At 44.5% G+C, this 113,417-nt stretch overlaps 2 protein-coding genes across 4 annotated transcripts in view; both read right to left on the reverse strand.

Annotated features, from left to right (window-relative positions):
• Window positions 1–6,120, reverse strand: part of LOC115102086 (FYVE, RhoGEF and PH domain-containing protein 3-like) — a 176,532-nt gene extending 170,412 nt beyond the window's left edge. For both annotated transcript variants that reach the window (XM_065005315.1, XM_065005314.1), the window contains exon 1: window positions 5,780–6,120. In XM_065005315.1, the coding sequence (XP_064861387.1) occupies window positions 5,780–5,804 (25 nt within the window). In that variant the 5' untranslated portion in view covers window positions 5,805–6,120. The remainder of the gene's footprint in view (window positions 1–5,779) is intronic.
• An 11,649-nt stretch (window positions 6,121–17,769) lies between these two features.
• Window positions 17,770–107,341, reverse strand: LOC115102087 (protein bicaudal D homolog 2-like). 2 transcript variants are annotated; one of them, XM_029621654.2, is made up of 10 exons: window positions 106,771–107,341; window positions 66,318–66,530; window positions 54,327–54,479; window positions 52,872–53,086; window positions 52,489–52,735; window positions 46,692–46,949; window positions 46,213–46,416; window positions 45,515–46,039; window positions 44,577–44,728; window positions 17,770–23,671 (listed from the first exon to the last, which is right to left on the reverse strand). In XM_029621654.2, exons 1-10 carry the CDS (start codon window positions 107,008–107,010, stop codon window positions 23,308–23,310), a joined length of 2,571 nt encoding a protein of 856 aa, XP_029477514.2. In that variant the 5' UTR covers window positions 107,011–107,341; the 3' UTR covers window positions 17,770–23,307. The 2 variants fall into 2 exon arrangements, with proteins under 2 accessions (XP_029477514.2, XP_029477515.2); XM_029621655.2 differs by lacking the exon at window positions 17,770–23,671 and adding an exon at window positions 25,638–25,722.
• Window positions 107,342–113,417: the final 6,076 nt, after the last annotated feature.

Genomic DNA, 113,417 nt, shown 5'->3' on the forward strand with positions numbered 1-113,417 from the left:
TCCTGACTTCCCTGAAAGGTTGCATATTGCGGGGGCTATTCGATGCTAATGCAGAACGCCACTGGATGTTTTTGTGCTGGTCAAGGGCAGTCAAGTCTGGGGTGAACCAAGGGCTATATCTGTTCTTAGTTCTACATTTTTGAATGGGGCATGCTTACTTAAGATGGTGAGGAAAGCACTTTTAAAGAGCAATCAGGCATCCTCTACTGACGGGTTGAGGTCGATATCCTTCCAAGATACCCGGGCCAGGTCGTTTAGAAAGGCCAGCTCACTGAAGTGTTTTAGGGAGCGTTTGACAGTGATGAGGGGTGGTCGTTTGACTGCGCACCCATTACCCACGCAGGCAATGACGCAGTGATCACTGAGATCCTGGTTGAAGACAGCAGAGGTGTATTTAGAGGTCATGCTCGTCAGGATGATATCTTAGTGGGTGCCCATGGTTATGGATTTAGGGTTGTACCTGGTAGGTTGCTTGATAATTTGTGTGAGATTGAGGGCATCTAGCCTAGATTGTAGGATGGCTAGGGTTAGATAGGTCACCCAAAGCTATGTTGTGTTGTGGTTTATTTTTGGTAATACTTCATGAAGATCCTCTGTGCGAACACACACCCACACACACTTTTCTAAGAGGGCCCTGAGCTGGTCTTCCCATGTGAACAGTAAGGAGCACAGGGGGGGAGGTCTGAGAGAGGAAAGAGAGAGATGTTAACTTCTCTAGGGTAGGGGGCAGCATTTGGAATTTTGGATGAAAAGCGTGCCCAAATTAAACTGCCTTCTACTCAGGCCCAGAAGATAGGATGTGCATATAATTAGTAGGTTTGGATAGCAAACATTCTAAAGTTTCCAAAACTGTTAAAATAATGTCTGTGAGTATAACAGAACTGATTCGAAAACCTGAGAAAAATCCATTCAGGAAGTAGGATTTTCTTTTTTTTGTAGTTTTCTATTCAATACCATTACAGTATCCATTGACTTAGGACTCAAATTGCAGTTCCTATGCCTTCCACTAGATGTCAACAGTCTTTAGAAATTGTTTCAGGCGTGTATTCTGAAAAATAAGGACCCTGCCGTGTCACAGAGCTTTTTCATGTACGCGACCGAGAGAGTGCCTTTTATATTGCCTTTTATATTGACTACGTTATTGTCCGGTTGAAATATTATCGATTATTTAGGCTAAACACAATCTGGGGATTGAATATAAACATCGTTTGACATGTTTGTATGAACTTTACGGATACAATTTTGATATTTTTGTCCGCCTGTTGTGACTGCGTTTGAGCCTGTGGATTACTGAAGAAAACGCGCGAACAAAGCGGAGGTTTTCGGATATAAAGAGACGTTATCAAACAAAAGGAACATTTATTGAATAAATGAATGCCTTCTGAGTGCAACGATATGAAGATCATCAAAGGTAAGTGATTAATTTTATCTCTATTTCTGACTTGTGTAACTCTTCTACTTGGCTGGTTACTATTTGTAATGATTTGTCTGCTGGGATATGTTCTCAAATAATTGTAAGGTATGCTTTCGCCGTAAAGCATTTTTGAACCGTGACACCGTGGTTGGATTCACAAGAAGTTCAATCTTTAAACCTATGTAAAATAGTTGTGTCTTTTCTGAATGTTTATAATGAGTATTTCTGTATTTGGCGCTCTGCAATCTCACTGGATGTTGGCTAGGTGGGACGCTAGCATCCCACATACCCTAGAGAGGTTTTAACATGTGTTTCCCATGCCAATTGGGGGGGAAGAGAGAGAGAGAGAGAGAGAGAGAGAGAGAGAGAGAGAGAGAGAGAGAATAAATATATATCGATCCCTCCCTCGAGACCCCCAACAAACATACTCTCTACAGTTTACCTCCACAACTACCGATGTTATAGTCCTCTACCACTCTTTCTCTCTTTCCAACCATCTGTCTGTAGGCTACACTTCCTCTTTGTAAGAGCTATATCATTTCATCTCTATGCTAAAATGTCCCTTGTCTAATATTACAGATGTCTGATCTTAAAGAGGAACTCCACTCATGATGATGTGGCCGGTGACACTTTGCTTTTTCAGTCCAATATCTTGAAAACTTCACTGCTGACATGCAAAACATTTGGGACTGTATTAACAGTGGACTAATGAAAAAATACCAAAATATAGTTTTTGTGTGGAGTTCCCCTTTAATTTAACCAGTTTCGTTGTAGGAGTAAAACAATCCTTCAGCAGGAGGAATTGATTATCCTAAAAAATAAGTTATAATTTCTAACAGGAAATTTGTTTTGACAGGCTGCAGTGGGCTATAGTTCGATACACTTATGTCGTAGTGGAGGTTAATATTTATTTTGTGTTTTTAAGCTATATAAAACGACAGTTGTTGATGAGTATGGCTGCATTTCAGATACATTTTTGTACATTTGAATGTCGCAGTAGTATGACCTAGGCCAGTTATTCTGTCAGGTGCTTTAACATTTTAGCAAGAGAGAGCGAGAAAGAGAACTACAGGTTTTCAGTGAATTTATGTAAATCACCAGGCTGATTTGAATCACAGGAAAATTATCTGTTAAAATTTAACAGCCTGTTACAACTGTGTGATAACACATCTGTAGTCACCTCTACACAGCCTGTACCAACTGTGTGATAACACATCTGTAGTCACCTCTAAACAGCCTGTACCAACTGTGTGATAACACATCTGTAGTCACCTCTAAAAAGCCTGTACCAACTGTGTGATAACACATCTGTAGTCACCTCTAAACAGCCTGTACCAACTGTGTGATAACACATCTGTAGTCACCTCTAAACAGCCTGTACCAACTGTGTGATAACACATCTGTAGTCACCTCTAAACAGCCTGTACCAACTGTGTGATAACACATCTGTAGTCGCCTCTAAACAGCCTGTACCAACTGTGTGATAACACATCTGTAGTCACCTCTAAACAGCCTGTACCAACTGTGTGATAACACATCTGTAGTCGCCTCTAAACAGCCTGTACCAACTGTGTGATAACACATCTGTAGTCACCTCTAAACAGCCTGTACCAACTGTGTGATAACACATCTGTAGTCACCTCTAAACAGCCTGTACCAACTGTGTGATAACACATCTGTAGTCACCTCTAAACAGCCTGTACCAACTGTGTGATAACACATCTGTAGTCACCTCTAAACAGCCTGTACCAACTGTGTGATAATACATCTGTAGTCACCTCTAAACAGCCTGTACCAACTGTGTGATAACACATCTGTAGTCACCTCTAAACAGCCTGTACCAACTGTGTGATAACACATCTGTAGTCACCTCTAAACAGCCTGTACCAACTGTGTGATAACACATCTGTAGTCGCCTCTAAACAGCCTGTACCAACTGTGTGATAACACATCTGTAGTCACCTCTAAACAGCCTGTACCAACTGTGTGATAACACATCTGTAGTCGCCTCTAAACAGCCTGTACCAACTGTGTGATAACACATCTGTAGTCACCTCTAAACAGCCTGTACCAACTGTGTGATAACACATCTGTAGTCGCCTCTAAACAGCCTGTACCAACTGTGTGATAACACATCTGTAGTCACCTCTAAACAGCCTGTACCAACTGTGTGATAACACATCTGTAGTCACCTCTAAACAGCCTGTACCAACTGTGTGATAACACATCTGTAGTCACCTCTAAACAGCCTGTACCAACTGTGTGATAACACATCTGTAGTCACCTCTAAACAGCCTGTACCAACTGTGTGATAACACATCTGTAGTCACCTCTAAACAGCCTGTACCAACTGTGTGATAACACATCTGTAGTCGCCTCTAAACAGCCTGTACCAACTGTGTGATAACACATCTGTAGTCACCTCTAAACAGCCTGTACCAACTGTGTGATAACACATCTGTAGTCGCCTCTAAACAGCCTGTACCAACTGTGTGATAACACATCTGTAGTCACCTCTAAACAGCCTGTACCAACTGTGTGATAACACATCTGTAGTCACCTCTAAACAGCCTGTACCAACTGTGTGATAACACATCTGTAGTCACCTCTAAACAGCCTGTACCAACTGTGTGATAACACATCTGTAGTCACCTCTAAACAGCCTGTACCAACTGTGTGATAACACATCTGTAGTCACCTCTAAACAGCCTGTACCAACTGTGTGATAACACATCTGTAGTCGCCTCTAAACAGCCTGTACCAACTGTGTGATAACACATCTGTAGTCACCTCTAAACAGCCTGTACCAACTGTGTGATAACACATCTGTAGTCGCCTCTAAACAGCCTGTACCAACTGTGTGATAACACATCTGTAGTCACCTCTAAACAGGCTGTACCAACTGTGTGATAACACATCTGTAGTCACCTCTAAACAGCCTGTACCAACTGTGTGATAACACATCTGTAGTCACCTCTAAACAGCCTGTACCAACTGTGTGATAACACATCTGTAGTCACCTCTAAACAAACAACCCAACTCTATATTAAGAGACAGAGAACATACATCTCTCACACGTACGTCAACATGTGCACACACACACAAACACCTCTCTCTCCCTCTCCGTTGTAATGTCATTCCTGAGGCCAGGCGACACTGCTCTCATCCAGACACTCTCCTCCAGCCTCCTCACATTCCTCACCATGAGGGATTCACATGGAGGAGAGTTAGAACACTAGTCTTTATACACACACCATGCATCCACTTCAGCCTCGGACTGCCCTCTGACTGCCCTCTGACTGCCCTCGGACTGTATCCTGCACACCAGATAGCAGCCTGCATATCATTGAACTTCATCATAATCATCATAATTGTAAGTCATTGTAATCATCGTCTTCATCGTTGTAATCCTTATCATCATCACCACCATTCATAATCTTCAGCAGCACACATCAGAAACCAACTCACCTCTACAGCTATGGATCTATCATAATCCCCATCACCACCATCTTCATCATGCTCATCATATCTCAGTCTATAACTCCCCTCAACATCCTGTCCACCAGATACATGTCATATTAACATCCTCATCTCAAACATCCACCCATCCTCCTCCTGTCTCTCTCCATTCAATACAATGGTTTCCCTGTAGCCTAATAACTATAATCAGACAAAACACACAGAATAAAATGAGCAGGGAACTTTACAACAAAGAATACATTCATGTCTGTGGAGCTGTGTGTGTGTGTGTGTGTGTGTGTGTGTGTGTGTGTGTGTGTGTGTGTGTGTGTGTGTGTGTGTGTGTGTGTGTGTGTGTGTGTGTGTGTGTGTGCGTGTGTGTGTGTGTGTGTGTGTGTGTGTGTGTGTGTGCGTGTGTGTGCGTGCGTAGGGCTGAGAGAAGGGCTGAGAGAAGCATATGCCTCTGGATGAGTGGTATGGGGGCAATGATAACGTCAGAGCTGCTGCCACTTGGGGTTTGGTACCGATTTACCCCTCTTCTTGTCTCGTCAGCTGCCCAACGACCTTGAAAGTGTGTCTGTGTTATGTGTGTGACATGTCATTGAAAGGTAAATGTGCTGCTAATGCAGCCTACTAATAACAACAATCCTTTGCTGTTGGAGGTCGTATTTCTCTCACAGACAAACTGCATAAATTTAAAGTTGTAATAAGATAATGCAACAACTCCTCACAATACAAAGGAGAAGTTTGCGCCATAAGGAGCTAGTTCTTGCCACATGTAGTAGTAGCAGTAGCAACACCCCCCATCCCCCCCGCGTAACTTTGAAATGGATACTTCAAGACAACCCCCCAAAACAAGACAGAGCGGCAAACATATAAAGTAGCCTAACCAACCAACTGGCTTACCAGTTGTTGCCGAAACCCCCTGCATCTTGCCGACAGTTGTCCTGCTTGGCTGAACCCTTCTCCGATGCTCAAAGCAGATTGGAAACAGTGCCCGGACGAGCTAACGTTTACAGGCAACTCAAACGAAGGAGTGTCCCGACTCGAAGTCCGCTGCTTTTTCCCTTGTCTTGGCAAAACGCTCTAGCCTCCACAGTAGAACATAACGGGCATGTAGTGCTTCTCTCACGGAGATAGAAGAAGGGTTTCCACGAAGAGTTTTTCCTGCATTAGTGCACTGATCCATTCACTCCTTAGGGATCTGCCCTCCTTGCAGCAAAACTATTCCTTCCTCTGAGCTCCACTCCAGCGCTGTGAAGGAGCTGCGCGTTCACGCTGGCTGGTGTAAGGCGCGCTCAAAACTACCCTGGTTATTCATTGAGTACAGCAGGGAAAAAAATCGGACTATGAGTTTTCATAATTTTGTGTTTATCGCCTTTGCTCTGTTCTTTAAGAGAAAAACAAAAATAGAATATTTTACACAATAACCTACAAAATAGAGTTTATTTTTGCCGTTCAATTGTCTACCCATTGAGTTTTGTAGAAATATTCTTGTAAACTATATTTCTTAGTACCCTACAACGGTATTACTGTTTTATAAACCCAAATCTAAGGTTGTTTTATCATTGGTTTTGTTTTTCAGTTTTTGTAAACAGTGTTTCAATATGTTTAAACAAACTATTATGTCAATCTCATGGACTGTCAGTCCCCACCCAGCCCCTTCCGGCCTCTACCAAACAAAGTGGCAGGGTCAGGCTGTTGAAACACAGATTGTTGTGCCTTTAATTCTCCTAATCATAAAACATGAGTCTGTTTTGACTGTTAGGCAAGGTTATTATATTGGTACAAATTCTAAAATGAGCATCACTGTAGACCTACATCCGTGCTCCATTTGGCCATTTGTCTAAGGGTCGCTGGGTTTTGTTCCATCACTGCATTAATGGTTATTGTTGGAGTTGGGAGAGCTTCCCTTCAGTCGCCTGACTGTATCATCCATGATGGCAAAGGGGAAAATACACACACACAAATATTAACTGACATTTCGATGTCGTTGCTTAGGCTCGCTCTCTCTCCCTCTCCCTCTTTCTCTCTCTCTCTCTCTCTCTCTCCCCTCTTTCTCTCTCTCTCTCTCTCTCTCTCTCTCTCTCTCTCTCTCTCTCTTTCTCTCTGTCTCTCTCTCTCTCTCTCTCTCTCTCTCTGTCTCTCTGTCTCTCTGTCTCTCTCTCTGTCTCTCTCTGTCTCTGTCTCTCTCTGTCTCTCTGTCTCTCTCTCTTTCTCTCTCTCTCTCTCTCTCTCTGTCTCTCTGTCTCTCTGTCTCTCTGTCTCTGAAAAAACACAATTTAAGGAGGATCATTTTGAGAATGCTGCTACTGAATCTAAAAGGCCAAGTATTTCTGTGGATGGCTTGAACCTTCTGTCACTTATATAACAATGGCAACAGTCTAGAAGGAGGCAGAGGTTGTTGATTCTGCTCACTACAAGTCTTTAGTGTCACACTGCTGATGGAAACACAATAACACCAGAACATTCATCAACGTAAAACACTGCTGACCCACTGGAGTGGAGATAAGCACCATTAGATGGAGCTTGGGGCTCCTGCTTGTGTCTCTACAAGTCTATGTAGAGAGCTGTCAGCCAGCCAGTCAGTACCACCCATGCTGGCCCAAAGAATGCAGAACTACAGTCCCATTCGACAACATCCTCCGGTCCCCTGGGGGCTCCGACAGTCACAACCACAGACCAGAGCTAAATAACCCCATTCACTCAAGGAGAGAGAGAGCAAGAGGGAGAGGGGGAAAGAGAAAGTACGAGGGAGGGAGATGGAAAGAAGGAAAGAGGTTGGGAGGACAGAAATAAAGAGAGTGAAAATGGGGGGGGAGTCAGAGAAGTGAAGATAATTGGAAGAATAAGAAAGGAAGGCAGCGAGAGAAGAGAGAGGAGGCAGAATTAGGCCAATACCCACTAATGATCAAAATCCAGAAAAGAGCCGTTAAATTCTACAACCACCTGAAAAGAACCGATTCCCAAACCTTCCATAACAAAGCCATCACCTACAGAGAGATGAACCTGGTGAAGTGTCCCCTAAGCAAGCTGGTCCTAGGTCTCTGTTCACAAACACAAACACACCCCACAGAGCCCCAGGACAGCAGCACAATTAGACCCTAGCAAATCATGAGAAAACAAAAAGATAATTACTCAACATATTGGAAAGAATTAACAAAAAAACAGAGCAAACTAGAATGCTATTTGGCCCTAAACAGAGAGTACACAGTGGCAGAATACCTGACCACTGTGACTGACCCAAACTTAAGGAAAGCGTTGACTATATACAGACTCAGTGAGCATAGCCTTGCTATTGAGAAAGGCCGCCGTAGGCAGACATGGCTCTCAAGAGAAGACAGGCTATGTGCACACTGCCCACAAAATGAGGTGGAAACTGAGCTGCACTTCCTAACCTCCTGCCCAATGTATGACCATATTAGAGACACATATTTCCCTCAGATTACACAGATCCACAAAGAATTTGAAAACAACCCCAATTTTGAGAATCTCCCATATCTACTGGGTGAAATTCCACAGTGTGCCATCACAGCAGGGAGATTTGTGACCTGTTGCCACAAGAAAAGGGCAAACAGTGAAGAACAAACACCATTGTAAATACAACCCATATTTAGTTCACTTTTGTGGATTATCTACCTCACTTTCTTTGGCAATGATAACACATGTTTCCCATGCCAATAAAGCTCCTTGAATTTAATTGAAAGGAGGGACGGTGTGAGTTGGGCCATCAACTTCTTTCACACCAATTGGAAATCACACCTGCTCTGTAATGGAACCATGTCACTCAACATAGTGTGAACTGAAAGTAAAGTCTCCTGCTGATCAGTTTGTAGGCATGGTTTTTCAGGATTTCAATGCACATAACCAAATATTTTGGGTTCACACCTACAGACTTCAGAGAGAGAGCTCACTTTTGGGGTATCCATTTCTCTCATGAGCCTAGGTGAGAAGACACACCCCTGTCCCGCCAGATTGTGTGGAATATTTGGTGTCTGATGAGGATAAGTTCATACAGTTCGTCAGAGCTGCTGCATGTGGAACGTCCTCTGTGCAGACTGGAAGATACAGTCCAGCACTAAAGTATCCAAGCAGGCAGCCATTTAGGTGTGTGTGTGCAGCAGTCAGAGCCACAGGAGGCAGACATGGTTCTGTTGTCTATTCAGCTGTGTGGTGTATGTGTGTGAATGTGTGTTCTGTTGTTAATCAGGGTTCTGTGGACCACCTGATGTGTTCTCTGCTCCTTCAGGGTCCTCGTGTGTCCATCTCATCACATGATGAGAGCGAGAGAGAGAGAGAGAGAGAGAGAGAGAGAGAACCATTTGTACATTGTTAAAACACTGTATATATAATATGACATTTGTAATGTCTTTATTGTTTTGAAACTTATGTATGTGTGATGTTTACTGTTCATTTTTATTGTTTATTTCACTTTATATATTCACTTTATATATTATCTACCTCACTTGCTTTGGCAATGTTATCACATGTTTCCCATGCCAATAAAGCCCTTGAATTGAATTGAATTGAGAGAGAGAGAGAGAGAGAGAGAGAGAGAGAGAGAGAGAGAGAGAGAGAGAGAGAGAGAGAGAGAGAGAGAGAGACAGAGAGAGAGATAGATCTTTGTGTAGCAGCACACACTCACCAACATATACACAGTCACCAACATATACACAGTCACCAACATATACACAGTCACCAACATATACACAGTCACCAACATATACACAGTCACCAACATATACACAGTCACCAACATATACACAGTCACCAACATATACACAGTCACCAACATATACACAGTCACCAACATATACACAGTCACCAACATATACACAGTCACCAACATATACACAGTCACCAACATATACACAGTCACCAACACATACACACTTGGAAAATAGAAATCAAACAAGAATGAAGAATATCATCGGATTCAAACGGTCACTGGTTACCTCTGTATTTGTCAGTGTTATCTTGACACCAAGTGGTCAGAGAAAATACTGCAACAGTTGCAAAAACCACTGTGAAAAGATGTTCTCACCTGCATTCTGTTTCAGGTACAATCATACCACCTGAGCAGTGGGGTAGAACATACTCCACTGACCCATATTCCTTCACATGGTATTAACAGGAAATGGGGGAGATTTCATGACAATGGAGTGACCTCTCATAGGCTGCATTAACACAGGCAGTCCAATAATTATATTTGTTTCACTATTTGATCTTTTGACCAATCAGTTCAGCCCTGAAAAAGTCCAGATGAGAAAAGATCTGATGTGATTGGTCAAAAGATCAATACGTGGGGGGGGGGAGGATCAGAATTCGGCTGCCATAGTATCCTGATTCTGCAACTCAGTTGGGGCAAGCTTTAGGAATGTTCAGACAGTCTCTGGTATGTACTGTGGTTTATTGGTAAATGGTACACTGTACACTGTAGCCTAGTTTTATGTGATTATTTGTGTACGAATAGTGTGTATAATAGTTTTTATGTTTGAGCCCTGCATGCAAACCCATTGATTGTCTTGATTAGAGCACTTCTTCCATCACTCAGACATCACACTAACTGTTAGCTTCACACATTGCTTTTCATGTGACCGAATGTGTTCAGTACCTGTTGGGTTCCTTGGCCACCACCACAGAGACACAAGCCAGTCATCCTCATCAGCGCCCCATTTCAGAGAGAACTAGAGGAGATAATCAGGCATTGCAGCAGTTTCTCCTCCCTCCCACCATCTCTCGCTGTCTCGCACGCAAGCACACAGCGGAGATGAAGACAAAAAGGAGAGATTATTTAAAAACGTAATCAATGGCCCTTTTGTTTCCATTCTGCTTCTGTCAAATGGTTATTCATGAGAATTGAACGGTGGTTGGTTGCAGTGCAACTCTAAAAATGCAATTTATACATTTGTCACGGACATTATAATCAGATTAGGCACATAATACACTGAAAATAAATGCTCCTTTTTGTAGAATGCCAGCATCTGAATGGGGCCGTTTCGTTTATCATTTGTATGTTTATTTGCCACGTGCTCAGGTGTAAAACAGTACAGTGGAATTCTTACCTTGAGAGGTCTTTCCAACAATGCACTGATAAGAATAGTAATACTATAGATAATAATACTATAGATAATACTAATTGTAAAGTGGGCAAGACTGCACTATTGTAAAGTGGCTGTTCCACTGGATGTCATAAGGTGAATGCAACAATTTGTAAGTCGCTCTGGATAAGAGCGTCTGCTAAATGACTTAAATGTAATGTAAATGTAGATAATACTAATACTATAGATAATAATAATACTACTATAGATAATAATAATACTATAGATAATAATAATAATAATACTATAGATAATACTAATACTATAGATAATAATACTATAGATAATACTAATACTATAGATAATAATACTATAGATAATACTAATACTATAGATAATACTACTATAGATAATACTAATAATATAGATAATAGTAATACTAATACTATAGATAATAATAATACTAATACTATAGATAATACTACTATAGATAATACTAATAATAATACTATAGATAATACTACTATAGATAACAATAATACTAATACTATAGATAATAATACTATAGATAATAGTAATACTAATAATAATACTATAGATAATAATAATAATAATACTATAGATAATAATAATACTATAGATAATAATAATACTAATAATACTATAATAATAATAATACTATAGATAATACTACTATAGATAAATACTAAATAATAATACTATAGATAATAATACTATAGATAATAGTAATAATAATACTATAGATAATAATACTACAGATAATAGATAGATAATAATAATAATAATAATAATAATACTATAGATAATAATAATACTATAGATAATAATAATATCGATAATAATAATAAAAATACTATAGATAATAATACTATAGATATTAATAATACTAATACCAATACTATAGATAATAATAATAATGCTATAGATAATAATAATACTATAGATAATAATAATAATAATACTACTACTATAGATAATAATAATACTATAGATAATAATAATACTATAGATAATAATAATACTAATAATAATACTAAAGATAATACCAATAATAATACTACTACTATAGATAATAATAATAACAAATACTATAGATAATAATAATACTATAGATACTAATAATAATAATACTATAGATAATAATAATACTATAGATAATAATATTAATACTATAGATAATAATAATAATAATAATAATAATACTAAAGATAACAATAATGATAATAATAATACTATAGATAACAATAATAATAAACAGAAGAAAAAAATTATAGATAACAATAGAACAGAAGAAAAAATAATAAATAAAAAAACACATATTAATAATAATAATAATAATACACAATAACTATGATGAGAGTGAAATAAAATAGAATGCAGGTATATACAGTTCAGTGCCAGTACCTTATTCCATGTACAGAGGTACTGCAGTCGTTGAGGTGGGTTTATACATATAAAGTGACTGGTAATGGGATATACACTATGTGTACAAAACATTAGGAACACCATCCTAATATTGAGTTGCATCCCCTTTGCCCTCAGAGTAGCCTCAATTCGTCGAGACATGGACTCTACAAGGTGTTGAACGTGTTCTACAGAGATGCTGACCCATGTTGACTCACACAATGCTTCACACAGTTGTTTCAAGTTTGCTGGATGTCATTCTTGATATACACGGGAAACTGTTGAGCTTCAATAACCCAGCAGCGTTGCAGTTCTTGACCCACTCAAGCCTGTGTGCCTGGCACCTACTACCATACCCCGTTCAAAGGCAGTTACATCTTATGTCTTGCCCATTCAGCCGGTGAATGGCACAAATACACAATCCATGTCTCAATTGTCCCAAGGATTAAAAATCCTTCTTTAACCTGTCTCCTTGCCTTCATCTACACTGATTGAAGTGGATTTAACAGGTGACATCAATAAGGATTCATAGCCTTCACCTGGATTCACCTGCTCAATCTATGTCATGGAAATACATGTTTTGGATACTCAGTTTACATGTAAACAGGGCTTAAAAGTGGATGGTAGCAGAAATATATAAATACTTAAAGTCAGTGGCGATTTTAGCAAGTAAATGTTGACGGGGCAAACTCCCCCAAAAAGTTTTAGATGCATGCCAGCAAGCCCCTACACAACACTAAACAATACATTAATGTCACTATAATGGCGACAAGTGGTGCCCACAAACTGTTAGGGCCTACATAAAGCTGTCCCAACAGCAGAGCCTTGTCTGACAGTTCATTCAGCCTCATTTACTTCCTTTTTAAAACGCATAGCTGATATGGCTGACTTGCTTAAACAAATGTGGTTTCTACTGACAATTGAGATGTACAAACTATGGCATAAGGGAACGATGAGCGGATAAGAGGCATTCCGTAATTTCGATTAAGACATTAATGAGCGAGCTAAGATAGACGTTGTAAATATAACTATGTGTTTAGCAGTTTTGAAATGCAGCAACAGAATTCAGAACATGGGCTGCTCTTACAGTATTTACCCTGTAAACCAAGTCAAAACCGTAGGATAAATAAAGGGAACGTATAAGCAGACAACAAAAGCTCCTACAATATTAGATTATGAAATTTCTCAAAAACAGGTTATAGGCTACATATGCACCACCGAGTCAGAACAGTAACATCAGGCGAAATTAAGAGGTGAAAATATACCAAATTATTAGGGTGAGGCACATGGGCTACTAACAGCTTACTACTTAACATACAGTTATGTATACTGTAACTAAGATGTAATACTATCTCCCTGGCATACTACATCATTTATGCAGCAGCATATAAGACATTTTTGGACTCACCTTGTTGTGATGTGCTCACTTGAACAGGAAGGTGGCGCGGCAGCCCTTCATGGGAAAATGTTGTAATCAAGGAAAGAGAAAGATTTACAATTCCGAGTTGGATGACCTTTGAAAACATATTTTCCCAGTCTGAGCTCGTTTATTCCCGACTTCCCAGTTGAAATGCTTGCGGTTAACCACTGTCACCGATTTCTTCCAAACCACTCATTGTTGAATTTGAGATTTCCAACTTGTTATGTAATGTTTATGTCCAATGGCCAATGAGCACCAATACATTTTATCTATAATTTATCTTTATTATTTCTCTTCATATGACAAGGATTAAAAAGGATTTGTCAGTAGATTGTCGACTTGATTCATGATGATGACTGCTAGCTAAGATTTTGAAAGTAAAATGTTGACATGATCAGTCCAATCAAAGCTACTGTACATATAGCATGATTTGATGTCATTTTATCTGTGGCCAATGAACGTGAGCCTTCTTGGAAGGGCAATACTAATGTAACTATATGGCAGGACGAGGAGGACTAGAATTTTCGATGTCTACCCTTACTAAGGACTGGTGACGTAGTTTCCCCATGAGTGACAAAACACTGAGCCATTCATGGCACGACGCTCCTATTTTCTGCCCCACCACCACAGAAAGCACTGAGCTAGGCTAAAATACCTGCATTTTGGACCTTCCTTACTCAAGAAAACAGAAAAGAGACCATGTTTGTATGCAGCTTTAGTAACTCAATGATAAATATGTATTTTACATTGTTTGCAAACTGATATGTAACTCGTATTAATGCCAAAATAACATGCAAAACAGGCAAGCCCCCTCAACAAAATATATATATTTTTATTTTACTTTATTTATTTTTGCTATGAATGTGGATCTTAAAGAGCCCCACCTGCCCTGAATGACGGGTTGCCACTGCTTAAGGTAATACACTAATGGTAATATATACACGTAAACAGGAGTAATAGTGACCAATAGCAGGATAAATAGATAAATAATAATGGTTATAGCAATCAATAATCAAAGGACAACAATGTAATGGAGTAATAAGTTTAATCAATAATCATTACAGCAGAATCATAGATTATGTCTGAGTGGGTTGAGACCTGTGGATGGGCATAGAGTCAGTGTGGATAGTCTGTGGGAGAAGGAGGGCAGTAGTTGCTAACCATTTAACAGTAACAGGAGTCTGTTTGTCTGAGCCGTGATGCATCTGTATCGCCTGCGGGACGGGACCATGAAGAACAGTCCGTCGGGCTGGAGTCTTTGGCAATTCTTCTGTAATTTCTCAGACACCACTTGGCATATACGTCCTGGATGACTGGAGGCTCGCCCCCAGTGATCCGCCTGCTGTCCGCACCACCCTATATAGGGACTTCCGTACTGGGCAGTTGCCATACCAGACGGGGATACAACCAGTCCGAATGCTCTCAATGGTGAAGCTGTAAATCTGAGGGGACATGCCAAATAATTTCAGCCCCCTGAGGGAGAAGAGGCACAGCTGTGCATTCTTCACGACAGTTCTGGTGTGAGAAGACCATGTTAAGTCCTCAGTGATGTGGACAATGATGAACTTTAAGCTCTTGACCCTCTCCACTGCAGCCCCGTCGATGTGGATGGGGGTGTGCTCCTTGGTCTTCCTGACGTTGAAGGAGAGGTTGTTGTCCTGGCACCACACTGACAGTTCTCTGATCTCCTTCCTGTAGGCTGTCTCATCGCCGGTGGTATCAGGCTTACCAACGTTGTGTCGTCAGCAAACTTGATGATGGAGTTGGAGTCGTGGCCAGATATTGTGTATCTGTGTATGTATTTGGTCTAAATTCTTCTTTTCTTAAAAAAAAAATAGAGCTCTACATATTCTTGCCATATAAAACCTACCATATGTGATATAAAACTGTTGCATGATTGGACAGACATGGCAAGTCTTTATGACTCATGGAAACTGGTCCTAATGGAACGTGGACAGGAAGTGACTGGGTGTTGAGAGGTCAAGAGTCACAGGGTTCGTTTGTATGTCCTTAATACACAGAAGAAAAATAACGGACAAGAAATAGGGGAAGGACAGAAAAAGAAAGGAAACGATGAAAGAGGGATGGATATATCTAGAGAGTAAAATAGAAAAAAGTGGGGGGAGAGGTAGAGGAGAAGAAAAAAGAGGGAAAATGTGAGGTAGAAGAGGGAAGACACAATGAGTGCAGGGAGAGCAGGAAAAGAGAGGGAGCCAGATGGAAGGTGGGGGTGGAAGAGTTTTGTGCATAGTGTGAAATTTGATTATGTCATGGAGACTTTACAGACAGCTGGAAAGTCCCCCCTCAGTTCTCCCTTGCCCCTTGCTTCCCAGCTAGGAATCTTCCGGAGAAAAAGAAGCCTGCAGCATCGGACTGGCTCCACAGTTAACTGTTCATTTACTTAGAGTGGGAGAGTCTGTCTTTATTTTTAAAAATGTAAATGTATTGAACCTTTTTTTAACTAGGTAAGTCAGTTAGGAACAAATGTTTATTTCCAATGACGGCTGACCACAAGGCAAAAGGCCTCCTGCGGGGACGGGGATCTGAGAATAAAAATAAATGAAATAAAAACATACATCACTACAAGAGAGACAACACTACACAAAGAGAGACCTAAGACAACAACATAGCATGGCAGCAACACAACATTGCAGCAGCACCACATGGTAGCAGCACAAAACGGGGTACAAACATTATTGGGCTCAGACAACAGCACAAAGGGCAATAAGGTAGAGACAATACATCACGCAAAGCAACCACAAATGTCAGTAAGAGTGTCCGTGATTGAGTCTTTGAATGTTTGTTGCAGCTCGTTCCAGTCGCTAGCTGCAGCGAACTGAAAAGACTAGCGACCCAGGAATGTGTGTGCTTTGGGGACCTTTAACAGAATGTGACTGACAGAATGGATGTTGTATGAGTGAGGGGGCGTGAGGCCTAAGAGGGTTTTATAAATAAGCATCAACCAATGGGTCTTGCTACGGGTATATAGAGATTCCCAGTTTACAGAGGAGTATAGAGTGCAGTGATGTATCCTATAAGGTGCATTGGTGGCAAATATGATGGCCGAACAGTAAAAGGCATCTAGCCGCTCGCCCTTACCTGCCGATCTATAAATGATGTCTCCGTAATCTAGCATGGGTAGGATTGTCATCTGAATCAGAGTTAGTTTTGCAGCTGGGGTGAAAGAGGGGTGAAAGAGGAGAAATTAGGATGGAGAAAACCAAGTCTAGATTTAACTTCAGCCTGCAGCTTTGATATGTGTTGAGAGAAGGACAGTGTACTGTCTAGCCATACTCCCAAGTACTTGTATGAGGTGAGTACCTCAAGCTCTAAACCCTCAGAGCTAGCAATCACACCTGTGGGGAGAGGGGCATTCTTTGTTTTGGAAGTGTTCAGAACAAGGCTAAGGGCAGAGAAAGCTTGTTGTAGGGTGTTTAACACAAAATCCAGGGAGGGGCCAGCTGGGTATAAGACTGTATTTTTTTAATTTCACCTTTATTTAACTAGGCAAGTCAGTTAAGAACAAATTCTTATTTACAATTCCAGGGAACAGTGGATTAACTGCCTTGTTCAGGGGCAGAATGACCGATTTTTACCTAGTCAGCTCAGAATTCGATCTAGCAACCTTTCGGTTACTGGCCCAACATTATAACCACTAGGCTACCTGTCGCCCTAGATGTATTATCTGTATATAAATGGATGAGAGAGCTTCCTATTGCCTGAGCTATATTGTTGATGTAAATTGAGAAGAGCGTGGGGCCTAGGATCGAGCCTTGGGGTACAAACTTGGTGACAGGCAGTGGCTGAGACAGCAGATGTTCTGACTTTATACACTGCACTCATTGAGAGAGGTAGTTAGCAAACCAGGCCAAAAAGACCCCTCAGAGACATCAATAATTCTTAGCCGATCGACAAGAATGGAATGATCTACCGTATCAAAATAAAAATAAAAATAGCAGCACAACATTGCTGACTTAACACAGTAATGAAAATACACACAGGACACAGTGTCTTTTTAGTCACATTTATTGTCTTTATCCAGTATGACTACCTTTACACAGACATACCACTTCTCTATAGGAAAACAAAACTTCATAGGATTAGTTCAGCAGTATTACATTAGACTAAACTCAGTTATTTCATCATTTCATTTTTTCACTTTTTCAACATCTTCAAAGTTATAGGTTTGTTTTCGATTCTGTGTAAAGGTTCCCATGACTGATGAACATGCATATGACATTAAATTGTAATGGATATGCCACTAATCATAATGCACATTATTGAGAAGAATACCGTACTGCATAACAATTCAAATACATACCAACATACAGATGAAGTCGTTATTTCATATAAAGGTATCAAACTCAATATGGATCAATACTGAAACACAATATGACAATATAAAGTTTACACAGCTAGTGTATTATCACAGTGCTATTGCTTCCAGCAAACAGAAAACGTTTATTTTCCTTGTAAAACAGCATTAAAATTGCACTTTATTTTCTTATTTTGTTTTTGCTTCCCAACCGTATTGTTAACTTTTTACGCCTCAACAAACGAGCATTGGCAATAATGGCACAATTCAAGCTTGTTGATGCAAAATCTGTTTTCTGTTTCCTGAAATCACAACGCTTTAATAAGATGTAAAAAAAGATTCAAGAATAAAAAATACGATTTAAAAACTCAAAATGGACAAAACAAACGACAAAATGCGCTCCCTGCACATTTGCCAACAATACTATTGATAGCACATTACCTTAACCAAACAAAGTTCGAGATCACCTAGATGTTTCAATAGAACACTGATCTACCCAGAACACAGTAGTGGTGTTTGTAACATTTTGTTCAATAGGAGGCCAAAGGGATTTATTTTGGTTCCCAGTTTGATAAAAAAAAAAAAAAATCTCAATACCCCTGAATTTTCTGTTAGGATCACTGACCCGCAGAATTCAACACAATATCAATTGAATTGAGCTAATTTGAAAACTATCATCTCACCCCTGCAAAAAGGGCTCATCTTTGCATTTATTGCTGCTCACAAAGTCGGTTTAAACCCAAACCTCCTCACCTAAAAACAAACAAAAAACACTAGTCTACGATTCTCCCTTGAAACAATGAAAGGCACGACTGGTCAGAACGAAGAACAAAACAGACCCAAAACAAATCCTGGGCAGCTCTAGGACAGAAAGCCACGGCCCCAAACTATACCTTTCCCACTGATGTACGGCTTGTCTTTCTTTCTGATTCTTCATTCTTTTCAAACCTAAATGATGTACCAAGATTTGGCACGATAAACAAAGAGAGAATGAAACAATTCCAATTTGGAATTTAATCGTTGCACTTGCAGAGAATTCTGTGCGCCAGTGATCCCTTATCAGTGTGACACCCTGGTAAGAAGCTGGAAAAACCTAAATAATTTTGTCACTCCGTTTCTTCCCCCAAGAACTTCTTACCATTTTTGGAATCAGAGTGTCGTCAAGTTTCTCTGCGTTATCTTTGAACTATTCCTAGGAATAATAAATACATGAAAACCCCAGAATTTGCTCACCCTGGATTTTGTTTAGAACATGGCAGCAGAACAAACATAAAATCAAACCAACAGCATAATAATAATATGAGACATAACAATAAAAGGATGCTTATTCAGTTGGACAAATTCTCAGAATCTTAACAGTAGGACTGTGGTTTGCGGTGTGGCTTTAGGAGAGTAAATGGTCTCTATGGATGATACAAAGAGACAACATATAGGAGGAAATATATTCCTATATGTGTATACTTGACTAAATAACTCACAAACCATAGCACTAAACCTTTCCTAGGTTAATAATATAAAGTTATAATACTATAATAAAAGTGCACAGGTTAAAGAAAAAAAGATATATAAAAAAATAAAAAGATCAAACCAGACAAAACGGTTTGTTGATTTACATTGAGGAAAGACCCCGACTCCCCTGGCTTCTCATGGGAGGGATAACTCAAATAATCACAAACTCTGATCATCATTTTACTAGGAGGGCAGAGTTCACTGTACTTGTGAGCATCGTCTTCCGGCAGCAGCACTGGGAAATGTGAAATACCTTTTCATTCCCACACATAGGACATAGAGGTTAGAGGTCATATAGGTTATAGAGGCCATAGAGGACATATAGATCATGCTATATAGTAAGTTAAAGGGCAACTTGGAGGAATATTTCATATTCATATAAGAGATTTTGTTTGGTCAGGTTTTACAATTTTGGCTTTTAGGGCTAGCTGTTTTCAGGAACACTGAATGTGACGTCGGCAGTGTTAGAGGATCCTGAGTTTGAGGATCCTCATCCAGGCAGAATTAAATTAATACAAAATGAAGAAACATAGAAATCAGAAAAATGTGCATTATTGGTCAATTTAGACTTGGTCAGTAATGATGCGAGTCCAATCAAAAACACGAAATAAGAAAGAGTAAAAAGATGAACGCCCGAAGCCCCAGTTAGTTATAGTTCCTACTAACTACAGGTAGGTGCAAACTGGGTTAGTTGTTTTGAAGCAGACTCTGTCATATCAACATCATGTCAATATGTTCTAGAGGAGCTGATATAAAAGCACTATTGCCTGAGGAAGACCAGCAAGTGCGAGAAGCCGATGACCTCACAAGTACTATGACCTTTGACACCTCCAAAACACAGACCCCCCCCAGAGTATAAACCATAGCCCAGAACCAGGTCAGTCATAGGAGGGCTTTTCCCAAATGGCATGCAGGTTAATGAGAACGGGCATGTTTTTTATTTGTTGCATGCAGGCTCTCAACCAATCAAAAATCTAATTAAGATCGTGTGAGAGAACTCAACATTGATGAGGGCAGAGCCTGCAGACAGAGGTAGGAGGAGTTTATTCTGGTGGCATTCTATTGATGACACCAGATAAACGGACATTGATCTCAAACTAGACCAAGAGAACCGGGGGGGGGGGTCTCTCTAGCCACAATCACATCCTGGATTATTAAATCTATCTATTGCTCAGTGAATCCTTAGAGCCGAAACAAGGAAAGGGGGATAGAGGGTCAACTAATTTGAATCGATGTCCACTGGTAAGATTCCACAGTTAGAGACAAAGTAGTTAAACAAAAACATGTATCATTTTTTTTATCACCAAGGGTTTAGAACACCTCAAATAACCCTGGAACCCATGTCTCCAAACACAGTATCAAATTCATGATCAGCATCGTTTAAACACTATTATTAGTCCTCTGTTCTCTCCTAGTCTCTACACTCAGCGCAAACTGATATAAACAAAGAGTGAATCTATCGCTGTCACTTAAGTGGAACAATAACCGAAGAGTGATTTTCACTCAGTGGAGGTGTTTGAATGATGTGAACACAGTCTCCATACTGTGTTGTGTCTAAAGGCCTCGTAGGGCAGCACAGCACATACTCAACTCAAGCAGGGTTGGGGATGTCCCTCGTTCTGAGGAACGACAGCTCTCCCTCTCTATTCCAGAGAGAGGGGGCCTAGGACGATCCTAGAAGATTCTAACCTGATTACGATCATATCATTAAGAATATATAGTTTTTTATATGTTACTGGTAGAAAAAGCATAATTTGATGAATCTTCTAGGATTTCCTGGCATCAACCCTGCTTTTAGCATCATAAAGCTAACAATGTGTGGTTATGTAAAACATGGATTTATCTAACACAAGCCCCACATTCATTTTTTTTTATCTGCCTGGCACAAGCTTGCAAGGTTTAAAGCTTTTTTGGGGATAATGAAGACAGTATATTGGTTTGTCCTCTTGCATACAAACAGCATCTCAGAAATGAAAGACCCTCCATTTATAATATTTTCAGAAAACAACATACACACACAGTGCCGGAGCTGAGATCACTCTCACTCACACAGACACACACACAAACAGACACACACTCATACACACAGACACACGCAGGGTTCAGAACACGCATAAGCGTGAGGACGTTACCTGATGATATTCAGAGTTTTTCCCCCCACAAATCCCCCTCTCTACTTAAAGGGAGAGTGGAGTTTCAGGGCGAGCTAGCTGCTGACAATCTAAAAGAGAGAGAGAGGGGTTGTCATGACAACCAAGTGACGAGACACAGGTTAGAGTCATGAGGAGGAGGACAGGGTTTTCAGCCACATAACCACACATAGTTCATTTGAGAGCTCAAAAGGGCCTCCAAAAAGAGAGGGAAAGGAGATAGTGGGAGAGATGAGCATTAGGGTGATAGACACAAAGACGGGGCTTTACATTGATAGATAGATATAGTTGATATCAAGGGCTTGGGTCGACAGGCACTTTGCTGAAGGTTGTCGGTTTTGTTTGCAGAATTATGATCCGGATCTGGGTGCCATTGATTTTTGTGCTCTTTTAGGATCTTTACTGATGTTACAAAAATCCCCATCAATCAAAACTATATTGTATCTGTTCACAGTTATTTTATCCTTTTCTAATAGAAGTTAGAACCTGAGGCACCTATTCTGAAGTGCACTTAATTTAGGTGTAGAGATCGTTTCGTCTTGCTTTCGTTCTCTAGTAATATGGCTCTGAAAGAACACCAATATGACATATACTGGGTCACATGGAATAGCCCTCCATTTCTTTCAGCAGATGTTAAATAACTGCTCTGGTTAAAATGTAGAGCCCTGTAGTACATAGCTTGTGCTGTGCCACACACCTTTTTACATAGAAAAACAGTTAAAAGCTCAGTAGCATTCTCAGCTGCAATGCCATGCGATTTATCTGAATGAATCCTGAAATTAAACACCTGTGGTCTTAGGTGCTCCTTTACCACCCACCTCCGACATCACTAATCATCAGCCAACCCGCTTTGAGAGTTTTGAAATTCAGTTAGAAAACCCAGCAAATCACACTGGACTCCCCTAAGCAACAGCATGGGGAGTTTGCATATTGTTTTGTTTCATTTGTTTATGTAAACATTAAAGAGTGACCTGATTGGTCAGCGGGTTGCTGGGCTGGCTCAGTCCTGGGGGGCCAGGAGAGAGGAGGATGGGAGGCTTTATCGAAGGAGCACCAACGCCTACAGACGAGCGAGGAGAGGATGTCAGCTTCAGTCACATGACCCCTTAAAGTGACACCCTCTTCCCAAGTCCCCACCCCCTAAGTGCATTACAGTTACCAGGCAACACACTCAGGGGGTTCAGAACACACTAAGCACAAATGCTGCCACCTTTAACATCATCATAAGTGCAGCACCCCATAATATCCACAGAAGCCTACCGGCAGCCGGTTGAGACCCTATCCACATGCCATACATTATGTCTACAACAGTCCCAAACTTCTAGTGGACACTGTACTGTACATGCACATCTGCATTCCCCTAAACGTTTACACTAGCAGATGTGAGTGGCCATACGTGGCCATGGGCATACTTATGTACTGTAGGTTAGACACACACCAGGCCCTATGAGGCTACAGGCTGGGCAGGCAGGGAGCTAAGCGAGCATAGTGGGGCTCTTTAACATTAATGCAGGGGAGAGCCTCGGGCTCCTCCCCTCTGTACACAGCAGTCCCGTGCTGACAACGCAGCCGCTTCAGTCACAGTAGATCTTGTACTTCTCGCTGCAGAAGACCACAGGGCCTCCACGGATGCAGTTGGGCATGGCGTTGAGCTCGTTGGGGAGGCCGATCCCGGCACAGGTGAGGCCGTGACTAATGCGTGGGTTGTTGGCGGCGTTGGTCTGCCCGTTAGTGGTTCTGCCGTTAGTGGTTTTGGCTTTTGGTTTGCCTCCGCGGCGGGTCTGCTCGGTGTCAAACTCCAGGTCCTCCAGGCGCTGGGTCAGGGCCAGCTTCTGCTGGATGGCCATACGGAGCAGGGAGTTCAGGGTCTTCTTCTCATCCTCTGCCGCAGACAGCTGTCTCTGCATCTCATCCAGCTGAGTCACATACTCATCACAGCTACAGCAAAGAAGGAAGGAGAGAGAGAGATACAGAAATAATGAGAGAGACGGAGGGAGGGAGGGAGGGAGGGAGGGAGGGAGGGAGCGAGGGAGACTTGACTTTTTGTCTTTCTTTACTGAAACTTAAAAATAAAACATCTAAATATATCCTGTACTGCATACATGTACCATACTCACCTTTCAATTTACCACATGATACAAACCGACATCACAATACCCAAATCAATACCCACTTCTACAACCGTATATCCAAAACATCTTCCCCAGCTATACAGACAAACACAGTTTCTTTCATTACACAGAAAGGACACCCCTGTCCGACTCCCGGTTCAACCCGTACCAACCAGCTGTTAGTGGCCAGGGCTCCATGAAGAACCCTCCACTGGAGGACCCCTGACCTCTTTGGTACTGGGGGTTTGTAGAGCCCCCTCCACCTAAAACCCACCATACTCTCCGCCCCACATACACCCTGCCACTGATGTGCCTTCACTCCTGTTAGGCTTCTAATGTTCCTAACCTTAACACAGAGGTTGTAGAGGGCTTTCACTCCCACATCCTCAAACTCCCCCAGGCTCGGAGTGTTAAAATCGAACAAGTCCTCCAGACCCCCTTGCCAGTCTCCAGTCTCTGCCGTCACCTGCAGTGGTGGAAACATTGGTGGCCCCTCCCCCTTCGGCCGCTCAAACATCCCACTTACCGGCTCAGACAGTGCCTCCTGGACCTTCTCCAGGAATCTCTCCAGCAGCCTAAGAGACATTATTCCTGTTTGTTGTGCCAAGACTTCCGGGGTTTTCCACCCCTCCTCTCCCAGCAGTCTCAGGTCACCCAGCCTTTGTAAACCCCCTGACATCAGTTGCCTCTGCAGGGTGGCCGACTGGACCGATTTCAAAGGGATGGCCGGGTTGTTGAAGATAGGCTCCTCCCACACCCACGGCTCCACACCCCCTTCTCGTATGGGCCTTAGCATCTGCCAGGCCCTCAGCACTGCAGAGTAAAAATCTGAGAGACCTGCTGTACTCAGCCTCTCCAGCTTCATGAGGAACAGCTGCCGGTCCAACCCTAATCCGCCAGCTCTCCTCAGCAGCGCACATGCTGGCTCCCTCCAGCCAACATCAGCATGGTACAGCAGTCTCTGCACCGCCCTTTGACCGGAAAGCAGCCATCCTGCTCTCCAGTTCCACCAGGTCCTGTCCTCCTTCATGAACGGTCATGTACAACACTGCTTCCCTTAAGCCAGTGATGGCCCGACCAGAAGAAGTCCACCAGCTTGCGTTGCAGGTCTGCGAGCAGCGGAGACCGGCGGAGGGGTTGAGGACAGCCAGTTTATACCACAGGGAAGATGCCACCAGGTTGTTGATTATCAGCACCCTCCCTCTATATGACACTTTGGACAGGCTATTCAGAAACATAAACACTTGCCTCTGGAACGAAACAACGTGCTTAACCTCATCTGCCTGAAAACCTGCCGTCAGTACACGAAAACCACTAGCAAACTTACCAAAACGAATCAACTCTTTCCTGAAATGATCCTCCGTAATAAATGGAGGCACATTTGGAACTACCACTCTTGTCGAAGGGGTAGAGAGAGGTGAAGTTGGCACCAACACACCACTTACAAATATTCCACTAGCAATTAGCCTACCAACCAAGTCTGCTCTTTTCATGAACACAACCACAGCTTTGTTCATTCTAGAAGCAGAATGTATAAGTTCAGCTCCTACCTGTTCACCGACTGCAAGTAGAACCTCCTCCACCTTAACTCCATTCTCAGGAACACATTTGAATCCATGCTGTATCGACAGCGTCTCCTCCGCGCTAGGCTGAGAAGACATCGCACACACCACACCTTCCAAACCCCAGGAAACTTACTCTGTCCTCTTCCAACCTAACTTTGAAAAAACTGTGGATATCGCTAAAACAAATAGTGCATTAACCCTCCACCATAGAAAATAAAATTGAAAGAAAAGACCAAGAAAAGAAACAAGAAAGTTAGTTAGGACAGAGTCCTCCACACCAAACACTCAAACTCCCCAAAACTCTCAGCATGCACTGCAAGAGAGAGAGAAAGAAAGAAAGAAAGAGGGAGAGAGGGAAATGGGGGAGAGAGAGAGCGGGATAGGGAGAGAGAGAGAGCAAGATGGGAGACAGAGAGAGATATAGAGAGGGATGGGAGGAGAGAGAGAGTGATAGGGAGAGAATAAGAGAGTGAGAGAGAGAGAGAGAGGGATGGGAGGAGAGATAGAGAGACAGAGAGGGAGAGAGAGAGGGATAGATAGAGAGTGATGGGAGGAGAGAGAGAGTGATAGGGAGAGAGGGATAGATAGAGAGAGAGGGGGATGGGAGGAGAGATAGAGGGATGGGAGGAGAGGGAGAGAGAGAGGGACAGATAGAGGGATGGGAGGAGAGAAAGTGATAGGGAGGGAGAGGGAGGGAGAGGGATAAAGAGAGAGGGATGGGGGAGAGAGAGAAATAGGGAGAGAGAGGGATAGGGAGAGAGGGGGATGGGAGGAGAGATAGAGAGTGAGAGAGAGGGATAGAGAGAGAAAGAGAGAAAGGAGGAAAAGGGGGAGAGAGGGAAATGGGGGAGAGAGAGAGAGAGGGATGGGAGGAGAGAGAGAGGGAGAGGGAGAGAGATGGATAGAGCGAGATCACATTAGAATCAGGCATTTGTCTCCAAAGTAAGTGATATTCCAGTCTTTGAACTTGAACACCAGAGAAGATAATTGAGACATTTTCATTGGCCATCCAGTAGGTGGCAGTAGCAACCTGCAGTGTAAACAGCCAAAGGTACAGTGTCGCAGTGACTTTGGTCTGTAGGGTTCACTACCGTGGGTAGTAAACCATACAGTCATATAGTCATATAGTCCATTCAGACTATTCATATTGTCTGTGGCCATATCTGAAAGATTTCACTTCCCTTTGAGCCCTCTGAATACCAATGCAAGAAACACGTTTTGACCTATATTCGCCTTGACCTACCGCCCCAGGGCCTATCTTCACCACCAGACAGAGCCCTTAACCTGTCTACCAGAACCTTGAAGTCTACGGCACTGTCATTTCACCAGACTATCTCTCCATCTCCCCAAGCACCTAAACTGTCGTCATTTTGTAAGAACAACAGGATCTCATTTCACCCCCACAAGACCTCATCTAAGTGTTGCACTGAGACAATAGAGAATGTAGAGATGTATTTACTATTCACAGCCCCCCCCCCCCCCCTTCATCAAACGGTACACTGTTCATCTCAAGGCACAGCTACACATGACTCACTTTGTGCTGCTAATATCCAAACACAGTATGGTAATATATGCAGAGTTTATTAGCCTAACATACAGCCTATTTGAATGTGTCCCCGGTTTTCATGTGGTCTATGCTGATGAGGACTAAAAACTCTATGGTTGTGATTAACATTCATTCTGAATGCAGCTCTACCGTGTGCCTCAGTTTGTCTGTCTGCGTGACAATATGAGGAGTCCGAGCACAGAGCGAGTTAATAATAGATCACGCACAAAGGAGGAAATGTCCCTCCTGCATCCCCTCAGGCTAAGGGAGAGAGAGAAGAAGAAGAAGGGAGAGGGGGAACACGAGAGAGGTGCAAGGGATGGAGAGGTACAAGACTGGAAGACATACAGTTGAAGTCGGAAGTTTACATACACTTAGGTTGGAGTCATTAAAACTCGTTTTTCAACCACTCCACAAACTATAGTTTTGGCAAGTCAGTTAGGACATCTACTTTGTGCATGACACAAGTAATTTTTCCAACAATTGTTTACAGATAGATTATTTCACTTACAATTCACTGTATAACAATTCCAGTGGGTCAGAAGTTTACATACACTAAGTTGACTGTGCCTTTAAACAGCCTGGAAAATTCCAAAAAATGATGTCATGGCTTTAGAAGCTTCTGATTTACATCATTTGAGTCATTTGGAGGTGTACCTGTGGATGTATTTCAAGGACTACCTTAAAACTCAGTGCCTCTTTGCTTGACATCATTGGAAAATCAAAAGAAATCAGCCAAAACCTCAGAAAAACAATTGTAGACCTCCACAAGTCTGGTTCATCCTTGGGAGCAATTTCCAAACGCCTGAAGGTACCACGTTCATCTGTACAAACAATAGTATGCAAGTATAAACACCCTGTGACCACGCAGCCGTCATACCGCTCAGGAAGGAGACGCATCCTGTCTCCTAGAGATGAGAAAAGTGCAAATCAATCCCAGAACAACAGCAAAGGACCTTGTGAAGATGCTGGAGGAAACAGGTACAAAAGTATCTATAGCCACAGTAAAACGAGTCCTATAACGACATAACCTGAAAGACCGCTCAGCAAGGAAGAAGCCACTGCTCCAAACCGCCATAAAAATGCCAGACTATGGTTTGCAACCTCACATGGGGACAAAGATTGTACTTTTTGGAGAAATGTCCTCTGGTCTGATGAAACAAAAGTAGAAATGTTCGGCCATAATGACCATCATTATGTTTGGAGGAAAGAGGGGGAGGCCTGCAAGCCGAAGAACACCATCTCAACCGCGAAGCACAAGGATGGCAGCATCATGTTGTGGGGGTGCTTTGCTGCAGGAGGGACTAGTGCACGTCACAAAATAGATGGCATCATGAGAAAATAAAATGATATGGAGATATTGAAGCAACATCTCAAGACATCAGTCAGGAAGTTAAAGCTTGGTCGCAAATGGGACTTCCAAATGGACAATGACCCCAAGCATACTTCCAAAGTTGTGGCAAAATGGCTTAAGGACAACAAAGTCAAGGTATTGGAGTGGCCATCACAAAGCCCTCACCGCAATCCCATAGAAAATTTGTGGGCAGAACTGAAAAAGCATGTGCGAGCAAGGAGGCCTACAAACCTGAATCACTTACACCAGCATGGGCAGGAGGAATGGGCCAAAATTCACCCATCCTATTATGGGAAGCTTGTGGAAGGCTACCCAAAACTTTTTTTTTACTAGGATTAAATGTCAGGAATTGTGAAAAACTGAGTTTAAATGTATTTGGCTAAGGTGTATGTAAACTTCCGACATCAACTGTACTTCTGAGCTCACAGACCTAGATTTACTGTCCTCTCGCTATCTCTGATGCTTCTTTTATATTCATCCGGCTTCACCTTTTCTCTAGCATCAATGTAATATAACATGCAATCTCTCACATTAGTGGGAAATAGCCCAAGATATGAACTACTCTTATTTTGCCTTTCTCTCCCTCGTTCTTTCTATCTCTTCTTTAGTCTCACTGTGCTGTGATGCTAATTCTATCCTTTCTATACCGTTTTGATCTGGTGTGTGTGGATGTGAGTGTGTTAGAGCCAGGCAGGTGTGGAAAACTAGGTCATGCTGCCCGGAATGTAGAGGCAGGGGTTCATATAATCATATAGTCTCTAATCTGCTCAACCCCTCCTCTCTCATTATTACTCATTATGCCATTTTATTTGTTACCCCCTCTCTCCTTTCCCTGCATCCCCATATGAAATCTCTCCATCATCTCTCTGTCATCCCCTCCTTCATGTATCATCCTTCCTTCATCCTTTCTCTTATTTCCTCTTCTCTCCCTCCCCCTGCCTTTCTCTAGCCTTCTATCGAACTCCTCTATGTTCGCTACCTGCAGTCACTTTTTTCTCTCCCTTTTCTCTCGCTCTCAGTCCCATTTCAATGCTGCTGTCACGGCTATCTGCGATGACATTAACATTCCCCAGTAATGATGTTAGCTACACCACTGCAGAGATATCTGCGTCCTACCTTCCACCCCAGCTGGCCTTTAGCCTAACTCACTTTGGCACCAACGAAATGGCATCTCAAAGCACTCCCTCAATCCTGCCCGCAGGTCCCCACACCCTGCAATTAGAACACTCCCTGGCACTGGATTCAATCAAAGGAATTCCAGGTTAGTCTGAATCTAAACCGTGCGACAAAAAACACTGCAAGTTCGATCTGCTGGATTGGAATGTTTTCCTCTACAATTCCAAGTGTCAATAATAATCTATAAAACGACAACACGACAACCATGTTGCAGAGGTCTGTTGTGGTTCTTACCATTGCCTTATTGTCAATTCTTATTGTTCACATAAGACCTCGTTTGTTATTGAGTCTCTCACTATTGGCCCGTTGAGGTGTTGTGTTATGGGCACTCCTCTCTTCCCCCATATACACAAACACGCCCCCCCCCCCCTTGTGGGCTTGCAGTCTGATTCCCAGTGGGACACACACCCAGACAATGGGGATCAGTGCAGTTTAATTTGACCCAGTGTGAGATGGTGAATGGGGGTGGAGGGGCTCCCAGGAGACGCAGTGCCCTTTAAGATGGACTAGCCATGCTGGGGGGAGGGTGTAAGAGGGCGTGGGTTTTCCCGGGAATAAATACAGGGTTCCATTCTGGGGATGAGGAGTTACAATGGGGCCCTTCTTGGCCTGATAGAGAGGGGTGGCGGGCTACAATGCCCCTGGGTGTCTGGGGGCGGCTGGCCCTTTGTAGAGCAACAGTCTCCACATTCAGAGTAGCGAGGAACAGAGACTCCACATCTCAGATGATCTATAGAAGCCAGGGGTTACGAAACACACACACAGGCTCACTGCACACACACACATGTGCTGAATGAAATATGACGAGGCATTCATAGGGAGGGTATGGACTACACAGACAGGTGCACATGCCCTAAACATGCCCATACTGAAAAATGTGGTGCAGGCACACAGCACTACAGCCCATCTGTTTATCACATGGACTATGTATTCAGACACCACACACTTCTCTCAGCTGTTCTCTGGCTATGTGGGAACAGCACTGGTCATGGTGGAGGAAGATGAGAGAGAGGACCCAGGAGGGAGGAGGGGGGAGAGAAAGGATGAATAACACAACCAACAATGAAATGAAGAACAAAATGGAAATCAGAGGAAAACAAAGATATACCGAACGAAAAATATAAACGCAACGTGCAACAATTTAAAATATTTTACTGACTTACAGATCATATAAGTAAATCAGTCAATTGAAATAAATAAATTAGGCCCTAATCTATGGATTTTTGGGGGGCAAGGGCGCAGTCATGGGTGGGCATAGGCCCACCCACTTGGGAGCCAGGTCCCACAAATGGGGAGCCAGGCCCAGGCAATCAGAATTAGTTTTTCCCCACAAAAGGGCTTTATTACAGACAGAAATACTCCTGAGTTTCATCAGCTGTCCGGGTGGCTGGTCTCAGACGATCCTGCAGGTGAAGAAGCTGGATATGGAGGACCTGGGCTGGCATAGTTACACATGGTCTGCGGATGTGAGTCCGGTTGGTCGTACTCCCAAATTCTCAACATTGGAGTAGAGAAATTAACATTAAATCCTCTGGCAACAGCTCTGGTGGACATTCCTGCAGTCAGCATCTGTGGCATTGTAAAACTGCACATTTCAGAGTGGCCTTTTATTGCCCCCAAGATAAGGTGTACCTGTGTAATGATCACGCTGTTTAATCAGCTTCTTGATATGACACACCTGTCAGGTGCATAGATTATCTTGGCAAAGGAGAAAGGCTCACTAACAGGGATGTAAACAAATTTGTGCCCAACATTTCAGAGAAATGTGCTTTTTTGTATGCAAGGAAAATGTTGGGGATCTTTCATTTCAGGTCATGAAACATGGGACCAACACTTTACATGTAGCTAATTAAAATGCCTTTATTTGTATGGCATGTTCAGTGGAAACAAAGATAAAAAATGCTGATGTGTTTCAGCTGCATGGCCTTCGTCAGGGAGTACCCCCTTATGAAGGCCATACAGCAGAACATGCCATACAAATAAAGGCATTTTATTTCATTATATGAACAGTGCCTTGGTCCTCCTTTTTTTGGATGATCAATTTGTCCCTTTTACCAAAGAGCACCTTCTGTCTACTAAAACCTACTACTGTGTACCTTAGTACCTTCTGTCTACTAAAACCTACTACTGTGTACCTTAGTACCTTCTGTCTACTAAAACCTACTACTGTGTACCTTAGTACCTTCTGTCTACTAAAACCTACTACTGTGTACCTTAGTACCTTCTGTCTACTAAAACCTACTACTGTGTACCTTAGTACCTTCTGTCTACTAAAACCTACTACTGTGTACCTTAGTACCTTCTGTCTACTAAAACCTACTACTGTGTACCTTAGTACCTTCTGTCTACTAAAACCTACTACTGTGTACCTTAGTACCTTCTGTCTACTAAAAACCTACTACTGTGTACCTTAGTACCTTCTGTCTACTAAAACCTACTACTGTTTACCTTAGTACCTTCTGTCTACTAAAACCTACTACTGTGCACCTTAGTACCTTCTGTCTACCAAAACCTACTACTGTGTACCTTAGTACCTTCTGTCTACTAAAACCTACTACTGTGTACCTTAGTACCTTCTGTCTTCCAAAACCTACTATTGTGTACCTTAGTACCTTATGTCTACTAAAACCTACTATTGTGTACCGTCTGTCTACCAAAACCTACTACTGTGTACCTTAGTACCTTCTGTCTACTAAAACCTACTATTGTGTACCTTAGTACCTTCTGTCTACTAAAACCTACTACTGTGTACCTTAGTACCTTCTGTCTACTAAAACCTACTACTGTGTACCTTAGTATCTTCTGTCTACTAAAACCTACTACTGTGTACCTTAGTACCTTCTGTCTACTAAAACCTACTACTGTGTACCTTAGTACCTTCTGTCTACCAAAACCTACTACTGTGTACCTTAGTACCTTCTGTCTACTAAAACCTACTACTGTGTACCTTAGTACCTTCTGTCTTCCAAAACCTACTATTGTGTACCTTAGTACCTTATGTCTACTAAAACCTACTATTGTGTACCGTCTGTCTACCAAAACCTACTACTGTGTACCTTAGTACCTTCTGTCTACTAAAACCTACTATTGTGTACCTTCTGTCTACTAAAACCTACTATTGTGTACCTTAGTACCTTCTGTCTACTAAAACCTACTACTGTGTACCTTAGTATCTTCTGTCTACTAAAACCTACTACTGTGTACCTTAGTACCTTCTGTCTACTAAAACCTACTACTGTGTACCTTAGTACCTTCTGTCTACTAAAACCTACTATTGTGTACCTTCTGTCTACTAAAACCTACTTAGTACCTTCTGTCTACTAAAACCTACTACTGTGTACCTTAGTACCTTCTGTCTACTAAAACCTACTACTGTGTACCTTAGTATCTTCTGTCTACTAAAACCTACTATTGTGTACCGTCTGTCTACCAAAACCTACTACTGTGTACCTTAGTATCTTCTGTCTACTAAAACCTACTACTGTGTACCTTAGTACCTTCTGTCTACTAAAACCTACTATTGTGTACCTTAGTACCTTCTGTCTACTAAAACCTACTACTGTGTACCTTAGTACCTTCTGTCTACTAAAACCTACTACTGTGTAGCATAGTACCTTCTGTCTACTAAAACCTACTACTGTGTACCTTAGTACCTTCTGTCTACCAAAACCTACTACTGTGTACCTTAGTACCTTCTGTCTACTAAAACCTACTACTGTGTACCTTAGTACCTTCTGTCTACCAAAACATACTACTGTGTACCTTAGTACCTTCTGTCTACTAAAACCTACTACTGTGTACCTTAGTACCTTCTGTCTTCCAAAACCTACTATTGTGTACCTTAGTACCTTATGTCTACTAAAACCTACTAAAACCTACTACTGTGTACCTTAGTACCTTCTGTCTACTAAAACCTACTACTGTGTACCTTAGTACCTTCTGTCTACTAAAACCTACTACTGTGTACCTTAGTACCTTCTGTCTACTAAAACCTACTATTGTGTACCTTAGTACCTTCTGTCTACCAAAACCTACTACTGTGTACCTTAGTACCTTCTGTCTACTAAAACCTACTACTGTGTACCTTAGTACCTTCTGTCTTCCAAAACCTACTATTGTGTACCTTAGTACCTTATGTCTACTAAAACCTACTATTGTGTACCTTAGTACCTTCTGTCTACTAAAACCTACTACTGTGTACCTTAGTACCTTCTGTCTACTAAAACCTACTATTGTGTACCTTATTACCTTCTGTCTACTAAAACCTACTATTGTGTACCTTCTGTCTACTAAAACCTACTATTGTGTACCTTAGTACCTTCTGTCTACTAAAACCTACTATTGTGTACCTTGGTACATTCTGTTTACCTTCTGTCTAAAAACCTACTATTGTGTCTACCTTGGTACCTTCTGTCTACTAAAACCTACTATTGTGTACCTTAGTACCTTCTGTCTACTAAAACCTACTATTGTGTACCTTAGTACCTTCTGTCTACTAAAACCTACTATTGTGTACCTTAGTACCTTCTGTCTACTAAAACCTACTATTGTGTACCTTAGTACCTTCTGTCTACTAAAACCTACTATTGTGTACCTTAGTACCTTCTGTCTACTAAAACCTACTATTGTGTACCTTCTGTCTACTAAAACCTACTATTGTGTACCTTGGTACCTTCTGTCTACTAAAACCTACTATTGTGTACCTTGGTACATTCTGTCTACTAAAACCTACTATTGTGTACCTTAGTACCTTCTGTCTACTAAAACCTACTATTGTGTACCTTAGTACCTTCTGTCTACTAAAACCTACTATTGTGTACCTTGGTACCTTCTGTGTACTAAACCCTACTATTGTGTACCTTAGTACCTTCTGTCTACTAAAACCTACTATTGTGCACCTTAGTACCTTCTGTCTACTAAAACCTACTATTGTGTTCCTTGGTACATTCTGTTTACTAAAACCTACTATTGTGTACCTTGGTACCTTCTGTCTACTAAAACCTACTATTGTGTACCTTAGTACCTTCTGTCTACTAAAACCTACTATTGTGTACCTTAGTACCTTCTGTCTACTAAAACCTACTATTGTGTACCTTCTGTCTACTAAAACCTACTATTGTGTACCTTAGTACCTTCTGTCTACTAAAACCTACTATTGTGTACCTTTGTACATTCTGTTTACTAAAACCTACTATTGTGTACCTTGGTACCTTCTGTCTACTAAAACCTACTATTGTGTACCTTAGTACCTTCTGTGTACTAAAACCTACTATTGTGTACCTTAGTACCTTCTGTCTACTAAAACCTACTATTGTGTACCTTAGTACCTTCTGTCTACTAAAACCTACTATTGTGTACCTTAGTACCTTCTGTCTACTAAAAACCTACTATTGTGTACCTTAGTACCTTCTGTCTACTAAAACCTACTATTGTGTACCTTAGTACCTTCTGTCTACTAAAACCTACTATTGTGTACCTTAGTACCTTCTGTCTACTAAAACCTACTATTGTGTACCTTAGTACCTTCTGTGTACTAAAACCTACTATTGTGTACCTTAGTACCTTCTGTCTACTAAAACCTACTATTGTGTACCTTAGTACCTTCTGTCTACTAAAACCTACTATTGTGTACCTTAGTACCTTCTGTCTACTAAAACCTACTATTGTGTACCTTAGTACCTTCTGTCTACTAAAACCTACTATTGTGTTCCTTGGTACATTCTGTTTACTAAAACCTACTATTGTGTACCTTGGTACCTTCTGTCTACTAAAACCTACTATTGTGTACCTTAGTACCTTCTGTCTACTAAAACCTACTATTGTGTACCTTAGTACCTTCCTTAGTACCTTCTGTCTACTAAAACCTATTGTGTATTGTGTACCTTCTGTCTACTAAAACCTACTATTGTGTACCTTAGTACCTTCTGTCTACTAAAACCTACTATTGTGTACCTTGGTACATTCTGTTTACTAAAACCTACTATTGTGTACCTTGGTACCTTCTGTCTACTAAAACCTACTATTGTGTACCTTAGTACCTTCTGTGTACTAAAACCTACTATTGTGTACCTTAGTACCTTCTGTCTACTAAAACCTACTATTGTGTACCTTAGTACCTTCTGTTTACTAAAACCTACTATTGTGTACCTTGGTACCTTCTGTCTACTAAAACCTACTATTGTGTACCTTAGTACATTCTGTCTACTAAAACCTACTATTGTGTACCTTAGTACCTTCTGTCTACTAAAACCTACTATTGTGTACCTTAGTACCTTCTGTCTACTAAAACCTACGATTGTTTACAGTATCTTAGCACCGCTTCCCTTCCTCCTTTTTTCTACACTTTACATGTCTCGTTTTTATTTTTTGTTAAGTATAGAATGAGAGTGTGTGCTTGTATGATTTAACTGCAGGTGCTGGTCTGATCATTAGTCTTGCCTTGTGTGTGTAGCGCTGAGGGCTGCTGAGATCAGGCATGTCCAGACATGTCTTAGGAATGTAAGAGCCAGGGTCTTACTGTAAACTGATACCACAGCTGGAGTAAAGCGTACACGCACACACGCACAAACACATTGGGAGCTTGCATTATATAAAAGGGTCTGACAAAGACTTGCACATTTATTCAGTCTCACTCCCTAACTCTGTTCACTCTAACCCCCTCACTCTGTTCACTCTAACACCCTCACTCTGTTCACTCTAACACCCTCACTCTGTTCACTCTAACACCCTCACTCTGTTCACTCTAACCCCCCCACTCTGTTCACTCTAACCCCCCCACTCTGTTCACTCTAACCCCCCCACTCTGTTCACTCTAACCCCCTCACTCTGTTCACTCTAACCCCCTCACTCTGTTCACTCTAACCCCCTCACTCTGTTCACTCTAACTCCCTCCACTCCTCCCTCACTCTAACTCCCTCACTCTAACTCCCTCACTCTGTTCACTCTAACTCCCTCACTCTAACTCCCTCACTCTAACTCCCTCACTCTAATTCCCTCACTCTAACTCCCTCACTCTGTGGCCACACACACCAAACTGAGGAAATCCACTGAAAGTCTCAGAAATCCAAAAATCTACCTTTTAACTCGACAGAGTAAAATTAAGACCCTGTAGAGAAGCTAAAATGAAAGACCCCTCCATCCCTCTCTCCCTCTAGGATGTGTTTCTGTGAAGATGGAGGACGGATGAGGGGATGGAGGGAAGAAACGGGGGGAGTGTGGGAAACGTGGGTCAGTCATGGCCATCTGCCTCTTAAAGTTTCTCAAAGAGGCCTCCACCCCTTCTCCTCCTGCTCCACCATCATTCTATAGGGTCAAATTAGCAGGCTCCAGACAGTATAGTGACTGAACACCACCACCAATTTCCAGGCTGTACACAGCCCTGAACACCACCACCAATACCCAGTGTACACAGCCCTGAACACCACCACCAATACCCAGGCTGAACACAGCCATGAACACCACCACCAATACCCAGGCTGAACACAGCCCTGAACACCACCACCACCAATACCCAGTGTACACAGCCCTGAACACCCCCACCAATACCCAGGCTGTACACAGCCCTGAACACCACCACCACCAATACCCAGTGTACACAGCCCTGAACACCACCACCACCAATACCCAGTGTACACAGCCCTGAACACCACCACCACCAATACCCAGGCTGTACACAGCCCTGAACACCACCACCACCAATACCCAGGCTGTACACAGCCCTGAACACCACCACCACCAATACCCAGTGTACACAGCCCTGAACACCACCACCAATACCCAGGCTGTACACAGCCCTGAACACCACCACCACCAATACCCAGGCTGTACACAGCCCTGAACACCACCACCACCAATACCCAGGCTGAACACAGCCCTGAACACCACCACCAATACCCAGGCTGAACACAGCCCTGAACACCACCACCAATACCCAGGCTGAACACAGTCCTGAACACCACCACCACCAATACCCAGGCTGTACACAGCCCTGAACACCACCACCACCAATACCCAGGCTGAACACAGCCCTGAACACCACCACCACCAATACCCAGTGTACACAGCCCTGAACACCACCACCAATACCCAGGCTGTACACAGCCCTGAACACCACCACCAATACCCAGGCTGAACACAGCCCTGAACACCACCACCACCAATACCCAGTGTACACAGCCCTGAACACCACCACCACCAATACCCAGGCTGTACAGAGCCCTGAACACCACCACCACCAATACCCAGGCTGAACACAGCCCTGAACACCACCACCAATACCCAGGCTGAACACCACCACCAATACCCAGGCTGAACACAGCCCTGAACACCACCACCACCAATACCCAGGCTGAACACAGCCCTGAACACCACCACCAATACCCAGGCTGTACACAGCCCTGAACACCACCACCAATACCCAGGCTGAACACAGCCCTGAACACCACCACCACCAATACCCAGGCTGAACACAGCCCTGAACACCACCACCACCAATACCCAGGCTGAACACAGCCCTGAACACCACCACCACCAATACCCAGGCTGAACACAGCCCTGAACAACACCACCACCACCAATACCCAGGCTGTACACAGCCCTGAACACCACCACCAATACCCAGGCTGAACACAGCCCTGAACACCACCACCACCAATACCCAGGCTGAACACAGCCCTGAACACCACCACCACCAATACCCAGGCTGAACACAGCCCTGAACACCACCACCACCAATACCCAGGCTGAACACAGCCCTGAACAACACCACCACCACCAATACCCAGGCTGAACACAGCCCTGAACACCACCACCAATACCCAGGCTGAACACAGCCCTGAACACCACCACCACCAATACCCAGGCTGAACACAGCCCTGAACACCACCACCAATACCCAGGCTGAACACCACCACCAATACCCAGGCTGAACACCACCACCAATACCCAGGCTGAACACCACCACCAATACCCAGGCTGAACACAGCCCTGAACACCACCACCAATACCCAGGCTGAACACAGCCCTGAACACCACCACCAATACCCAGGCTGAACACCACCACCAATACCCAGGCTGAACACCACCACCAATACCCAGGCTGAACACCACCACCAATACCCAGGCTGAACACAGCCCCGGACATACTGAGGCCGCATCCGAAATGGCTCCCTATTGCCTATAGTGCACTATATAGGGAATAACAAAAACTTTACAATAATTCTATCTAAATCAAATCAAATTGTATTTGTCACATACACATGGTTAGCAGATGTTAATGCGAGTGTAGCGAAATGCTTGTGCTTCTAGTTCCGACAATGCAGTAATAACCAACGAGTAATCTAACCTAACAATTCCACAACTACTCCCTTATACACACAAGTGTAAAGGGATAAAGAATATGTACATAAAGATATATGAATGAGTGATGGTACAGAACGGCATAGTAAAGATTCAGTAGATGGTATCGAGTACAGTATATACATATGAGATGAGTAATGTAGGGTATGTAAACATAAAATGGCATAGTTTAAAGTGGCTAATGATACATGTATTACATAAAGATGGCAAGATGCAGTAGATGACATACAGTACAGTATATACAGTGGGGCAAAAAAAGTATTTAGTCAGCCACCAATTGTGCAAGTTCTCCCACTTAAAAAGATCAGAGGCCTGTAATTTTCATCATAGGTACACTTCAACTATGACAGACAAATTCAGAAAAAAAATCCAGAAAATCACATTGTAGGATTTTTAATGAATTTATTTGCAAATTATGGTGGAAAATAAGTATTTGGTCAATAACAAAAGTTTATCTCAATACTTTGTTATATACCCTTTGTTGGCAAGGTCAAACGTTTTCTGTAAGTCTTCACAAGGTTTTCACACACCGTTGCTGGTATTTTGGCCCATTCCTCCATGCAGATCTCCTCTAGAGCAGTGATGTTTTGGGGCTGTTGCTGGGCAACATGGATTTTCAACTCCCTCCAAAGAATTTCTATGGGGTTGAGATCTGGAGACTGGCTAGGCCACTCCAGGGCCTTGAAATGCTTCTTACGAAGCCACTCCTTCGTTGCCCGGGCGGTGTGTTTGGGATCATTGTCATGCTGAAAGACCCAGCCACGTTTCATCTTCAATGCCCTTGCTGATGGAAGGAGGTTTTCACTCAAAATCTCACGATACATGGCCCCAATCATTCTTTCCTTTACACGGATCAGTCGTCCTGGTCCCTTTGCAGAAAAACAGCCCCAAAGCATGATGTTTCCACCCCCATGCTTCACAGTAGGTATGGTGTTCTTTGGATGCAACTCAGCATTCTTTGTCCTCCAAACACGACGAGTTGAGTATTTACCAAAAAGTTATATTTTGGTTTCATCTGACCATATGACATTCTCCCAATCTTCTTCTGGATCATCCAAATGCTCTCTAGCAAACTTCAGACGGGCCTGGACATGTACTCGCTTAAGCAGGGGGACACGTCTGGCACTGCAGGATTTGAGTCCCTGGCGGCGTAGTGTGTTACTGATGGTAGGCTTTGTTACTTTGGTCCCAGCTCTCTGCAGGTCATTCACTAGGTTCCCCCGTGTGGTTCTGGGATTTTTGCTCAGCGTTCTTGTGATCATTTTGACCCCACAGGATGAGATCTTGCATGGAGCCCCAGATTGAGGGAGATTATCAGTGGTCTTGTATGTCTTCCATTTCCTAATTATTGCTCCCACAGTTGATTTCTTCAAACCAAGCTGCTTACCTATAGCAGATTCAGTCTTCCCAGCCTGGTGCAGGTCTACAATTTTGTTTCTGGTGTCCTTTGACAGGTATTTGTCTTGGCCATAGTTGAGTTTGGAGTGTAACTGTTTGAGATTGTGGACAGGTGTCTTTTATACTGATAACAAGTTCAAACAGGTGCCATTAATACAGGTAACGAGTGGAGGACAGAGGAGCCTTTCAAATAAGAAGTTACAGGTATGTGAGAGCCATAAATCTTGCTTGTTTGTAGGTGACCAAATACTTATTTTCCATCATAATTTGCAAATTAATTAATAAAAATCCTACAGTGTGATTTTCTGATTTTTTCCTCATTTTGTCTGTCATAGTTGAAGTGTACCTATGATGAAAATTACAGGCCTCTCTCATCTTTTTAAGTGGGAGAACTTGCACAATTGGTGGCTGACTAAATACTTTTTTGCCCCACTGTACATATACATATGAGATGAGTAATGTAGGGTATGTAAACATTATATTAAGTAGCATTGTTTCCATCAATTTCCATTATTAAAGTGGCTGGAGTTGAGTTAGTATGTTGGCAGCAGCCCCGTCACAGGCTAATAGCAATCACCATACAAGGTTAAGACTGAGGGGGAGGCTAAGGGACAATTTCATGAGTCCCCCAGAGCAGAGCTGAACTATGTTATGTTTGGTTTAGTTATGTTGTGTTATCAGCATCTTCAGTCTCTTACAACAGCATAGGAGGACAAGGATGGAGGCCAGGGAAATAAACATTTAACATGCCCCTCTCTGGTGCTGCCCTTTCCCTCTGTATCATACAGTATCTAACACCCTCGTTCTGCTACTAATAGCTACTACCTCTTAACGGCCACTAGATTCAAAACCCCTGATTGTTCAGTGCCAGCAGAGAGGTAGAGGTGAAGTGAGAGGGTCCACATCAAAATACAGTGATAAGCAGACCGATAAGTAGATCGCCTGCCTTCCTGCTGTTGCCGACTCCCATTGTTAGGATGGAGACAAGACCATCTCGTCATTACATACAGTATCTCTGGTGCTAGCTATTCTAAGCACAATGTCAGTTATTTTCTAAATTGCTGCCTCTGAGGTGCTCAGTGAGAGGTGAATTGCTCTCATGTCTTCAGAGGGGTGGTTTAACACCTGTATCAGACCATCTGGCCCTGCATTGCACCAAATCATTATGTCAACAGAAACTAATATTTACAGAGGAAGACAGTTTTCTCCACCATGCTAATCGATTAGCTACTGCAGTTATATAGAGTTTCTCAGTAACACCAGCTAATGGACTGGAAGTGAAGTTATAGCATTACCCTACTTTAAAGATGAGGGGTGCTGACTACACACTCTCTGTGGATGGTCCAGCCCTCCTCTCCTCTCTCCTCTCCTCTACTTTCAGCACAGCGTGACATGAGCTTTGCTGTAAGCTGGGGAGTCTTAAAGACAGAGAGAGACTGCCCCAGAGTCGCCATCTGGTCCAGGGAGGTTTGCAGGACAAGAGAGGAGATCAGAGCAAAAAAAGTACCAAAAGAATGTGCAGTACATGAATATACTGTACACAAGTTTAGCGATACTCATAGTCACACCCATCCACCCAAAAACATAGAACCCCCACCCCCAAAACACACACACACACACACACACACACACACACACACACACACACACACACACACACACACACACACACACACACACACACACACACACACACACACACACACACACACACACACACACACCTCTTCAGGAGGAAGACGACTCTATGGTGAGACTACGTTGAGTCTATGTTGAGACTGTAGTGCAGTACAGTGTATCTGAGGTAGTAATCCAGTCTAGACTGAGGTAGGGATTATAAGGGAAACCCTTAGGCCTGCTTCTTATGGGAATAAAGAGATTTAGCCAGCAAGGGGTTTTAACGTAGCCCCTTCATCTGATACACTTGGTCAAAAACACTGCTTCTCCATCATAGTATAATTATCACACAGATTAGAGACGTGTCCATCTTATGGCCATCCTCCACTGGCCCAGATTCACAGAGAGAAACAACACTCCTATTAAACCTGTGTCATATTAAAAGCATGTTATGGACACGTCGTTACCATATGGTAAATATGGCGTGTGCTGTTAAACAGAGATTGACCTTGTTGTGAGTGTGGTGTTAGGATGGTGTCTCTGTGGTGTTACTGGTAGGTTAACATATTAAAAGTGGCCAGATGGCCAGATCGGGACTTATAGGTGTTTTGGACAATCAATCTTTCCATTTAATCTCATGGCAACAGCTTTTTAAAACATGAACATGCTAAATACATGACATGTAAACTATTGTTCAAAAGTTTGGGGTCACTGAGAGTTTTCCTTGTTTTTGAAAGAAAAGCACATTTTTTGCCCATTGAAATAACATCAAAATGATCAGAAATACAGTGTAGACATTGTTAATGTTGTAAATGACTATTGTAGCTGGACAACGACACATTTTTAATGGAATATCTACATAGGCGTACAGAGGCCCATTATCAGCAACCATCACTCCTGTGTTCCAATGGCACGTTGTGTTAGCTAATCCAAGTTTATCATTTTAAAAGTCTAATTGATTATTAGAACAACTTTTTGCAATTATGCTAGCACAGCTGAAAACTGTTGTTCTGATTAAAGAAGCAATAAAACTGGCCTTCTTTAGACAAGTTGAGTATCTGGAGCATCAGCATTTGTGGGTTCGATTACAGGCTCAAAATGGCCAGAAACAAATGACTTTCTTCTGAAACTCGTCAGTCTATTCTTGTTAGAGCCAGTTTGCGCTGTAGTACACAGCGTTGTGCGAGCTGTTCAGTTTCTTGGCAATTTCTTGCATGGAATATTTCTCAGAACAAGAATAGACTGACGAGTTTCAGAAGAATGTTCTTTGTTTCTGGACATTTTGAGTCTTGTCGTGTGGCAAACATAAAGAATACAAAGTCTGATCTGATGTGCACAGATGAATCTGTTACCGTTGTATATAGAGAGAGCATATGTACATATCTGTTCTTGGAGCATCGTTGACTGCTCTCTTACTGTGTGGCCAAGGAGCGAGATTAACGTACATTTTAAACTAGGAGTGTGATAGTGTGTTCCTAATGTGTTTTAAACAAGGAGTGTGATAGTGTGTTCCTAATGTGTTTTAAACTAGGAGTGTGATAGTGTGTTCCTAATGTGTTTTAAACAAGGAGTGTGATAGTGTGTTCCTAATGTGTTTTAAACAAGGAGTGTGATAGTGTGTTCCTAATGTGTTTTAACCTCTTCAGTCGACCCTCTACTTTTTTGAACATTTTGTTAAAAATCGCACAACATTTCAGCGCCCTGCTACTCATGCCAGGAATATAGTACGTTCATATGGTTAGAATGTGTGGATAGGAAACCCTCGGACGTTTTTAAAACTGGTTAAATCACGACTGTGGCTATTACATAACGTGCGTTACATCGGAAAGCGCAGGAAAACCTGATCACAGAAAATGGAAATAAATATCCTTGCGCCACTTCCAGCAATTGTTAACAGTGAGCCGAATTAGATAAGACCGAGCATTCAACTCCCACAGCATCCCCATGTTGTCTAGAGTCTTGTGAATTGAATCATCTTTGATTCTTGGTTGAACCGAAAGAGGGGCACGACTTACCTCCGGTCTCCGCCCAGATCATTCCGGAAGAGCTCTCTCCTGAAATTTTTTCCAAGACGACAGCTAATGATTTCTACATCGCCTATGGATGATTTTTATCGCTTATTAACGTTTACTAATACCTAAAGTAGCATTACAAACGTATTTCGAAGTGTTTTGTGAAAGTTTATCGTCTACTTTTTGAATTTTAAAAAATGACGTTACGTTGTGAAATCGCTGTTTTTTTCGTTTATCACACAGTCCACATATAACGATAACTTGGCTTTATATGGCCCGATTTAATCGAAATAAAGACCCAATAGTGTTTATGGGACATCTAGGAGTGCCAACAAAGAAGATGGTGAAAGGTAATGACTGTTTTCTATTTTATTGTGCGGTTTGTGTAACGCCGAAATGCTAATTATTTTGTTTACGTCCCCTGCTGTGCTTTTCTGTTGTAGTGTATTGGTGCATGCTATCAGATAATAGCTTCTCATGCTGTCGCCGAAAAGCATTTTAAAAATCTGACTTGTTGCCTGGATTCACAACGAGTGTAGCTTTAATTTGATACCCTGCATGTGTATTTTAATGAACTTTTGAGTTTTAACTAATACTATTAGCATTTAGCGTAGCGCATTTGCATTTCCAGAGCTCTAGTTGGGACGCAAGCGTCCCAAGTAGAGGCAACAGGTTAAACAAGGAGTGTGATAGCGTATTCCTCTTACCGCGTGGCAAACATGGCCCTGAGTGAGGAGAAGGTGGCGGCGTCCTCCTTCAGGGCCTTGAGTTCGTTCCTCAGCTTCATCATGGTTTCCGTCACCATGGCCTTCTCATTCTCATACTTACTCTTCAGGTTGGCCAGCGCCACCTCAGCAGTCTGCAGGGGGGACACAACACAACACAACAACGGGTCAGACCACACACCAACTCCAGACTTCTTCTTTTTACAAGAAACATCAATGTGTTGAAAATCACAAATTATTTGCATAGTCAACTTACACACAGCTCTGACACACACACTTATCCCACCAGACATGCCACCAGGGGTCTTTTCACAGTCCCCAAATCCAGAACAAATTCAAGAAAAGTACAGTATTATATAGAGCCCTTATTGCATGGAACTTCCTTCCATCTCATATTGCTGAAATAAACAGCAAACCTGGTTTCAAAAAACAGGTAAAGCAACACCTCGCCTCTCCCCTATTTGACCTAGATAGTTTGTGTATACACTGATATGTAGGCTACGTGTGCCTTTTTTTAAATGTATGTCGTTCTGTCCTTGAGCTGTTCTTGTCTAATGATGTTCTGTATTATGTCATTCTGTATTATGTTTCATGTTTTGTGTGGACCCCAGGAAGAGAAGCTGATGCTTTGGCAACAGATAATGGGGCATCCTAATAAAATACCAAATACCAGCAACTGGACACACAGACTGGGGCTCTGGGCTGGCAGGGTGTGTCTGCTTTAGAGAGCATTCATCTTTTCAAATGGACACAAACCCACAGCCACCAGCTGTCATGGTGTTTTGTTATGACTTTTAGCTGCAGTGCATTTGCTGTGACAGCTGAACACGCTTCAGACAGCTACCTCCCTGCCTCAGTCTCCTGACTTTGATTATTAGGGGAGGGGAGAGAGATACAAACAGAGAGATTCAGTATCTGACCTGTTTGTTGGCTTTGAGCACGGTCCTCAGGGTGGCGATCTGCTCCCTCTTGGTGCTGAGGAGGGACTTGAGTTTGAGGATTTCCCCCATGCAGGCCTCCTTGTCCTTATCAGCCACTGTGCCTAGCTCCAGAGAGGCCATCCTCTGACGGGACAGCTCTGTGGTGCGGTCCACCGCCAGCTGGAGGTGCTTGATCTGGTCCCGGATGATGGCCACCAGGTTGTACACGTTCATTGGTTCTCGGGGCGAGGGGGGAGAGGAGACAGGGGACAGGGTGCTGTCGGCAGCTTCGGGGACGGGGAACAGGCCCTTAGTGAGCAGTATGGGGGAGCGGCGGCCGCGACCCTCAGGGCTGGTGCGCCCGCCCTTGCCCTGCTTGTAGAAGTCGAGCATGACGCGGTTGGGAGTCTGGTTGTTGCACATGCACACGTGGTTGTAGAGTGTGGCCAGCTCCTCGCTGAAGGTGACCAGCTCGTCCTGCGCTACGCTCAGGCTGCCCTGGGACTCGCCCGCCACGTCACTCACCTTTACAGATAGAAAGAGAGATACTTTATCAATTAATAAACCAGTCGTTTGTGAGAAATCTGGTTTGCAAGTATGAAAAAATATATATACACAATTCATACACAGAGAAAAGTTTTAAAAAATCAACTACAGATATCACCAATATAACACAAACAGAAAAATATGTTTCTCACCTTGCGCAGCGCCTTCTCCAGCCTGGCCTTCTCCTCTCTCTCCACGTGGCTGGTCTTCTCCAGAGAGGCCAGCTTCTCTCCAAGGGCTGTGACATGAGTCTCCAGACGGCCTCGCTCCTCCTCATAGTGTGACTGACAGGAGTGGTACTCTGCCTTCAGGGTTTTCAGCTCCTCCTTTAGCTCACCTGCCTCCGACACCGCAACCTGAGCCCATCAGAGGCAGAGTTTCAGGAATAGCTTCAACATCTGTGTGTGTGTGTGTGTGTGTGTGTGTGTGTGTGTGTGTGTGTGTGTGTGTGTGTGTGTGTGAGTTATTTTATGCTTAGGAGGTAGGTTTAGGGTTAGAATTGTGGTTAGGTTTAGGGAAAATATGATTAGGATTTTTTGAATGGGAATCAATTGTTTGATCCCCACAAGGATAGTAAAACAAACGTTTGTGTGTGCTTACAGTATATGTGTTTGTATACATGTTCAATTACCTTGTACTTGCATTCCAGGATCTCGGGTCCGTTGATGTCCACCTCGTAGTAGTCCCCGTCCTCGTTGCTGTCGCGCTCCTTCTCATTGTCCAGGGCTGACTGGCGCTCCTTGCTGGCCTGTAGCCTCCGGATGGCGTTGAGGTTCTCGGTGAGACGGCTGACCTTGTCCTGGTGCTCCTCCAGGGCCCCGTGGGCCTGCTCCAACTGCTTCTGGGAGTCCTGCAGCGTGGACACCAGAGACACCTTCTCACGCTCCATCTAGAGACGGAGGAGACAGAACATAAGACAGATTTATTAAGTTGGTACGGTAAGTGTCTGGACAGAAAAGTGACTGAAACAATTGATAAACAATAGAATTTAGACATAATTATGCATTAGGTAGTCTCTGTCTCAGACTACCTAATGCAAATGACTGTCCTGAAGGATGATGGTGGCGGTTTTTCAATATAACAGATAACATCTCTGGTGGTTTGAAGGACTCACTAAGAACACTACAGTATGTAACCAAAGACAGTGCGTCTCTGTGCCAATTCAGAGCCTGTGTGACCTTGGAGAAGTCTGGAATGGGTTCAACTCTGTGTTGGCAGAGGGACCAGAGCTGGGTCCATTTACACACACAAGCACTCACACAGAGTAGTGCAGGCCTCAGAGGCACCCAGCTATTTTCAGGGGCTGATGGTGTGTCAATAATAGATGAGTATCACTGTTAATCTTACTCTGTTATTCAGCTGGGATGAATATGTCTTGATGACAGGACTCAAAAGGAGGACATGGTTTAATAAATATCTATCTAGAATATTTAGACATGAATAGTCAGGAAAGGAACTTTTAGCTCTCAGCATACTGTATTTTTAAGTAAAGTATATACAAACTTAATTATGTGATGAGACTAAGGATACAGTACTTAGACTAAGGATACAGCTTTCCATACCCCGCCCCCCCTTACCATACCCCGCCCTCAATCTGTCCCCCTCCCTAATTCTTGTTGATGACCTTGACAAGCATCTTGGTAATGCCAAGCTTGAGGAGTGTCTTAATCAAATGATTTCCTCAGAGTAGACGTTTGGCATATTAAAGATGCCTGCTGCTTACAGCTGGGACTCATCTTCCATCCTCTAATGCAGATGGACGTGACCTAAATATGTAAAAGGCATATGGGCCACTGGGCCTACTGTGTAAAAGGGCAACTGGTTCGCATAAGTGAGAATCATACTCCCACGGTAGCCATTTTGGATCTGATTGCACAGTGGGAGTATTGATTCTGCTGTAACTGAAGAGTAGGGTGACCTGCTGCGAGCGGATGTCTGGGATTGATTAATCGGTCTGTGATTGATAGGGCGAGGAGAGAGAGAATGGCATCAGAGCAGTTGAATTATTGAGTAGAGGTTTGGGTTTCCCTGTTGCAATTCCGGCCAGAGGAGGGGACCCACAGGGCTGGTTGACACTATGTTGGCTTAATGCTGAACACTAAGGCCTGCTGCTGCCTCAGAAATGCAGTATCAAAGGACCGGATCGGGTTAAATGTCATGGTACTCATACCAAGGAAATGCTATGGTAACCTAGAGGCAACCTGGTGACAACCTCATTGTGATGTGTTGGGGGGGGGGAAATTGAGTCTTTTCACCCACAGGTATCCAACCAGTACACACTGGTAACCATGGAGACAGCTGTGGTGTTCTGATGTTCTGACAGATGGCAGGAGGGGGGGGGGGGGGGGGGGGCACCTGACACACTTGTCTGACCGATTCGACCGGCCGACTTCACATTCCAACAAGAGGCTTGGCTTCTAGGGTAGTCAAGGAAATCATTCTGATTCCAATGAATGGTACTGTATGTAGGCTCTAAGAGCTGATGAGGCTATACAGAGATCTACAGTACATGACAGCCTGAGGTAGAAAAGCCCTCATCAGTATTTGCTATGTGTACACTTAAAGTATTGGAGTTCTATGGTGTTTTATTGCTTTTGACTCTATGCTGTAATTGACTTTGATCTCCCTTTGGCTTCTCTGGACCAATGACACTTAATAAATCAGCAAGTGATAGATTGAGCCTTCTCAAGAGCTCTACTATTGAATAAATATCCTGCTGGACCCTTGCGGGGGAAGGTTGATGTACAGCGTTCCGGTGGGCCTACGCTTCAGCAAACAGGGAAGATTGATGTACAGCGTTCGGGTGGGCCTACGCTTCAGCAAATAGGGAAGATTGATGTACAGCGTTCGGGTGGGCCTACGCTTCAGCAAACAGGGAAGATTGATGTACAGCGTTCGGGTGGGCCTACGCTTCAGCAAACAGGGAAGATTGATGTACAGCGTTCAGGCGGGCCTACGCTTCAGCAAACAGGGAAGATTGATGTATAGCGTTCGGGTGGGCCTACGCGGGTGGGCCTACGCTTCAGCAAACAGGGAAGATTGATGTACAGCGTTCGGGTGGGCCTACGCTTCAGCAAACAGGGAAGATTGATGTACAGCGTTCGGGTGGGCCTACGCTTCAGCAAACAGGGAAGATTGATGTACAGCGTTCAGGCGGGCCTACGCTTCAGCAAACAGGGAAGATTGATGTATAGCGTTCGGGTGGGCCTACGCGGGTTGGCCTACGCATTCAGCAAACAGTGAAGATTGATGTACAGCGTTCGGGTGGGCCTACGCTTCAGCAAACAGGAAAGATCATTATCTACCAAGGGAATTCTCTTCGATTATAATCACAGCCGTATATATTCCCCCCCAAGCAGACACATCGATGGCTCTGAACTAACTTTATTTGACTCTTTCCAAACTGGAATCCACACATGCTGAGGCTGCATTCATTGTAGCTGGGGATTTTAACAAGGCTAATCTGAAAACAAGACTCCCTAAATTGTATCAGCATATCAATTGCGCAACCAGGGCTGGCAAAACCTTGGATCATTGCTATTCTAACTTCCGCGACGCATTAAAGGCCCTGCCCCGCCCTCCTTTCAGAAAAGCTGACCACGACTCCATTTTGTTGATCCCTGCCTACAGACAGAAACTAAAACAAGAAGCTCCCACGCTGAGGTCTGTCCAACGCTGGTCCGACCAATCTGATTCCACACTCCAAGACTGCTTCCATCACGTGGACTGGAATATGTTTCGTATTGCATCAGACAACAACATTGACGAATACGCTGCTTCGGTGTGCGAGTTCATTAGAACGTGCGTTGAAGATGTCGTTCCCATAGCAACGATTAAAACATTCCCAAACCAGAAACCGTGGATTGATGGCAGCATTCGCGTGAAACTGAAAGCGCGAACCACTGCTTTTAATCAGGGCAAGGTGACCGGAAACATGACCGAATATAAACAGTGTAGCTATTCCCTCCGCAAGGCAATCAAACAAGCTAAGCGTCAGTATAGAGACAAAGTAGAATCTCAATTCAACGGCTCAGACACAAGAGGTATGTGGCAGGGTCTACAGTCAATCACGGATTACAAAAAGAATACCAGCCCCGTCACGGACCAGGATGTCTTGCTCCCAGGCAGACTAAATAACTTTTTTTCCTGCTTTGAGGAAAATACAGTGCCACTGACACGGCCTGCAACCAAAACATGCGGCCTCTCCTTCACTGCAGCCGAGGTGAGTAAAACGTTTAAACGTGTTAACCCTCGCAAGGCTGCAGGCCCAGACGGCATCCCCAGCCGCGTCCTCAGAGCATGCGCAGACCAGCTGGCTGGTGTGTTTACGGACATATTCAATCTCTCCCTATCCCAGTCTTCTGTTCCCACATGCTTCAAGAGGGCCACCATTGTTCCTGTTCCCAAGAAAGCAAAGGTAATTGAACTAAACAACTACCGCCCCGTAGCACTCACTTCCGTCATCATGAAGTGCTTTGAGAGACTAGTCAAGGACCATATCACCTCCACCCTACCAGACACCCTAGACCCACTCCAATTTTACTGCCCAAATAGGTCCACAGACGATGCAATCTCAACCACACTGCACACTGCCCTAACACATCTGGACAAGAGGAATACTGTACCTATGTGAGAATGCTGTTCATCGACTACAGCTCGGCATTTAACACCATAGTACCCTCCAAGCTCGTCATCAAGCTCGAGACCCTGGGCCTCGACCCCACCCTGTGCAACTGGGTACTGGACTTCCTGACGGGCCGCCCCCAGGTGGTGAGGATAGGCAACAACATCTCCACCCCGCTGATCCTCAACACTGGGGCCCCACAAGGGTGCGTTCTGAGCCCTCTCCTGTACTCCCTGTTCACCCACGACTGCGTGGCCACGCACGCCTCCAACTCAATCATCAAGTTTGCGGATGACACAACAGTGGTAGGCTTGATTACCAACAACGACGAGACGGCCTACAGGGAGGAGGTGAGGGCCCTCGGAGTGTGGTGTCAGGAAAATAACCTCACACTCAACGTCAACAAAACTAAGGAGATGATTGTGGACTTCAGGAAACAGCAGAGGGAACACCCCCCTATCCACATCGATAGAACAGTAGTGGAGAGGGTAGCAAGTTTTAAGTTCCTCGGCATACACATCACAGACAAACTGAATTGGTCCACCCACACAGACAGCATCATGAAGAAGGTGCAGCAGCGCCTCTTCAACCTCAGGAGGCTGAAGAAATTCGGCTTGTCACCAAAAGCACTCACAAACTTCTACAGATGCACAATCGAGAGCATCCTGGCGGGCTGTATCACCGCCTGGTACGGCAACTGCTCTGCCCACAACCGTAAGGCTCTCCAGAGGGTAGTGAGGTCTGCACAACGCATCACCGGGGGCAAACTACCTGCCCTCCAGGACACCTACACCACCCGATGTTACAGGAAGGCCATAAAGATCATCAAGGACAACAACCACCCGAGCCACTGCCTGTTCACCCCGCTATCATCCAGAAGGCGAGGTCAGTACAGGTGCATCAAAGCTGGGACCGAGAGACTGAAAAACAGCTTCTATCTCAAGGCCATCAGACTGTTGAACAGCCACCACTAACATTGAGTGGCTGCTGTCAACACACTGACTCAACTCCAGCCACTTTAATAATGGGAATTGATGGGAAATTATGTAAAATATATCACTAGCCACTTCAAACAATGCTACCTAATATAATGTTTACATACCCTACATTATTCATCTCATATGTATAAGTATATACTGTACTCTATATCATCTACTGCATCTTTATGTAATACATGTATCACTAGCCACTTTAACTATGCCACTTTGTTTACATACTCATCTCATATGTATATACTGTACTCGATACCATCTACTGTATCTTGCCTATGCCGCTCTGTACCATCACTCATTCATATATCTTTATGTACATATTCTTTATCCCCCTACACTTGTGTGTATAAGACAGTAGTTTTGGAATTGTTAGTTTGATTACTTGTTGGTTATTACTGCATTGTCGGAACTAGAAGCACAAGCATTTCGCTACAATCGCATTAACATCTGCTAACCATGGGTATGTGACAAATAAAATGTGATTTTATTTTATTTTATTTATCATACACAGTGTAACAGATTCACTGAATGCAACATTGTGGTTATAGCTGCAGCAGCTGGATATTACTGACTGTTATCCCTCTCATGCACAGTCATACACAGTGTAACAGATTCACTGAATGCAACATTGTGGTTATAGCTGCAGCAGCTGGATATTACTGACTGTTATCCCTCTCATGCACAGTCATACACAGTGTAACAGATTCACTGAATGCAACATTATGGTTATAGCTGCAGCAGCTGGATATTATTGACTGTTATCCCTCTCGTGCACAGTCATACACAGTGTAACAGATTCACTGTCTACGTACCTGCAGCAGCTGCTGTTTGAGTTTCTGGATCTCAGAGATGTTGAGTTCACTCAGCAGGTCGTCTACCAGGCTGGGGACGGGGCGGAACAGGTCACCCTTCTTGGGCGTGGACGCACGGTTGTCCTCAGTGATGGCGTTGGCAAGCTTGCTGAAGCCATTCTCGTAACCATGGAGAGCCTCGTCGTTGTTGGGTTCCGTGGCTGCGTCATCGCTGAACTTGAGCCCATCCAGAGAGATGCTGAGCGGGCTGGGAAGAGAGAGAGGACCAGAACATGATAACATGAATTTCACAGTTATTCTCATAATGCTGTTTATTATATTGTACAGGATTTTGATGGATGAGGTGTTACAGATGGAATTGGTGCCTTTGATTGTGTATGTACCTGTGGTACATAGAGTCGCCTATGCTCATGTAGTGGGAGAGCTCTTTCCTTAGGGCGGCCTTCTGCTCGCACTCAGTCTTGATGGTCTCCAGGGCTTCCCCTAGCTGTCGCTCGGCGATCTCCTTCAGGCGGATGGCGTCCTCCAATTGGCTGTTCAGGAACTGGGTGTCTTCCTCCAGACGACGAATCTCGTGCTTCAGACCCTCAAACTCCACCTGTAGGGGCGGGACAGACAGGTAGGTGTTAATAAAAGCATAAAGGTGGGCTTATATAGGGGAAATGGAAATAGGACACCATACTGGTTTAATCAATTCGTTTGGTCACCATAAAAAGGGGTCTTTTAAAAGTGCAAAATTGCCTTTTCATTTAAATAGGATTTGGTACTGTAATCTTACATTTGCCAATTAATACTCTAGCCTACAGCCTTCTGTTTTAAAATCATGCCTTTAAATTGAACAAACATAATCCCTGGATATGCGGCATGTGAAGTGTTAGCAGTTCCCACATTAAAAAAATAATTTTGAAAGGAAATCCCCAATGTTTTTTGCCATTGGTGTGAATTAAACTCAGAGTATTTGCTTTTCAACAGCGCATCTCTCTCCGTCTCTGTGGCATACGGAGAGGGAAAACTGGCTAGAAGTGGGGATTACCAGAAACACTACATTCAATTGTGTCACATTCAGACACGCTTCTTCTCTCTCTAGGTGCAAATAGGCCTCCACATAAAGGCTTATCGCTTTATTAAATCTGAGCGTGGTTTCTATAATCTGAATTAAATCAGTGAATTCCAGGTCGATGTGAGCAGCAGACACTGGAGAGCGCAGACAGACAGAGGTCTATGGTGTGAATACATGGACAACTGTGAGTCGCATAGACTGGGGTGTATGGTAGACAGTAGTGCAAAGCCTAGGTTCAGAGAGCCTGGGTTAACTGGGCCTCGAGCAGATTCAGCTATACGCAGTGAGGGGTTCATAATGAAGTGTGAGTGGAGGAGAAGCCTACAGAAGCAAGAGAGTGCATGTAAAGCAGTGGAGGCTGCTGAGGGGAGGACGGCGCATAATAATGGCTGGAACGGAGCGAATGGAATGGCATCAAAACACAAGGAAACTATGTTTAATGTATTTGATAACATTCCACCTATTCCGCACCAGCCATTACCACAAGCCCATCCTCCCCAATCAAGGTGCCACCAACCTCCTGTGATGTAAAGATCAAATCAAATTCTAGTTGTTACATGCGACGAATAAAAAAGTGAAATGCTTGATGGGTTGATCTCATCTCATTTCCCTTCCCCCTTCCCCCATCCCATCTAGCCCCACCCCAACCCTCTGTTGAGCAAAGAGACCTGTTTCTTCAGGATGATTTTCCCTTACCTATTCTCCTTACTATCCCACATCCCCATTTGCCAACTAGCGACCCCCCTCCTCTCCCCGGTGTAGTGGTGTTGCTCTTCACCTGGGTCTGTTTGAGCCCGGAAACCTGTTTCTGAAAGGAGATGTTCTCCTCCTCCAGCTCTGTGTAGTCCTGCAGCAGACGTGCCTCCCGGAACTTATACTCTTTGATGTCATCACGCAGGCGGGACCGCTGCAGCTCCACCACCTGGATGTTCTGTAGGGGTGAACGACAGGGACAGAGGGAGAAGAGGAGGGAGGGATGGAGAGAAATAAATTAGAATAAGGCTGTAACGTAACAAAATGTGGAAAAAGTCAAGGGGTCTGAATAGTTTCCGAAGGCACTGTATGTTAGACTTGAGTACAGTAGCCTACATGTATTGACACATAAAGATGTCGGAGCAGCTCGATGTAGTACAGACGCTAGCATGTGTTATCAATACCTGACAGATTAACATGCTTACTGTAATACAGATGCAGCAGAATGCAGCATCTCCCACCTTGCAGTGAGCTTGGCCTCGTCTCCTTTAATCACTTGAATGTAAGAATGTAGCGAGGGAAGAGAGGAGAGAGAGAACTCAGAGATAACTCCCTGTTCCCCTCCTCCGATGACAGACTGACAGGCTCAAAGCCAACAGGATCAGATACTGTAAGCCCTGCAAAGCAGCCAGCCTGTGTCCTCACCGTCTCGCTCTGTCCCCCTGTCTGTCCTCCTTCATACCCCTTCCTTCCCCTCCGTTGGCCTCGAATACCTCCCCTACCACCCCTTAAACCTTCCCCTGTCATCCCCCATCCCTACCCATCCCAGTCTCCCCTTCGCTTACAAATGCCTAAGTCTGAAGGTTAGGCTACATAAAAGCTCTGCAGTAAGGAGATACTCAGTAAAGGTGTGTGTGGTGCTTGCTCTGAATGTATGTGTGTGTGACTTTGAGAGCGAGCATGTGCAACCTGTTATGAGTGTATGAATCCATTAATTTTGAGAGTGAGTTCAGCCATGCAGTGGGGTCTCTTTGATTATGCGTGCATGTGTGTAGCGTGACACACAACCTCTAATCCTTTCAGGTGACCGAGTTAAGGTGAAAAAGGAGTATCCGTCAACACACACGTCACTCCAGTCACAAAGCAGAGGGGTCACTATCTTTAAGAACAGGTGCTGATTGAGTATGTGGAAAGTTTGAAATGCATTCTACAAAAACGTCTCAGTAATTTGACTCATCAGTTTAACCAATTTAATCAATTTAACCAATTGAATCAACCCATTTGTCTTTATTACTGTCCATTACCCATCTAATAGGACTTAATATGCAATTACTATCTTAGCTTGCGGATACCATTATATCTGTAGAATGTGTTTCCACCGTTAGCATGTTTTCAGAGCGATGCTAAATCCCTGTTGAAGGAAGTACATGCTCCTCATTATCTCTCTGTAATAATTCATCACTAAGAGCATCACCCGATTGATGTTGATGGTTGGATGAAGACTCATGAATATTCATGAGGTTGTGTGCATGTATAATGAGCGTGGGCATAGTCTATCCTGCCTGTGTGGAAATCCTGGTATTGGTGCATTGATGAATAATGCATGATCTACCATACAGATCACACCAATCACGATAATACTACACTGTAATTACACTTCGGAATCTCCAGCTGGGAAGGCAGGAAGGAATCGATACAATCGCCATACAACTACAGTGGCTAAATCATTACCTACAGTCTTTGGACTTTACAGTACACTTAAATGTCTGTGTATTTCCCTGCTCTGGTGTACATTCCGCTAACAGTCTTTTAGTACTTAAAAACACACTTGAATGGTAGGCTATGCTTAAATAGCCAGGTTAAGGCTGCACAGTAAGTGAAGGGTTAGGCTGACTGAAATACACTGACTATGAGACAAGTTGGAATGTAGAAGGGGCTCTTGCCTGCTTATCTGTAAAATGTAAATGACATGACAGCTGTGCTGAAGTCAAGACCTAAAGCCCCATACGAGACATTCTGACTCATTTGGTTGGACCCTATCAACAACACTCAGCAGTGTAATTCCTTCACCTATAGACTACATTTAGCATTGACACCACTGACATTTCTCAGAAAGCTCAAATGAACAGAGCACAGCTGCAGGACTGAGAGTTTCTGCACGCAGGGTCAAAATAAGGCCATCTCAATGACACTACTTCTGGACTTAAGAGCATGATCAATGGAGAGAGTTCCATAGTAGAGGTTTAAAGGAGCAGTTAACTATTTTACAATATGATGTTAGATGGTTCCTCAACCTGATAGTAGTCTATGGGCCAGGAGAAATTGTAATCCATGGTTCGGTTTTCTTTAAACAGCCACTACAAACATCAGCTAACTTTAGACACCGCTAGCTAAAAATCAATGGTAATGATAGGGGCATGTGAACATTACTTTTTTTTAATGTCCATATCACCTTGAAGTAACCTCAAACCAAATATGGAGTTTATTTGAGTAGATTTCAGGTGCTTTTGGTCATGCCCCCATCACTTCCATATATTTTTAGCTAGCGGTGGCTAAGGTTAGCTGAAGATCGTAGTGAACCCAAATTTTGGATTACAATTTCTCCTGGCCCATAGACTACTATCAAGGTGAGGAACCATCTAACATCATGTTGTAAAATAGTGAACTACTTAAGTCCGGGAGCAGGCTAAATCTATGTTAGCGCAATCTACAGTGATTTGTCATGTGCAGGATTGACAAAGATAGCCAGGTGGTCCAGTCTAAGTAATATGGAACGGTCTCTTCCAGTCCAGGGTCAGTTTCCTCAGCTGGAGGGTCAGTGCTGTCTGGCCTTAATGAATACAGACCACCACACAAACTGATTAAGAGGCTCCCCAAACCGATTAGGATGCAAACGAGGGTTTTGACCTTACACCCTGCTATCCGTAAGAGCCCACTCTGCTCCCGCCATCACTGACCATGCAGAGGTCCTCGGCGACTCGGACAGAAAAGGTGGGCCGTAGTTACACAGCAGGGGTTATGGTGGCTGAGTGTGTGGCTGCCATAAAACCTGAATAACATTTACTCAGGCGAATGACAGAGCCCTCCCCTGGGGGTTTCTGCTTTTGTTGACATTTGACGTCCCACATTAAGGACCCTGTCAATGCGAGGTGTCTGATTAACATAAAGAGATGTGTGGTTTATGAAGACTCCCTGCCTGCTGTCACTACCCGCCTGACTGGGGAGTGTGTGTGTTTGGATAATACTTAAGACTATTAATGTTAATGTGTGCAAACTGTGCACAAGTACAAGCATAGCTGTAGTGATAAATTAAGCCTAATGTGCAGTATACAGTATGTGTGCATATCTCTGTGTCCTCTGATAAGTCCTTGACTGTGGTGTAATCCTCTCTCTATATGGGATGCAGTGGGTGCTGCTGTAAAGGATATGAAAGCACTGGCTCAGTAGATTCTAGAGGTCAGAGCTCCCTCCTCTGAGCCAATTCAGTCATACTGGAACTCTACTGAACACTTTCAAACCTATAGCTCCAATTTCACAACTAAAACCGCCTTCGACAGCATACTGAGTCTTAACCAGCTCATGTCTCAGCAAAGCTTAGAGTTCGTGCCTAAAGTGTTTGAGCTTTTCACAATCACCGCTATTGAAAATAGCTCTATAACTGGGTAAATCACTATGTTAGAGGTTACAGCTCAATACCGCTGTAGATTAGGTGGGTTTTGAAACTGTGGTTAGACTCTGGCTTGGTCTTAATAGTATGGGATATCTAGTGTGTTTTTCCATGAAAATCACACATTTACTACCTTTTCCCATTTCCCTTCCCTGGAAAGAAGGTACAAGATTCCCAGATGGCACGAAGAGGAATTACTGATATGACAGCACTGTCTGGCTCACAATAATGGGATTTGTACTGGATACAAGGTAATGTATTGTGTTCTTCCCACCCCACACTAAGACATTACTCCATTTCACTACCTTTTCAAGCTTTTTTTATTATCTGAAAGCAACCTTTGCTTTTATACTGACAACACCATCAGGTCAGTAGGTACCCAACATGACAACGAGCGGTGGTGTGTTGGACACAGTGACTCATATAGATTGATGTCTATAGAGCCTGTCAACATTCCTGATTTCTGTACCTGTAAGCTAATATTGACATAAGCTCAGAACCACTAGTTTTTCAAACATGGTCCTGTTTAAAGATGATGATGCTACAATAATACAAACTCACAATAGCCTGATGATATACACATGATTTAAATAGCAGGACAATGTAAAGTCCATTATCCCGCTGAAGAGTATGGATTTGACTGTTTAAGAAGGTTTGAATCCTAAGCAATCTATTGTTGGAAGTACAATAGACCAACATAGATACTGTAGTAGGACAAAGCTGTGTGCTGGAAAACCTTGGTAGAGCATGGGTGAAGTATGCATTGTGATGCTCATGTGAATTTCAATTCTTTTTCCGATTCAGACCAATGCTGCTTCTCACTTAAAACACCTTTATTTTTTACATCGGAAGGTGACTATGTAACATTGTTATACAACATGATTCAGCATAACACAGCAATACTGTAAAGTAAAAATACACAATGACAAATGTCAACAGAAATAATGTAGTTATTAGTATTTCATTTATATTAACAGCTGATTTCCCAGAGGGAAGAGAAAAACCAGAAGCTTATTTAAGCCAATATGGAGTAAGCTGCAAAACCTTTCCTTAACAAGACAATCACACAAGCTCCTGGAAAATACACAAATAATCAACATGCAGCCTATCCATGAACTATTTACATCCATTACTGACTGTTATATTAGGTGCTCTGTATTCTGCAACAACAGAGGGCTGTGCTACATACTTCTCCCCCTGACATCCACCTTGGTGGAAACAACCTAGGACACACCAAGTGTACACAGACGTGCTTGATTTCCAGGTGGTCATCCGAATGTTTCCCGGGACAATGGTGGTCTTCTCTGATATCGTGCAGCAGAGGAGCTAGATGTTCCAGTGAGACCAGCGCATAGAGAGGGCCCGGGGCTCTCTCCTGCTGTACGTGTTTCAGGGAACACAATCCGTCACCCTGCCATTAAGCAGTGGAGTGGAGCGGGGTGGAGTGCATCTGACGGATGAGGGCAATGATGTATTCCTTGAGAGTTGGGAGTTGGTCTCTCCAGTCTCCACCGTTCTCTCCTCCGTAGAAGCAAGACGTGCAAAGTAGTACACACATCACACACCCTGTTCATTGCCACTCAATGATGCACTTTTAAGAGCTATCTAATAATTGAAAATAAGTACACACCGGGCATGTGTGTGTGTGTGTGTTGTGACTGGTATGGGCGGGGGAGTCCAAACTATACACGACAGAGAATGGTCAAAACGTATCCTCCGAGAGGCGAACTCAGGACCTTTAGATCCCAGGGCGGTGACGTAAACCATTATGGTACAAACCCTGTTATAAACAAAGTATCTTGACACTACGTGCTGCTGTGCGGTTGGTTGCTAACCTTCAGGTTACCAATGAAATAAAAAACGTTATTTTGATCAATGTATTCCTAGACTACTATTTCATCCCTCAACAAAAATATAGGCCTAGTCCCGACACATCTACGGTTGCTAGCCAAGCCAGCTGGCCGTTCATTCTATTGGTTAGGTTGCCAGAGACCCGACCCGGATGTTAAGTCTTTTTGTTCCGTATCTATGAACGTGACCCAGTCGTTTGTTCTAAATGTTCTCCTCCCTTGCTTGCTAGCTAGCCAACTACGGCTAACACAGTCACGTCAAACTGTGCAGCAAGAATAACAGCAAAGTAGCTGTATTTCATTTATTTGTTTATATCCATAAAAATTATACTTATTCATAATTTCGACTGGCAGGTTCATTCCCAATAGGACAGTGGAGATCGAATTTCAATATTGAAACAATGTTGCAAATGTGCAGATACAGATAGCAAAAATGTTAGGCTAGAAGCATTTGGGGAATAATGTCCAGATGCTTTTTACAGTGGAAATCAAGTTAATGAATTGGCTGGCTGGGCTGATGGGACAGTGGATGTGCAGGGATTTCTCAGAAGTAACAGAAAACAAGATTCACATTTTAAGTCATAGGCTGACCCGTGCTAAACAGGTTTTTTAGTATGGCTTAGAATGCGTCTCAACCAATCCCAATGTTTGTTTTGACCAACCCTTTGTAGAATAACCAATTTACTGCATGGTGACGTCCCCATGGAAAACAGTAACTCCTGCCCATGCAAACCTGTTGATTAGAAGGGCCTGTGTAGATAATTTCTGGTTGAAAATACAATCAGGAAATAACATGGATAACATTTTGTCACACTTTTACAATGTTAGTTTCATCATCTGTGACAAGATTATATAAAACACAGGAAAAACAGAATTTTGACAGCACTGGTCATTAATGTCTATGGGACATCATGAAAATGACCTCTCACATGGTGCCTGAAACTTTCTGACACAATTATGTATCATAAAATGTCTGCATCCGATATAGCAGACAGGTACTGTATCAAGGGTTGTTTAGGCTGTCTAGAGACTGCCTATTTTTCTATTTTAAATCTCTCATAGATAAAGAAGGTCAACAGTCACGGGGCAAAGCAAACAGTGACCAGTCTCATGACAGATCAACTGACAGAGGTTTGGATAAAATCATCCCCCTGACTAAAGCAGGTTTGCCAAGCATATCCCAGAAAAAGAAAGAAACACATCACGATTAGGGCCTCTGTTCTCATTAAACCTCTCTCAGATGTTTCTCTCCTATTCTCCTCTCTTTCACACTCTCCAGGTCCTCTTGCCACCCTCTCCCTTTCTCCCTCCTTCCCTAGTTGCCTAATTTTAAAGCTAGCTGACAAAGGGTCCTTTCAGTGTCCTCAGTCCCCATCACAATGCCAGCCTCAGTGCCCTGGATCCACCCGCTGTCCGCCTTCTGCCCGCTACCTCACCTCCCTGTGCCCATAAAGTGCCAGTGGAGGGGTGTCACTATCTCCTGCAAATAGTGAGATTTACACTCCAACCCCCTCCATCTAGCCAATTAGCCCTGGCCACCCACCATGCCACTGCACCCGTTCCTGTGTGTGTGTGTGTGTGTGTGTGTGTGTGTGTGTGTGTGTGCGCAATGAAGTTGGCTCCTTCAGGCAGACAGAGCCACACACAAGGACACCAGTCGAGCACCAGTAACAGCACTGTTACTGAAGACTTGCTCCCAGCATTAATATGGCTCTAAAATCAGCTTCTCTGTATTCACAGAGAAAGAGCGATGTAAGTGGGGTAAGTACATAGGAATAAGTGGATTCATGTGTTCATTAAGTGGGGGCTGATTCTTGTGTTCAGGTTTTCATGTGTTTACTCAGAAGGGCCTCCTATTTTAGACCTCAATCACACAGCCTAAGTATAAAAACATGTGAGCTACATTTTGGAGAACGACATCTGGTTTCCAGAAAGCCAATCTTAAGACTAATTTCAGTCCCAGAGCCAAAATAACGGAGGAATCCGGGATCTGTCGAAAATCGTAAGTCCATATGAAGTAAATGTCGTCTTAAGAACTTCTTTGCCCAAATCTCCGTAATAAACACTAGTCTTTAGCTGGCTCAAAGCAAAGTGTGGGGATTCATTAAGCTCTCAACAGACGTTTTTCCAAACAGACGGGGGGGGGTCAAACAGACGGGATGTCAAACTCACTCAGAGACGGAGGTCTTCAGACCCCCTCCCCTCCGAGAACTGGAGTAATCGCTAAGCAGCAAAACGCTGTCGCAGAGTTTAACCAAACCTGCTGAATCCCAACATGGACGGATTTGAGGAAAGGGGTTAAACAAGGAAGGGTGAGAGAGAGAGGGGAGACAAAGGGAGAGAGAAAGAATGAAAGAGAGAGCGACAAAATGGGACACCAAATTGAGAGACTGCATGCAGAATTCTGCAAAAACATCCTCCATGTACAACGTAAAACACCAAGTAATTCATGCAGAGCAGAATTAGGACAAAACCCGCTAATTATCAAAACCCAGAAAGACATTACATTCTACAACCACCTAAAAGAAAGTGACTCCCAAACCTTCCATAACAAAGCCATCAACTATAGAGAGATTAACCTGGAGAAGACTCCCCAAAGCAAGTGGCCCTGGGACTCTGTTCACAAACAAACCCCATATAGCCCCAGGACAGCAACACAATTAGACCCAACCAAATCATGAGAAAACATGGAAAGAATTAACCAAAAACTGAGCAAACTAGAATGCTGTTTGGCCCTAAACAGAGAGTAAACAGTGGCAGAATACCTGACCATTGTGACTGACCCAAAATGAAGAAAAGCTTTGACTGTGTACAGACTCCGTGAGGTTAGCCTTGCTATTGAGAAAGCCTGTCGACTCTTGAGAGCTAGGTCTGCCTATGTGCACACTGCCCACAAAATTAGGTGAAAACAGAGCTGCACTTCCTGAACCTCTGCCAAATGTATGACCATAATAGTGAAACATATTTTCCTCAGATTACACAGACCCACACAGAATTCGAAAACAAATCAAACTTTGAAAAACTCCTATACACAGTTTACATCAATCTCTTCGCCACTGGCTCAACCTTGACACACCCACATGACACGCAGGCATATCCACGCATGTGCGCACACACACTCACTGTATACACATTCCTCGATAATTGGCTCTTATCTGTCCCTCCGCAGACAAGAGGGCAGGCGGATGGCACGGCTGGCGCTCTCAAGCAAGGGAAGAATGCCAGATCTGATGTGAGAGGAGAGTGACGTCACTGACGCCAGGGCTGGATGTAAGGGCACGTGCTGCCAGTCTCAGGACCTAGTGCCTGTACCCTGCGTAATGAGTCCCAGTGCAGCAGCATAAATGCCTTAAGTTTCACCCATTACTAAAGCAACAAGTAACCTGTAACCACAGTAGATGTACTATAGCCAATGTCTGATATATAAAGTTATACTCAAGTATGATCTCCTTTCACCAGCAGCGGTTGTTAACCTTTCCCTCCATCACACCACAGCAGAGCACTCGCCAGCAGAACACTCGCCAGCAGAGCACTCGCCAGCAGAGCACACGCCAGCAGAGCACACGCCAGCAGAGCACACGCCAGAAGAGCACACGCCAGCAGAGCACACGCCAGCAGAGCACACGCCAGCAGAGAGTGTCATTTCAGGCCTGCCCATATCCCCAGGGTTGCAGTCTCAGGACCACATCAATACGACAGCCATGATGGCGCCATGATGGCGCTAGTTAAATCAGCTGAAACCATCAGGGTGTGATTAGTCCTGCCTGGAAACGCCAAGCGGAGTTCTATCGGTAGCAATGCAGTCACGCAAGTCTGAAACTGTGGTGTAGTAGCCACAGTAAACAGTATCTGGATGTAAAGCAAATATATATGGGTGTGTACATTGTGCAAGTGAGGACAGGTTTGATTAATTGGGAACACTTCAATGCTAGTATGGGTATGTGTATCTGCTGCTACAATGTATTATACTAATCCTGCTGCTCACTCACTAACCCTGATTACACAACTGCTACCAGTATCCCTCTAATTTATCACTACTGATAATGATCAGGGACTCAAATTACATTTTTGGTACTCCAGCCACTGTGGCAGGTAGATTGAAAAATGTACCAGCCACTCAGAATTTTTACCAGCCAAAATATATGTTCCCGTGGTAATGCGGCTCCACTCATGTTTGTGCCTGTGAGATTGAGTCTGACTAGTAGAAGTGTTGTCTTCTCTTCCCTAGCAGTTGAATCTCAAACATTGACAAACAACCTAGCTTGTGAACAAAACAATGTAACCTACTAACAATAAGTAAATTAGACCAACTTTTATGCCTGTGCACAGTGTTTTCTAAAATGAACCTACTAACAATGTAAGTAAATTAAACCAACTTTTATGCTTGTGCACAGCGTTTCTAAAAATAAATCTTTCACTCAGCTCTTCAGGTGCGTACAGCCCCCAATCAGGCAGTGTTGCAGCGCAAGGTGGGATAGGCTATATAGGATTCCCTTTGACTTTGTGCGATTATTTCACCAGCTATGAAAAGAAAATGACAGAAATACTTTGAAAACAGCTACTGCAGTATTTAATTGACTATACATGTGACTCGTTTCAGGAAACTAGGCTTATGTCATACGTCGCTACTTCACAGGACAGGCATTTCAACGTAAACATTTATTTTTGGGCAGAAATACCTTCTGGAACATGTGAAATTTCATGTGCCTTAATAACGAACTTGTATACCGTTGTTAAATTACAAGCCTTGTTGGTTTATCCATGTAAAAAGACAGGAACCTTCCCGCTAGCCATGATTGGCTGAGATAGATGGGCAGAATTGTCGGGAGATGAGTTTGGATTGGTCTGCCATGTAGCACGCTTCTGTCTATAACATGAGCGGTTCAGTATGTGTTGACAGTCCTCATACTACAGCTATGAGAATGTTTGTATTGGTAGTAGTATGAGTTGGTCATGACGTCATGTGTCTGGGCCGCCTTCGGCAGTATTACTTATGGCTAGGATGTGGGGATTGAGCTCGAGCTGATTCCGGTGTGAGTCATCTGGCCCAAATGTATTACTTGGGTCTCGGGAAGATTCCGGGGAGAGTTATCTGGCTCAAATATATTACTCGGGTCTCGAGCCGATTGGGGCTACTCTCTGATTACATGGGCTGCTTTTTATAATTAGCATTTCAATATTTATTTTTCTATATTTTCTCATTGTTTCTGTGAATAAAAAATACAATCAACATTTAAATGAAATTCTTTAAGAGTCCTGTGTAGTATTTTGATACTTTGTGCAAGGCAATTGATAAGCATGAAAAACTTTGTGGATGGAGCCTCCCGAGTGGCGCAGCGGTCTGAGACACTGCATGTTGCTACAGATGCTGGTTCGAGACCCGTGCCAGCCGTGCCCGGGAAACCCATGAGGTGATGCACATGAGTTAGAGGAGGGTTTGGCCGGCCAGGACGTCCTTGTCCCATCATGCTGTAGCGACTCCTGTGGCGGGCCAGGCGTATGCACGCTGACACGGTCACCAGGTGTATGAGGTTTTTTTCCAGATGGGTATCATTTGTATGTATAAAATGTATAATAGTCATATTTAATTTTGTATACATTTATTTACATTTGCATCGGGCTGCTTCTGGGGGGGATTCTGGTAAGATGCCGGTCAAAGTCAGCTGAATTCCGGTAGACGGAACCGGTCCGATGTACGTGGGCCGATTCTGGGCAGTCATTCAGACACCCGATTCCAGGCCGATTCAATCAGTTCTGGCCCCCTGGAAGAGGGCCGCTTCTGGGCTCATTCCTCATTGCTATCTGGGACTGGTTCATTGTTTAGCTAGCTAGCTTTCACCTGGATTCACCTGATCAGTCTGTCATGTAAAGAGCAGGTGTTCATAATGTTTTGTACACTGAGTGTATATTCTTGTGTATTTATTTTTTTCCGATGTGCATTTGTTTTATATGACAATAGAACTGCATTGTTGAGGAAGTAATTGAGGTTGACGAGCTTGCAAGCAAGCATTTAACTGTACTGTTTACACTTGCTGTATCCTGTGCACATGACAAATCAACTCTGATTTTATTTGTGAAGGTGAAAGAGTGTGTGTGTGCCAGTGTTTGTGTAGTTGAGCATGTGCAAGTGTAATTTTGATTGCATTCATGCACAGGTTGTCAGGATCTGATCTCATATAACCAGTCTATACCTATTATCAAATCCAATCACGAATGGTCCAACAAACTAATCCAGTCATGGTCAGTGATGATTAACTAAAATCTAGATCCAATCAAGTTATGATTACATATACTGCGTTTAGACAGGCAGGGCAATTCTGATCTTTTTTTCACAAATTGGTCTTTTGACCAATCAGATCAGATGTGATTGGTCAAAAGACCAATAAGTGGAAAAAGATAAGAATTGGGCTGCCAGTGTGAACGCAGCCAATGTGTCTTTTGTGCATCTAGGCTACACCCGTCCAGATATCAGGACGCATTTTAATACCAGGTGCAGATGGGGTATATTAGTCCGTATGCAAACTGAATCTATTTTTTCTCCCTCTTCTTCTCGTCTCACCTCTCTCATCTCCTGGGTGATGGAGGCCAGGCGTTCGTTCTCTGACTGGGTGTTGGTGAGGACATTACGGGCCTGGCGGAGCTCCGTCTGCAGCTCCAGGACCCGCTGCTCGTAATAGGCCTCCTTACACACCGCCTCCTGGATCAGAGACTCCTCCCTGCTCTCCCCGTCGGCAGCCACCTTTTTATGGTTGGAGTAGACTTGTCCAAACGCCTGGAGAGAGAGAGAGAGGGTTTGGTGAATGAGCTATTTTTCCCATTTGGAATTTCTGCCATTTTGAAATGAGCCTACTTTTACAGCTGAGGTTCAGCTGGGGACAGAACAGAGAAGTGTTGCACCAATAACCCTGCCTCCTAAAATAGTCTACCCTGGAGAGAGAACCACTCAGTCACAGCAGTTTCCATCTGGATGCTGTCACCCCCCTGCCCCGCCTCTATCCCTCCATCATTCATCTCTCCTGCCCCTACCGACCTCACTGCTCTCCCTCCCCTTCCTCCCCACTGCACATGCTCACCAGAGACTTAGAAGAAGGCAGTTCTAATAAAACAGAATATTTAGGCTGTAGGAAACCTCCTGGACAAATATCACCATCCCTCTCTGATTATAGAATTTAGTCTAATGCTCTTAAGGTCATTTAGGAGTACAGGCAGATCAAATGAGGAAATCATCCAAATCCCCCAGATTGAAAGTAGCAGATGGAGTTTAGAAAGGGAAGATGACTACTACCTCAGGGACACAAGGCTGGAGTGTTAGCAGGTTGGCCATTATTGGGATGACTCATATACTGGAGGTAACTCTTCAGGGTAGTCACTAGCTGGCATAGCCACAAAGTCAAAAAATCAGATTTTAAACCTAAAACTAACCTTAACCCTAACCACACTGCTAACCTTACATTTTTGTTTTCATGATTTTTTACGATATATAATTTTGACTTTGTACATGGGCCATCTAGTGGAACTCCTTCAGCTCTGCCTCCAGGACAAGATTAATCTCAATAAACGTCAACCTGTAGAGTGTAGAGTGTGACAGTGTGAGACGGCTTGTATTCACTAGTTTTGTTTCACTGATTCTATTGGTCTTTAGTGGCTTGGGGTGGTTGACGGAGTGTTTATTCACTATTAACGGTTGCCGCTCTCTGGACTTTGGCCTTAATTTCTTAATGGACCACGAGGCAGCCCTTTTACAGTGCCTGTTCAGAAATGTCCAGCCACACAGAGAGACTCTAGGTTAGTCTCTCCCTCCCGCTCCCTGTGTCTCTCTCTCTCTCTCTCGCTCCCTGCGTCACTCTCTCTCTCGTTCCCTGCGTCACTCTCTCTCTCGCTCCCTGCGTCTCTCTTTCTCTCGCTCCCTGTGTCTCTCTCGCTCCCTGTGTCTCTCTCTCTCTCGCTCCCTGTGTGTGTCTCTCTCTCCCTGTGTCTCTCTCTCTCTCGCTCCCTGTGTGTCTCTCTCTAGCTCCCTGTGTCTCTCTTTCTCTCGCTCCCTGTGTGTGTCTCTCTCTCCCTGTGTCTCTCTCTCTCTCTTGCTCCCTGTGTGTCTCTCTCTAGCTCCCTGTGTGTCTCTCTCTCTAGCTCCCTGTGTCTCTCTCTCTCTAGCTCCCTGTCTCTCTCTCTCTCTCTCTCACTCCCTGTGTCTCTCTCTCACTCCCTGTGTCTCTCTCTCTCTCACTCCCTGTGTCTCTCTCTCGCTCCCTGTGTCTCTCTCTCGCTCCCTGTGTCTCTCTCTCGCTCCCTGTGTCTCTCTCTCGCTCCCTGTGTCTCTCTCTTGCTCCCTGTGTCTCTCTCTCTTGCTCCCTGTGTCTCTCTCTCTTGCTCCCTGTGTCTCTCTCTCTCTTGCTCCCTGTGTCTCTCTCTCGCTCCCTGTGTCTCTCGCTCTAAAAATAATACTCATCCTTCCATTATATATTTAATTTCCAATGCCCAACTGCAGTGATTTATCCGACAGAGATTAAAATTTCTCAGCTGGACTACAATCCCCATGTCTGGATTCACCGGAGTCAATCAGACATTTGACATTGCTCTAAACCTGTTCCCCGGGCGCCGAAGATGTGGATGTCGATTATGGCAGCCCCCCACATTTCAGTTGAAGGCATTCAGTTGTACAACTGACTAAGTATCCCCCTTTCCCTTTACTCTCTCTCTGCCCCCGACCTCCACTCTACACTACACACACTCTACACATCCACTTTACGGTACACACACTCTACACATCCACTCTACGGTACACACACTCTACACATCCACTCTACGGTACACACACTCTACACATCCACTCTACGGTACACACACTCTACACATCCACTCTACGGTACACACACTCTACACATCCACTCTACGGTACACACACTCTACACATCCACTCTACGGTACATACACTCTACACATCCACTCTACGGTACACACACTCTACACATTCACTCTACAGTACACACACACTCTACACATTCACTCTACACTACACACACTCTACACATTCACTCTACACTACACACACTCTACACATTCACTCTACACACACTCTACACATTCACTCTACACTACACACACTACACATTCACTCTACACTACACACACTCTACACATTCACTCTAAACTACACACACTCTACACATTCACTCTACGGTACACACACTCTACACATTCACTCTACGGTACACACACTCTACACATTCACTCTACGGTACACACACTCTACACATTCACTCTACGGTACACACACTCTACACATTCACTCTACGGTACACACACTCTACACATTCACTCTACGGTACACACACTCTACACATTCACTCTACGGTACACACACTCTACACATTCACTCTACGGTACACACACTCTACACATTCACTCTACGGTACACACACTCTACACATTCACTCTACGGTACACACACTCTACACATTCACTCTACAGTACACATTCACTCTACGGTACACACACTCTACGATACACACACTCTACGATACACACACTCTACGATACACACACTCTACGATACACACACTCTACACATTCACTCTACATTACAAACACTCTACACTACACACACTCTACACTACACACACTCTACACTACACACACTCTACACTACACATTCACTCTACGGTACACACACTCTACACATTCACTCTACAGTACACATTCACTCTACAGTACACATTCACTCCACAGTACACACGGGCACGTGACTGTGGATGGATTTCCTAGTTTTATTGCGTTCTATAATAATCCCAGTAATTCCTTCCTATAGAGAAAAAAGGAAATCTGCACTTTAAAATTACAATGATGAAATTGACCTAGTTACAGCCGAAGAACCCCTGTGTAGAACTAGTTCAGCGGTTACAGCCAGACATGACAATGACATCATGTCTAGTGCATGATGGACATCTCACGTGTTGACATTTCTGTGTTGGGGAGAGATAGAGGGTGCAGGAAAGTAGATGGCATCGTTGATCAGATAAACATTTTGGTTGAGATCAACGGTATGCTTTCAGTGGAAGCCTGGAATGGCTCTAGAATGGTGGAATGGTTCTGGCTGTAGCATGGAACAAAAAGTCAAGGACCTCAGGCCACCTACACCTTAGCTAGCACACATACCCACAGGCCTGGAGAGGCTTATGGTTTAGGAGAATGTAAACACAGGACTCATGGAACTGGAGGTCTCTTATGAACATGTCCCTACATGCCCCTCTGAAGGCCAGCACTGCGTTAGGTGTCCACACAGAGTCAACACTGAGCTCATAGACCTTGGGATACCTTAATAGATGATAAATGACCACACTTCTAGTCCGTCTACATACTGTATCCACACGTTATGAGTTCTACCACACACACCATCCAGTGTGCCCCAAATCTAGTCCTCCTCTCCACCCAAACCTCATCAACCCTCTTTGATTAGATTGTCATTAAAAGTAGGGATTAACCAAATCAGAAAGTAGGGGAATCCTATCACTATAATCTGGGTGTTTGTGGTGGGGATTGGGGGGGACACTGACTAGGGGGCAGGCAGGCAGGCTTCAAACAGGGGGCACCCAGCCAAATTCTGCTGACCCAAGCCACATAATCTCAACCGCTACGTGTTTGGTTACTTTTGGGGGGGGACAATCTTAATGCGGAATCCCAGACACCCAGCCTAAAAATGCATCAATACAGCACCATATGTTTTAGTTAACTGTGAGAGGATGTGAGTGGGAATTAGCACATTGTGATATGGCCAATAAAATGGGCATACATGATACCACACAAAGATCTGTATGGTAGGTGACAACTGACACTTAAGAGAAAGAATCAGTCAGATTACATTTAAGTCATTTAGCAGACGCTCTTATCCAGAGCGACTTACAAATTGGTGCATTCACTTAGATTGATGTGGTACCATGTGAAAACAAGATACAAGCTCCAGCATGTTGAATGGGAGAAGACAGAAGCCTCAGGAGGTTTGGCCCTCTGCAGTGTACAGGGTCTGACTTCACATTAACTCATATATTATGGGATGGATCTAACCAGACTTCTTGCTGGGTTCTGATCCCTATAGGAACCCAGGCAGTCCGCAAGGCACATCATCACAGTTAGCTTCATCATCATGTGATGTTCTGAGGAGGCAGATGATGTGGTGTCATCTCTAACTTTCCTCTCCATCTGTCTGCTTCTCTTTCTCACCATCTCCTGTTCCATCTTTCGTTCCATCCCTTTCTATAACAGACAGAATCACAGGGGATGTGATTACTAGTCATATGAGAGAGAAACTTGTGACTAATCTTCAGAGGGTAGGAGATTCGTACGGCTAATGATTTCTGTTTGGACTCTCATGAGTAAGATTTCTAATTAATTAATCACACAAACTTGAAACTCTACTTACTGGAAATAAAGATCTGGTGAGGGCAGAGGCCTGTGTTTGGTATCAACTACCAGGTTCCTAAAAATGTGGACTGAGTATGACAACCAGGAAATTGGAGAATATGATTGGCCAACCGATCAGCAAACAAATCCTCCATTGTTCAATAGTTAAGACAGACTATTTTGTTAGTCAGATAATTTATGATCCTAGACACAGTTCCTGGTCAGGATGACTGACTAACTATTTAAGCCCAAAGACCACCTGATTTAAAGCTATACATCAGCTCAGAGAGAAGGTTAGAGTAGGGTACTAGGGAGGGCAGGTTAGAGTAGGGTACTAGGGAGGGCAGGTTAGAGTAGGGTACTAGGGAGGGCAGGTTAGAGTAGGGTACTAGGGAGGGCAGGTTAGAGCAGGGTACTAGGGAGGGCAGGTTAGAGCAGGGTACTAGGGAGGGCAGGTTAGAGCAGGGTACTAGGGAGGGCAGGTTAGAGTAGGGTACTAGGGAGGGCAGGTTAGAGCAGGGTACTAGGGAGGGCAGGTTAGAGCAGGGTACTAGGGGGCAGGTTAGAGCAGGGTACTAGGGAGGGCAGGTTAGAGCAGGGTACTAGGGGGCAGGTTAGAGCAGGGTATTAGGGGGGCAGGTTAGAGCAGGGTACTTGGGAGGGCAGGTTAGAGCAGGGTACTAGGGGGCAGGTTAGAGCAGGGTACAAGGGGGCAGGTTAGAGCAGGGTACAAGGGGGCAGGGTACTAGGGGGCAGGTTAGAGTAGGGTACTAGGGATGGCAGGTTAGAGCAGGGTACTAGGGAGGGCAGGTTAGAGTAGGGTACTAGGGAGGGCAGGTTATAGTAGGGTACTAGGGAGGGCAGGTTAGACCAGGGTACTAGGGAGGGCAGCTTAGAGTAGGGTACTAGGGAGGGCAGGTTAGACCAGGGTACTAGGGAGGGCAGGTTAGAGCAGGGTACTAGGGAGGGCAGGTTAGAGCAGGGTACTAGGGAGGGCAGGTTAGAGCAGGGTACTAGGGAGGGTAGGTTAGAGTAGGGTACTAGGGAGGGCAGGTTTGAGTAGGGTACTAGGGAGGGCAGGTTAGAGCAGGGTACTAGGGAGGGCAGGTTAGAGCAGGGTACTAGGGAGGGCAGGTTAGAGCAGGGTACTAGGGAGGGTAGGTTAGAGTAGGGTACTAGGGAGGGCAGGTTTGAGTAGGGTACTAGGGAGGGCAGGTTTGAGTAGGGTACTAGGGGGGGCAGGTTAGAGCAGGGTACTAGGGAGGGTAGGGTCAAAGAGTTCAACCTTGTTCTTCTACTCCAACAACCATCATCCCCTCATCCCTCCTCCCTCACACTCACAAACACACCACCTTCCTCTAAACCTGTAACTATAGAGCAGAAGAAAGGGAATGGGTTGCTATTCATGCTCTCTAACAGGTTTAATTAAACAAATCAATATTTGAAACCTTTAAGAAGCAGAGCCTGTGGTGTCAAACTAAACTCCAGCTGCCTGAGATATTCTATTTTTCCCTCATGTTCCAATGGGAGAGAAGCAGGCTTCTTGTTAGAGGGGGTTGATCAGGGCCAACACTGCAGGTGGAAGAAGGGAGAGATCCTCCAGAGATACAGCAAGACCTTCAGAAGCAGAAGATCAAACTAGCAGAAGACTAAGTTAAGCCTCTTATCTGTTCTCTATCTACATGTGTATGCTGCAGTCCACTGAGAAAGGCCTGTGGTGAACTAATCGATTCCAGTTTTTTTAACAAACATTGCCTCAGGGCCAAACCCTGTTGGAGCCCACACTATCCGGATAAATGCTATTCAGGTTTGGATCAGCTTCTCCAATCTCTGACCTTGTGATGATCCTTAAACTCCTATTTAACCCCACACTGCTATCCCCTCCATATTCCATCACAAACAAACATACAAGAACAAAATGGCCCTGAATGACAACCCCTGTCGTTCTCTGTAAACACCAAGGCAGTGACTTGCTCCGGCAGGTTCACGCTCTAAAACTGTTTCTCAAACTCGGTCCTCTGGATCCCAAGGGGTTCACATTTAGTTTTTTGCCCTAGCACTACACAGCTGATTGAATTATTTGAGGACCAAGTTTGAGAAACACTGCTCTACAACGTCTGTAGTGTACAACCTTTCCTCACACAGGAAGCAGTGCAGATCCTAATCCAGGCACTTGTCATCTCCCGTCTAGACTACCGCAACTCTCTGTTGGCTGGGCTCCCCGCTTGTGCCATCAAACCCCTGCACCTTATCTAGAAAGCCGCAGCCCACCGGATGTTCAACCTTCCTAAATTCTCCCATGTCACCCTGCTCCTCTGCACACTCCACTGTCTTCCAGTCGAAGCTCGCATCATCTTCCAGACCATGGAGCAGCAAGAGGAACTGCACCTCCTTATCTTCAGGCTGTACTCAAACCCTACATCCCAATCAGAGTACTCTGTTCCACCACCTCCGGTCTCTTGGCCCTCCCACCCATACGAGAGGTCAGCTCCCACTGAGCCCAGTCAAAGCTCCTCTCAGTCCTGGCACCCCAATGATGGAACAATCTCCCCTCTAAAGTCGGGACAGTAGATTCCCTGCCCATCTTCCCCCTAAAGTTAGGACAGTAGATTCCCTGCCCATCTTCCGAAAACGTCTTAAACCCTGCCTATTTGAGGAGTATCTTAAATAACTCTCATGGTGCCCGAAAGGTCAGACGGCTAACCTTGGCTATGCTGTAAGCCTTTGGAAATCACTGACCCATGGTGATTGTACTGACCCTGAAGAAAGAAAGAAAGAAAGAAAAGAAAAGGAAAGAAAAGCAGACACAGACAGACAGACAGACAGACAGACAGACAGACAGACAGACAGACAGACAGACAGACAGACAGACAGACAGACAGACAGACAGACAGACAGACAGACAGACAGACAGACAGACAGACAGACAGACAGACAGACAGACAGACAGACAGACAGACAGACAGACAGACAGACAGACAGACAGACAGACAGACAGACAGACAGACAGACAGACAGACAGACAGACAGACAGACAGACAGGTACAAAAAGCATGAAAGAGAACCCAGATCTGGAAAAAGTGAATTAATCAAATAAAATACAATATTGATATCAAAGGAAGCTAGCAAGGGGAAATAGATGAAAATGTTATGATAGAGAGAGAGAGAGACAGAGAAATAGAGAGAGAAGGAAGGACGATCTAAGTGTTTTCTGGCCCCTACATTGCAGTCTCCACAGGGGCTGGATGGATGTGAGTAGCACACAGACCTAGAGACTGGTCAGTCAGCACACACAACACACAACACAAACACACTGCTGTACTGCAGAAAAATAACACAGAAATTGCCAAATGAGTTTAACAACAAACCCAGGACTGTTCACTATGACAGCATCTCTAAGCCAGATTCTGATAGCTAAACGAATGGTACACACCCTGGCTGTATGCGATAAGACACCTTTGGGTACGCTCACAGGGCAATACCACTCTGTCAGGGCACAACACACCTAAAAGGCCACCACCACCCGCAGTACAGCCCAGAAACGTGAGAGAGAAGGTACAGTAGGCACCAAGACCTTTGGACCAGCAACAGAGTGAGACAGAGAGATTTGAAGATAAACATAGCTTCAACTAGGTCTAGATTGATTGTGGAAACAAAAATACTGACAACCAGGTTTAAACCAGTTAAATACTGTATTTAACACACACAAACCAGTTTATACAGTAACACACACACACACAGGTGGTAGTGTTATATAATGAGAGAGAGAGAGAGAGGGCCTGTAGTGGTTACTCAGACAGGCAGTCAGTCACATAATAATAATAATCAGTGACTTGACCCTGCATGCCTCTGCAGTGTCTCAGCTCCCTGAAGACTGCTCAGTGTCTCAGCTCCCTGAAGACTGCTCAGTGTTTCAGCTCCCTGAAGACTGCTCAGTGTTTCAGCTCCCTGAAGACTGCTCAGTGTTTCAGCTCCCTGAAGACTCTGCTCAGTGTCTCAGCTCCCTGAAGACTGCTCAGTGTCTCAGCTCCCTGAAGACTGCTCAGTGTTTCAGCTCCCTGAAGACTGCTCAGTGTTTCAGCTCCCTGAAGACTGCTCAGTGTCTCAGCTCCCTGAAGACTGCTCAGTGTTTCAGCTCCCTGAAGACTGCTCAGTGTTTCAGCTCCTTGAAGACTCTGCTCAGTGTTTCAGGTCCCTGAAGACTGCTCAGTGTTTCAGCTCTCTGAAGACTCTGCTCAGTGTCTCAGCTCCCTGAAGACTGCTCAGTGTTTCAGCTCCCTGAAGACTGCTCAGTGTCTCAGCTCCCTGAAGACTCTGCTCAGTGTTTCAGTGCACCTATACGCAGACTATGCGTTGTGCGTAGGGCCCCACAGCCACTAGGGCCCTCAGAATTTGGTAGTGCATCAGCAGTTTTCCACTTGTTATGTCAGTCACTGACAGTCACTCAATTAGCGTATGTTAGCAGTAATCTGCTTATTCACAGAAGGGGCCCCTGATACGCATGCGTGGCCAATATATAGTGGGCCCTCTAATAGACAAAACCAAATCACACATTGGTTAAAGGCAACATTTTTTCAGGGTTATGAGTGTCTTCAGAACAGAGCAGTGAAGAGGGGAGGTTATAGCTAGCCTCGTACAAACCATCCTGATGTCGCAAGCTTACATTCCGTTTCACTAGCGGATGGTTCAGGATGATTCATACGAGACTAGGTTAAAGCCGGTTAGAGAGAAAAACAGTCCAACTCAGTCGTTCTTCTTGCTTCGTGAATCACACCTCACAAACAGAAACATCCTCCCTCTCTCTCTCTTCCCCTTCCTCCCTCTCTGCCCCGCTGTCTCTCTCTGTCATTCCTCCCTCTCTCTCTCTTCCTCCCTCTCTGCCCGCTGTCTCTCTCTCTCTTCCCCTTCCTCCCTCTCTGCCCTGCTGTCTCTCTCTCTCTTCCCCTTCCTCCCTCTCTGCCCGCTGTCCTCTTCCCCTTCCTCCTCTCTGCCCTGCTGTCTCTCTCCCCTTCCTCCTCTCCCCTGCTTCCTCCCTCTCTGCCCCGCTGTCTCTCTCTCTCTTCCCCTTCCTCCCTCTCTGCCCTGCTGTCTCTCTCTTCCCCTTCCTCCCTCTCTGCCCTGCTGTCTCTCTCTTCCCCTTCCTCCCTCTCTGCCCTGCTCTCTCTCTGTCATTCCTCCCTCTCTGCCCTGCTGTCTCTCTCTGTCATTCCTCCCTCTCTGCCCTGCTGTCTCTCTCTGTCATTCCTCCCTCTCTGCCCCGCTGTCTCTCTCTGTCATTCCTCCCTCTCTGCCCTGCTGTCTCTCTCTGTCATTCCTCCCTCTCTGCCCCGCTGTCTCTCTCTTCCCCTTCCTCCCTCTCTGCCCTGCTGTCTCTCTCTTCCCCTTCCTCCCTCTCTGCCCTGCTCTCTCTCTGTCATTCCTCCCTCTCTGCCCTGCTGTCTCTCTCTGTCATTCCTCCCTCTCTGCCCTGCTGTCTCTCTCTGTCATTCCTCCCTCTCTGCCCTGCTGTCTCTCTCTGTCATTCCTCCCTCTCTGCCCCGCTGTCTCTCTCTTCCCCTTCCTCCCTCTCTGCCCTGCTGTCTCTCTCTTCCCCTTCCTCCCTCTCTGCCCTGCTCTCTCTCTGTCATTCCTCCCTCTCTGCCCTGCTGTCTCTCTCTGTCATTCCTCCCTCTCTGCCCTGCTGTCTCTCTCTGTCATTCCTCCCTCTCTGCCCCGCTGTCTCTCTCTGTCATTCCTCCCTCTCTGCCCTGCTGTCTCTCTCTGTCATTCCTCCCTCTCTGCCCCGCTGTCTCTCTCTGTCATTCCTCCCTCTCTGCCCCGCTGTCTCTCTCTTACTCTTCCTCCCTCTCTGCCCCGCTGTCTCTCTCTGTCATTCCCCCCTCTCTGCCCCACTGTCTCTCTCTTCCCCTTCCTCCCTCTCTGCCCTGCTGTCTCTCTCTGTCATTCCTCCCTCTCTGCCCCGCTGTCTCTCTCTTCCCCTTCCTCCCTCTCTGCCCTGCTGTCTCTCTCTGTCATTCCTCCCTCTCTGCCCTGCTGTCTCTCTCTGTCATTCCTCCCTCTCTGCCCTGCTGTCTCTCTCTGTCATTCCTCCCTCTCTGCCCCGCTGTCTCTCTCTGTCATTCCTCCCTCTCTGCCCTGCTGTCTCTCTCTGTCATTCCTCCCTCTCTGCCCCGCTGTCTCTCTCTGTCATTCCTCCCTCTCTGCCCCGCTGTCTCTCTCTGTCATTCCTCCCTCTCTGCCCCGCTGTCTCTCTCTTCCTCTTCCTCCCTCTCTGCCCCGCTGTCTCTCTCTTCCCCTTCCTCCCTCTCTGCCCTGCTGTCTCTCTCTGTCATTCCTCCCTCTCTGCCCTGCTGTCTCTCTCTGTCATTCCTCTCTCTCTGCCCTGCTGTCTCTCTCTGTCATTCCCAGAGCACTGCACAGAGTTTTTTCTCTACCTTTCACAGCTTCGAGGTGTGTCTGCAGTTTCTATATTTAGTGCCCATTGCCAAATGCTTACAATTATGGATTTCTACAATTGTGTTCTTCATTTACATTTAAGTCATTTAGCAGACGCTCTTATCCAGAGCGACTTACAAATTGGTGCATTCACCTTATGACATCCAGTGGAGCAGCCACTTTACAATAGTGCATCTAAATCTTTTAAGGGGGGGTGAGAAGGATTACTTTATCCTATCCTAGGTATTCCTTAAAGAGGTGGCGTTTCAGGTGTCTCCGGAAGGTGGTGATTGACTCCGCTGTCCTGGCGTCGTGAGGGAGTTTGTTCCACCATTGGGGGGCCAGAGCAGCGAACAGTTTTGACTGGGCTGAGCGGGAACTGTACTTCCTCAGTGGTAGGGAGGCGAGCAGGCCAGAGGTGGATGAACGCAGTGCCCTTGTTTGGGTGTAGGGCCTGATCAGAGCCTGGAGGTACTGAGGTGCCGTTCCCCTCACAGCTCCGTAGGCAAGCACCATGGTCTTGTAGCGGATGCGAGCTTCAACTGGAAGCCAGTGGAGAGAGCGGAGGAGCGGGGTGACGTGAGAGAACTTGGGAAGGTTGAACACCAGACGGGCATACAAACACTGACCCTGGCACTTGAGGTTCTCTCACATTCCCTCACTCCCTCTGACAGCATCTGAGGTCATTTCTATTGCTAAACAACAAAAGAGCTGACCCTGTTTTTCCCTCATCTGCATGCTACTCCTATAAAGCCTTGGTGAGGAATGTTAAGCCTTTCACATGGATATGTGTGGTTCTGCTACTCATTTACCCAGAGAGCAGTGGCACTGGTGGTTGATGTGCTACAGTGATCTCAAAGCCAATGGCAACGTGTTAATGAGTGACAGAGAGCTAATTATCACTACTGTCTGAATGAGCCTCCTCACCAGCTCATGAGAGAGAGAGAGAGAGAGAGATGCGGAAAGTAGATTCCTCACATCACAACATGGTTAACGCTGTTCATTCCCTATAGTTCAAACCTCATCTCCTTCATCATGGAACACCTTCAGTAGGCTTTCATCATGTCACATGGAAAACATGTGATCTGGGCTATGTTACCGTGACAACTCGGCCTGTTCTATAGTACATACAATACTACAGATAGAAATCAAGTAACATATTTTCCCTCCAACTCTTAGCAGATCCAGACATGAGTCACCTATCAGGAGATAAAATGATGATGATATGATTAACGACGAGCTCCTTCATTGTACGGACCTGTTTCAGAATGAGAGAATCATAATTTCCAAGAGTGAGAGAGAAGGAGAGAGGGAAGGGAGAGACAGGAAAAGGAGAGAGAGAGGGAAGGGAGAGAGAGGAGGAGAGAGAAGGAGAGAGAGGAGGAGAGAGAAGGAGAGAGAGGGAAGGGAGAGACAGGAAAAGGAGAGAGAGAGGGAAGGGAGAGAGAGGAGGAGAGAGAAGGAGAGAGAGGGAAGGGAGAGACAGGAAAGGGAGAGAGAGAGGGAAGGGAGAGAGAGAGGAGAGAAGAGAGACAGGAAAAGTAGAGAGAGAAGGGAGCCAAGGAGAGAAGAGAGACAGGAAAAGTAGAGAGAGGGAAGGGAGAGACAGGAAAAGTAGAGAGAGGGAAGGGAGAGAGAGGGAAAAGTAGAGAGAGGGAAGGGAGAGAGAGAGAAAGTAGAGAGAGAGAAAAGGAGAGAGGGGGAAGGGAGGAAAACGAAAGGAGAGAGAGAAGGAGGGGGAAGGGAGAGACAGGAAAGGGAGAGAGAGAGGGAAGGGAGAGAGAGAGGAGAGAAGAGAGACAGGAAAAGTAGAGAGAGGGAAGGGAGCGAGAGAGGAGAGAAGAGAGACAGGAAAAGTAGAGAGAGGGAAGGGAGAGACAGGAAAAGTAGAGAGAGGGAAGGGAGCGAGAGAGGAGAGAAGAGAGACAGGAAAAGTAGAGAGAGGGAAGGGAGAGAGAGAGAAAGTAGAGAGAGAGAAAAGGAGAGAGGGGGAAGGGAGAGAGAGAAAACGAGATAAACTGAGGCAAAGATATTAGCTATTGTCTGGCAGAAAGCCCCATTGATTCTCTGCACTGAAAAGAGCCATTGGGCTATTATTCATGCACATGCGCGCACACACGCGCACACACTTTTTACACACTTGCTATTGCGTATTTTCATTTGTCCTATTTGCCCTGCAGTGAGGTGTACTCCAGCACCTGGTGCTCCATGTCGGGGCTCGCTCTTCCTCCAGACAGTGTTCAGAGTTCTCAGTACTGCTGGGGTTTCGAAACACACAGTGATGGAAAGGAAAACCATACCAAAGAGCCTAGGGAGCAGTGTGTGAGAGGTTAGACACAACAGGCAAACGCACACTAAAGCATTGAAACGCACAGACAAATAGCAGAATTGGGTTTTATCTGGATGGGGATCATCAAAGTGTTTTTGTGTTTTCCTCTCCTCATCATGAGATTAAACTGCCAGAAGATGAGGGGGCTGAGACATCTGAACTTCATCCCCTAAAACCTACTACTGCAGGCCCGGGAGTGTGCACACCTCCAGAGTAGTGCTGGGAATTGCCACGGACCTCACGATACAATATTATCACGATAGTAAGGTGCGATTCTTATCGATACGATACTGCAATTGTATTGTGATTTGATGTTCCAAACATATTGCTCACGGAAAGAAAAGAGAGAGCCATGAGAGAAGTTTTGATCAGTCAGGGAAATAGAAGTGCTGAAAACATGTTGGCTCACTATTATAAAAAGAAGATGAAGAACAAGCTATAGGATGAAAAATACAGGAGTATTGGCGCAGGTACAGCCAACTAGCACTACCTCCAGTAGAACATATATATATATATTTTTTAAATGTATTTATTTTTACACATCGATACTTGGAGTCAAATATCAATATAATATTGCGATACGTAACTGTATTGTTTCCACCCCCCATAATTCCTCTATAATAGAAGGGCTGGAGGGTCACGTTAGATGGAGAATGCCAGACACAGAGAGAGAGGCTGGAGGAATGAAACCCCCTCCCTCGCTCACACACACTACACACACACACTGCAGTGTCTCTGTACTAGAATCAGGCTCAGGAGGCCCTTTACACGGCTGACAGAATACTTCTGCTCCGCTACAAAACAATATCAGTACAATCAATTAAGCCTACAGTGTATATCTATGTGTCTCCTCTCAACAAAGGGAATAGACTACTGTGGCTCTCAAGCTTTCCACTTAAGTATGATTAGTGCTATAATCAGATGTCATTGGAGAGAATCACCTAGGCCTAATTTCTTATTCAATGAAAGTACTCCTAGTAGCTGTGTTAGCGATTCTGTCAGTGTGCTATCTTCATGTTTAACCCTTATATTGCCAGGTTAGGAAGCTGAGAACACATTCTATTTTACAGCAACAACGAAGGGAAGAGGAGAAAGGTTAAATGTGTCAATTGGAAGTTTAGTGAAACACCTGCAATGGAAGGACCTAGAACCTTGCACTGTTATTGGACTAGATGATAGAGAGAGAGACAGTGTCTGCATGTGTATCGGTCCGGGCCTCAGTGGGTCAGTATTACTGTGTTATTACAGGGTAAAAGCACTCATCATGGACTTTGCCGTGGCACTAACCAACAGAGCTCAGCATTAAAACACATTTTTCTTTTTTTAATACATTATCTGTGGGTGGATCTTAGCAGTTCAGGCCTATTAACCCTGCCTGTCTACCCATTTACACTGCTCCAGCCAAATGTCACGCCCACAAACGTTTCTTCTCCACGATGAGTCTGGATTTAATCTCATTCCCGATGACTTCTCGAATGCAAACCCAATCAAAGATTTCTGATTGGTCCCAGAAACTGATGGGCTGGGCCAGAACCTGAACACGTGTGCAAAGCAGCATTTAGGAAATACTAATTGGCTTTGATACTCTGATTCATTAAAGATGATCCAATTGCTGATGACATGTTTTGTACAACGGCCCTCACTTTAACATCAGCACAAACAACTTCTTGCCTTTATGGTAGGGTGGCCAGATGGAAGCCACTACTCAGTAAAAGGCACATAACAGCCCTCCTGCCAAATGGCAGGAAACCTGGCACCATCCCTACGGTGAAGCATGATGGTGGCAGCATCATGATGTGGGTATGTTTTTCAGCGACACAGACTGGGAGACGAGTCACAATCAAGGGAAAGATGAACGGAGCAAAGTACAGAGAGATCCTTGATTTTAAAAATTGCTCCAGAGCACTCAGGACCTCAGAATGGGGCGTAGGTTCACCTTCCAACAGGACAACGACCCTAAACACACAGACAAGACAATGCAGGAGTGGCTTCGGGACAAGTCTCTGAATGTCCTTGAGTGGCCCAGCCTCTCTCCAACATCTCTGGAGAGACCTGAAAATAGCTGTGCAGCAACGCTCCCCATCCAACCTGACCGAGCGTGAGAGGATCTGCAGAGAAGAATGGGAGAAACTCCCCAAATACAGGTGTGCCAAGCTTGTCGCATCATACCCAAGAAGACTCAAGGCTGTAATCGCAGCCAAAGGTGCTTCTACAAAGTACTGAGTAAAGGGTCTGAATACTTATGTAAATGTGATATTTCAGTGAATCTTTTTATTGTGCAAACATTTTTTTTTAAACATTTTTTGCTTTGTCATTATGGAGTATTGTGTATAGATTGATGCACTGTACGTGAGGTGAGGAGGTAGGGTAGGGTAGGGTAGGGTCGTTTTCTGAACGGGTTCGACCTGAATTGAGTTAGTGGTTTATTTACATAGAAAAAACACTGGAAGTTAAAAGTCTATGTGTTAATTCTTCCTAGCAGAGAAAAAGTAGTTATTCTGCCAGGTGCTGTTTCGCAATGCAAAGGAGGGAAGCCAAATAACTCCAAGCAATTTTCTGCTTATTTGCCTCCGGTCTCAACAGAAAATGTATGTAACGGACGGGTTAAACTAGTAATACATACAGTCTACTGAATAGTAAGGGAGGGGCATGTTTTTTTCTGCTAGTGGTTTTAATCCAGTCAATTGAACAGTGAGGAACCATCTGTATAATATATGAGAGGATATTTATATGTAGCAGTCAATAGAAAATAAGGCAAGCAGCTGTAGGGGCCTGTCCTCTAGAGGTTATTTATGCAGTCTATTGTCTGGCTGCTAAATCTACAATTGACCATGAGGAAAGGAAACTCTCTCAAGGGAGGGCACTGATTCCAAAACTCCATACATCAGGCGCACCTATCAGAGCCTGTCTCTGGTGTTGATATCATTACTCATATCAGAGCCTGTCTCTGGTGTTGATATCATTACTCATATCAGAGCCTGTCTCTGGTGTTGATATCATTACTCATATCAGAGCCTGTCTCTGGTGTTGATATCATTACTCATATCAGAGCCTGTCTCTGGTGTTGATATCATTACTCATATCAGAGCCTGTCTCTGGTGTTGATATCATTACTCATATCAGAGCCTGTCTCTGGTGTTGATATCATTACTCATATCAGAGCCTGTCTCTGGTGTTGATATCATTACTCATATCAGAGCCTGTCTCTGGTGTTGATATCATTACTCATATCAGAGCCTGTCTCTGGTGTTGATATCATTACTCATATTAGAGACGCTTAGTGCAGCACAGGCTCATTCATGATTTAGTCTCTCTATGATTTGCAATACAAAGACAGCCTTATCTGGTGCCAGGCTGTGTGTCAGTTGGTCCCCTGCCACTGTTTCTCTGACAGGCTGAACCCATATTCTGACATGATTTACAGTTCTACACCAATGAAGCGAATTAACTGTGTATAACCTATCCATTCCCCTCAGACTCATTCTTCGTAATGTCACTGGGGACAGACTCAGAAGGGGGGGGGGAGATTTACCTCCTCCTACCAGATTTACCTCCTTCCTGTGCATCCCCACCTCCTAACTCATTTATTCACTCACCTAATGTATCCCTCATTCCAAATCCCTTCCTTCCCTCTCTCTGCCCCCTTACGGCCCAAAACCCTCATCCTCTAGTCCACACCCATCCACCCCTCACCCTCTATTCCACACCTCACCCTCTATTCCACACTCATCCACCCCTCACCCTCCCTTCCACACCCATCCACCCCTCATCCTCTATTGCACACCTATCCACCCCTCATCCTCTATTCCACACCCATAAACCCCTCATCATCTATTCCACACCCATCCACCCCTCATCCTCTATTCCACACCCATAAACCCCTCATCATCTATTCCACACCCATCCACCCCTCATCCTCTATTCCACACCCATAAACCCCTCATCATCTATTTCACACCCATAAACCCCTCATCCTCTATTCCACACCCATCCACCCCTCATCCTCTATTCCACACCTATCCACCCCTCATCATCTATTCCACACCCATAAACCCCTCATCATCTATTCCACACCCATCCACCCCTCATCCTCTATTCCACACCCATAAACCCCTCATCATCTATTCCACACCCATCCACCCCTCATCCTCTATTCCACACCCATAAACCCCTCATCCTCTATTCCACACCCATAAACCCCTCATCATCTATTCCACACCCATCCACCCCTCATCCTCTATTCCACACCCATCAACCCCTCACCCTCTATTCCACACCCATCCACCCCTCATCCTCTATTCCACACCCATCAACCCCTCATCCTCTATTCCACACCCATCCACCCCTCATCCTCTATTCCACACCCATCAACCCCTCATCCTCTATTCCACACCCATCCACCCCTCATCCTCTATTCCACACCCATCAACCCCTCATCATCTATTCCACACCCATCCACCCCTCATCATCTATTCCACACCCATCAACCCCTCATCATCTATTCCACACCCATCAACCCCTCATCATCTATTCCACACCCATCCACCCCTCACCCTCCCTTCCACACCCATCCACCCCGCATCCTCTATTCCACACCCATAAACCCCTCATCCCCTATTCCACACCCATCCACCCCTCATCCTCGATTCCACACCCATCAACCCCTCACCCTCTATTCCACACCCATCCACCCCTCACCCTCGATTCCACACCCACCAACCCCTCACCCTCGATTCCACACCCATCAACCCCTCAACCTCTATTCCACACTGATCAACCCCAATTCCTATCTGCTAACCCACCCAACCAACCCAGTCTCTTGGCTAGCCCCCCCCAACACAGACAGAGAATAATGACCCCTTTCCTACTAGCAGTAATTGGTCTCTGGGCTAGTCACTCCTGCCCTCTCTCCCAGTGGGGTTAATTCTCAGGTCAGGAAGGTACAGCCCTGCCATATGAGACCCAATCAATCATACATACAGACACACAGACAGACACAATGTCACATGCATTAACCATTCTGCATTACAATGACAAATTGCTGGGTTTCATATGCACACTATCCTTTAAGTGAGAAATTAGTCCAAGCGAAATGCATGGATGTTCACTTCCAAGAACTGCATTGACTTTCTGTCAAATGATGGATATCTCATCATTAGTCTACCTTAATATATTTTAACTCTAACATACACAATGCAGTGAAATACTTGGGAGACTGTATTCAGTGCAAATGCAGGCCACATATTCCTCCTAACACAGCCGAACAATGGTTAAGCACTTCCCTTTTGAGTCGTGGCTCTTTAAACTCATTAGGAAGACTTCTGGTGTAACCGAGCAGGGTTTTGCTCTCCTCTATTCACACCTAAAAGAGAGCAGGCTGGTTCCCACAGGAAAGCCTGGCACTGGGCCTTGCCACCCCACCCCCTCTCCCACTCTCCATCTCTTAGTCCCAGTTCTCAAGGACCCCTGAGAGACTGGCACACATCCAATTACAATCTCCCCATACCTACCTTCCTTTCCAAAACACACACAATCCCCCTACCCCTTCCTAGGCCTACAAGTCCCTTGTGATCGGTCTTGATCCACCCCTCCTGCTTCACCCATTTTCTATCACCATCTCTCCCTGCCTCCCCTCCTACATGTCTGACATACAATAGCACATATAGCAGTGTTCCAGTTACGTTTCCCTGACTATGGTCCACTTTCCTCCACACCCACCCAGGCTCCACACCCACCCAGTCTCCACACCCACCCAGGCTCCACACCCACCCGGTCTCCACACCCACCCAGGCTCCACACCCACCCGGGCTCCACACCCACCCGGGCTCCACACCCACCCGGTCTCCACACCCACCCAGGCTCCACACCCACCCAGTCTCCACACCCACCCAGGCTCCACACCCACCCGGTCTCCACACCCACCCAGGCTCCACACCCACCCAGGCTCCACACCCACCCAGTCTCCACACCCACCCAGGCTCCACACCCACCCAGGCTCCACACCCACCCAGGCTCCACACCCACCCTAGGCGGAGAAAGGAGGATACTGGGGGAGAAATGAGGATACTGGGGGAGAAATGAGGATACTGGGGAGAAAGTCGAAGAAAAAGGAGGATGCGGGGGAGAAAGGGGAATACTGGGGGAGAAAGGGAAATATTGGGTGAGAAAAGAGGATACTGCGGGAGAAAGGAGGAATACTGGGGGAGAAAAGGGGATATTGGGGGATCAAGGGGGATACTTGGAGAGAAAGGTGGAGAGAAATGGGGATACCGGGGGAGAGAACTGGGGATACCGGGGGGGAGAAATGGGGATACTGGGGGAGATATTCGAGGAGTGAGAAGGGACCCAAATTGACTGGCCTACTTGCACTGAGGGCCTGGTGGAAGACAGGGGAGAGGGATGGGGGGGGGGTAACAGAAGGCCTGGGGCCATAGCCTGGAATGAGAGGGTGGCCCAGTGGAGCTGGGTCTGGTAGTGTGGTGGGACTCAGGAGGCAAACCATGGAACCACCCAGATACACTATACACACAGCGCCCCCAAGCTCTTCAACATGGTCATTCAAACAGTGAGCCGCAGACTGCAGTGTAAGATGGATGGATGCATAAATTAACGGAGGTATTTCATCACCGAGTCTGACACCTCATCCCAATATAAGCTCTACTTTCCATGCCTGAGTGTCACGCCTTGGTCTTAGTATTTTGTGTTTTCTTTAATTATTTGTTCAGGCCAGGGTGTGACATGGGTTTATTGTATTGTCGTATTGGGGTTTTTGTAGGCATTGGGATTGTGGTTGATTAGGGGTGTGTCTAGTAGAGGCTTGGCTGCCTGAGGCGGTTCTCAATCAGAGTCAGGTGATTCTTGTTTTCTCTGATGGGGAACCGTATTTAGGTAGCCTGGGTTTCACTGTGTATTTCGTGGGTGATTGTTCCTGTCTCTGTGTAGTTTTCACCAGATAGGCTGTAATTAGGTTTCACGTTCCGTTTGTTGTTTTGTATTTGTATAGTTATTTCATGTATCGCTTTTTTCATTAAAGTCATGAGTAACCACCACGCTGCATTTCGGTCCGACTCTCTTTCAACAAACGAAGAACGCCGTTACACTGAGCCCCTCGATTGAAGATAGGGGTGTGGCTGGTCACACCTGTGTGTGTGTGTGTGTGTGTGTCAACTAATGCCATAAACATCATTATTCCTGCACTCTGTATTATGCTAATAATACCCCCTCCCCTGCCCCTCTTTTGTTTTTGGGCATGCTCCCGTACCCCAAGGGGACCTCTTATACACCATCAGGGCCAATTCTCCCCCTATATGCCCTGAGGGTGTTCTCCTGTGGGAGAGGCTCAGGAGGGGAGGTGGATCCAATCTCCCATACAGCACTGAGCATGTGTGTAATGGCCAGGTCATTAGCACATTCACCCACATACTAGAGCGTGAGTACTGACGACTCATACAGTATTGAATTCCCCTGCTCTGTCTATCACAATACATTCATCTTGGGGATGAAACGTTTGCGGGTGTGGCGTTTGGACGGAGCAATGTGAATGGGTAGCCAGGCTACCATCTTCAGTATTCAAAACATAAAGGGGGGTGGACAGAGATTATAATGAACTCCATGCCTCTGCTCTGTACCTCCTATTCTCTCAAAGATGTCCGGTCTGGTCCATAGAGCCATATTTCATCTGCTTCCGTACTCCTATAATTAACCAGCTAGGGCTGTGTTGAGGTAAACAGGATGCATGGCTGGACTGTAATTCAATAGAGGGAAGGAGCTGTGAGGAGCAACAGGGAGGTAGCTGAGGGAGAGCGGACGGAGGGAGTCAAGACACCATGGGTTAGGAGTGAGGAGGCCAAGCAGGGTTGAGACTTGACGCCTCCAAAGATGCCCTTGGAGTATGGCCTTATCTCTCTTCTCTTAACCTCTGAGGAGGGCTGGGGGCAAGAAAGGTGTCTTGTTGTCGGGCTCTGAAGCAGAGACATGACATTTGTTCAAGACTTTTTCCACATTTTGTTACGTTACAGCCTTATTCTAAAATTGATTAAGTAGTTTTTTCCCTCATCAATCTACACACAATACCCCATAATGAGAAAGCTAAAATAGTTTTTTTTATAAATGTTTGCACATTTATTACATATGAAAAACAGAAAAATATCACATTTACATAAGTATTCAGTCCCTTTAATCAGCACTTTGTTGAAGCACCTTTGGCAGTGATTACAGCGTCAAGTCTTCTTGGGTATGATGCTACAAGCTTGGCAAACCTGTATTTGGGGAATTTCTTCCATTCTTCTCTGCAGATTCTCTGAAGCGCTGTCAGGTTGGATGGAGAGTGTCGCTGCACAGCTATTTCCAGGTCTCTCCAGAGGTGTTCGATCGGGTTCAAGTCTGGCTTCTGGCTGGGCCACTCAAGAACATTCAGAGACATGTCCTGAAGCCACTCCTGCATTATCTTGGCTGTGTGCTTAGGGTTGTTGTCCTGTTGGAAGGTGAACCTTCGCCCCAGTCTGAGGTCCTGAGTGCTCTGGAGCAGGTTTTCATCAAGGATCTCTCTGTACTTTTCTCCGTTCATCTTTCCCTCAATCCTGACTAGTCTCCCAGTCCCTGCCGCTGAAAAACATCCCCACAGCATGATGCTGCCACCACCATGCTTCACCGTAGGGATTGTGCCAGGTTTCCTCCAGACTTGACGCTTGACATTTAGGCCAACGAGTTCAATGTTTGGCCGAGCGGACAGCTCTAGGAAGGGTCTTGGTGGTTCCAAATTTCTTCCATTTAAGAATGATGGAGGCCACTGTGTTCTTGGGGACCTTCAATGCTGCAGAAATCTTTTGGTACCCTTCCCCAGATTTGTGCCTTGACGCAATCCTGTCTTGGAGCCCTACGGACAATTAATTCGACCTCGTGGCTCGTTTTTTGCTCTGACATGCACTGTCAACTGTGGGACCTTTTATAGACAGGTCTGGGCCTACCAAATCATGTCAAATCAATTGAATTTACCACAGGTGGACTCCAATCAAGTTGTAGTAACATATCAAGGATAATCAATGGAAACAGGATGCACCTGAGCTCAATTTCAAGTATCATAGCAAAGGGTCTAAATAAGGTATTTCTGTTTTTTGTTTTTTAATACATTTACAAACATTTCTAAAAACCTGTTTTCGCTTTGTCATTATGGGTTATTGTGTTTAGATTGATGAGGATTCTTTTGTATTTAATCCATTTTAGAATAAGGCTGTAACGTAACAGAATTTCGAAAAAGTCAAGGAGTCTGAATACTTTCTGAATGCACTGTAGGTCTTAAATCACAAAATGGGGAGAGGGAAGGTACAGTGTTGCTCACAACAAGCAGAGAGGAGCAGGGTAGGGTGGTAAGGCTATCTGTTTCCCTGGATCCTTTAGGGGTGTGTGGGTGTAAACTAAACTACTGTATCTCAGGTCGCCTGGAGCGCTTGGCAAGGCAGAGAGCATAAACAGGGTTTGATGGCGATCCGATAATAGAGTCCACACACTTTCATAAAAGGAACTATGCAGGCGGGAGTCAAGTAAACACACACACACACATCTGATCCATTTATATAACATACAGTATACTTGCAGAAACAGCATCACATAACCACCCTGACACGGACAGGCACTTACTCTTGACCAGGCAGAGAATAGAGAGCCTATCTCCAGAAACACTACATAACCAGGTGAGGGTCAGTGCAAGTACAAATAGTATGTATGGGTAAGTGAATCTAAGCCAAGTGGCTAGCTGAACACCAGTGACAGTACCCAGTGTCTAGCTGAACACCAGTGACAGTACCCAGTGTCTAGCTGAACACCAGTGACAGTACCCAGTGTCTAGCTGAACACCAGTGACAGTACCCAGTGTCTAGCTGAACACCAGTGACAGTACCCAGTGTCTAGCTGAACACCAGTGACAGTACCCAGTGTCTAGCCGAACACCAGTGACAGTACCCAGTGTCTAGCCGAACACCAGTGACAGTACCCAGTGTCTAGCTGAACACCAGTGACAGTACCCAGTGTCTAGCCGAACACCAGTGACAGTTCCCAGTGTCTAGCTGAATACCAGTGACAGTTCCCAGTGTCTAGCCAAACACCAGTGACAGTACCCAGTGTCTAGCCAAACACCAGTGACAGTACCCAGTGTCTAGCTGAACACCAGTGACATTACCCAGTGTGTAGCCGAACACCAGTGACAGTACCCAGTGTCTAGCCAAACACCAGTGACAGTACCCAGTGTCTAGCTGAACACCAGTGACAGTACCCAGTGTCTAGCTGAACACCAGTGACATTACCCAGTGTGTAGCCGAACACCAGTGACAGTACCCAGTGTCTAGCCAAACACCAGTGACAGTACCCAGTGTCTAGCTGAACACCAGTGACAGTACCCAGTGTCTAGCCGAACACCAGTGACAGTACCCAGTGTCTAGCTGAACACCAGTGACAGTACCCAGTGTCTAGCTGAACACCAGTGACAGTACCCAGTGTCTAGCCGAACACCAGTGACAGTACCCAGTGTCTAGCCGAACACCAGTGACAGTACCCAGTGTCTAGCCGAACACCAGTGACATTACCCAGTGTCTAGCTGAACACCAGTGACAGTACCCAGTGTCTAGCTGAACACCAGTGACAGTACCCAGTGTCTAGCTGAACACCAGTGACAGTACCCAGTGTCTAGCTGAACACCAGTGACAGTACCCAGTGTCTAGCTGAACACCAGTGACAGTACCCAGTGTCTAGCTGAACACCAGTGACAGTACCCAGTGTCTAGCTGAACACCAGTAACAGTACCCAGTGTCTAGCTGAACACCAGTGACATTACCCAGTGTCTAGCTGAACACCAGTGACAGTACCCAGTGTCTAGCTGAACACCAGTGACAGTACCCAGTGTCTAGCCAAACACCAGTGAAAATCATGGGACTAACAAGCCTTTCACTCTCGGAATATGTGTAATAATAATCATCAGCACAATCATTGATATAGGACATATTTGAGAGAGACAATTAAGAGACACAAGTTAGATAAAAAATGTGCTGAAGAGTACATTCTGTGGTGAAGACAAAACGTCTAGCCTAATCAGCTAGTTGAGGAACGGACAGAATGTGATGACGGAGAGATAAAAAACAACAGAAAGAGGAGGAGGACAGGAGAGGGGGGGAGAAGTGGGGAAGGAGAGGCTCCCCTCCGTCAGTTCACAGCACCAACTCTGTAACATACACGCACACAGGCATGCACACATGGTCTCAGATGGCCCATTCAAACACATTGGGTTCTTTGTGTTGAGGGATTTATGAAGGCGATGAGTGGAGGAGGCAGGAGAATGTCAGCCGTACACAGAGACCAGAGCTCTTCTGTTTAAACCCTAACATCGTGACAGAGGATCTCAGGCCCGCCATGATGACCTCACCCTCTACTTATAGCCTGATCTGGCCATAGTGCTCCACTAACAGGATTACACTAGTGGAAGAATGACCCTGCTGGGCCACTGTACTGCTACTCTCAATGCACTGTGACTGGATTAATTAATTCAGAGCTGCCTCGATCTAATGTCCAAAGAAACAATCACTATTCCACACACACACACACACACTTTGTCTCTTTATGCCCTCCTGAATTCCAGGGGTACTCCGGGTGGTTGAGGAAAACCCCAAATTGCCGTTATCCTCAGTCTAATACCCTCCGAAAGCTAAATACAGCTAATATGGCCCGGTGCTGTAATCTGGGGTCCATACTGCACTAGAGAGGGCAGATGGGGGTCTGGGATTTAACCCGCTCTAGGTTGGCATCCTGGGGGCGGGGGGCATGGCCCCACCACAACAGAGAGGTGGCGGACTCAACAGGGCATGTGTTTAGAAACGGTGTCTGAAGTGAGTCAAAATCCCCATGAACATGAACTTCTACCACACTAAGTCTGATAAGACTGAGAGACACGGTCAATGAGAGTTGGCCAGTGAGAGGGATTTTGACGAGACACAGGTAAGCTGCTTGATATCAGATCGTGGCGAGAGAGCTTCCACTGCAGTCAGTAATGACACCATCCTGCGTACTATATACTTAACTAGGCAAGGGGGCAGTCAGTAATGACACCATCCTGCGTACTATATACTTAACTAGGCAAGGGAGCAGTCAGTAATGATACCATCCTGCGTACTATATACTTAACTAGACAAGGGGGCAGTAAGTAATGACACCATCCTGCGTACTATATACTTAACTAGACAAGGGAGCAGTCAGTAATGACACCATCCTGCATACTATATACTTAACTAGACAAGGGAGCAGTCAGTAATGACACCATTCTGCGTACTATATACTTAACTAGACAAGGGGGCAGTCAGTAATGACACCATCCTGCGTACTATATACTTAACTAGACAAGGGAGCAGTCAGTAATGACACCATCCTGCGTACTATATACTTAACTAGGCAAGGGGGCAGTCAGTAATGACACCATCCTGCGTACTATATACTTAACTAGGCAAGGGAGCAATCAGTAATGATACCATCCTGCGTACTATATACTTAACTAGGCAAGGGGGCAGTCAGTAATGACACCATCCTGCATACTATATACTTAACTAGGCAAGGGAGCAGTCAGTAATGATACCATCCTGCGTACTATATACTTAACTAGACAAGGGGGCAGTCAGTAATGACACCATCCTGCATACTATATACTTAACTAGACAAGGGAGCAGTCAGTAATGACACCATCCTGCATACTATATACTTAACTAGGCAAGGGGGCAGTCAGTAATGACACCATCCTGCGTACTATATACTTAACTAGGCAAGGGGGCAGTCAGTAATGATACCATCCTGTGTACTATATACTTAACTAGGCAAGGGAGCAGTCAGTAATGATACCATCCTGCGTACTATATACTTAACTAGGCAAGGGAGCAGTCAGTAATGATACCATCCTGCGTACTATATACTTAACTAGGCAAGGGAGCAGTCAGTAATGATACCATCCTGCGTACTATATACTTAACTAGGCAAGGGAGCAGTCAGTAATGATACCATCCTGCGTACTATATACTTAACTAGGCAAGGGGGCAGTCAGTAATGTTACCATCCTGCGTACTATATACTTAACTAGGCAAGGGAGCAGTCAGTAATGACACCATCCTGCGTACTATATACTTAACTAGGCAAGGGAGCAGTCAGTAATGACACCATCCTGCGTACTATATACTTAACTAGGCAAGGGAGCAGTCAGTAATGTTACCATCCTGCGTACTATATACTTAACTAGGCAATGGGGCAGTCAGTAATGATACCATCCTGCGTACTATATACTTAACTAGGCAAGGGAGCAGTCAGTAATGATACCATCCTGCGTACTATATACTTAACTAGGCAAGGGAGCAGTCAGTAATGATACCATCCTGCGTACTATATACTTAACTAGACAAGGGAGCAGTCAGTAATGATACCATCCTGCGTACTATATACTTAACTAGACAAGGGAGCAGTCAGTAATGTTACCATCCTGCGTACTATATACTTAACTAGGCAATGGGGCAGTCAGTAATGATACCATCCTGCGTACTATATACTTAACTAGGCAAGGGAGCAGTCAGTAATGATACCATCCTGCGTACTATATACTTAACTAGGCAAGGGAGCAGTCAGTAATGATACCATCCTGCGTACTATATACTTAACTAGACAAGGGAGCAGTCAGTAATGATACCATCCTGCGTACTATATACTTAACTAGACAACGGAGCAGTCAGTAATGATACCATCCTGCGTACTATATACTTAACTAGACAAGGGGGCAGTCAGTCTCCACGTGCTGTCCATCATGTGTGTTGCACTACAGTAAAATCCAGAGAAGTTATATAACAGATACATGAACATGAACTTCTACCACACCAAGTCTGATAAGACTGAGAGACACGGTCAATGAGAGTTGGCCAGTGAGAGGGATTTTGACGAGACACAGGTAAGCTGCTTGATATCAGATCGTGGCGAGAGAGCTTCGACTGCAGTCAGTAATGACACCATCCTGCGTACTATATACTTAACTAGGCAAGGGGGCAGTCAGTAATGTTACCATCCTGCGTACTATATACTTAACTAGGCAAGGGAGCAGTCAGTAATGACACCATCCTGCGTACTATATACTTAACTAGGCAATGGAGCAGTCAGTAATGACACCATCCTGCGTACTATATACTTAACTAGGCAAGGGAGCAGTCAGTAATGATACCATCCTGCGTACTATATACTTAACTAGACAAGGGAGCAGTCAGTAATGATACCATCCTGCGTACTATATACTTAACTAGGCAAGGGAGCAGTCAGTAATGATACCATCCTGCGTACTATATACTTAACTAGGCAAGGGAGCAGTCAGTAATGACACCATCCTGCGTACTATATACTTAACTAGGCAAGGGGGCAGTCAGTCTCCACGTGCTGTCCATCATGTGTGTTGCACTACAGTAAAACCCAGAGAAGTTATATAACAGATACCCTGGAAATACCAGGCACCTGAAACATAATAGCAGGCACCTGAAATTCTAAACCTTTACTCTTGCTGATGTCATGGCTGCTGTCTCCCAAAGCAAACAGCAACAGTTCACCTGACTAACCCTCCCACCAGAGACGCACCTTCACCAAACCTCATAACTGAACACAGCTCCTCCCCCTGCCACACCACCCAGCCACTACCCTGCTTCACAAACACTCAGCTCCTGGCCTTAATCTGGCCTTAATGGCCATGTCTTCTCATAATCTCCACCCGGCACAGCCTGAAGAGGACTGGCCACCCCTCAGAGCCTGGTTCCTCTCTAGGTTTCTTCTTAAATTCCTGTCTCTCTAAGGAGTTTTTCCTAGCCACCGTGCTTCTACATCTGTATTGCTTGCTGTTTGGGATTTTAGGCTGGGTTTCTGTATAGCACTTGGTGACAACTGTTGATGTAAAAAAAGGGCTTTCTGAATACATTTGATTGATTGACTGTTTCAATACAGCCACCCTGGCCCTGTGCTCTGCTTCACTCAGCTCCTGTTTCAATACAGCCACCCTGGCCCTGTGCTCTGCTTCACTCAGCTCCTGTTTCAATACAGCCACCCTGGCCCTGTGCTCTGCTTCACTCAGCTCCTGTTTCAATACAGCCACCCTGGCCCTGTGCTCTGCTTCACTCAGCTCCTGTTTCAATACAGCCACCCTGGCCCTGTGCTCTGCTTCACTCAGCTCCTGTTTCAATACAGCCACCCTGGCCCTGTGCTCTGCTTCACTCAGCTCCTGTTTCAATACAGCCACCCTGGCCCTGTGCTCTGCTTCACTCAGCTCCTGTTTCAATACAGCCACCCTGGCCCTGTGCTCTGCTTCACTCCGCTCCTGTTTCAATACAGCCACCCTGGCCCTGTGCTCTGCTTCACTCAGCTCCTGTTTCAATACAGCCACCCTGGCCCTGTGCTCTGCTTCACTCAGCTCCTGTTTCAATACAGCCACCCTGGCCCTGTGCTCTGCTTCACTCAGCTCCTGTTTCAATACAGCCACCCTGGCCCTGTGCTCTGCTTCACTCAGCTCCTGTTTCAATACAGCCACCCTGGCCCTCTGCTCTGCTTCACTCCGCTCCTGTTTCAATACAGCCACCCTGGCCCTGTGCTCTGCTTCACTCAGCTCCTGTTTCAATACAGCCACCCTGGCCCTGTGCTCTGCTTCACTCAGCTCCTGTTTCAATACAGCCACCCTGGCCCTGTGATCTGCTTCACTCAGCTCCTGTTTCAATACAGCCACCCTGGCCCTGTGATCTGCTTCACTCAGCTCCTGTTTCAATACAGCCACCCTGGCCCTGTGCTCTGCTTCACTCAGCTCCTGTTTCAATACAGCCACCCTGGCCCTGTGCTCTGCTTCACTCAGCTCCTGCTTCAATACAGCCACCCTGGCCCTGTGCTCTGCTTCACTCAGCTCCTGTTTCAATATAGCCACCCTGGCCCTGTGCTCTGCTTCACTCAGCTCCTGTTTCAATATAGCCACCCTGGCCCTGTGCTCTGCTTCACTCAGCTCCTGTTTCAGTAGAACCACCCTGGCCCTGTGCTCTGCTTCACTCAGCTCCTGTTTCAATACAGCAACCCTGGCCCTGTGCTCTGCTTCACTCAGCTCCTGTTTCAGTAGAACCACCCTGGCCCTGTGCTCTGCTTCACTCAGCTCCTGTTTCAGTAGAACCACCCTGGCCCTGTGCTCTGCTTCACTCAGCTCCTGTTTCAGTAGAACCACCCTGGCCCTGTGCTCTGCTTCACTTACCCTCAGCTCCCGTTTCAGTAGAGCCACCCTGGCCCTGTGCTCTGCTTCACTTAAACTCAGCTCCCGTTTCAGTAGAACTACCCTGGCCCTGTGCTCTGCTTCACTTACACTCAGCTCCTGTTTCAGTAGAGCCACCCTGGCCCTGTGCTCTGCTTCACTTACACTCAGCTCCCATTTCAGTAGAACCACCCTGGCCCTGTGCTCTGCTTCACTCAGCTCCTGTTTCAGTAGAACCACCCTGGCCCTGTGCTCTGCTTCACTTACACTCAGCTCCCGTTTCAGTAGAGCCACCCTGGCCCTGTGCTCTGCTTCACTTACACTCAGCTCCCGTTTCAGTAGAGCCACCCTGGCCCTGTGCTCTGCTTCACTTACACTCAGCTCCCGTTTCAGTAGAACCACCCTGGCCCTGTGCTCTGCTTCACTTACACTCAGCTCCCGTTTCAGTAGAACCACCCTGGCCCTGTGCTCTGCTTCACTTACACTCAGCTCCCGTTTCAGTAGAGCCACCCTGGCCCTGTGCTCTGCTTCACTTACACTCAGCTCCTGTTTCAGTAGAGCCACCCTGGCCCTGTGCTCTGCTTCACTCAGCTCCCGTTTCAGTAGAACCACCCTGGCCCTGTGCTCTGCTTCACTTACACTCAGCTCCTGTTTCAGTAGAGCCACCCTGGCCCTGTGCTCTGCTTCACTTACACTCAGCTCCCATTTCAGTAGAACCACCCTGGCCCTGTGCTCTGCTTCACTCAGCTCCTGTTTCAGTAGAACCACCCTGGCCCTGTGCTCTGCTTCACTCAGCTCCTGTTTCAGTAGAACCACCCTGGCCCTGTGCTCTGCTTCACTTACACTCAGCTCCCGTTTCAGTAGAACCACCCTGGCCCTGTGCTCTGCTTCACTTACACTCAGCTCCCGTTTCAGTAGAACCACCCTGGCCCTGTGCTCTGCTTCACTTACACTCAGCTCCCGTTTCAGTAGAGCCACCCTGGCCCTGTGCTCTGCTTCACTTACACTCAGCTCCTGTTTCAGTAGAGCCACCCTGGCCCTGTGCTCTGCTTCACTCAGCTCCCGTTTCAGTAGAACCACCCTGGCCCTGTGCTCTGCTTCACTTACACTCAGCTCCTGTTTCAGTAGAACCACCCTGGCCCTGTGCTCTGCTTCACTCAGCTCCTGTTTCAGTAGAACCACCCTGGCCCTGTGCTCTGCTTCACTCAGCTCCTGTTTCAGTACAGCCACCCTGGCCCTGTGCTCTGCTTCACTCAGCTCCTGTTTCAGTAGAGCCACCCTGGCCCTGTGCACTGCTTCACTCAGCTCCCGTTTCAGTAGAACCACCCTGGCCCTGTGCTCTGCTTCACTCAGCTCCTGTTTCAGTACAGCCACCCTGGCCCTGTGCTCTGCTTCACTCAGCTCCCGTTTCAGTAGAACCACCCTGGCCCTGTGCTCTGCTTCACTCAGCTCCTGTTTCAGTAGAACCACCCTGGCCCTGTGCTCTGCTTCACTCAGCTCCTGTTTCAGTACAGCCACCCTGGCCCTGTGCTCTGCTTCACTCAGCTCCTGTTTCAGTAGAACCACCCTGGCCCTGTGCTCTGCTTCACTTACACTCAGCTCCTGTTTCAGTAGAGTCACCCTGGCCCTGTGCTCTGCTTCACTCAGCTCCTGTTTCAGTAGAACCACCCTGGCCCTGTGCTCTGCTTCACTTACACTCAGCTCCTGTTTCAGTAGAGCCACCAAACAACTCAGTGCTTCACTGTACAGTACCTCAGACTTAAACACCCAGCAACCAACATACACTTGATCTGTGATTAATACAGCCTGCTGGTCCTTTATCCATCACTGATGGTAGAAACAAAAGCCCTTTATTCATCCAGGCTAACAGCAGTCGGGTACAGTCCAAGGCACCATATACGATAGCTCGGTCCAAGTGATTGTAGTTACACCAGATACAGAATGTTGGCTTCACTTGACAAATCTAGAGTGGAACTCTTTTCTGAAGGTCGTGTTTTTGAGTCATTGCTGACATTGCTTTCTGCTCTACTGCCCACTGGACCCGCACATCCTCTATCTCTCTATCTGACCAGAGAAGCACGACAGAGCACCAGGAAGGGGAGGGTCAGGCAGCAGCACCCAGACAGGCACTCCCTTCCCTGGGCTGAGCGTGGAGTGTTACTGGGCTCTGGCCTGGCTCCCAGACCTCCGTAAGCCCTGAGCACAGTGGCTGGGATTCATCCTCTTAGGCCCAGAAGGGAGGGGATTTGGGACTTTATTTAGTGCCATTTAGAAAAGATTACCCCTTAATTGCGGAGTGGATGTCCGGCGCAGGGCCGCCACAGATGAAAGGGCTTGTTAAAATACCCTCTACAATACGGGGAGAGGGCAGGAGGAGGGACATAGTTTAGAGAAGAAGCCCCATCAAACACACACGGTTTGATGGCTCCAGGGAGGGAGGCCCTGTCCATCTCTGACCAACCCCACCATCAGGGCTCCATACTGGGGCAAACTCACCAGACAAAAACTACCTACTACCAGAGTCCAATCCAACTGTTGGACTACAATCAAACTTTCCGACATTTCTTCCCTTATAAGGCAGCAGATGGGACTGTGTTATCCTCCTCCTATTTTTAAAATGGATCCAATGGGGATCCTAGGTCAAACACAGTGGAAGAGATTAAAGTCACACCAAACATATTTGTTGAAGGACATATGTACGTTAGTAAATTTGCATTTAAAAGTGAGCTGTCGTTTCAAATATGTCCACAATGGGACGCCTCTCTCAATCTGTCTTTTGTTCTCCTCTGTGAGCGTTTAACTCTCCCTTCGTCTGTGACACCCAAGACCTGTTAACCCCATCGGGCTCAGGCACACAAAGACCAGCGAGTCAAGGACAGAGCTGGCAGTTTTTATTCAACTTAACAGTGTCTTGGACTCCCACAGCTGTGAGTGTGAGTGAGTGAGTGAGTGAGTGAGTGAGTGAGTGAGTGAGTGAGTGAGTGAGTGAGTGAGTGAGTGAGTGAGTGAGTGAGTGAGAAAATGGCTGAATGACACCCCCCATAATGCCACAAGAACCCAGAGAACACTGGCCTTTGTTATGACAACTGTGTGTTGACTTACAGAGAGGTCTGGCATTGTTGAGAAACAGCCAGAAAGAGAAGGAAAAAGATGGAAAGAGAAGGAAAAAGATGGAAAGAGAAGGGAAAAGATGGAAAGAGAAGGAAAAAGATGGAAAGAGAAGGAAAAATATGGAAAGAGATGGAAAGAGAAGGAAAAAGATGGAAAGAGAAGGAAAAAGATGGAAAGAGATGGAAAGAGAGGGAAAAAGATGGAAAGAGAAGGAAAAAGATGGAAAGAGAAGGAAAAAGATGGAAAGAGAAGGAAAAAGATGGAAAGAGAAGGAAAAAGATGGAAAGAGAAGGAAGAAGATGGAAAGAGAAGGAAAAAGATGGAAAGAGAAGGAAAAAGATGGAAAGAGATGGAAAGAGAAGGAAAAATATGGAAAGAGAAGGAAAAAGATGGAAAGAGATGGAAAGAGAAGGAAAAAGATGGAAAAAGATTGATAGAGAAGGAAAAAGATGGAAAGAGAAGGAAAAAGATGGAAAGAGAAGGCTATGGGCCATCTGGCTATATGTTCTATGGGTCTGCTGTCTGGTCCCCTAATAATTGGAGAAAGCTGACATCTTTATGGCCACTTGTTCAACCTTGTAGCATCTCTAAAGCACCCAGAATGTCACATGTAACAGCAACAGTTGCTTGAGATAATGTCACATCATGCCTCAACTTCACCACAAGACAAATATGCCACAATCAGTGAAGTTTCCCCTGACCACTCATCCCTATAAGAGTCATGATTAAGATTGGGGTTGAGGAAATCTCCATTTCAGTTTTGGGCTAATTGGGTAACATTTGCAAATTGTTTGTTGTCTGAGAGGGATATGCTGTAAATTAAGATGACTTGATGTATTTTGAAAGTAAGACATTGAAGATTATATTAAATAGTGCTTTGACGTCATACAACCAAGTCAAACACCTGCGAGTCCAAATGTGTACCATACAATTTCAAACCATAAAACTCATGTCATATCCAATGTCAACGCTTATGATCACTATGTTTGATGTACAACTACAAAATGCCATGGCATCATACCCTGGATTGGTCTGAACAGAATGAGCCTGTTTGTTCATTGTGCAGAAAATTTGCCGGGGCACACGCACCTGAATGCACTCATGACTATTTTCTATGTGCACCAAAATGACGATCTGTTTCTCTGAATTGCCTTGTGAAAGTCTTACACTGTAAGATCGTATTTTATAACTTAGCTAATCATGTTGGCAACAGAAGAAGCTTTTAAATCTTTCCCACCTGACCCAGATTGCGATTTCTAATGGACCGTTCTTGGATTCCATAAACAACAACAGTAATTGTGTGATGGCGGGGATGCAGGGTTGTGTTCCAAATTAAACAACTACAAGTGTGCTTGCTCTAGTTCCTCAACGGCACAGCTAGGAGCTCAAGTACCTTATAGTCGACTCTTCTTTACGTCATAAAAGTGAATTGAAATTGCTTAGGAGTTGTGCACACTTTGGAGGTTTGTGTCCACTTGGAGACACCAGCTAGTCCTCTCACTCAAAGCCTTGTAGTGTTTTTGTCCTGTTGCACCTACCCCGCAGAATAGTCTTATCATGTTACTGAATTATCTCCAGAGTATTTTCAGATTTCGATATCAAAAAATGAAATGTACAATGCACATAAAATCAATAGTGTAATGTGTGGATTCAGTCTTGATTCAGTCTTGTGTCCAGTGAACTGTTGTTTCTAATAAATTTTCCCATAATATCTAAAATGTTCCCTTTCAATGGCTACCATTGTTGTGCATATGCTTTTCATATTTCTTAGAAACATTTCTATCCATATAGGCCAATTCCCACGAGCGTAAATGGTTAATGTAAGAGGTGAAAGTCCACAGTCTTCACATCTCAGGGTGGTGAGTACCTTTATTACTTTATAGAACTAAAGGATGTACTAAACCTCCTCTTATAAACCTACACTATGAAGAAAAAAAAGAATGTATGTTGTGTTTTGATACGATCTGATCATTGAAGATGAAGGAGATGACGGAAAGGAGACGAGGAGAGGAAACCACTTTAAACTATTGAGAAACACCCCAAAACACCTCACAGGGGCTGGGAGCCAAGTGACCCAAGATGTAGGTCTCACTGGACAACAGATGGACACTAATCCAGCGTAGCCGTTGCAGCTAGCTCAGACCGCCACCCACTTCCCCTCGCTATGGGCTATCAATGGGTAGCTAGCAACAGTCACCAAGCAGTAAGCACCCTCTACCCCTGTGAGGTGGGTGTAAGATTAGGGAGGGAACGTTAGCTTGCCACCAGTCCACTCACTCACAAACATTGACAAGAGATCGCAACCTTACGTTATAGCTATGAGTCCTATGGAATATAAAGAGATTGAATGATAATATACCAGTAGTATGAATCTAAAGCCTGAGCAGTATGGGAGCAGTAATTCAAGGCGACTAGCAATTAGGAGGGCAGTAGGATTCCTTGAACACTTTCTACTAGAAAACGTGAAAACAACATGTGGGGGAAATCATGTAAGTATTCAGTGGATGGACCTATAGAAAAACAGAAAATATCCTCAACATATACTATATCAAATCCATCCATAGTTATAGCCTCATGGATGGTCTCTCATGTTCCATTATATGCCATTCTGCAGCAGCAGGTAGCTGCTGTAAAGCCATAGTCTGCAGAACAGCAGACTCAGTCACACTTATTCACAGGCACACTGCCTCCCAAGTGGTGTGGACTAGTGTGTGTGTCCTCTTCTTCAGGTCTGTCGTTGACTGCCCCCGGGGTTAGACCTACTGTATACCATTGCAGCTGGACTTTGCTCACTGCCAAAGAGGACTTCTGACCTGCTTGTTCCACCCAGATTGGAACAAAAGAGTAAAAAAAAAAGTCATTTTAAACACGCAACAAATATTACTTACATACACACAGGCTGAGTGTGTGTATCTGGACAGGGTTCAGTGTTGGACAGACAGTACGGTGTAAATCTTCCAGGTCTTTTATTCCGACCTGTCTAAGTCCTCAGAGAGGACCGGCAAAGAGAAAGGAAAACCAAACATGGTATTCAGCAGGGTAAATAGTAACCAGGTACAACCATCTGCAGAGACAATGGTCATTCAACATGACATTTACCTGACTAGACAGTAGTCCAACAGTCTTAAATACCCCTAGAGACAAAGGACAGCCAACATTCTGTTTGTAGAGGTCAGCTAGACCGTTTGCAGTTGCTAAAGAAAACTAATAGCAGTAAACCAGAATTGCTCCTAATAGCACTGCCCTAACTCAACACACAGTGACAGACAAAATGAAATGAGCTATTTGAATTCAGACAACCCATTGTGACTGAAGACCTATAATGCCATGAGTGCACTGTACTTCAAGAGGCCATCTAAGCTAAGAGTTTGTTTCAACAGAACAACTCGTCTCTTCTGTAACAGATAACTATATTCAGGCATCCTGTATAATATGAAATATGAAGACATTTTGAATGATTATTATATTTCCCACAGATATAGATAAGGTGTATTTTTAGACAGGCCTCTTTTGTCTCTGACCATGTTAACCAGGTACCCAGCTGCTATCCCACAGTGAACTAGAGGAAGTCAGAGTTGAAAGGGATCTGTTTTTCCCCCGTCCTCTTTCCTGATAACAGAGCTTCCTGCCTCCACACACCACCACAGAGGGAGAGGAGGGCTGGGAGAGAAAGCTTAGGGCCGACGGGGGAGGGGGAAGATGGAAGAGGGGGAGGGGAAATGTTTTTCCTTTTAGAGTCACCTTTTACAATGAACCTTGACCAATGACCTACGGCCAACGTTTAACTCTAAAGGCACAGTACCAGACAACACAACAATCCCCGGATATCACTGCCCTCTGGTTATTATTGTGGTTAATGGCTACACAGATGGGATATTTCTTACATTAAACATTTTCACACTTATCCAGTGACTTACAATTAATGGATTTATCTTCAGATAGCTAGGTGAGACAACAACAAATTGCAATCGTATCATGTACATTTTCCCTCAGCAAAGTATTTATCAGCAAAGTCAGTGCTAGTGGAAAAATAAAAGTAAGGAAGGGGGCGTCGAGCTGGGCTCTTCAAAGAGGTAGGGTTTCAGACGTTTTCCAAAGATGGTAGAGACTGCTGTCTGCTGTCCTGACTTTAGGGGGAAGCTTGTTCCATCAGGACTGAGAGGAGCTTTGACTGGGCTGAGTGGGAGCTGACCTCTCGTATGGGTGGGAGGGCCAAGAGACCAGAGGTGGTGGAACAGAGTGCTCGGATTGGGATGTAGGGTTTGAGTACAGCCTGAATGTAAGGAGGTGCAGTTCCTCTTGCTGCTCCGTAGGTAAGCACCATGGTCTGGAAGATGATGCGAGCTTCGACTGGAAGACAGTGGAGTGTGCAGAGGAGCAGGGTGACATGGGAGAATTTAGGAAGGTTGAACATCCGGTGGGCTGCGGCTTTCTAGATAAGGTGCAGGGGTTTGATGGCACAAGCGGGGAGCCCAGCCAACAGAGAGTTGCGGTAGTCTAGACGGGAGATGACAAGTGCCTGGATTAGGATCTGCGCTGCTTCCTGTGTGAGGAAAGGTCGTAATCTACAGACGTTGTAGAGCATGAACCTGCAGGAGCGAGTCACTGCTTTGATGTTCGCATAGATTGACAGGGTGTTGTCCAAGGTCACACCAAGGTTCTTTGCACTCTGGGATTTCTAATACTAAAAAGTAGTGTTGGACAGAAGGCTAGTATCAGCCAGGACTTGACCATACATCTAACACTGGCAGTAATGAAACCATTGTTTCATCTACCAAGCGGAGAGGAAGAAACACATTTATCATGGCAATGATGTCATCTCCTCAGCTAGGCTATGAGGGTAGCCACTAAAATGGCAAAATATAAATTCGATTTCGACACCATTCGGATCCAGGCATGACTCAATGCAAATGGCCGGCAGGTAGCCTAGTGGTTAGAGCGTTGGGCCAGTAACCGAAAGGTTGGTAGATCAAATCCCCGAAGTGACTAGGTAAAAATATGTTGTTCTGCCCCTGAACAAGGCAGTTAACCCACTTTTCCTAGGAGGTCATTGTAAATAAGAATTTGTTCTTAACTGACACTTGAATACTTAAATAAAAGGTTAAAAAATATAGCAATATCTACAATAGGCCCACAAATGGCAGCCAGACAAACAATGAACTGATTTCCAAATAGACAACGTTTGACTGATCATCAAACCAGAATCAATCAAACAAACATTGGACATTTGTTCATTACACCATTGTCAATGGGTCACTAACTTCATAAGTCAGACAAAAATGCAATGCTTTTTGAAACAATTGTTGGCTTGGAAAATAATCAAAAAAGCAGAAGAAAAACAAAAGCACTCCATCTGTATCTAGGAGCAACCAGTTTATCCTATTCTCTGTCTTTTACTGCCATGGTTACCATTCTTGCTTGCTTCCAGTCTGTTTCCTCTATTCAGAGGTTTCATGTTGTTATTCTGAGATTCTGGCCAGGGGAATGCATGGGAACGCAGAAGAGAGGCTGCTGAGACAGCCCCAAGAAAACCTCTCTGAAACCCAGCCACGATGCACAGAGGAAGAAGGGGAGAGGAGGGATAGAAAGCCAGACATGCAATAGGGAAGGAAAGAAAAAGGGAGAGAAGACTGAGTAGAGGGGGAATCGAGAGAAACAATGAGCTAATTTCCTTCAGATTTTACTGCGTCATATCTGTTCGGCCAAGGGTACCTCTCTCCCTCTGCCTCCCTCCTCCATCGCTCTTTCCGTCTCATTCCTCAACCCACTCACATATTCACACACCCAAGGGAGCTGTGCACATGTTAAGCGAGACAAGGAGGAGTGAAGCATCATGGGGTACCCGGCCCACTGTGCACTAATGATTGGTCTATTCTAGTCATGTGGGAAGAAAGAGGGATGTAAAGATCTCAGAGTCGTCACTAGCTTCTATACCCACAAAGTCATAAACCCCAACCATTTGTAAGTCACTCTGGATAAGAGCGTCTGCTAAATGACTTAAATGTAAATGTAAATTTCCAGAATTTATCTTCTTACAACTGTATTTCTAAACCTTAAAATAAGTATCAAAATGTATGTAATCATTACTGTAAGTCGTGATAAATTACTAAAATGTAAATGTCAAATGTAACCCTAACCTTAAACCAAAAAGATCATGTTTGTAGCCAATTTTGACTTTGTGGCTGTGGAATCGGACTTTGTGGCTGTGCTAACTAGTGGAACCCCTCAGAAATGGGTTCCACATAGCAGGAAGCAACTCATCCAGGCCATGAAGTGACGCTCTGGGCAGAAATCTCCTCACTGCTGAAGAGGGCATCCCCTTTTTCTACCAAACTGCCCTGGGACACGTGAGCTGTTCAGCTGCTGCAGCGGTTCACTCTGACTCGCTTACTCCCTAACCCAGTTCTTACCCTGCTCTCTCTCTCTCCTAATCAAAATCACAAGGCTGCTGAAACCTCTGCCAGGAAAGGGAAGAGAGATCTAGGACTGGCATGTGAAATTTAAGTGGGAAAGAGGTTTTCCCAGTTTGGAAACACAGGACAGTCCTTTATCCTGTCTCCCTGCCCTGACTAACAGTCAGCATTCCTCCCATTCCTGAATGGTCAGAACTCCTTCAGTTCCCTCCATTAATAAGTTACTCATCCTTCCTCTTTTTCAGGCGGGAACTTTCAAAATTCAAAAACCACATGCCCGCCTCTTTCAAACCGTACTGGAAATACCAGATCATTCAGGTCCTCTGGTTTGGGAGACTGCTTTAGTAAGAGTACTGTCTTAATGAGCATTTGAAAGCTTTCATGTGTGTGTGTAAATTAGAAATGAAACCATATCAACCAAAAGCAATGGAGTGAATGTCCACTTTTTAATTAGTTACACATGAATAATAATAATTTATTACATTTCTACAGCGCTTTTCATAAACGATCAAAACGCTTTAATAAGCAGGGTGTCAGTGGATAACTATTACTCAAATACATTTGTGATGATAGAACTTTCAGCACTGGTCAGATAAATCATCTTCACCTTCATCTTCATCAGAGTACTATTTCAGTGGTGCAATGTATTAGAGTTCACATTTCAAATCCCACAGAAAATGACTATACACAGCAAACACTGTATGGGCATGCAAATATTACTAAGCATGGAGCTAGAGAGAAGAGGCAGTACGGAAAGAATATCAATGCACCCACAGACGCCAGGGGAATCACTGATAGAGCATGAGGCAAGGTTACAAATACATGATCATCTCCTCACCCCCCCTTACAGTTGACCTTGTGGGGTGGGGAGCACTTGTCAGAATAGAATGTAAAAAACAATAATGGCATTTCAGGACATATCATAGGCTAGGCCTACAGCTGCCAAGAATAAATAAGCACAGGGCCTATATCATTCATGCAAACATAAAATCTATGGTATTTTATAGCACTGTACATTTAATGCAGTGAATAGACACCAGTAGAAGACTACTAGGTATATGCCTACCTCTTTGAGCATGTCCAGTTCCTGGCGCACGGTCTCGTATTCGATCTCCAGGTCGTCATACTGCTGTTTCAGCTGCTGCTTCTCCTCCAGCACCGCCAGCCCGTACTCTGCCGCCTGGATCTTCTCATGGGTAGTCTCACTCAGCTCCCGGGAAAGGCGCTCGATCTCGGCTCGTAGCCACTCCGGTCCGGCCTCTAGCACCCGCATCGCGTCGGAATAGTGCTGGTCCTCCACGGACATACTATGGACGATGGTGATCGATCAACCGCGGCCGATGCGCCAGCGACGTACAATGTGGGGACGGGACGGCTTGAAGCGGTTCCAACCTTGAAGGATCACAGAGAACCCTTTCGTTGGAATAGATTATTCGATTATTCTGTATTTGAACTGCATGATTGATACTCTTGTGTTTCTCGTTGACGCTTTGGGAATTACGTTTTCGGTCGAGTAGCTTTAGTTTCTTTGCTTTCTTCCGGAAGGAGAGGCTTGTCCATTATCCCCTACAACTGCTCCATGATTGCTGTTCCTTTGCCCTTCGCCTCTCCCCGGCTGCTGAGCGATTGGGGAAGAAGCGGTCGGTCGCTGTCAGATCACTCAGCTGAGAGTACAAGATAAGAATGGTGGTTGATGGGAAATGTAGTACCACAGACAAATCACTCACGAGGGTAAACTTCCTGTGAAATTGGTGGCTTTTCACAAACAGGCTATAATGTGCTGGCCTTTGCTGTATAAACAGAACTTTTCACCTCATAAATGTTTTATATGGAATAATGGGTAGATATTACATAGAAACAAGATGTTATTTTACCGTAATTGGTTCTCGAAAAACATTGTCCTTGTCAGCCAATTAGTTAGTAGTCGTGGGAATCTATTTAAGCAGAGATTTATGGAATATGGAATATGGAATATGACACTTATAAAAGCTATACCTAGTGGGATAAAATCTTCAGAATAATGCATATTTTGGAACATCTAATCTAAGCAATATCCAGGTGAATGGCATAGGTTTACTAGATAAGAAATTCAACAATAGTTTAATAGGGGATATATTTTTTTTGTTGGATTTCAATCGTTTGATTTAAACTGACGCCATGCTTGGCTCACTCCACACAAATTTATGGTGACCAATAAAGTAAAGGAGATCTTCTTTAAGATTATCAATAGATTCTACCCGTGTAATATAGACTGACCACACCGCTCGCATCGTGGGCGCAAACATTGCAAAATACATTTAGGAATCTATGTTATTCAATTATTGCACCCACACTGCTCGCATGCGTCAACGAGCGTCTTCGTTGCCAAGGGATCAAGTAGAAGTCATTCCTTTTTCTGACGCAGATCGCGCTGCAAGTCCTGCATCTCCCAGGACTTGCCATCTCCTCATTGGTTATACCCACATGGGTGATTGGAAGACGAATTGTGTTGCCGGTTGTCGTAGTAATACTATGAAAGTTTATATGCCAATCGCCATATAAGTTCAAAGATGAAAAAAGGAGGAGAGATGACTAGAGAGATGACTAGAAATGATTCTGTTGACCGTTTTGTGTGTGGATTAATTGTCGGAGTAGAGGACCTTGTGCATTTCAGGTAAAATAACAAACTAATGTTTATATCCCTGGACAAATTAGCTAGCAACAGCAAGCTAGCTAAATAGGACAAATTAGCTAGCAAGTGCAAGCTAACTAGCTAAATTGCCATACATGTTTAATGCTTTTCGACCTGTCCCCAAATTAATGTCATTGGTTCAGAGTTTGTTTTGATATTTTAAGCTGCGTTTCGTGATCACGTTTGGTGTAGAGGAACAAAATAAATGCATGCACGATGTCGCAGCCGGTTTGGGTTCCGTGTTATAGCTTGATTTCTAAATATATACCTGATGTTACTAGTGAATGCAGTTTTTGTGAACTAGAAACTGAATCTATTGAACACTTATTTTGTATTTGTTTAAATAGTGAGGTGTTCTGGACTGATGTGAATCTATATATTGGCAACTAAATGCATACAACCATAGAAATATCTAAGTTTGACATTATTGGACTACACCGATTCCACAATTAAAGTCAGTATGTCATAAATCTATTTTATTAGTAAAACATTTCACACAAAAAAAATCACAATTTATTAAGAAAAAGCTGCTTATTAAAAAAATCTGATTTAGAAAACTATTTAGAATCATTAAAACGTATGCAACAAAAAAAAGTTTCAAAAGTGTATCCGTTACATGTCTGTATTTGATATGGATGTATTTTTTTATTTTTTTTATCTTTACTTATTTCTTTGTGTAATCCCTCTGGCTATTGTTTTGTGTTTTGCATTTTACTGTTGAATAAAATTAAATGTAAAAAAATAGATGGCGGAAAGAAACGTACAGTTGAAGTCTGAAGTTTACATCCACCTTAGCCAAATACATTTAAAACTCAGTTTCACAATTCCTGACATTTAATCCTAGTGAAAATGCTCTGTTTTAGGTCAGTTAGGAGCACCACTTTATTTAAAGAATGTGAAATGTCAGAATAATAGTAGAGTGATTCATTTCAGCTTTCATTTCTTTCATCACATTCCCAGTGGGTCAGAAGTTCATATACACTGAATTAGTATTTGGTAGCATTGCCTTTAAATTGTTTAACTGCAAATGTTTTGGGTAGCCTTCCACAATAAGTTGGGTGAATTTTGGCCCATTCTTCCTGACAGAGCTGGTGTAACTGAGTCAGGTCTGTCGGCCTCCTTGATCACACACACACATACACACACACACACACACACACACACGCACACACACACGCACGCACACACACACACACACACACGCACACACACACGCGTTTTCAGTTCTTCCCACAACTTTTCTATGGGATTGAGGTCAGGGCTTTGTGATGGCCACTCTAATACCTTGACTTTGTTGTCCTTAAGCCATTTTTCCACAACTTTGGAAGTATGCTTGGGGTCATTGTCCACTTGTAAGACCCATTTGCGACCAAGCTTTAACTTCTTGAGATGTTGCTTCAATATATCCACATAATTTTCTTACTTTATGATGCCATCTATTTTGTGAAGTGCACCAGTCCCTCCTTCAGCAAAGCACCCCCACAACATGATGCTGCCACCCCCGAGCTTCGCGGTTGGGATGGTGTTCTTCGGCTTGCAAGCGTTCCCCTTTTTCCTCCAAACATAACGATGGTCATTATGGCCAAACAGTTCTATTTTTGTTTCATCAGACCAGAGGAGATTTCTCCAAAAAGTACAATCTTTGTCCCCATGTGCAGTTGCAAACCGTAGTCTGGCTTTTTTATGACGGTTTTGGAGCAGTGGCTTCTTCCTTGCTGAGTGGCCATTCAGGTTATGTCAATATAGGACTCGTTTTACTGTGGATATGGATACTTTTGTACTTGTTTCCTCCAGCATCTTCACAAGGTCCTTTGCTGTTGTTCTGGGATTGATTTGCACTTTTCTCACCAAAGTATGTTCATCTCTAGGAGACAGAACGCGTCTCCTTCCTGAGCGGTATGACAGCTGCGTGGTCCCATGGTGTTTATACTTGCGTACTATTGTTTGTACAGATGAACGTGGTACCTTCAGGCATTTGGATATTGCTCCCAATGATGAACCAGACTTGTGGAGGTCTTGGCTGATTTCTTTTGATTTTCCCATGATGTCAAGCAAAGATGCATTGAGTTTGATGTTAGGCCTTGAAATACATCCACAGGTACACCTCAAATTGACTCAAATGATGTCAATTAGCCTATCAGAAGCTTCTAAAGCCAATAAATTTTTTGGAATTTTCCAAGCTGTTTAAAGGCACAGTCAACTTAGTGTTTGTAAACTTCTGACCCACTGGAATTGTGATACAGTGAATTATAAGTGACATTTTCTGTCTGTAAACAATAGTTGGAAAAATGACTTGTGTCATTCATGCACAAAGTAGATGTCCTAACCGACTTGCCAAAACTATAGTTTGTTAACAAGACATTTGTGGAGTGGTTGAAAAACGAGTTTTAATGACTCCAACCTAAGGGTATGTAAACATCTGACTTCAACTGTATGTTCTGTTCGAAACTGATGGTGGGACATGTGAAGATGAGAGTACAGAGAGTGGCCTACAATCGTGAAAAAGAAAGGAAACAAAAGAATTAAAGTTCTGATGGAAACTAAGAAATCCCTAGATTTGTTTATAGTCTGTGTTTTGGATCAGTTTTACCTGGGGGGATCCGTTAGAAGTCATGAGGAGAGGAGTATCATGGAGGTATTAGGTACATTTGCATCTGTGAGAGTCAAGAGCTGGGGTGCGTATGAAGGCATATCAAATATCTCAACGTAGCAGTGCTGCTGATTTAAGATCAGTTTAGCCTTTTAGATCACTATAAATATGATTACATGAACAGAAGTTGCCTGATCCTAGACCAACACCCCTACTCTAAGAGGCTTGATACACATATGGCCCCTGGTCTTATTCAGATTTTGTGTGAGTATTTCAAATACATGTAGATACATTTGCATTTTTGCTCAAATACATGTAATGCTTTAAAAAGTATTCCAGAGATGCATGTAAATAATGCGTATGCCTGACAATGTATTCCAGAAATGCGTGTAAATACTTGGCTTTGACATATAGCCTACAAGGTGACAAGATGCCAAAACTATATTATAACAAAGCAATGTAATACACACAAAGGAAAAACAATAATCAATTTCAAGCTATTTATATTACAAGGTTCACATTAATAAGCATTTAATTTCACACATCAATGTTTTTTTCAAGTTTTCATATTCTATACATTCATGTTCTTGCCTCATGACATATTCCATGTACATATTCCATGGTAGATAGCCTACTTTTTTTTGTCAATTATCACTGGACCATCTCTTGCAACAGACATTTTCACACCTACAGTATTTACACTTGTCCATTAACATGACATAGCCTAATATTATTCCATGTTCAAATGCCATGCTATATAGATACAGTGGCTTCTTCTTTAATTAAATGTATAATAAAAAATAAAAAAAATAAAGAACTATTAAGAACTATTCCTATTCCATACTTTTATGTTTTTGTCTAAAGACCTTTTTCATGTACATATTCTATATCCCATGCTAGATACAGTGGCTTCTTTGACTTTTTTTGTGAGAAGTTCCAGTAAGACACACTTCAAAAAATGTTAAATAAACTTTCAGCTTGGTGATTTGAATGAACAAACAAAATATTCAAGCCGAGATAAAATACTGGGGTCTTTAATCCCCTTTCCAGCTTTGCCAGACTCCAGTGCTGAATCTATAAATAAGTCAGTCTGAGGCTGATTTCTGAGTTGACTGCTTTCCTCAAAAGGATATGCACAAGTAGGCCCTCTTCCTTTTGCTGATACAATACCTTTATGGGGACAAAGTGCAGCTAAATTCCCCATTAAACTGTTTAAAGTTTTGAAGAAGAGGTCTGGCAACTGAGTCATTGACTAAAATGAAAGGACAGACTATGTTAATCACAATAGCACCTTCAAGATTTTTCCATTTGACACCTTGAATGTAATACATTCATCTACAAAAGATTTCAAGTACTTTTTCATGTGTGGCTTTTGGGGCCCAAACCATAAGTGTGCTTTTAAAAAAATATGTGTATGGATTTCCGAAACAGGGCACCTGTCGAGGGGGTTATTTATGGGGTTTTGCATTAAATGGATGCAGATGATAGGTCTATACCTGAAAAAGTAGATTAAGGGATTGGTGCATGTTGACTGACCTGTATGGGGAATGTTGTAAGGAAACCCACTTCATCAATATAAAACATTTTTTACGAGTCTCTCCCTTCTCATGTAACGCTAGGCTTTATGAGATACCCTGTAAGAGTGTTTGTGCACAAGCACCATAGCCGCGGGAAGTAGGGGTGCTGGAGGTGCTGCAGCACCCCCTGGTGGTGAGATGGTAAGACTGAAAGAATGGGTGGCGTTGCAAAAAAAAAAAGTTGCATTATTGATATAAATGATAATGGAATTGGGGAAGGGGAGAAAAAAACATGGAATATTTATATATGTGCCTCATTCTGCATGGAGAGCTATCAGCTCTGCTTTGTAAGCAGTGTGCTGATGATATGCTTTTATATATTCAGTTGTGGGGGTTTGGAGTTAGCCAGTACAATAAACAGTTTAGTTTGAGTTCAGTTGGGTCTCTCTCTGTCCCTCTCCCAAAGGCGACATGTGAGTTTCAAGTTTGGGAAAGCTAATTTTCACCATAAAAATGCAGCTTTATAATTAAGTATTCCATGCATCTATCATTGCATTTGCAGACTTATGTAAGATAGTTTACTATTCCTAAAGTGATGAGTAGATTGGATAGTCATAATTTAGGCTAATAATATAAAAAAGAATGCCGTGTTCAGTGCATGGCTGAGTGTGTAGTGGCGTAGAGTAGGCCTAGCCTATAGGAAATAGCATATCTGTTTCTTCTCCTTTTGTGTTTATAAACACATTTCATACAATTCTACCAGCCTTTGTCTGGAGACATTAACCGATCCCTATTTTTAATTTGACAAAAAAGGCTGACAAACAGATACATATAAACGACCTTGTCTGCAACCATCTAATCTAGACCTATGAAAAGGAGAAACACAAATTGTGCAATTTGAAGTCCATCTAACCTGGAGGAGGAAATGATTGTCC

The sequence above is a fragment of the Oncorhynchus nerka genome, linkage group LG20 (assembly GCF_034236695.1).
Source record: "Oncorhynchus nerka isolate Pitt River linkage group LG20, Oner_Uvic_2.0, whole genome shotgun sequence".
Lineage (NCBI taxonomy): Eukaryota > Metazoa > Chordata > Actinopteri > Salmoniformes > Salmonidae > Oncorhynchus > Oncorhynchus nerka.

Coding starts and splice junctions, on each gene's coding strand:
- LOC115102087 (XM_029621654.2), bottom strand. CDS start 107,010: ATGTCCGTGGAGGACCAGCACTATTCCGACGCGATGCGGGTGCTAGAG. Junction 66,531..106,770: donor AACTGGACATGCTCAAAGAG/GTAGGCATATAC, acceptor CTCTCTCTCCAG/GCGTTTGGACAAGTCTACTC. Junction 44,729..45,514: donor TGCTCAAAGCCAACAAACAG/GTCAGATACTGA, acceptor TCCCCCCTGCAG/ACTGCTGAGGTGGCGCTGGC.